This window comes from Tympanuchus pallidicinctus, unplaced genomic scaffold, assembly GCF_026119805.1.
Source record: "Tympanuchus pallidicinctus isolate F22 unplaced genomic scaffold, pur_lepc_1.0 scaffold8, whole genome shotgun sequence".
In the NCBI taxonomy this organism is placed as follows: Eukaryota; Metazoa; Chordata; class Aves; order Galliformes; family Phasianidae; genus Tympanuchus; species Tympanuchus pallidicinctus.
This window is the reverse complement of record NW_026294802.1, coordinates 39,808,473-39,952,651: the sequence shown is the minus strand read 5'-3', so window position 1 is coordinate 39,952,651 and position 144,179 is coordinate 39,808,473. Positions and strand designations below refer to the sequence as shown.

The window sequence follows — 144,179 nt, the reverse complement described above, 5'->3', positions numbered from 1 at the left end:
TAATAATAAAAAAATCCACCCATTTCTCTTTAAACAAAACCTAACACCATGTACTGCCTTAAACTCTCCTTACACAAAGCATCTCTAGTTTTGCTTAGATGACCCTCAAGTTAATTTGTCAGCCTGTTTCAAAATCCACTTAAGACAGAACTCTGAGCTTCTTTCTCCCATACCAAACAGAACACTGAGTTTACCGTAATCCCAACCAGAATTATAAACCCTAAATTGACTCACAAACCAAATTAACCTAGACCTTCCAAATAATAATGGTTTTCAGGCAAGAAAGCTCTGTCTCTTCTGTTAAAACCCTTCTAGACACAATGCAATGGAAGCCTAGGGCTCTTTCTCTTCATTATAATCCTAATTTCAACACTGTGCTGAGCTTCACAAAAGTCACACCTCACACCTTACTTCTCACTGATAAAGAATCCTTTGGGGGGAAGGTCCTGTAGCCCACAGTTTTGTTTGGTAGTTATTTCCAGCCCCAGTCCGATTGCAGATTTTGATTTTCTTTTTTTCACTGCCTGAACTCTTCATCATAATTGTTACACTAGACCTAATTAAGGCTAACATACAGCTGATGTGTAGGTCCAGATCATTCAACAATGATATATTTCTTAGAAGAAAAAAAAAAACAAAACATTTCTTATTGTTCACTTTATCTTGCAATCAATCAACTTCCACTGAATGACGGAATCACAGAATGGTTGATGCTGGAAGGAACATCTGGAGACCATCTGCTCTGGTCCCTATGATCATGCAAAGGCATCTGGAGCAGATTGCCCAGAACGGTGTCCAGACATCTTTGGAAGTTTATCTAGTGATAAAGTTTCCACAGCCTCTCTAGGTAGCATGTTCCATGGCTTTGTCACTCTCACAGTAGTGGAGCATTTCTTGTTTCCAGCAGAACTCCCACTGTTTAAACTCGTGTGTGCTGACTCTTATTGTATGAAGAGCTCTGATCTTCCTGCACTCCAGGATCATTCAGTCTGGAAATTCATCAGAGAAGAACTCCTTTGCAGCAGTGAGTTTCCTTTGGCAGCATCTTTTCAAACCACTCCATGTTGATTTCTAGACTTTCTCCTTCCTCTGCCCTTTACCACACCTCTAATACTAACAATATGCACAGTCCTAGGAACCTCACAAATGCTGAATTTCTTCAGATAAGAGTAACTTGAGGAGCCCTAAATTTCCTTTAGCACCTGCACTACAGGTGGGTTCATCTCACTGAGAAAAAGCAGAATTTTGAGATTAGGATGAGATCTCCAGGTGAAGTATGTAGTATGAGAAAAAGGTTCCTAAAGGATGCAGATACCAAATGCACGAATTTTCTGACAAGCATTTTTTATCTAGGTGAAATCAGGTTAATGTTGCCAGGAACAAAATCTTTGGTATAGCTGAGCATAATTCTGGCAAGGAAATGATTGTCTGGAAAACAATATCCATAATTGGTCCTGGTCTAAGCTGCGTGAGACATATTGCCTGTTATTCTGATATCTCTTCCTATGAAGTACTGAATAAATTGATTTCAGATGGTGAAAAAAACAGATCAACTTATCTCAATCCATTTTCACAGTTGTGTAGCTGGAACTGTTGCAGTCACCTTTTAAATTCTATAGCAGAATAAAACCAATATCTTTAAAATTTGTTAATGTTTTTAATTGCTAAGTTTTGATTTGCATTTAGGATTTTTTTTTTTTTTTGTCATGTATATTGCAAATACACGCTGTGCATGATGTAAAAAATATCCCTTTTTAAGCTAATATAAAACAATTTATCAAAATTTGCCAACTCTCTAGTGTCTATGTTCTACTGATACATATATTGTAATATGTCTTGTATTGCAGTTTCAGGAAGTACCAATTTCATTTTTCCCACTTTCCTTGTTTTCTATTAGGAAGTTGCACTATGAAATGTTGTATTTCATATTCTTCTCTATGGGGAATCTTTTTGTTGGTCTTTTTTTAATATATATGTCGAATGACTTTACTGAGTCGTATTGAATAACAAGAGTGTTTTGAATACATGAGACACTAGATGAATTTACAATATGTAAAGAGAGCTATAGTAGTATAGTAGGAGACAAATAGGCTTATGGATGACCATTCCTCCACCTTTCATATCTCTGAACAACATGCATGTTCTAACAGGTCCCTGCAGTTAATGGAAACTTCAGCACTTCAGCTGAATCAGGCACAAAATGTTCAATACAACAAATCTTTTCTTATTATCATGATCCACATTTAATGTTACGTTCTACAGTTCCATGCTGTGACTTTCCAGTCCTGTGCTGTTGGTTAGATAATCCCATGTAACTTAGTGTGAATACCCTACGTGCATGATAAGTTAGTGTTAAAATTCTGTATTTTTTTTTAACAACACTTGAAGTTTCTATATTAGAATGAAAGTATCTTGCAGACTGTCTCCCAGAATATTTTACAGAAAGCAACATAAAGTCTCTTGGTATAATATTTATATATGTTTATAAAATACGTTAGCAATCCTACACACTCTGAGATTGTTCTTGTCTCTACCTATCAGCATCTGATATAAAGATATTCCATGTGGCTTTCTTTTTTTCCCTTTTGTTCATCCCCAGAAGCTACTAGACCAGTCTTGAACTACAGAACTTGCACAGGGCATGAGTCCTTCCACAACCAATCTAACCTGCTGTCTTTCATCACAGGAAATGACACATATATTTTATTTAGTAATATTTAGTAACAATTCAAGATTTATTGATAATATGATGTAGATTAAAGGAATAAATTCTAATTGTACTTTACTAATCTGGAGATTAATAAAGTAATTTAGTGAAGTATGTGATGATTAAACAATAACTTGATTACATATTCGTAGATTATATGTTTCATACTAAACTTATTAATAGGGCACCTTAAGTCTATGTACAGATGAAAAAAACTTATATACATATAAACAGAATTATACAGATACAGTAAAAGATCTCAACATCCATGCCCATGAAGTAAATGTGTATCATTAAATTACATATATATTTATGTAGAAAGGCAGACAGAAGAAATATAAGCTACCTATACTTAAATTTTTCCTCTGCTGAAGTTTAGAGCAAATACAATATATTGGCATTTCTGAGCAAAAATAATTTAGGCTAACTTGACTGGCTTGAGTGGGATAACTTCAATACTGCATCCATAGGTAGAAGGCCTTGAGGATTGGGTGGTACCTGAGAGGCAATCCAGTTTAGGGGAGATGCTAGTCATGCACATCTGTCTGAGCCCTTCCTGGTTTTGGGCTCAAAGCTTGCATTCCTAGGCATTTCTTGAGCTAAGACACAGACTTTTCAAGATATGAGAGGTGGGTGTTGCTATGTAGCAGTCAACATCACTGTGTAGACAATTTTACATTTGGAAGCATTTCTTTGGAGCTGTTTGCCTTCGGAAGAGAGTGGTCAGGACTGTTTACTGGCAGAAGATTTGGTCTTTGACCAAATAACTCCAGCTTGCTATGAGAGATTGGGGGATGATATCACTGTATGCTGTGAATGCAAGATACAAGTTGGCACCTCTGTGCTCCTTCTTATCTGCTGAGAAGGCCCAGAAGATGGGGAAAAATTTGTTCCTGCTAAGATCCAAAAGCCAGGAGCTGCCACTCCAAAGAGAGCTGACTCAACCACTTTGGATTTATAAATAAGTTTGTAATGCCATTGGAAAGTTATTCACATTTGTCATCAACCGAACAACAATGCCCAACGACCCACTGCTGCTAAAAGATCAATGATTGAACTATAAACCACGCTGGTCCCATGGTGGTGACCATCTCCCTTTTGTTTCCTACAAATACTCCTTGCTTTAATTCCTATCTTTTCTATTGCCCATATTCCTTTCCCAATCTCCCTTAATGATAGGATTTGTAGTAAACTGGTTGGGCTAACATTTGACCCGTTACGTCTTAATCTCACCATTGGGTACACATATATTAGAAGAACCTTCTCTCCCTCCTATAAATTGGAGTGAGACAACATCCCACTGCAATCCAGGAGAGCTCAAAGAACCGCACTTAGAATTGCTATGCATGTGTTACCTTTGCAAACAAAACAAAACAAAACAAAAGAGAGAGATCCGGGGCTCTTCAGCCTAAAGAAGGGAAGAATTCGTGAGGACCTTATAGTGGCCTTCCAGTACCTGAAGGGGGCTTACAGGAAAGTTGAGGAAAATTCTAATAGCCACATGTAGTAACAGGACAAGGAGAAATGGTTTAAAACTGGGAGAAGGTAGATTTAGACTTGATATCAGGAAGAAATTCTTTACTTTGAGCATGGTGAGACACTGGAGCAGGTTGCCCAGAGATGTTGTGGATATCCCCTCCCTGGAAGCATCTAAGGCCATAGTGGATGGGGCTTTGAGCAACCTGGTCTAGTAGGATGTGTCCCTGCCTATAGCAGAGGGTTGGAACCGATGATTTAAAGGTCCCTTCTCACCCAAATCATTCTGTGATTCTGTGTGAGCCTGAGATAATTGACTTTTGTCAGGTATCTTTCCAAACTATCCTGCTTTGATTGCAGAATATTCTGATAGTTTCTAACACCGATGAGAACCCCCAGTACTTGCTGGACTTTCAAATTCCATACTATGTTCCTCAAGCCATGATCCACATTTGCTTATGTGTTGCTTTTCATGATTTACAGGAAAGCAGAGACAAGGCATGAGAAGTTTTTTCAAGTACTGGTCACACCAGCCAACAAGAGGCTCCCAGAAGGGAGAGAAGAGAAGGGTTGAGGGAGGGGAGTTGCACCACCATACTGCACAAGAGCAAAACATCTTGTGGTTCCTTGTGCCATCTGCACCTACAAATAGGGAATATAATTTATCTTACATTCTTCAGAAACCAGTAACTATTTTGAAAAATTCATATAATATCATATCAGAGAATGGCCTGGCTTGAAAAGAACCATAATGATCATTTAGTTTCAATCCCTCATGCAAATTTCTAACCCTTGGAAGATATCTCTTCCATCTCAGGCATTTCCCTCGGGAAGTTACTATCTTTCCCAACAGAGTATAGAAGAAATCAATATTCCTTGGCAAGTTGAATGATCTTGGAACCAGCTGTCAATATGTACTCACTCTTCACCTATTATTTTTCCATGATGGCAACTGCCTGAAGTCTCTATCTTGTTCAACAATTTTATATTTTTATAATGTATGCTAATGTAATCAATACATGTTCACCACAAGAATCTAGAACAGAACAAGGGAGCTAATAAGCTGTATTGAAAGGCATGTTGCATGATTTGGTGTCACCATGCAGAGCAGGAGGAGTTTTGGTATGTTAGGGCAAGAAAGAGAATGCGAAAAAATAGGATTTCAGGCATCACTGAAAAAAAAAGAAAGAAAAAGAAAAAAGATGAATGGAATTAGCCTGTAGAACATTTCCAGGGAATAATATGTTCTGTAAAGAATTTTAAGTACATCAGACACTGCATACAAATGTAATTTTGATGGAAGACAGAAAGGGCAGAAAGAAGAACAGAGTTATAGAGGAAAACAAAACTCTGAAGAAATAACAAGGAAGAAAAATTAGTGGCAACAGGGCTAAAGTCTGACATCTTCTATTATTTGCAAATTTAAGAGAAAAAATAAGAAATTTATATTTCAGGAAGACAAAGACTGCAATCTATATTGAACAAAATATCTTCTCTTTTGTCTTCTAGAAGTGTGTAAAAAATATAAAGTTAAAAAAAATTCTGCCAATTCTTCAATCTCTAATTAGCTCTTCCATTTTCTCCAGTAAAAAATTTATGCTGAGAATTGGAAGAGCATGACGCTGTTGCTTCTTTTTTTTTGCTGCCTAGGTATTACTCATCTGCTAGTCAGGCTGAATTTAATGTAACTGATGTTGAAGTTATAGAAACACATACTAAACGTGTTTGACCAACCTCATCTCCTTCTATGACTGGGTGACCAGACTGGTAGATGAGGGAAAGGCAGTTGATGTAGTCTACCTAGACTTCAGCAAAGCCTTTGACATGGTCTCTCACAGTATCCTTTTGCAGAAATTGGCTGCCTGTGGCTTGGGCAGTTTTACCCTTCATTGGACAAGGAACTGGCTGGAGGGCTGTGCTCAACAGGTGGTGGTCAATGGAGTGAAGTCCAGCTGGAGACCTGTTACAAGTGGTGTCCCCCAGGGGTCGGTGCTGGGGCCCATCCTGTTTAATATCTTCATTGACGACTTAGATTAAGGGATTGAGTGTACCCTGAGTAAGTTTGCAGATGACACCAAGTTGGGAGGTGGTGTCGATCTGCCTGAGGGCAGGGAGGCCCTGCAGAGGGATCTAGATAAGCTGTATCACCGGGCTGAGGTGAATGGGATGAGGTTTAACAAGGCCAAGTGTCAGGTCTGCACTTTGGCCACAACAACCCCAGGCAGCGTTACAGGCTTGGGGATGAGTGGTTGGATGACTGTGAAGAGGAAAGGGACCTGGGGGTGTTGGTTGATGCTCGGCTGAACATGAGACGACAGTGTGCCCAGGTGGCCAAGAGGGCCAACGGCATCCTGGCCTGCATTAGAAATGGTGTGGCCAGCAGGAGCAGGGAGGTGATCATCCCCCTCTACTCAGCACTGGTGAGGCCGCACCTTGAGTACTGTGTTCAGTTTTGGGCCCCTCACTACAAGAAAGACATTGAGGCCCTGGAACGTGTCCAGAGAAGGGTAACGAAACTGGTGAGGGGTCTGGAGCACAAGTCTTATGAGGAGCGGCTGAGGGATCTGGGATTGTTCAGTCTGGAGAAGAGGAGGCTCAGGGGAGACCTCACTGCACTGTACAACTTCCTGAAGGGAGGTTGTGGTGCAAAAGGGTTTGGCCTCTTCTCCCAGGCAAATAGTAGGACCCGAGGAAACAGCCAGAAGTTGTACCAGAGGAGGTTTAGGTTGGACATTAGGAGGAACTTTTTCTCTCAAAGGGTGGTCAGGCACTGGAATGGCTGCCCAGGGAGGTGGTGGAGTCGCCGTCCCTGGTAGTGTTCAAGAGGCATCTGGATGGAGCTACAAGATATGGTTTAGTAGCTTGTGGTACTAATAGGAATGGGAAGGTGGTTGGACTAGATGATCTTGCAAGTCGTTTCCAACCTTCTGATTCTGTGATATTTATACACTTCTGTGATATTCATATTCTGTGATATTTATACACTGAAGATGTGTACACATGCACATACACGGAGCACCATGGTTGAGAAAAACATTTGATGTCCATAGTATAAAGGCTGAAGGAGATCTTATTTTCAACATCAGTACTATATCAGCACCAAAAGCCATATCCAAAACAGGCATTTAAAAATGAGTAGATACTGTGTAAAGATATTTAAAACAGATATGTGCTAGTAGGACTACCAAAGACTTTAAGTAGTCAGAAGGTAGTAAGAGAGAAATTGGCCACTGCTGCTGTCATTGAAATATCTGTACTGAAAGCATCGAATCAGGGAGTTTCAATATTGCTTAGAAAGCAGAACCATAGAGAAATCCCCCCAAGTGACAATTTTCCCATTAATAGTAAAGATCATTTGAGACTCCATTAGTAACTCACTCATGTCTAGTGCATACAGAAGGTACAACAGTAATGAAGCTAACTAAATCATGATGAAGCAAAAGACTATTTTAGTCTCCTTTGGAGCTGACTCCTAAAATGCACTTCTGAGGACAAGCATAACAAGAGAAAATAAGTGAAGATGCAGTCAAATATGCAGAAGAGGGTAGTAACTCATGAAAAAATGTTACAAGAATGGCAGTTGGAAGGACCAACTTCAGTAAAATACCTCTAAGCCCTTGAAGCAAGACTTCTTTTTTTTTTCTTTTTTTTTTTTCTTAGTCTAAATTCTTCTGAGATAGGTGCAATTATATGGGGATAAAGCTGTAATATTATTGGAAAACAGCAGTCTGACACAGGAGTTTTCATGATAAAAAAAGGACATGAAGAAAACTGTACCTTCTCTTATCCTCAGATTAAAATGACTGAACTGTCCAAAAGAACAGAGTCGGAAAGACTTCAATCAACAGTGCCTGGGAAGAAGAAGCATATGCTCTCATCATTTCACAGTCATCTGTCATACATACTAACTTATGTTCTTGTTATATAGAGAAGAGATGCCACATAACCATCACCCACTGCTGTGAATGTAACAAATCCATCTGAATAGGATCAGATCTTTAATATCACAAAAGGTTTTCTTTAAAAACAGCATTAAAGAATTTGTTTATTTTATCTTATTTCTACTTTACATTTGTGAAGTTTAATACTTTATGGAGATTTCACCTACTTCCTTCTTCTGCACTTCTAAAAAAAATTCATTAGGTACGATTGTCTCCAATTCTTGTATCTTTTAAAGGAAATTTTAAACAGAGCTCTGAAACAAATTCCTAGTATCCAGATTGATTGGTATCACTATGAATATGGAAACCTCAATCCTTTTCAACTGAGTTAGTAGATTTCCAGTTAAGAGAGAATATGCACCAAAAGTTAAAAGAGAAGGCAATCTCTCTGGTCTAAAAACCAGATAAGAGAAAGGATGAAGGAAGAACAGAATACCACAGAAAACAACTATTATTATGTATCTGATACGTTCTACTGTTATTACACTACCAAACTAACTCACAGACTGTAATGAATTTACCAAAAAAGCACATACAGGAGGCTGTTACAAGAGAGACTGAAATCCAGTGTTAAAAAGAAAAAGGATGATAAGGAAGTACACTAAAGTACAGAGAGAGATAGGCTAAGATCCGATCAGATTTTAGACATCTAAATATGATCAGATATGAAAAAAATACATTGCTGACATATTTAATTGTCACAGATTTTCTTTAGGTACGTAAGCATAGAAGAAAAATTGTGTACAAAAATGAGCTATATTCATTGTCACTAAGAATTATTTAAGTTCAATAGATTTACTCAAATGATTAACTTATCCCAGCTCATCTATGTAACATTCAAGGTCAAATTTTGTCCATTTAACTAACACAGAACACTTCCAACTATTCACTGGAAATTATTAATTGTAAGTACTGTAAAGTGGGAAAAGTAAAGAAACAGAACTCCATCACCCCAAATGTTAAAAGCCACAGACCATTTTATCTCCAAAAGCATGTAACATCTCTAGTGGAGTTGTCACTTCACAGTCAATGGGGAAAAATGCTTTACCACTGGGTTTTCCTCGTATTTATTATGAAATCTTTATTTAAAATGTGAGAGGTCTGGATCATTATCTAAAATGATAGTGATATGCAACGGTGAGAGATTTTTTGCTGTTTCCTTCACCATGGTTCTCAGCCTCTTGGATTCTTCATGCATAAATTCTATTATCTTCCTTTTACCTGAAATATCTAATTGTAGATTTCAGCCATGCTTCTCTAATTATTTGCTGCTCCTAAATCCAATTACTTCTTTTGATCCAATGTAACATCTTGATCCCTCCGGATTATTCAAATCAATTGTCTTCCCACCATTTCTGCCTGTTCTCCCAAAGGTGACGAGTTATAAAGGCTTTTGTTTTCAGGTCCTTCTGCAAGTCTTATGGCAGTTACACACCAGCGGTTTGCTGATTTACAGTTACTCACTACATACTGCAAGTGGAGATCACTCACAGTGATTTCTGTGCAGTTCATGTGGCTGTTCAGGAAAGAACTGTTCAAGTACATTTACCCTGGCCTTGCAAACCTCCAAGGGCAGGTCATCCAAAACCTTCCTGGGGAATGAGTTCAAGCATCTCCCCACCCTCTTTGTGGAAAACTTTGCCCTGATGTATAATATAAATATCCTTTCTTTTCATTTAAAACCATTCTCCCATGTCCTATTATTGCTTACCTGTATTATACAGTGATCTTCTTCCTGTTTATAATCTCCCTTTAGATATTAGAAGGCCAAGTGAAGTCTCCCCTGAGCCTTCTCCAGACTGAACAAACCAAGGTCCCTCAGCATGTCTTTGTAGGATAAGTCCTCCAGTCTCAGGAGGAGACTCAGGAGTCTCAGGATAAGCCCTCCTCTGGACCCCCTCCAATATCTCCATTCCTGTGTCGGGGGTCCCAGAACAAAGAACTCCAGGCCCCATTAGGGCAGAGCAGAGGGGAATAATCCCCTCCCTCACCTTCCTGACTTCCCTTTTTCAATGCATCCCCAGATACAGTTGTCCTTCTGGGCTGCAAGTGTACTTCTCTGGCTCATGTAATGTTTTTCATCTGCCAGGATCCCTAAATCCCAGGCTACTCTCAAAAAGTCCCTCTCCAAGTCAGTGTGCATATCTGGAATTTCCCAAACCCAAGTAATATTTTTTCAAACTTCAGCAAGGACTGCTGTCCAATCTAACTAAACACCTACATTCATCCAGTTCATACAAATCATAATTCTTCAAAACAGTTTTACTAGGGTTTGCAGTTATATAGTTGAAACAGTTAGTTCTGTACTAGTCTGGTCAGTGTTTTATGCCAACAGCAATGGGAGCATTGCCCATACCTTAAAATGAAAACTAAAAATCTATGAGAAACCTACACTGTTTTCCTCTGCATATCTAATACTATGAAGTTTTATTTTTATTCTGTTTTATTTTAGCAACATTGCTGGAAAAATTATAAATAAGTTGAGTTTGACATTATCAGTATGAACAAGTGTATTTTTCTCAGATTCCTATGTTTCTTACACAGTAAAGATGCCAACTAGGCAACAGGTGTTGATGCATCCATAAAATAAAATAATAAATAAATCAGATATAACAACAGTTTGGATCATCAAGGGTTTTTGTTCTTGAGCTGATATAGAGCTTCCTTGATCGACTCAAACTTTTCTTTCCAAAGCACAGCTTTTATGTAACATGGCATTTATACAGTGCCCAAGCGTTTATTCCTTTACTTAGATATGACAAATCTGAAAGGAGTTCCTTTGTGTCTAAAGAGTTTCAAATACATCCACCTCAGGAAAACATCCTGAGCAACTTATTCCAGGCAGCTGAGGAAGCAGCTTCATTTTTAGTGCATTTTGTTTGTAAGAGTCTTCAGGAAAGAAAATAATATAAAAAAAAAGAAAAAAGAAAATAAAAAAAAGAAAACGACTTCAAGGACTTGGACATAAACTGAAAATGAAAGAGTTCAGCACTGTATCATTAAGATCCCTCCTTTAAATTGTGAAGGATAATTCCTGGTTCTGGCAGGTGCTCTTATGGTCGTATGTTTTTCACAAGTGTTTATAATGAATAAAAGAACAATAAATAATGATTGTAACAAGAAACAAAATCCAGGATTCCTACAGACACACTTATTCATGTGGAACTGTCATGGTTTTCTGTTGTGGGTAAACAATAAAAGCTTCCTGGATCAAGAGCCTTTGGTATGACAGTCCCAACAGTGTTTATTTGCGAGCTACAAATAAATGCAGGTCTTTTTGGTGCTAAAAATTTCAGCTCTCCTGGGATATACAGTACTAGCATCTTAGGTGCCATTCATATGTGGGAAGTGTTTTCAATTCTTCACACATAAGAAGTTAGATTGCTTTTAGAGAATTTTTGCCTTACAACTCAAAACTGCAGTTATATCTAAGTCACACTAAGTGCCTAAATTCTGTGCATTAATAGCAAATGACAGCATTTCCCCAGCTGAGCTAAGGAAACTGAAGCTGCAGCCAGACTCTGAATTTTGATGCTAATCAGACTTAATCTTCAATAAATATACTGCTTAAACATATTTCTTACTTTAAAAATTACTCTCTGTGACCTGAAGAAAAGGGGAAAACATCAACATGTAAAATGAATAGTTTTATCAAGGAAAATGAAGCATATTAATTTCCTTTATTCTAATAATTGTCAACAATTTGCTCCAGTTCCCTAGATAACAACCATATCCTGTTTCACTATTATGCACAATAATAAGATGTCATTTGCTGTACTTGACCCTTTTGACACTCTGAACAAGCATCTCTGGTGTAAGATGCTAATGTACCTTCTTCACTCAAGATTTATTATTTATTGATGTGACAAATTTCTCCTTAGAAAACTGACAAATATGACAACACCTCAAACATGTAGTTTGAGCCTACATATGATTCAATCTGATGCATATTCTAAAAGTAGAAGGATAGCAATTTGGGATACAGCTTTTGCAATATCGCCATTTCCTGTTCTTTTATTGCATCTAGGTAAACCAAAATAAATATTCTAGCTATTTTTAGAGCTTTGTTTTAATCTGGTTAATGTAAGAAATGGACTAGAACAATGCAAATCTAAGGATAAAACTAATTTTAAGTCCCTCCTTAGCACTTTCCTTTGTTTCCCATAGTCCTCCCTTGCTAGCATAACCCAGAAAGGCACAAACTGGAATAAGCAGAATAACTAGCAAATTGGTTTAAGTTATAAATATTTATATTTTTATATGTATTTTATGTTTATTTTTATTTAAACAAATTCTACCTTATCAGTCATTCTGAAAGATCTGCATTAACGCACTTTAGTAAGACTACAATCTTAGTGAAAGAGCATCTGTAAACATCCTTCTGTATAGACTGGTATCTTCTATCTTTAATTTCTACACCATTTCTCAAATGTCTTCTTAGGACAAAACATGACTGATACTCCCATTTCAAAAGTCAAGGAAACTTTTATCCAGCTCTTCCCCTTTTCTGCTTATTTTTTTCTATGGATTTAACCATTCTGAAAGCTCCAGAATTACCAACACTTGATTATGAAATGTTGGCCTCTTCAAGTAAAACACAGGTAAATAGTCCTCCATACTATTTACATTTAATCCTCCTTGGAAGGACTATAACACATTCCAGTATTAGAAGACAGTCCATTCTGTGAGACTGTGTATTTTATAGCTATGATAAACGTTAATAAATAAGGTTTTTACAATTTGGCAACACACTGGCAGAATTTACTTCAGTCATCTGTTATAATCTCATGATTTCCACTCGCTACTATTCCCTCTTGAACTAATGGAGAGACTTCATTCATATTACAAGCTTGACATTTGATGTAAAAATATGTAGTAGGAAATACTAAGCTGTTCAAACATCAAACAGTGTTTTTGTAATGAACAAAAAAAGAAAAACTACATTTTTTCAGTATTTAGATGAGTTAGGTGGCCAACATAAAAACACAATCTGAAAATCATTTTGGAAATTAAAGACTATAGATTCAGTAAATGCTGAAACAACATTTGGAAATTTAAGAAAGGACTGTAAATTAATAACAGTTATGTTCTTCACAAGGATAAGAAAATCACTCAGGGTTTGTTGATTTTCTTTTGAAAGTGGCAACATAAATACACAACTAATATGGCCTACTAAGCAAATTTAAAACTGAAGTCTATTAATTTCAAATTATTCACTTTAAAAAAGGAGTATAATGAGAATTATATAGTTTGTCTCTGTATACCATTAGAAATTATATTAAACTTAGTGAGCTCTGTAAAAAAATTCAATTGTGCTCATGGACAATCAGTTTACTGAAGTGTATTGCTTTACAGTTAGTAGGTTAGGTTTGTTTGCAGCTATTGGAAGAGTTCATTTTCTCTGATTCTGCTGACCAAAGCAGTGTTATGAGGAGATTATTCAGGCCTGTGTCTAGGAGGGGTGCTTCAAGATGAAGCTTCCATAATCTCTCCAAGTAACTTCTTCAGCATTCAATCACCAACAGTACAAGAGGATTTCGTTATTTACATGGAATTTCCTATGTCACTTTGTGTCCATCACCTTAGCCTTTCACTAGGAACCACCAAGAACAGCCTGGATCAATCTCCACTACTCGTTCAGCACACTCATCAGGTATTTATGCACATTAGATAAGATCCCGTGAGCCTTTTCTTCCCCAGGCTGAACAACGCCAGCTCTTTCAGCCTCTCTGTATAACTCACATGCTCCAAGCCCAGCAGTGTCTTTGTGGCCTTTCAGTGCGCTCACACCAATATGTTAGGATACCCCTTCTACTAAACCCAGTACTTCAGTTGTGACCTCTGAAGTTCTGAGGAAAGGTTGATGATCACACTCTTGACTTCCAGGTTATGTTATTCAGTATCAGACCAGGACAAGCTGTTGGTCTTCTTGCAAGGACACATCACTGGCTCATATTTAATAACTGTTCATCATAAACTACAGGTCCCTTTCTACAGAGAAATCAGAATTTAACTTCATTTTCCTTGTGGGGCTTATAAACATCATTGATAAAAGAAGAATGTATTTAATCTTTTTTTCTGAAAAATAACCCAAATCTATTAAATTCTATTTGACCCTATTTTTTTATTTTTATTAAATCAATAAATGAATTAAACATTAATAATTTTACAATTAGATTAAAGCACAGGATATATTTAATATAATTTCCTGGATTAAATGATTCTTTTCTTGTAATAGCAAGGTAAACAGAATATTGACAGTGCAAAGCCTGTGTGACAGGAATTTTTGAGAAGTCACAACAAATTGTCCATCTTCTTAATATGAAGAATCACAAAGATGGATTGCAGTGGTTTACTCTTCCTGATCTACATTTGTCTGTGCGTTCTTTTGTCTGCACAGATTGTTTACGGGTTTATCATTACAGTTCCAGAATATTTGGTCTGTCTTTTTCAGTTTGTACAGAGTAGTTACAGAACAAATTATTATTGTCATATCATCAAAGAAAGCATGGTACTCTCGCTTCTTGTTCATCTGTAACCTGAGGCTTTCATTCCATGAGTATTGCTTTCATTCCATGAGTCTCTTGTTGATGAACATCTCTGTTACCATTCTTGGTGGAACTTGGAAATAATAACTTGGAAATATATTTATACAGAATTACACATTATCTAGGAAAACATTTGTCCAAATTCTCCTTTCATGTGGTCTTACACTAGGCAATTAAAAAGAATGAAATTAGTTGAATGTGGAAGAATGTTTTGCCTTTAAGTCTTCAAACTCTCTCACTGGATAACTTGGGGAACTAGTAGTGAGCTTTATAGTCTTGTCTCACAACAATAGCCCTGTGGTGAGAAAGGTAACTACAAATATTGAATGGAGTTTGTACATGATTGGACTGTGTACCTCAGTTTTGAATGGATGGATGATAGAATATGTATACAAGCAAGTAGAGAGAGTGAATAGCTGAAAATAAGTTAGCTTGGCAAAAAAGTGTCAAAACAAGCAAAATAGCTAAAAGTATAAAATGCATTAGAAAATATTCAATATTGGCCTTGAACAAAATGAGAAGTCCTTCTGTGACTATAAGAGTCAAGATTTATAAGGCTAGAGAGAAGTATAAAGTGAGTGACACAGAAATGATGGTTCAAGTCATAAATAGTTAAAAGGAAAAGTATGTAGACAGGATGAAAGACATAGTCATATGAGAAAAAAGAGAGAAGGATAATACAACCAGAAGAGATGCTTAAAAAAGAAACATAAATGCTCATGATCTCTGAAGGTATATTAAAGAAAAAAATGTAGTAAAAAACAAAACAACAACAACAAAAAAACTGACCCAGAATTTTTAAAGCTTTTATTCTGTTATTTAATCCAGATCCAGAACAGATACCAGATCCCTGTGTATCTGTGAGGGTCAGTGCACTTGAAAATCACAAAAATTACCAAAGTACTAAAAAAACCACAACTATTATCATGAACGGTTTTAACTGCTCTATCATTCTGGAGGTGTTGACAAATAGACAAATTGAACCGGAAATGGAAAATAAAGAAGATTTTTTTCTTTCCATATATATATATATACACACTTTTATTTATACACTGATATAAATAATAACCATATTATCATTCTTCAGTCTAACAATGATATTACAGTGGCTTGATTGAGATGTTTTTGGAGAAACGGGAAAGGAGGGAGTACGTGAGAGAAAATTAAGTTCCGATCATGTCTGAAAATCTGTGGTTTCCCACAGGAGGGGGAAAGACTCCTGTGGAGGAAGACTCATTCGGTTGACTTCAGAGCAGAACTGGGTTGCTCCAACATAAGAATTTATATAAAGAAGGAAATGAGAACCTTCTCATCTTTAGAAAAGGTGAGAACGCAATTTTATATTCCTATTCTCATTGCAATCGTTGTTGTAAGGACAGATTCTTTTTATGACCTGCTGTGTTCTCATTACATCCTTTGTTGGAAGAAATGTAGTCGATACCTCAAGTATTTTTCAAAGCAAATGTACCTACTGATGGCTGTGGAATGCATGGCTTATCTGAGCATGAACAACTAAAGACTCTGTTAGGCACATTAGGTCACTGTCTTTTCTGTACTACCTTAATATTTATCAAAGTTGTACTGCCTTGTTCTTAAAATAAAGATCACAGCAAGATGAAATACAACACACTGTACCTTGAGCACATTTTCATAATAATAATCATAATGCAAGAGTGTAGTGGTAAGACATTTTTCAAGCTGAACTGCCATTTTAATTGAAAAGAATTAGTTTTGGGCTCTGTCCCACATGGCTCACAACTGTCTTCTGGTAAAAAAATACACACATGTTAAAGCCTGTTCTTAGGAAACTGATTTATGAAGCTGTTATAAATTATGCTGTGCAGTTCTGAAGGTGACAGTTAACACCGACAGTGTTAAAGGAATTAAAGTAAAGGAATTTGGAGAGACAAAAAAAATTGGAATTACAAAGATGTGGCATCAACAAATTTGAACCAAAAGAAAAGCTACAGATACAGGGTTATTATGATAAGGATTTCAATTGTCACCTAATTCACGAAAAAGACTATCACTGATTTTCATGAAAGATTGAATTAATTTAAATAGTAAATAGTAAAGAAATTGAAACAAAATTATAAGATAAAAAAACAATAGGAGAAGAAAAATAGAATATCTCATCTTGCAAATACATTATATTATCCCCAACACTTCATTCCCCATCTATGTATGCAACACCTTGAACTACTGTTTCATATATTCAGAAAAAAAAAAGACAAGGGCCATATGCAAAAAACCAGCTTTATAACCAATTAATTCATGTTACTCTACAGTCACTTAGATTTGTTGTATTTTTGTGGCTAGAAATGCAAACAGTAAATAATCTAAAATTTTAACATTCACTAGGCTTTCTTGATGTTTTCTGTTTTTGAGTCACAGAGCTCATATATAATAATAATGGAAAATGTTTGTCCCTGCCAGTGTGCCACAGTCCTCCCTCCCAGCCTGCAGATAATTCACACTTATTTTACAATGAGCAACTCCATGAGTTCTGGTGAAATTTCTGTCCTCTTCTTCTGTTCTGACAGTTATTCCAGTTAAAACACAACCCATTTCTCAGATATGCTTGCTTTTCATGACAGAACATCATGCTTGTTCACACATTGCTGGAGTGGCATTATGCCAGATTTGTGGTACAATAATAAAATTGATGCTGTTTCCTATGTATAATTGAGTGGAAAGGTTATCTGCATGTAGAATAATCAGGCTGAGATGCAAGCACAGATGAAACCAAGTCTTCTGGGTTTTTAAAATGTAATTTTTAACACTGTCGTTCACTGTCAGTGGAAGAGTGATTTCCAGTCTCTTGGCTTACCTTGTCATAGCAAGAGATTGGTCAGGAGACCTTGAGGACTGTTGAAAGCAGATCAAGTTTCTCGAAGAAAACATCTATAGTTATATTTCAGACAACAAGCTACTGAGCTAAATGAGGGACTTTGACCATTATAGAAGCACATCTGTATTTCATTATGGAAGGCGCTTGTCACTTAAACAGTGTCAAGAAGTCAATATCCTATTTACTTTTTACTTCAAAGTGTTTGCAACCTGGAATCATTGATTTTATCTGCAATAAAATCGACATTTGATGGCAATCATCTTTTTACCATTAGTTTCTCTTGAAAATCAAACAGAAAAACAGTAAAATACTTTATTCATGTGAATGTAATTTTATTATTTAGATACAGAAGATAAGTTGCTTTTTCAGTATAAATCAAAGAGTGAAAATTATTATTCATGGAAGAATAGCATGCACAAAACAAATATTCTCATCTTATTTCTTCAGATTCATTTCCTTAGTTTTCAAAAATATTTTATTCAATTAATCAGTCTGTAGTGTTACTTAGAGGGTTATAACATCACTGTCAATCCATGTTTTCTTGAAATAATAGCAGCAGAACACCTTGGCTTTAGTCTTCAACAATAAATAATATGAGAGAAAATAAGCTATCTTTGGTGTGCTATTTCCACTTACTTTGGACCTCACAGAATATGACTTTCTTGCTTTTGAACAGCTGTCTTGGCTTTATGGGCCTTACCAATGAATGACAGCTATTTGCCTTCAAAGACTTATGCAAATAAAAATCCACTGAGCATTTTGTTCTGAAAGCTGCTTAACTTTTTAATGGCTTCAGTAAATATCAGGGAAACTCAGAACATTAACATGTTGTGAATTGAATAAAAACAAATGCTCTCGGGTTTTTATTAATTTATCAAGTCTGACTGAAGTTCAGACCCTGCAACACTTTCTACAAGAACAGTCACTGAATGCAATAGTTTCTCAGCCTTAGTTATAAGATGCTGTCAGAAAAATTAGACAAATCTCTAGAACTACAAATAGCTATTTCATATCATCATGAAGAACATCTATCTCAGTAAATCCTTCACCTGCTGATTGCCACAAAGTGGAAGTCGGTATAACTGAGAGACATCCATAGTCAAGCTGTTTCTCAAAGGTTGCTGCTGCAGTTGCTGTTTTCCAAAGTATCAAGTAGTACCTTGTTTTGGAGGGAGTCCCAAACACGAGCTTTTGATCTGATCAAGTACAGACATTTTTGTGTTTCCACTGTCATATCTTGTTTGGATGTACTAAAGATCACATTAGAGTGAAACCTGTTGAAGTGTATAGATAAATTCTGATTCACAAAGCATAATACTATGTAAAATATTTGAAATCAGGCTTAGTGTAATTTCTATGTAAATATTCAGAATATTTCCTAGAGAAGTGTCCATTTCACTATCCAAGAACAACCCTCTTATTTATTCAAAACATTATTTTTGTTTGAAAGATTAAACAATTTTTTGAAAGATTAAACAATAAATTATGATCCAAAGACTTCTAGTCATTGAATTTCTGCTCATCACAAACTTTCATAAAAAACACTAAGTACTTAACATTTAACTCCAAATCAAGCCCTACTGGCATTCAGGAACAAAAATGAAAGGATGCTAAGTCCTAAATGAAAAATCCGCTAGCATAGAAAATGCATTTAAAATGTACTTTCTCAAGTCATAAATGTCATGAGTTTTGAAAGTATTAGTTTGTTTTCCATGTGTGAAACAAAATAGTGTCTTGAAATACCAGACAGTATTCAAAAGCACAGTGATTCTGTTTGACTTTTTATCTCCTTAACGTATGCTATATATATATAAGGGAAAATGTTAAATAGATTAAACAGATTAAATAGACCATAGAAAGCTTTTAATTTTAAAATAATGTACTTTGTTTGAAGAACATTCCAAGGTGAATAAACTTGTTTTACCATGATATCTATTTCATTTTACTGACATGTATTTGCTTATAAAACTGTGAAAGAGTAATATAAGAACATATATTATTTAATATTTGTATTGCAGTGATAGCATGAGATTAGAAATGAGAAAAAAAGGTCCCACTGAACAAACACAGTTTAACAAAAGTAATTTCTCTTCACAGTTTGGAGTCTAAAACCCAACAGTACAACTGTATGTTCTGTCATACTTAGGAGAGCTTATTACAAAAATCAAGATACCCATCCAGCAGTACTTTTTCTAAATTCAGGGTAAAAAGTCAAATCACATGCATATGCCCAGTAGAGAGTTCTTAAAAAGAAATCAGAAATTTTGTATCTTCGTATCTTCTGTACTTAGATTTGCAGAACTAAACTTCCTGGATTTATCATTCGTATATCTCCTCCTGCCTTATTTTTCCTGACAACTTATGTCTCATATTAGAAAATACACATCAAGTTCTTATTTCATAATCAGACTTCCCAAACAATAGTTGTGCCGTGATCTGAGTTGTGTTCATATTTGTTCATATGTGAATTTGTAGAAGAAATATATGTTGTTTACAAGTTATCCACTGAGTTATTTTGAAAGTAATAATTCTAGCTTTCAATTTTCATGTAGGTGTACCTTACAGTGGTTTTCACTACTGTAATTACTGCAATTACATCAATAAGAAAAGTTTAAAATACAGTTATTATTCAGCTGAATATCTCATAAAGGATATGATTTAACTTACAAATAAAAAACATTTCTATGAAATTACTTATAATCACAAGAGATAACTGCAAAAATAAGTACACAATAAAAAATGTAAAACTAAACAAAACAAGACAAAAAAATTACCTGAGTTTGAAATTTGAGAACCACATTTTCTAAAGCTTGAGGGGTTAGGATGTAAAGATGGGGCTGAAGTCAAATCCTTAAAACTTAGTCTTCAGGTTACACACCCTGAAATCAGCATCCAAAATCAATGTTCACTTTTTAAAACAATTAATTAGATTGATCCAAGTTGTCCATTCTCTGCATACTGAAGGAAGGGATAAGAAAAAAATTTTAAGATAGCACATTCAAATCTTGAACTGCAAATTTGCTCTCTGCATTGGATGCCACCAGAGCACACCATCTTCTACTAAATCACCCACCACAAGCAATAAGTGTTACACCTGCCCCAGTGCTGAATTATCTCTCTACAAGTCCTCTAAAACACACATGCATTAGAAGAAAAACATGAGATTGTCTTTCTCCAATACTAAAATAGTATTTTAGTACTGATTAACCAGTAAGATAATAATTTACATGAAAAAAATTATGTGTAATATAACTAAAAAAGAATAAAAGATATGGTTACTTAATATGTATAATCAAGGGTGTTTGCACATAATGTGATACAAAAGAGAATCTAATCCACTAAATTCTTGTTCTTGTAGTCAGAAAAACTATTCACACTTAGCAGCAATCCAGAAAAACAATGTGAATTCTATAGGGCTGGGGCCTACAGTTCTCCAAGAGAACAGATGGAATGTTTGAAAAGTAGGATTTCCTGCAAAAACAATGAATTTTTGTATCAAATTTTAATGACAGTGTAACTAGCAATGGCTACATGCAAATGGTGTGTTCAAGTTCAGATTGGACGGGGCCCTGGTCCAGGAGGTGGTAACACCACCCACATCATGGAGTTGGAATTGGGTGATCTTTAACGTCCTTTCCAATCCAAGCCATTCTATGAATCTATGAATTAAAGGGATCATCATCATCATCTTAGTAACTGCCATTGGCAGGGCTGTTGCTCATAAAATCCTGAAGAAATCAGTCAAACTAGCAGAGATTTTTATAAGTAACTAGCAGGATTTTGGAGCAGGTTGAACAAAATGCATATAAATTGATAGATTTAACAGCATTTCTTCATGTATTCAGACATTTAAATACCACTAACAGTTTTTATGAAATGACTGAAACTCTTTGCTTCATACACATTGCCATGTCAGAAAACTTTTTATCAGACTTTCCCTTTGCTGCACATAGCAACCAAATGTAATGGAACACATTGGTAGGAAGGTTCAGCCTTTACTGACTTACCACCAACATCCACCTTTGACTACTGTGGGTCAATATAATAAAGCAGGAGGCATTACTTTCAGAGTAGCCCTCATAAAATATAACACTAAGCAGGAATGCTACAGTGCTTTCTTATACAGTCTAAGGATCCAGAGAAAAATTTCTTGTTTAACTGCTAATACAAAATATGAGCCATCAAGTAGCTTAAAATCATGTTTTTCCAAGTAAAAGGCAAAATGCTTGTAGTAATCATAAGATCAACAGTTTAGAACTATTTGATATTTGTCATGGTATCCAGTGTTTGAAATGCATCTACCTCCTTTTTTCTTAAGCATCACCGTAAGTCCAAACTGAACATACTATGTTGTATCACTTTTCGTGCTACACCAGGAAGAATAAAATTTATTCCACCACTTAGAAGTATGTATACCTGTTTAAAATACAAAGGAACACAGACATGATGCAGAAATACATAGGCATTAAAATACAATACAGTCATTAAAACCCATGAGTTGTTTAAACATCTCCACTCATTTCTTGTCTACACTTTATTGTGATTACAAAAATACATCTTGTAAATAACGTGCTACTGAAATCACTGTAAAATATTTTCCATATTTACTCTCAATTGAGTACTGCATTCTGTAAATTTAACATTTTCTCCACGTAAGTGTCATTTCGTGCATTTCATTTGGAGGTGATACATTCTTTGGTCCATGAAGGAAAGAACTAAGTTACCTCTTTAATATAGCACTAAGATGACACTTAGTCAATAAAGGAACTGTAATTTACAACTTGATCCTGTAAGGTCGGTGGCCATCTAAATTTCCAAGTTGATGGCAACTGAGTATTGTACATCAAGTCCCTTAGCCTTAACATCAGCCAGGAATAATAGATTATTTGTTTAATTTTTCAAGTTAAATGAAGGCTATCTACATAAGAGAGGGGGCAGATAAATGACACATGATTATTACATAGCAGTGGAAACAGAAACCAGATTCAGATGTCTTGTCCTTGAGAGCAGCTCGGCAGAGAAGGACCTCGGGGTCCTGATGGACGAGAGACTGAACATGAGCCAGCAGTGCGCTCTGGCAGCTCGAAAGGCAAATGGGATCCTGGGCTCCATCAGGAGAGGGGTGGTCAGCAGGGACAGGGAGGTGATTGTCCCTCTCTACTCGGCTCTTGTGAGGCCCCACCTGGAGTACTGTGTCCAGGTGTGGAGCCCTCAGTACAAGAAAGACATAGAGATCTTGGAAAGGGTCCAGAGGAGGGCAACTAAGATGATCAGGGGGCTGGAGCACCTCCCCTATGAGGACAGGCTGAGGGAGTTGGGCTTGTTCAGCCTGGAGAAGAGAAGGCTGCGGGGCGACCTCATTGCAGCCTATCAATACCTGAAGGGAACCTACACCCAGGAGGGGAGTAAACTCTTCAGAAGGGCTGACAACAGCAGGACTAGGGGAAATGGATCAAAGTTGAAGGAGGAAAGATTTAGGTTGGATGTTAGGGGGAAGTTCTTCACAAGGAGAGTAGTTAGGCCCTGGAACGGGCTGCCCAGGGAGGTTGTGGATGCCCCGTCCTTGGACGTGTTCAAGGCCAGGTTGGACGGGGTCCTGGGCAACCTGATCTGAATGTGGATGTTTGGTGGCCCTGCTAGGCAGGGGGGTTGGAACTACATGATCCTTGAGGTCCCTTCCAACCCAGGTGATTCTGTGATTCTGTGATTCTGTGAATCTATATATTACCACTGCGTAACGACATCCTCTACATTTTCATCTCTCTTTGGGGAGCTCAGATTCACTTAAACACAGGACCCATAGCTGGTCCCTTGTCAGTAGAAAATCTGCATGCCAGATACAGCTGTCTAATACACGTAAAAGATGTTCTCCCAGATCCCAACACCTCAGCAGCACGGCCTTGCACGTATATTGGCTGCTAAAGACTTGGAGCAGCCAAGAGATCATTCATTTTCCTTCTAGGAGGAAAGTGCTTCTATTTATTGCCTCTTTATATTCAGAACAATATAATTCTTTGACTTCTGCTTCAGTGATTTATCCTTCCTCAGGAGCTCTCACATGCAAGTGCCTATTTTTTTCTTCCTTTTTTCCTCCCTGTCCTATCTGCTCTGGTGTCCCCCAGAAGACTCACAGATTTAAGCAATTAGCAAAGAAATACGGCTTTGAGGAAAGGAAGTGCTCAAACCCAAAACACTGACAAGCTCAGTGCATTGGTTTACCTACTGCTTCTCGTGTTTCTTTGTAAACTTCGGGCTACTTCAAACTTTCATTTTCTCACTGGATTTTTCTACAGAGGAGAGACTTATTTTCCTTCTTCTCCATTTCCCAACTTTTGTTCTATTTATCTCTAATTAAAATTGATTTTAAAATGAAATAATATTCAAACATATGAACTTATGCACATCTTGAGAGTATTATCACCTAGATTTACCTTTGTGAATCTATCTGAGGTGCTTGGGTTGGAATCTGGTGTTTAAAGATTCTGTATATCTGAAGAACAGAAAGAGGCACTTTGAGAACCCACCAGTGATGTGACTCATTCTCTGGAGCTGTTTCATTTTCTGTTTACCACAGAGGGAACTCTGAGTGCAATTGTGTAGTAACAGTATTTGTGGCTTTGTCTTTTTCAGCTTGTTGGAATCTGATCTCATCTATAGGTAATGACAGATTAAGAGATAAAGACACAGTATGATGTTCTTCAAAACAGTGTCTCATTTCTGATACCCTTACTAGTCCTCTGAGCAGAAATTTGTCTAGGTATGTTCTAAGTGTGTTTGTTGACTTCGCGCCACCTATGGGAGAAAGCCAGCTTTGAAAAGCATTCAAACATATCTTTCTGCAGAAACATATCATTTCTGCTGGTGAAATATGTTGCTTCTTTTTTTTCTCTTTACCAAATACAGATATTAGAATGAAAATAAAAGAAAAGTTTGATTCTTTTCAAATACAACTGCTCGTCAGTAGCAACCATACAGCATTTCTTTAGAGACTAAATGCTTGCGTGTTAATGGCAGTTTGTAAGAGCACATGTAACATTGCCATCTAGTGCCTTCAGCCGTAACAACGTATTTTATCAAATAAGACATCGGCTTAGCTACTTCCAGTAAATAATAACATTCCTTCTGGTCCCAAGAATTTATAATTTATTGTTCAGCACTCATATTCATTATACTTTGTCCTACATTTAAATTCGAATTGCATGAGAAACTTTTGTAAGGGCATCTAACATACTGCAAAGGACTGATAGTAAATAAGAAAGGTAGTTATTAGGCGAAGCTAGGAATAAGCTCATATCTTTTCTAAAAATTAAAACAAAAACAAAAAAAAAAAAAAAACACAAAAAGTTTCTTTTTCTTACAGTTTTTGGTGGCTTGTTGCCACACCTGTTACAACTATTTTCACTAGAGTTTGGGTGTGTTTTCATCAAATAGCTTGTTTTCAAGAAGGAAAAAAGTATGACTCCAATGAACTTGAATATTAGGCAGCAATACACTGGTATTGGGCAGGAACAAGCTGAAAAGGGGAAGTAAAACCACTAGTGGAAATTCTCCTTTGAATGGAGTTAATCTCATACTTGACACGTATATTGATTGAATTCAATATAAATGTTGGTTATATAAGATCAAGATCATCCTCTATCACCTGCAGGACAGACCTGAAGCACTATGTTAGTCTTAATTTTAGACAAGATAATATAAATGTGTAGATTTCCACCCAGGAAATGACATCATTTTTAGGCATCCAGAAATGTCAATAGAACAGATTTGGAACAAGAGGAAGATTGTCTACACAGTGTTCTAAAGTTGTACACATATTATTAGCTCTTCTGCTTCCCTTAACATTCCATCTCAGAATTCAATCTGTTGAACAGTGTAAGTAAGAAAACAGAGTTTTCTTGTGGAACACAAAAATAGACTGTGGAATTAAGAAAGAAGAATATTAAGGACAGGTTTTTTTCTTTCTCATCATTTTGAAAAACATCAAAAATGTCTAGTTCTTGCACTTTTTATATCTCTACCATTTTGAATAACTTCAGATTGAACTGGAAAACCAGATACAATATCTGCAAGAAGCAATAAACTGTCAACATCCTAAGTGAAAAGAGGAAATGCATTCACTCATTCCTAAATATTTATTGTTTCTCAAAATAACAAAACTTTATTTAAAGGGCTTTCATTTTGTTTCTTAAGAAGTAACTTCTAAAAAAATGTACAGTTTCATAAAGTATAATTCTTGCATTAGCTACCAACTTGAAGTCCCTTCAAGAATCTTAGTGCCTGGAAGCTTAAGTAAGCCAACATATTTCATTCTCTTTATAACTTAAGGTAGCACCCAATGGAAGCTATCCAAAAGTGTCAAATATATTTTTGGAAGAAAAAATAAACATTTTAACAGATTTTTGGGGATTTTATTGCAATTATAATAAAGTTATGATAATAATAAATTATTATTATTATATAAAAGAAAAAAGAAAGAAAAATAGAAGAACATAGTGCAGTTAGTCATCATTTCAGAAAATACATATACATATTTGTTTGACAGGTGAAGTGAATCAGATCTTGAACATGTATATACATATTTTTTCTGTCAACAATTGTGCTAGCTCTCCTCCCAATCACATACAAACATAAAAAAGTAAGACCCAGAAATAGCTAGAAATTACTCAAAATATATTTTGCATCCACTTACAAGATATTTGCAGTGTATTTTTTTTCATACAGAAATGAATGAAATGAAACTAAACAATGTTAATAACACATGATGCAAAAAAATGAAAATGGACATCTCCCCCTGTACTCCTTTATGAAAAATGTTCTTGGTCCATTTAAGACAGTGATAACTCCTACCTAAGGGAATCTGTTTGTTTATTTTTGTTTGGTTTTTTTTCAGGCAATGCTATTAATGCTATCGTTATTCAAAGAATAGGGTTATATATTCTTGGAATTGGAGTACATGCACATAATTTGGCAGAAAGGTAAATTATCAAGCCAATGTCCAAAGGAAGTGTGCTGTAAATAGGAATTATATCTTTAATTCAGTGTTCAGTTGTATGACATCCTGCCTTTAAGACAGCTAAAATTTGCAAGTTGGCAGGACCAAGTGAAATGTTTTACCCTAGTCTTGAACAGATCTTCAGGGCTTAAGCTTCAAATGGATGAGTCACAAAAATGAAGATCTAGTTTCAGAATCTTCTCAGTGAAAGAGACTCATTTAACCCTCCCTCCCAACTTGACCCTAGATGACCTTTCTAGTTCCACAGCTCTTTCTAGGTACAAAGATATTATTTTTGTCTTCTAAACACTTTCCCTTTCCTCTAACACATACACTGGGCTTCCTTTTATCTGTGAATTGATTACTTTGGCACAGTCTGATGAAGATGGCTGAAAGGATCCTTCAAGTAGATAGGGTATCCCATGGAGATGTTTAGGTCTGCTGACTGTAAATAGCAGATGTTAGTCAAGAAGAAAGAAGGAAGGAACCATGAGAAGAAGAAATATTTTTCTTTTACTAGATTCAAGTATTTACAATTCAACTTCTATGTAATTTTTATTCTATGCATCAGTACTCAACCATACACAGAGTTACTCTTGTTCATTTAGTGCAGTAGCCACTCTAGGTTTCAGACAAAACAAGCCCTGCCCATGCTGAGTAAGATAAATACTGTTAATGCAAATGCCATTGTAAAGAGTTCCAAAAATCAACAGAAAAGAAGCATCATCACGAGTGATATGAAAAAAGAACATGTGACTCTAAGAAATGCTTTGGTCCAGGTCCACAGGAACTCTCTAGTAGATCATTTTTACCTGAAGAGAATGTTCAGTATGAGATGACCATCTTGATTAAGCTGATTACATACCTCCAGATATCCCGTGAATTTTAACACCTTTTTCAAGCTGAGCTATGACATGGTAAAGAAGGTGTATGGGAACTGCTGAGTCACGGCCTGAACCTCTGATTGATCACCTGAGGCGAGCCATGAGTCAGCCAGAGGAGCACAGGTGAAGGCAATTCATCTGTGCTGCCAGAAGGGGTGGAGCCAGGCTGTACCACTCCTAGACCTATTGAAGAGCTGGCTACCAGAGGGGAAGGATGTCTTCTGGAGATCACCCCTCTTGGTGTCTTCTGGTGAGCTCAGCCGAAGGGTAAGCTCTTCCACTAATTCTCTTTTGTGATCATTGTTTACTTTGCCTAATTCTCTTGATTATATTGTAATTATAACATCTTGATATCTATTGATTATACAATTATATTGTAATTATAACATCTTGATTATACAGAAGGAAATTGTTATCAGCTGCATATGAAAAAAATAATGAGAATAAACAAAACAAACAAAAAACCTAGAAGAAAACAAAAAGACTATCATAGAAATCTTTTTTACTGTGAAATCTCTATCACAGGGCATCAAACTGTATTTCAAGCTGGTACCATTATCACAATAAGCATCTACAGTAATGAATGTTTATCATCCTGTAGAGTATTAATGATCTAGCAGGCACTATGTATCAGTATTTGCAGTCTTACAACTAAGATTCACATATGCTCCAATCATCATGAATAATATTTTATTTTAGAAATAGTAGTAATTAAGGTATAAGGTATTAAGAATATTGTATTGCTCAGAGTAAAAGATTGTTGCAGTCTAAATTATCTTTAAAGAGGAAATCTAATGCCTAAAAAATGCAGTGTGTACGAAGGCAGAAGGCTGAGAGATTGTTAATTTTGAAGCTACAAACGGGCACCACCCAGAACAGAACAGTCCCAAATATATTTTTATTTACCATCTGAAGCTGTAGAAAGACATGCAAATTCAGTGCAAACAGACTCTTTGGATGACGGATTTTCTAGGTTTAAGTATATCAGCTCTTCATTCTACAAGGGGATGGACAGGTGAACAGGAAATACTATTGAGTGCTTTTCTGGCTGTCTGCCCTACTCTGAATGATGGCCAACAACAAAATTATACCAACACTTGGCAGATTGTTTAAAGGAAAGATAAAAGTTATAAAGTAAGAATCTAAACATTTTAAGCTTATCTTCATACCTTTATTTAAGCAAGTATTCTCACTTAGAAGTTACTGTTTTATTATAAAATAAATATTCTGAGCTTTCATTTACTCTCCATTATCTGTATAAATAGTTTTAAATTCCTGTATTCAGTTAAAGCTATTTTCACATTTAAGAATGTTTCAGAAACAATTTTTTCTACGCCCAAACTATGACTATGTGTTGTTACAGCTAAATCAGAAATCAAAGTTTTTCAACTGTGCTTTCTTTTAATTGAAAATGAAGACAATAAAGAACATTAAAGGATAATAAATATGAGATCCTGGAAACTCACTTGTTCTTGGCTGCCACCATTATAAATAGGACAAAGTGGCAGGAATATTGAATAGATCTATTCAAAAATCAACTGACAGCAAACAATCTTATTCATTTGTAGCAGTATTAAAATTACATTGAAGAAAAAAAAGATCTTTGCATTCTTTTTGAAAAACAGCTATCTTTAGATCCCAAAAAAAAAAAATAATAAATAAATAAAAAATAAGTTATTTCTCAGATTAGCAAGGATAAAATATTATTTCAGAAAAAAATGGTCCAATTTATCTCCTAAAAAGCTGTCACAGAAGAAATCCATCATTATCAGTTCAGTGATTATATTCAAGGCACCCAGCACTGTCTACTCATTGTTTGATCATAGGTACCTTCCAAGAAAAGCATCCTACCTGTAGGAAATGATGTGATGACATAAAAACCAGTCTCTGGATCCTGGTATCCCTCAAATCAGTTTCCAAATGAAATAAGAACTTTTCATACAATCAAACTGACTTTTTTTTCATATTATTTTATCAGAATCTTCTTCATTTGAAACAACTCTGTAATATTCCGTGTTTTTTTTAATTTTTATTTTTTTTTTTAATATTCCATGGTGTTTTACTAATGCACATGTACTTCATAACAAATAAATTCTGCTAAAATGAAAACAATGGCATTTTGTTTGTGAAGTAATCATTCTTTTCATCCTCCCTGGAATCTGAAAATCACTCTAAGTTCTAAAGATATGCTCATATTACTGATTTCTGCTTTGACTATATTTAACAAACAATTGTGATACAGATAATTCTCAAGAGGGAATGAAATCATTTTTGTATTATTTCTCTATCAAGATCCTCAGGAGCTACCTATTTTCCTGCCAAGTAAAAAGCTAGTCTATAAAGGGAAGTAGTATTGTGTGGATATGACGTATCAACAATACAAATGAAATTACAACTTAGAACTATATTGCATTATTTTAAGCAGATATCAAGAATGCAATGATTACAGCTGTGGAGTACATTATTTAAAAAATCTTTCTTGACCATATTCCTGTGTAAAGTCATTCAGTGATACGCTGTTATATACAGCTCCACAGTACTTGAGTCTCTTAATGAAATAATATATTTAAGTGAAAGACACCTATCCCAGAAAAACTCTTTAGCAACATTTGCTCAAGAGAAAGAGTATGATTAGCTCCAAGCAGCCTCAGAACCCCCATTCGTTCTCAGATACCAAAGTGGGTTGAGTTGGCTATCATGTTCTGGTGACAGGCAGAGAGAACTCAAGTACTCATGGAATTTTCAGTAACACAGTAACCTGCAGATTTGTGTTAAAATGCACTTAAGTTTTGAATTTCTGAGCAAGATGATATTTTCTCTGATGTTCTTGGAGAGATAGGAGCAGACTATTTGTTTTCTATTGCATGTGTAATATAGTGACAATCTTTTTCTGTAAGCTCCAACAGCAAGCAAGAAATAAGTGGGGCTGAATGATCATAGAATCATAGAATTGCCTGAGTTTGAAGGGACACCAAGGATCATCGAGTTGCAGAGGCCACCAACTTCCATATCTGGTTCTAAACCAGGTTGCCTAGTAATCCATTCAACCTGGTCTTGGACACCTCCAGGGATGGGGCATCCTTAACTTGTCTGGGTAGCCTGTTCTAGTGCCTCACCACTCTCTCTGTAAGGAACTTTCCCCCAACGTCCAACATAAACCTTCCCTCCTTGAGCTTAAAACCATTCCCCCTTATCACTGTCTACCATATCACTGTCACCATATCACTGTCTACCCTTGTAACAAATTGATTCCATTCCTTTTTATAATCCCATTTTAAATACTGGAAAGCTGCAATGAGGTCTCCTTGCAGTTTTTTCTTCTCCAGGCTGGTATGACAAATGATAAGGAAGCTGGTGATAGTATGCATGACTAAGAAAATGCAGAGCTCGTGAAAAGTTCCAAATAACAAGAGCAATATTTGTGCAATTCCCATCTCTACTTGCTCCTGAAACTTGCTTTCAGAGTAGATGGGCTGGCTCAGCATTGTAATTTAAGATGCACTAAGAAGAAAAGAAAGTGGGTATCCAAGAATGGGTGAGTTTAATAAATACTGAGAATAGCAAGGAGAATTAGGGTTAGACCCTCACCAAGATACCTAGCTTGATTTTATGTTATGCTAGTATAGAAATTGCTGTCTTTATTTATTTATTTTTTTTTTTCCCAGCTTTACTCTTTCTCTTCACTCTTCTGTCCTGTCTCCACTTAAATTTCTCTTCATATAAATCCATGGACTCAGGATGTACAAATGGAAAAGGATTAACTTATTTTGAATATGAACTTTCTATCAGATTTGAAGAGTGGCTGGAAGAATTCATCTAACTTTCTCTGGACTAATGAAATAAGAAATGGTTATTCCCAGAAGCCATATCACACAAAGTAATATTAATGCATCTTGTCAGTAATATTCATTTATTGTTAATACAGCAAATGCTACATCTTCTGCAGAGCTCAGAATATTTTCATCCTCCTTGCAGATTGTCTAAATGAAGAGGATGTGCTGATAAAATATTCTCTGTATTTTGGCAACATACTGATAATGTAAATCTGTGCTTTAGTTCTAGCCTGCATTTACATTATCATTCCATGTGTATGTTCTCTTAATTAAGAGTGGGAAAAAGATTTGAGCTGAGAGATACTTCAGTTTGTATTTAAAAACAATGTATCAATGAATATTTTTACCTGAATTAGAATATTCTATAGTTGCATAAATCTGTCAAAATATTCCCAAAACCTACAGATGGATGCAGTTCTATACCTTTGCAGCAGTGCTTCCAGAAAGCCTCTTGCTCTGTCAGAAATGTCTCTTTTGAAGTTGAGCAGTTGTCACTGTCTTGAATGCTATCTTTAAACTTTATATATAAGATATGGAGTAAAAGGCTAGAAACAGTAGATACACACAAAGAAGCCTGAGTTTTTTAGTCTGCTTTGTAGTGGAAGACTACTGAGAAAAAACAGCCGCACTCATCAAATCGGGTTACTTAGAAAAAGAAGTTGGGGTAACTTCTAGTAAGTAAGGAGCTTACTTCAAATCTTACTCTGCCAATCTATTGATTCATAGATTTTAAGGATAAAGATATCACAATGTTGACCCAGTCTGACCTCTTATATGACACAGGGAAATGAATTTCACTGGGCAATTTCTATATTAATATCTGTTTGAAGTATACCATATTTTTAAGAGAGATATTTAATCTCAGTTCTTCAAATGATGAAGAACAGACCTCATATCTTGCTACGCCTTTCTAGTGATTAATTACTCTCACTATTAAAATTTCAGCTTTATTTTATATTTTATATATATATATAATTTTATTTAATAAAGGTTTCATGCAAGGCATGGAAGCAGGGACACTTTTCAGAGTTGAATGCCTTCAAGAAGGCATTATATCATGTTTCTCTTTCTCTGGTCTCATGTTCTCATGCTCATTACACACTTAAAACACATTGCATGTATATAATTCTATATATCTTAATGCCTAGTCTACCATGTTTCACTGTCTAGTGTTCTGAGAATCATCTAGCTTAAAGCTGAAGAGAGAATTTTTTTTCAGAATGTTGAAATTGTTAATTAATAATTGTTATGTTAATTTCTGTAAAGTGTCAGTGATTTCACCTTTAAATGAATGCAGTGGAAATGAAGATTGCTCACTTCCCAGTTGGAAAAAGCTATTAAAAGCTTTGTCATGTTCTTTTGATGCGTATCTTCGCCCAAATAAGCCATACGAACTTTACAAACCATGTTTAGTGTATATCTTCCACTTCAAATACCTCCAGAGGCCATAATAATGTTCATTTTCTGGTAGAAGCACTATCAGAATCTCTGTTGTAGCAGCACAAAGCAAAAATAATCCAAGCCTAAATTTTGCAATGCTTTTCTATTCAAATCAATAATTAAAGTTTTTGTTGCTTTTTATTTAAAAGGTTCCATCAGTTTTCAGCCAAACTAAGATCAAAGCTTTTTACTGTGGTTAGACAACACTTTGCTGTTTTCTGGACTGAAGCCTTCACTGACACAAAAACACAGAGATTCAGGTGAGTCCAGCTGGACTATGATTCTTTTGCCACTAGTCTTGGTTCCTTACATAACGTAGACTACTAAACTGAGCTCATGACTAAATATGTATTTGTATATACACTTGCTTCGCAGATAATGTGGCTACAACCAGTTCAACCTGCAGCTCACAGGCTGTATGTGGCCCAGCACAGCAGCCCAGCCCCTGCCCTGCACCACCTATCCCCTCTGCAGCAGTGACTCTGTCCTGCTAAACAGTGTCACCCAGCTCTGAGACTAACCATTCCTCAGTAATAGCCAAACGGTGTGTTATTAATGCTATCTGAGCTGAAACAAGAGCACGGAGAGGACGCAGTGCAGTCCCAGATCAAGTTATAGCACATAATCATACGCATTTTTGTTCATTGGCTAAACAGTCCTGTGAACACCAAAAATTATGCAGCCATACTATCTAGTCTGATAAAAGGATTTGACAGCATGTTTCAAGCTTGCCAATAAAATCATCATTTCTTGGTGTATTTGCAACTCCATTTTCAGTTGAAATACACTACCTATAATTTTTCAAATAGAATCTATGGGGGTGCAATCGGACACTCAAATAAAAAATATGATCATGTCTTTTCACTTTTATAAGCCCTCTCATACTAGAGGAAAATATCCCTCCCTTCACAGTCACACCTTGTTCATGTCACTGCTTTTTGGCAGTGCATACATTTGCGAACAAATGTTTTCAAGGATGAAGCACAGGAGGAGTAACATTTCATCTAAACCTTCTGATGAACACCCAGAGGGCTCACTGAGAATTACAACCACTGCCATCAAACCAGCCTGATGTGGTAGTTTCACTAAAACAGAATCAAATATCCCATTAGTTTTGTGTTTTTGTTTCTTGTTTTAATAAAAAAAATATTAAAGATAAAAATAAATTTTGTTACTTATGTATATGACCTTCATAATACATTTTACAAAGGCTGCTCCAAAAATAATGTCTCCTGTTGATCCACAAAGTCAGAGGCAGGTGTTGTGGCATGGCAGTAAAGCCTGAACCTTTCCAGCAATATTTTATTAACTTTTGTTGCAGTACTACAGTGGAGGCTGTAGTGGGGCAGTGCAACTAAATGGTGTCTGACATGGAAGTATGAACGAAGTAAAGGTGTCTCACTGAATTATTTCGTAAGAAAAAATGGCACCCACTGATATTCATCAATGCTTGCTGAACATTAATGGAGACCAAACAGTGGATGTGAGCACAGTGAGGTGGCGGGTGGTGCATTTCAGCAGTGATGACAGTGAGAGTAAGTCACTGTGACTGGTGCAAATTTTTACAAGTGTGGCATGCAGGCTCTTCTCCATCACTGCTGAAAATGCATAGTTACTGGTGTTGACTGTGTTGAAGAATAGTAAACTTCTCTTGACTATCTAGCAGTGCTGCGCTTGATGCAGCCCAGGGTACATTTGGCCTTCCTGGATGTAGGGCTGCTCTCCAACATTTCATCCCCCAGTCTGCATGCATAGCCATATTCTTTGTTTTTCTCAAACTTCAATGTAAAAGTGAGCACAAAGTGCACTGACAGGCTCCTGAAGTTCCTGGATTTATGGAGTGGTCAACCCAGCCAACCAAACATGAAAGCAAAACCCAAACTAAGGGATAATTTTCAGTGCCAGATATGTCTTCAATAGCTTCTTCTGACCATGATCATGCAGTAGTAGTGCAAGAGAAAATGGCAATGTATCTACCAACTAAGTTGTACTCTACTCTTCTAAACTTAATATAAATATGAGACATTACTTTTGGAGCAGCCCTCATCTAGTGTTGTGGTTTTTTAGTTGTGTTTATTTAGTGTATAAATTCTTTCTAGACACTTGTCCTGTACATTGCTTTTATTAGAGTCGTAGACTCCTGATTCCAGCTGAGTTTTTAACAGAAGAATATAAAGAAAAAAGTGTTCCTGAGTATTAAGTCATTTGTCTAAATGCCATCAATGTTCCAGGCGTTATATAGCCAGTTCCTTTAGGGAGAAAAAAGATTACCTTTTTATATTATAATCTTGTCCATTCTCCAAAATATTCATATTAAGATGAATAAAATGATTGTCTAAGTCCAACGCCGCCCAGTGGAAAGAGAAAAGCAAACATCTTTATTTAATTCTCTAATTCTTATTCCATACTATGGGGCCTGCTCTGATAGAAATGCCTCCTATTTTATTATACTGGCCCATGATATTAAGAGTGGATGTTGTTGGTATGGCAGTAGAGGCCAAACCTTTCTAATAATATTGTTCCTGTGCAACATACGGCAGCAGAGGGGCATTTGGACAGAATGGTGTCTGACATGGAAGTGTGAATGAAGCAAAGGTATGGAATTGAATTCCTTCAGGTAGAAAAAATGGCACCCACTGACATTCACTGATGCTTGCTGAATGTTTATGGTGACTGAAGAGTGGATAAAAGCACAGTGAGACAGTGAGTGTTGTGCTTCAGCAGTGGGGACAGTGACAATGGGCACCTCCACTAGTACAGATTTTTATGAGTGTGGCATGCAGACTCTTGTTCATCGCTGGTGAAACATGGTGTTGACTATGTTGAAAAATAGTGTTTTGCAGCCAAGAATTTGTAGTTGAACTCTATCAATCTGTGTTGTTGTGATCTGTTGTAGTTTCCATGGAAATAGATAGGAAGCATTACCTTCAGAGGAACCTATGTATAACTTCAGTTAGTCCAATTATGAAATTCAATAGTAATGGATTCAATCAGGTAGCTGGATGACCATGTCTTATAAATAAGCATTATTGTTTTAAGCTAAGTCAATCAATGCGTCGATTTTTAAAGACTGAGTGAAAATACATCTCATGAATTAACTCATATATAACCCATTGCCCTAAATACCCAGTGTGCAACATTTACTTCAACTTATCATGTAATTATAATTGCCCTTTTACTGTTCAGATTTATTCTCATATTTTATTTCTTACCGTATTTTTTAAATGCTTCATAACATAACAAAAATGCTTGTGGAAATAAATGTGCTAAACTATCAGTCAGTAAATGACTTTGGAAATTAGTTGGAGGTTAATTCTTTGCCTCATTGGCCCCCCAAAGTAGCCATAGTGTAATTGATTTTGATGGCATTCACAAAGTGTCTCAGCCTGTTGAATAATGAAGGAGCACTTATGGAGACAGCTACTGAATATAGCAACAATTATGCAGGGTATCAATGAGACATTGTTAAAAATTTAATGCTTCTGCACTTAATCAACCTTGCCTTACCTTTAACAGTGTTGTTGCTTCAGGAAATCTATGAAGTTTCAAGTGTCAGTGTGTTGCATATGTTTTACTTCCATCAATTCAGAGATTGGCCACTCAGGATAAACTGAAATATTCCTAATGTGTAAAGCATGAAAGAAAAATGACAGACAATTACTGATGCTGGGAAAATGTCAGATCCTGCATGTATGTGCCTCATAGATCCTTTGTCACTAACTTAGTGCCCAAATGACAGCATCATTTTGTTTTTTGTTTATTTATAAGTAACATGAGAAAGGTCAGATCATTTTTTATTCATTACAGATTCAGCCAAATAACTACCAAGCAATCATTCCATAGGGTTTTTTTTTAATTTCTTCTATGTCATTCATTTTATGACTGACAGTGGAGGTTATATCTGTGCCTTAACAGTAACTTATTGATGAACTTTTCATGCTTGCATTAAATAACAAGCAGAAACTGTAAAGGAGTTTAAGAAACTAATGAACCCAGACCATATTGTCATTATTTGTAGACACTTTCTAGCCACCTCAGTCAATGCCTGAGGAAAAAAAAAAAAAAAAAAAAAAAAAAAAAAAAAAAAAAAAAAGTCTAATTTAACTAAGTTAGCTAAGCAGCAAATAATGGTCACAGGACACTAAGATCACAGTGACATTTAAAAATATCACACAGCACAAGATGACGAGAAATTTTAAAGGCAGCTACAGTGTCACTCCTCTAAAGGCAGTTTTGCTATGGGTCATTAAATTTTTGGAACAGTAGCTTCATACCTGAATTCTGAACCATCAGTCCCACATTACTTCAATGTCCCAGTGCCCTGGCAATATCATCCTCTTTGCAGAAGAAATGCAGTAGAAGTGTTTCCTGCTATTAACACGGGACCTGGGATCACTGTGATTTAAGCAAATTGTTTTCTCAAACTAGATTTAAATATCTCCTTGCAGTCTATGTGCTACGCATCTCATTAAGAGCCAAGCCTCACTTGATCTTTTAGTAACACTCAAAAGAGAAAGTTGTGGGTACTTATCGCTTAAAAGTAATTTGTTGGTGGGTTTCATGCTGTCTCAAGGTAAAGTTCACATCACTTGCTCAAGCAATTTTATCTTTGAGTTTCTTCTAAAATTATGATCTAATTTCCATCCTACTCTTTTTTTTTTTTTTTTTCCAACCCTATAAAAAACAGACTACATTGTATTACTAGTAGAAGAGGGACAAAGCCAAGTCTTGAAACCAAGCAGTCCTGTATGACTCACTACAGCACACTAAGGGAGAGCTAGCTGGAGTGTGGAAGAGTACCAGGGAATGGACTAACACATAAACTCTGTGAACTGTTATCTCCAAGTTCTTGAATTTCATTTTTCAACCTTCTCTCTGGCTTGGTTTCACAAACATACCTGTCAGTTTTTATGAGCTTTACTTCAAAAGTATTTAAAGGTATTTTTTTCTTACTTGAATAAGTTTGAAAAGGCAGCATCTCAGTTTCCAGAATTTTGTTTAGTTTCTGATACTAACTTGAAAACAATTGTTGTGATTTTCCTTGTATAAAAACTGCACTGTATAAAAACTTTCCCTGAATAAAAACTGAGTCTTTTTATTTTTTTTAATGTCTAACTTCTCTAATCTTGTTTTTGACATACTGTGGCAGAGGATCATTTCAAATTTGGACTCTAGATATAAATAAAAATTTAATAAAACTGAAGAAAGCCTTTTTTTTTTTTTTTTTTTTTGTCACAAAATTTGTAATGTAGTAGATGAAACAGAATATTACAAAAATAACCCAAACAACCCATAATTTATAGCTGCCAGGTGTGTTCAATGCCTGTCTTTGATTCTGAGTTCATACATGTTTCTGGTCTCAGCTTCAAACTTCTGCATACTCTTCTTTTTCTGATTCCTGTAGAATCTTTGAGTTCAGATTTACAAACATAATGAGCACACTAATTTTCAGCTGGCATAAAGTACAACAAACACTAAATGTTGTGAAAAGCAGGTACCATACTTTAAAGTCAGTGTCCAGATTAGTTAAGACTTCTGATAGTTTGATTTTTTTTTTTTACCTTTTTTAGACTTTTCTACTCATATGTTTTCTATGAACGCACTGGATCTGTTAACTGCGCCACCCTGCCTCTTTCCTCAGAGATCATGTTTTCCTATGAATTTAGCTACCTTATTCTTTATTCTACTGTAATCTAACCAGAGGCAGAAGTCAGACTTACCAGGATGAAGGACTTTCTGTAGTTGGTAATCATACTGGCAGCTCACCAGTACTTTGACACAGATACTACTTGTGATGACAGGTTATGCCCTTAGCCAAGTGCTCCGTAATTTCACATATGACTTCTGTCTTGGTGAATATCATCTAGTTCTGCTGGTTTTTGAAGGTAAGACATAAAAATCTGTTTGATCTCATGATCCCATACTTGCTACATTTAATTTTTTTATTATTATTATTTATCTGTCTTCCTGCTTTTCTTGTATTTAAGCTGTTTTTACTGTCAGCTCAAGCATCCTTTGCAAAGTGTTCAAATTCTTTCTTAGCCCTCTTGATTTCTGTTTACATCTGATCTGTCAGAAGTTTGACATGCCAGTAGTTTTGCTTCATAAATTTTTCCTATGTTCCATTTGCATCTTTTATCACAGTCAACTGACTGGAGCATTTTGACACTGCAGAAATGTTCATAAAGAAAAAAATGAATTGTTGGTGGAGATTCTCATTAGAAGGCGTCAGCTCTGAATGTGAATCAAAGCAGAGTTTAAAAACTAAATCTTCAGAGAGGGTTTCCATTTGGAGAGAAACCTTCTGACCCCAAAATAGTACTGCTGTGGAAGAATATACTTAAAGATTTGAATAATGGAACCCCCTCACAATCAGGATATTCTAAAGGTGGAATGACATGGGTTTGGTTTTGAATGTTCTTTGTCTTAGCCAGTATAAGGTAATGGGTCATTTACCTAAGTAGCAATTCAAACTTGCAGAGTTAACAGCATCATTTAATGTTATTCATTCATAATTACTTTATCAATAGCTAATTCTCAGACTAGACTTTTCTTTCAGAAATATATTTGCGAGTGTTTCCATCTGCTGTAGAAGACTGGCAGTTTGCTTATTCTCTTTCTTACAAAATTCTGTATTATATTGGATATAGAAAATCATAGCACATCATTAACATTTGGTAATGTAAGAAACAGATTTTTTTTACTAACACAACTTTAAAATTAGTACTACAGACCATTTACATCTAAGTTTTGCTATCAAATCAATGTTATTTCTCCCATATATATATGAATATTGAAGATCATTTTTTAGTGCAGCGTAAGTCTGCATATTTTGCTTTGTTTCTGCATATTTTGTCTTTGTTTCTGAATTCTCTTTTTGAAAGTTTTGCCTAAATAAAATAATTTCTAATTACTGTCCAGAAATTAAACTGAATATTTGGAATGTTTAACAATATTTCATTTACATCAAATCAAAAGCTACAATATCTATCACAAAGGGAAAGTGTCAGGGACTTAAATCAATATAACATCTGTGATTTTTTTTTCCTCAATTTTTGCTTCATCTGCTATTCCTTAAAGTAATTGTAAAATGGCAAACACTGAGCAGAATGTTATGGCCACAATTGAAATTGCATTTAATTAAAGCAATTGTGCCACCACATAACTTACATTTTCTTTCTAATGTCTTCTATACCAAGAACGAAAACTTAGAATCATAGAATCATAGAATTACTCAAATTGGAAAAGACCTTAAAGATCATCAAGTCCAACCACAGCCTAACCATACTACCCTAACAACCCTTTGCTATTCATGTCCCTGAGCACCACATCCACATGGCTTTGAAACACATTCAGGGATGGTGACTCAACCACCTCCCTGGGAATCTATTCCAGTGCTTAACAACCCTTTCTGAATAGAAGTTTTTCCTAATATCCAAGCTGAACCTCCCCTGGTACAACTGAGGCCATTTCCCCTCATCCTGTCACCTGTCATCAGTGAGAAGAGACCGAGCTTAAAATTTGAGATACTAATATAATGTGCCAGGATTAAATTCCAAGTTCTACAGATCTACTTACAAAGCAATAAATGTGTGAACATAGTATTTTCTCCCACCCTAAGTGTTAGTTCTTAAGATGGAATAAATTCATAGCGTAGCACTGGTATAAGGAAGGATCAGTACAATATTCTCTGAAAGTTAGGATGGTTCTCTGCCAGTTGATGATCTGTAATCAAGAGCTGAAAATTCACTTATAACTTGCTAACTAAGAGCTGTAGTATATTTCATGGCCTCAGATCATCAAGTTAAGCAAATTGTAGTCTCTGAAATATAAATAAAAATAATTCAAATGTAGCAAAGTATGTGCAGATATGCTCATTGGGAGTTGAAATACATTAAAAATCTCTGCCTTTAACCAGATACATTGATTAAGCTACAGCTATGTAATGCAGGATCTGAATTTCAGGAATTTGGTCCTGGCAATCTATTGCTCTTAGGAGAATCTGGTTCCTTCTCTGTCCTTAAGACACTTAACTGTTGAATAGTACATGCTTAACCAAAAAAATTGTTTGATACATGTAAGATCAAGAGTTCTTCAGTTTTTGTAGCACAGAATCAGAGTGGTTTGGGTTGGAAGACACTCTTAAAGATCATCTACTCCGACATCCTTTCCATAGAAAGAGGTATAGACATATGTCTCATAGACAGAGACATCTCTCATTAGATCAAGTTTCAATCCAGCTATGAACACGTACTGAATTCTCTCTCAGTTCCACTGTGTAGAAATCTTCCACAGGTATGCTTAGTAGTAAAGTGCTTTATAAGAGAAACATAAATTATTTAACTTATACTTGACTTGTATAACATTCATAATCCAGACACACTGCCTCAAAATTAAGGTTTCTCTAGCTCAAGTTTGTATCTTTTGGCACTATCTATGAATATAAAAATATATATTATATATCTATGATATATAAAATATCTATGAATAAAAATATTTCCTTCAATAGAAAGGCTGCTGGGCTGCAGCCAGGTTAATTATTCACATCTTAAGGGAGAAAGTAAGAAGTAACCTTGTATGTAGCAAAGCCCATGCCAGATGCCTGATCACGGAAAAAAAAAAAAAAAAAAAAAGTGTTTTGCAGTTATTCTTCATACTTAATCTTGGACATGTTGGAGAAACAAAGAAGGGAAAATAAAAGAAGAGGCTGCTGCTCTCACCTAAGGGATTGAAACTCTTTGTACAGACTGGAAATGGGGCTGTGAAGAGTATCTTTGTGAGAAAATTGGAAAATATACTTGAGCCTCAGGCTGTCAATTACTTTCAATAACTGCTTTTTGTGTGTGTCTTTTGTTTACATCTCTGAATTCACTGATTGAGCAATGAACTTCCCTTTCCCCTTTCCTACACTATGGGAGACTGTGAATGGCCTCTTGTTAAAATGGCTGAGATAGCAATAGATAACAAGACAGATATGTGAGAGTAAATAGTATGTATGAACAGCTATTCCAAACTAGCTTCTAAAGAGGATTTAACTGGTACTACAGGATACTATAATACTACATGAAATTCTGAATAATTAAATTTGATTGAGACAGCCATCAACCTCTCATAGAAAAGCAGAAAGACTCTTGAGAAAACGAGCCGGGGAGGTAAGGATGAGGCTGAAAATCACAGAATGGCTAAGGTTCAAAAAGACCACTGGAAATCTACACCAATCTCCTTGTTAAAGCAGGGCCCTCTAGAGCACATTATCAAGAATTATGTGCAGACAACTTTTAAATATTTCCAGTGAAGCAAACTCTACAATCTCTCTGGGCAGTCTGTTCCAGAGATCAGTCATCTTTGCTGTTATTAAGTTTTTCCTAATGTTCACTTTGAACTTCTTGTGTTTCAGTTTATTCCCATTGCCACTTGTTTTATCATTTGGCATTGCTGAGAAGAGTCCAGTCCCATCCACTTGACAGTCTCCTTTCAGATAATTATACACACTGGTCAAATTCCCCCTTGATCCTTCTCCAGACAGAACAGGCCCAGCTCATTTAGCCTTCCTGATATAAGAGATGCTCCAGTCCCTTACACATTTTAGCAGGCCTTTGCTGGACTCACTCTAGGGGCTTCATATCTCTCTTGTACTGGGGAGCCCAGAGCTGAAAACAGTACTACAGATGTGGCCTCACCAGGGCTGAGTAAAAGGGGAAGGATCATCTCATTGAACCTGCTGACAATACTTTTCCTAATTCAGTTCAGCTTGCCCACCAGGACCATTAAGTCCTTTCTCTGTAGAGCTACATTCTAGCAGATCATTCCCTAGTCAGTCCTGCTGCATGGGATTATTCCCCACCAGATGCCTGGCCACACACTTGTCTTCATTGAATTTCAAGAGGTTTTTCTCCACATCTCTCTGGTATGTCAAGATCTTATAGATAATTTTTTGGAGCATTCAGAACCCCTCACCACTTGCCTTCTATTCCTCTCCACATATACGCCTCATTCTTTTGTCATTCTCTTGTTTTCCTTGGCACAACCAAAACTTGTCTTTCCCTGTTCCATTTATTCTACTATCTCTTCAACGTTCTCCTTTGAAATGAATAACTGATGCCTTTCAAAACGTATTTGAAGTATTTTAAATTAATCCGTATGCATCAGGTGAGAGCCTCCTCTTTTCATCACCCCCTTCACCCTTCACGTACTCTTTGCAATGCTTCCATACGTCTTCCCAGTAGTTCTGCTAAGGAGTGGTTGAAGTGTACAGTTAGAGGTAGATTTTACTCAAAGGATATCTTAGTGCCACTGCAATCTGAGGAAATGGAAACAATAAGTATTTACAAGCCCAAAGTTTCAGCACTGAGTTCTTTATGGAAATCAATTCTTCCCTTCATAATGTTCCCAATATTGTTTTTCCAAAGGAACTGGAAAAAGGATCATCGGGAATAAATGTTGAGTGGTTAGTATTAGGAAGCAGACAATCACAACTGCAGGAAAGACTGACATGTAACACAATTTGGGGTGCATGGGCTTTAAGGGATATGATAGAAAGTAGGATTGTGCATATATGTTAGTCGCAGCTCTTGTACAATAATCCACACTGAAATCTCTACCTCATCCAATATCGTTAAATTCATAGCAACCCAGTCAAGGAAAGTGATTTTAAGACATTTAATACAGCAATCTTTTTATGTAATTGTAAAAGTTCCTCAGCCATAGTAATAGTAGAAAAGCTATACTTTTAAAACATTTATTACAATTTTCGTTGCTTCATAGGTTATATTTTCTCAAACATTTTCACTGAGATACAGTGAAAAAACACTCACAGCCTGTAACTAACCTGCCTAGGACCCTACATAAATCCTGTTTGTGCTGGATGATTTGTGGCCAGCTCTGTGGCCAATAACTGTATATCCAAATTTATAGAACTACTGTCCTCTGTGATTTGAAATGGGAGTCAGGCTTGCATGAATAAAATTTTAACACATCCTGGCTCTCAGGAAACTTTAAATAACAAAATATTATCTTGCCTCTCTAATTGGAATGCAGCTGTATTCAAGACCATAGTGCAATAATAAGAAAAAGGAACTAGCTTTAAACTATCTATTTTACATACTGGGCACATTTAAGCTAATTTGCTCAGTCCAGAAAAAGGAAAATTAGTCCAAGTAGAGTTTCTTGCTATCATGGAAACAGTGCTCCAGTACTCAAAATGGCCAATTTAAAGCTAGTTCAGAGATATCCACATCCCCATGAAGTCTACTGTGTAGGCTTGGACTAATTGGACAGACAATGCTTTTATTTTAAGGATGGGTTATTATCTAAAAGCACAAATTGCATATGTTCAAAGTTTGCTCTGTTTATGTGAATATTTCCACCAAAATCACAGTACAACTGATATTAGTAAATATCATCATTTATGAATGTTTACGGAATGAAGACCAATCTATTAAGAGAAAATGTGCCCTACAACATAAAACTAGGAGTCCTGCCATGGATGGCTAATTCTTTTCTAATATTGGCTTTAGAGATATTGTAATTTATAGCTGAAATATGCATTTCCAAACTTGTATCTTCCTGTGCTCACTCAGAAATTTCATTATTTCAGAAAAGAAATAATGAAAAAACCTGAATTTTATTAGAGCCAACCATGCTTTTAGTTCTTCACTGTGATGTTTAAATAAAGCACTCCAGCAGTGGAAGAGGAACAATCTGAGGAAAATCCATTACATTGACAGGGCAAATATCAAAAGTTTACCAGCCCAGGATCTAACAGCCTGAAGTTTCCTGAGCACCTTTGAGTTGAAAGTAGCTCTTTCAGTGTTACACTGAGAATTTAGTGTATTGTGGCAAAAAGTCTTTAATTTAATTACTTTTGCTCCTCTGGTACTGCTTGCAATCAGTGTTGTGTTTGTCAAATTGTCCATAAAGCCTTTCTGCAATTTGTGCATTGGCAGTTATGCAAATGCAATAACATTAAACTGTTTGCAATTCAGCCACAATCTTTCTAAGCACATTATTGAATTTTTCTATTAAATCTATTAAGAAATGCAATACTTCAGATACCATTATAACACTTTATATTATCTTTTGTTCCACTAATAAGTGGTATTTATGTAAAAAAAAATAATCCCCTTGTAAAATATATACACATTTTAGTGCCACTTTTGATGCATCATTACATGCATATTCATATTTTCTCATGAACTGAACTTTACCTGAGCAGTGCTGAAATGTGCTTGACAGTCACTGCTCTGTACAGGTTATCCTTTCAACTGCACTTTCAAAAATCAAGTTCAAATGCAGGTGACAGCTCTTCTTGAATTTTAAGGTTGAAGTGTGTAGATAGTTCCAAATGACATCATGACTGCTTCAGAAAGCCCAATTTCAGTTTATAAGATACTGCTGTAAAGACAGATTCTCTAACTTCTTAATAAAATTCTTAAATACATATTCTGTCAGTATGTTCCAATATTACATCAAAGCAATTTCAGAGTCACTATATCTCTATATAAGAATGATATACACAAGGACATGCATATTTCAGGAATGCTAGAGTTTGGAGACAGGAAGACTTCCCCTGTACTGAGGAGGATCTGGTCAGAGCTCATCTAGGCAAACTCAACGCACACAAAACCATGGGTCCTGATGGGATGCACCTACAGGTGCTGAGGGATCTGGCAGAAGTGACTGCCAGACAACTCTCTATCCTCTTTGAAAGGTCATGGAGAACAGAAAAGATGCCTAAAAATTGTAGGAAAGGCAATATCACTGACTTCAGTCTTCAAAAAAGGGCAGGATACTACAGGCCAATTAGCTTCACCTCTGTCCCAGAGATTCACACACAAATTAGATTGCTACTACTATCTGAAATGCTGGAAAAGAAGGAAAGTTCATGCTATCGTGTCACAAGGTTATCACTATGCAGAATGATTTTTTTAGAGCAATTCAGTCTTTTTGCCAGCAGTAATGCACCAGCTACAACATTTGGTAAGGTTATGGAAGTTCTGAAGAGGAAAATCATGGAAAAAATGAATTATTTGGGGAAGAGGACACAATCTCACAAGTACAAGGAGAAAAGCATCCAGGAGCCAAAGCTGTGAATCAGCCATTCTGGTAGATGAGAAGTGTATGATAGGAGAACATGACTATGAGCTGATTTAGGAAAACTGTGATTATGAACAACCAAATATGTAATCATAGAATCATAGAATTGTTCAGGTTGGAAAAGACCTTAAGAATCATCAAGTCCAACCACAACCTAACCATACTACCCTAACTCTAACAACACTCTGCTAAATAATTTTTCCGGAGCACCACATCCAAATGGCTTTTAAACACATTCAGGGATGGTGACTCAACCACCTCCCTGAGGAGCCTATTCCAGTGCTCAACAACCCTTTCTGTAAAGATGTGTTTCCTGACATCCAACCTGAACCTCCCCTAGTGCAACTTCAGGCCATTTCCCCTTGTTCTGTCACCTGTCACAAGTGAGAAGAGACCAACCCCACTCTCACTGTAGGCACCTTTCAGGTCTTTGAAGAGAGCAATAAGGTCTCCCCTCAGCCTCCTTTTGCCCAGACTAAACAGCCTCAGTTGCTTCAGTCTCTCCTCACAGGGCATATTCTCCAAGCCCTTCACAAGCCTTGTTGCCCTTCTTTAACCTGCTCCAGCGCCTATGAACTCTTCCTTTGGCATATCAGTTAAAACATTTAATGGAAGCCTTAAATATACAAAGAGAATTAACTTCAAGAGAGAGCACTTTGTGTTTTCTTGGTAAATCTGCTGCATAGTATTGTTCCCACCTGGTAGTCACAACAGCATTACAGACTACATTGTAATTTTAACACTGATCAGAAGAGAGGGAAGAAATTCTTCTTAAGAAATTGTAAACAACTCACAGCAGGAAGCCATATGATGAAGGCAGGGAAGAAATAGGATATGGATCAGAGTCCCCATTGTCATGATTTGGGGAAGGCAACATTGTTTGTATATTTATTTATTAGCAATACCTTAGCAATAGATGTATAAGTGTACTTAAATCAGTCTATTTGGAATAGTCTCAGATATGTTGGATATGCTTCCAGCAGTCTGTCATTCTGTCAGTCTCTCTCTGGGCAAAGATAGTGGAAGAATTTTATAAGTTTAAGTTACTTCACCTGACTGTTCATGTGCCTATGATCTCTACGTTGCCAAGAGTTGTAGCTTTTTTTGTCTGTTTGTTTTTGTGAGTACACAAATTCAACCATAGTTTCTCTTTAGAGTGTAAAATCTAATTTAGGATTTCAAACTAAGTCTTTCTGTGTAATTTGATTTAGTCCCTGCCAGTATTTATAAGTGTTGAGAAAAAAGAACACTGAATGATCTCACCCAGAGAGGTTCCCAGCAGGAGGGAGTCATGCTTGATGTGAAGAAAAAGAAGACATGCTCCTCGTAGATTAGAAGTTATTCATCATCTTTTGTTCACCAAGTTAGGAACATGAATTCCAGAAAACTAAGTTGCGTTTTATTTAGCAAGGATTTCATAGAACTTAAACTTTTTTTTTTTTTCCTAGCAGCTAAATCTTAGAATTTAAATTAGCGGGAGCTTCACAGTGCATAAGAAACATTTAGACATTTTTTTCCTCTTATTAATATTTTTTAAAATATTTGAACTGTGTTTACTTGAAGAAATATTTTGAAACAACCTTATTAAACTAATCATTGTCAAAAATAGCATATATTCAGAGATCCCCAAATCTTCTCTCTTGTCTGTTTTACAAAACTGCTGAGTTTGAGAGTATGATATTTTTATTATGTTTCAGATGCAAATTATATTGTGACTCATGATTTTTCATAGCTAGTAGTAATGATTGCATGGATTTTGAAATGCATGCAGTTTTCCTTTCACTGCTGCTTTCCTTGCTTTATATTCTCTAGTGAGTAGGGATTATTTCAAGATTACTTAGGCTTTTATAAATATATGACCTTACACTCCCAAAGGTGAAATTCTGTAGACAGAAAGCTCTTATGCATGTTGATGTCTCGATTTCCATAAGACATGATGTGCATGCCTATTAATTAATATCACTGCTTACCAGTGAGGCAGTGGACTCTGTACATTTGCTCTCACAAACTGGAAGAAAGAGAATGAAGGAAGCTGCTTCAGAGCTGAGGCTGCAGTAGCCCCAGCAGCAGCTGTTAAGACAATGTGCTCTTGGCATGAATGAGACTTGTCAACCCATGAGTGCACCTCTGCCTCAATGTTGTGACATGAGCTGCTGTCACTTGTGGCAGTTTTCTTGCTTCGTATTACACCAATTCCTTACAGCAGAATCTTCTTAATTGCACGCTGACCATTTAGAGATTAGTGTTGCATATTTCACCTGGCTCAGACTGGCTGGAGGTAACTGTGCAATAAGTATGTGACAGAGGACTGGCGCTGAGTGAGGCAAGGAAGGGAGAAAGCCATTTCATCTTTAGTCTTGTTCCCACTTCTTTCACCACACTCTCCTCTTAGCCAGTTTTCTTTCCCTGGCATCCCATGAGGAACGGGAAGGGTCTGAATTAACCATTTTTACTGTCTATGAAGGATGAGTGCAGCAAAAGAGTGGAAACAGTGTGTGAGCAGAGTTCAAGCACAGACCTCAGCTTCCACAACTCTACAATTTTAAGTGAAGACAAGGGAGCACTGCAGTACACAAGATGTCAGTTAAAAGCATAACTGCTATTCTATCAAAATGATTGCTTGGTCTTAAACCACTGGGGTTTTTTACAGATACTAGTTGATGTTAAGAAAGAAATCTAATTATGAGGCTCTTAACACTCCTAAATAGAAGCTAAACTCAGCTCTAGAAACAGTGGTGAAATTCTTTTGCCACTATGTCACTAATTGGTCGTTTTGAGCCCTGGGATTACTGGGATTGACACAGTGAAAATGAAAGGCAGTTTGCAAGTCACTGATAATTAAGTAGGGAACAACTAAAGAAAAACCTGCTTTACCACTGGTTTGGCAATTTTGAAAGATTAGCTGTGGCCAAGTAGCAGAAAGCAAAATGCCACAGTGAGTTAGAAAAGCATTGTTCGTTTGTGTTTTAGCAAAAACTCAGTGCAAACAGATGCAGTAAGCTGACCTAAAGGACACTTTGTCTTTCCATGTTAATGTGAGAAAATAATATTTCATCATATCAGAGAATTTTCATTTCACACCCAGTTGAAAGCCAAAATATGAAGTCCCAAAACAGATGCCACTTTCGAATTGTGTCAGTCTGAGTACTCAATATGCATTAAAACTTCATGCATCAGAAGTGGCTGCGCTACATATGTTTAGCTGGTAATCATCAAATGACATTCCAGCTTGCCATTGTGGTAGAGAGAAACTGAGAAGAAATCATTAGAATGTGTGAATCGGATAATCTGAAAACATGCTAGCCTTATTATCTGTAAGAAAAAGATCCAACTCCCTGAGCAATTTCTGCAAACTGTCAAACCTCACCAGATATGACAGCCCTTGCTTGGTGCTGGGATACTATCCATGCTGTAAACTGTTTGCCTGAGGTTCTGCAGATAATGGAAACAGAAAAAACACTGCAGGAAATGAATCTGTCTGTCTCACAGGGTGACATCAGACTGAAATCAGAAATCCACAAAAACATAGAAGTATTATTATGGAAATTGCATCTTGACACTTGGATATCAAAAACATTTTCAGGATATTTGGAATATGTTGTCTAAAATTATTTGTCTTGGGTGGGGAAAGAAAAACAAGCATAGAAACAGCAAGGAGAAGTGTTAATTCACATTTTGTCTTAATTTGTTACATAAATGGATTAAAAGTGACTGCATAATTTAAGACAAATATTTGTTACTAGAGTCAGGGATTGTTCCTGAAAAACACTATTGACATAGCATTTGTTCATTTGTTCACTCTGACAAGTGTCTTTGAAGCCAGTAGTGCCATTCAAAGGTAAATAAGATATAAGTAACATTCAGACTTATACTGAGGTATGGTACAGCCAACGACTGCCACAGCTGAATCTTCTATTGTGCCCTGGAGAAGACACCATCAAAACCTCCCCCAAAGAGAAAGACAACTTCAGCTACAAATCCTATCTGTTTAAACAGATCTACCTTTATACAAAAAGATGTGGGAAATGTCCTTATCTCTCCCTCAAAAATCCAATCCCTGGAAATCTAAAAAATGACAGCGCTCAGGTAGAAATGTCTGCAGTGTTAAGGAGCAGCACTGTGTTGATTTGCTTTTGGGTGCATATGGGCAATGCCTGGACACCCTCTTCTGACCCTCCAAAATCTGAATAAAGACACACTTTATTCTTGTGCAAAGAAAGGATGTTACTTTTCCAATTCAAGATCTAGTTAATGAAGCTCTATTTTTCCATTACTTACTTGTTTGATTCAGTAGTGACTTCCACCACTTTCTTTTGGAAGGATTGTAGGAGACACGTTAAGAAATCAAATGTGAGAATTCCCATGGTGGAAAAGATCCTGGAATTATATCTGAATGACTGGCTGTAAGGATCTGAAAGCTAACAGAAGACACAAAGAATTGCTCAATTATTGTGATGCAGGTGAGTTGAGATTCTTAAAAGTTAGGTATTATTCAGAAGACATGATACAAAGCCTGTACAGGAAGTAACATAGACAACCTTCTAAAGACATATATATTAAGTAGATAGGAATTAAAAGACATATTTCTTTATGATCTGGTTTTAAAGGTGAATTATACCTACCTGTATGTATTTTATAGATGTGTATGTATAAAAGATGTAAAATCAGTTAACTTTCAGATAGGGGAAAAAAAACATAAAATAATGCAAGTGGATGAATTATGGAAGCTCTTTTTTCCTCCAGTAAACAACACCAAGTAGATGTCAGATATTTCAACAGCACTCGATGCTGTCTCACACTGGGGAAGAATGCAAAATATTACTGGCCACTACACAAACAGATTTATTTTCATTTTCATTGAAAGAATGAAAACTTCTATTACAAATAAGATATTTTCTCTATAATGCCTAATTATATTCTTATTGGTGAACAGGAGAAGTTGAGGAAATAAGGATTATTTTTATAAGTTTCTACAGACAAAATAAGGAAAAATTGCTAATTCATACCTTGCTAATGCATACCTTGCTAATTCATACCTTTGGAAACTGTCAACTGTTTTTCACAAAGTACACCCATGATTTAAAGCAAACAAAAGGTTAATAGTATAACTCTATCCTTCAGTGGGAACAAGATTGAAGTATTAAAATGAAGAAGGAAAAAAATATATCCAGGAGGTTCTTTCAAAATAAATATTTTTACAAAATGCATTTGATGTGTTTTAATACCATTTCTACAAAGTTCTTGCTGCTAGTTAGCTCAGGAATAGCTTTTTGCCCAGGTTTCACATACACAGAGGTTAGTCCTATCTGACTTCCCAATACAATTCTTAGAGTTTCCATACTTAGTTCCAAACTCTGATCCCTCCCTAACCAAAGCAAGTGTCACGGTTTTATGATTTTTGGTTGTCGGTATTCCACATCATAACATCATGTAGTGCACTGGGAGTTAAAGTGTTAATGCTCCAGTTCTGGGCACCTGTCCGGAAGAGAAGATCTACATACCAAAGGGGGCTTTGTGGTCAGAGAGGAGGTATAACTCCTGGCAAAGTCACTCTTCTTTATCAGGCTCTCCTCCTTGCTGCTTAACTGGACTGCGCATCTCACCCCAGTGTTATGGTGAGGCCTATTCCACCTTTCAGACATTCTCTCATTATATTTGATTTATTAGCTTCAATTCTGATTATATTGTATTATAGCGTGTTATCTTGCATTCCGATAGCATATTTAGTAAATTAGTTTGTTTCTCCTCAGATCGTTGCCGCTGTTTTTAATTATTGTGGGGTCCCCTGTTCCCCTTTTCCAGAGGCACAGATTCATGAAATCCCTCCGCCCCACTATTCACGGGAGCTGAACCAGCCTGTAAATTGTCAACAACAAGTAAAGGACCTGTGTCTTCAAAATGGCTGTGGTCTCTAAGCTCAGTGTCTTTTTACAAGTATAAATATTTCTGTCAAGAAAATATTGTTCTTTCCAAAATCAGTGAAAAGAAGTATGGATAACCAAAGTAATTCAGGTCTCAGCTGTACAATCCTTCATCCAATTACAAGGCATCCTGTCTAGTCACTGTGTATGGGATTTTATTAAATATAACCAGTATGTACAAAGTATATGTAATAATAGTTTTAATAGAAATACTATCTTTTTTTCCTTCTACCTACTCTATCTATTCTAACTGAACAGTGAGTTTAATATTCAGAGTATGCAAAAGAAAATAAAACCATCCAGTTCAGTAAGTATCAGCCATGCCAAATTTATTTTCTTATCTATTTTTATTCTTTTTTGTAGGGTTTTTTTCATGACCTATAAGAAGCAACAACAGATTTTTTTGTACGCTCCTTAACAGCTTGCGCTGTGTATGTTTAAGTTACTTTGAGATTAAAAATAATTTGTCTGTGTCATACAGTGAATGCCTGAGTTTGTGTCTACATATGCAGATTCATAGCTGAAACACCACTGAGGAAAATTATTATTTTTAGTCTACAATTATAGTTTATTTCAGATAAATACAGATTATCAGGCAAAGCTACATGCTTTGAGTGAATATAATTATGAGGAAAATTACAGAAGAGTGATCCTGCAAATGTTGAGAATCATTTTCCAATCCCATATACAAGAAGGGGAGCAGGGAGGACCCGGGGAACTACAGGCCGGTGAGTCTCACCTCCGTGCCTGGGAAGATCATGGAACAGATCCTCCTGGACAACATGCTCGATCACATAAAGAATGAGCATGTGATCCGAGACAGCCAGCACGGCTTCACCAAGGGAAGGTCATGCCTGACTAATCTTGTGGCCTTCTATGATGGAGTGACGGCATTGGTGGACGAAGGGAAGGCGACCGATGTCATTTACCTGGACCTGAGCAAGGCCTTTGACATGGTCCCCCACCACATCCTCATCTCCAAATTGGAGGGAAGTGGATTTGATGGGTGGACGACCCGATGGATAAGCAATGGGTTGAAAGGCCGCAGACAGAGGGTGGTGGTCAATGGCTCTATGTCCAGGTGGAGGCCGGTAACAAGTGGTGTCCCCCAAGGGTCTGTCTTGGGACCGGTGCTCTTTAACATCTTTATTAATGACATCGATGAGGGAATTGAGTGCACCCTCAGCAAGTTTGCTGACGACACCGAGCTGAGTGGTGCGGTTGATACGGTGGAAGGAAGGGATGCCATTCAGAGGGACCTCGACAGGCTGGAGGGCTGGGCTCCGGTGAACCTAATGAGGTTCAACACGGCAAAGTGCAAGGTTTTGCATTTGGGCCGGAAGAACCCCAGGCACCCGTACAGGCTGGGAGGAGTGGTCCTTGAGAGCAGCTCGGCAGAGAAGGACCTCGGGGTCCTGATGGACGAGAGACTGAACATGAGCCAGCAGTGCGCTCTGGCAGCTCGAAAGGCAAATGGGATCCTGGGCTCCATCAGGAGAGGGGTGGTCAGCAGGGAGAGGGAGGTGATTGTTCCTCTCTACTCGGCTCTTGTGAGGCCCCATCTGGAGTACTGTGTCCAGGTGTGGAGCCCTCAGTACAAGAAAGACACAGAGATTTTGGAAAGGGCCCAGAGGAGGGCGACTAAGATGATCAGGGGGCTGGAGCACCTCCCCTATGAGGACAGGCTGAGGGAGTTGGGCTTGTTCAGCCTGGAGAAGAGAAGACTGCGGGGTGACCTCATTGCAGCCTATCAATACCTGAAGGGAACCTACACCCAGGAGGGGAGTAAACTCTTCAAAAGGGCTGACAACAGCAGGACTAGGGGAAATGGATCCAAGTTGAAAGAGGAAAGATTTAGGTTGGATGTTAGGGAGAAGTTCTTCACAAGGAGAGTAGTTAGGCCCTGGAACGGGCTGCCCAGGGAGGTTGTGGATGCCCCGTCCTTGGACGTGTTCAAGGCCAGGTTGGACGGGGTCCTGGGCAACCTGATCTGAATGTGTACGTTTGGTGGCCCTGCTAGGCAGGGGGGTTGGAACTATATGATCCTTGAGGTCCCTTCCAAACCGGGTGATTCTGTGATTCTGTGATTTTTAGAAATGATTTGACAAAAGGCCAACTTACAAATTATTTTTGCATACGTTAGCTATTTGCCACTACTTTCTTTCTAACACTAAGGTAGTCTATAGCTAAGAATTTCCTAAGATCATTTGTGTTTTATTTAGTAAGATCTTTGAAGAGATACTTTACGTATTATCAGCCTGAGGAAGGATATTCATTGAACAAGAGAAATACTAAAACACTGAATAATTAATGTTGGAAAAGACTCTTAAAATCATCAAGTTCAACCACCAAACTAACCTACTGAGTTCCACCCCTTAATTACACATTCACATCTTAAATACCTCCAGGGATGGGGACTCTACCATTTCCCCAGTCAGCCAGTACCAAAACCCAACCATCCTTTCTCTGAAGAAATTCCTCCTGACAGCCAATCTAAGCCTACTCTCGTGCAACTTGAAACCATTACCTTGTGCCTCATCAGTTGTCTTCTGAGTAAACATACTTTCCCAACTGCAACCTCCTTTCAAGAGCTATAGAGTGATGACATCTCCCTGCAGCTTCCTTTTCTCCAGGCTAAACAGCCCCAGTTCCCTCAGTCACACCTTCTTACTCTTATTTACTAGACCCTTCACCACTTTTGTTTTTCTTCTCTGGACAGGCTCAAACTACTCCATAATCTTCTTGTGAGGATCTCAAACTGAACACAATATTCAAAATGTAGGCTCACTGGTATTCAGTCAGCTATCAGCAATAAACACCCACAGCCTTTCACTTGTCCACAAAGACAAGAAAGAGTCTTAGTGGACAAGAAAGAGATCAGGTTAGTCCAACAGATCTTGCTTTTCTTAAACCCATTATGACTGGGTCTGACCAGCTGATTGTCCTACAAGTGCCATGTGATGGCAATCAACATGATCTTCTCCATGATCTTTGCTAGCCCCAAGGTCAGACTGACAGACCTGAAATTTCGGAGTCCACCCTGCAGATGGGTGTCACATTCACTAATGTTAAGTCAGCTGGTTCCTCTACGTCTAGTCAAAACTGCTGGTAAATTTTTGAAAGCAGCTTGGTAAGGGCTTCCACTACTTACTTCAGTGTCTTTGGATGGTTCCCATCTGGCCCCATAGATCTGTGTATTTCCAAGTGGTGCAGTACTTTGCTCACCATTTCCCCTTGGATTATGAAGGCTTCATTTTGTCTCTGACTTCCAGCTCAGTGAACTGGATACCCTAAGAAGAATTAGTTTTTCTAATAAAGATAAAGGAAAAGAAGGCATTAAGTACCTCAGCCCTTTACTCATCTCTTGTTACTATGTTCTCCCTCTATGTATCAAATAAAAGATGGAGATTCCTCATAAAACTTTCTGGTTTATGTACTTCTAAAAATATTTTTGTCTTTTACATTAGAGGCTAAATTAATCTCATTCTGGTCTTTGGTTCTTCTAATTTGGTCCTTGCATAATCTCACACCTTTGTAGTTCTCTTGCCCTTACCTTCAAAAAGGTCATAAACACTTTTTTTTCCTAAGTTCCAGAGAAGTTCTCTGTTCAGCCAGGTTGGTCTTCTGAAGTACCAGCATAAAATCTGAGTCACATAAAAAGAAATATGTTAAAGGCAGTACAATGGCTTTATGGACAACTGTGACCACAACAAAAATGGTACAAGAATTTAATTAAACCAATGTCAATTGAAGCATACTGAAGTAGCGTAATGCAGAAATGCCATTTGTTTCTGATGATCTCAGAGATAATCAGGAAAAAAGTGATATTCTGTGTTACTCTTCTGACACCATCCAGGATCTTCAACACAAATCAGAATAGTGCAAGATTTAGTGAGTTACATCATTGCTAAATTTGCACAGGCGTTTGTACCTTGTGTACTGAAAAAGTTGTTCAGGTATCCTACTAATGGTGATGGTAGAATAACATGAGTAAAATAAATTCAAATTTATTTAATACAACATGAATACAAACTCTTTCATACATAACTTATTTATAGGACACAATATTACTGTTACCCCAAGATGGGTAATATAACCAGCATTTTGGAAATCTTACAATATGAAAGAAATGTTTTAAACTAATGTATCACTCATATGTGGAGAGGGTGTTTAAGCTTTTGTTGTAGCTTTCTTGTTTAAAGAGTAATTTAGAAAGCTTATTGATTTAAGTGTATCTTGTATACTTTCAAAGAGAGACTGTCAAGAGTATATAAGATGTAGGAGAAAAATTTTCTACATACTAGAAATCAAAATAAAGCTATTCTCATCATCAAACGTCCACATTTTTAAGGTCATATGAAATTGGGGACTCTTTGGCCACACTGACCACTGCATATCACAAAATGTTTCTTCACTGAAGTCACACGAGTGTTTGATGCAGAACATTTAGAAACCTATTCTCACTGTGCTTCAGGACAGTACTCAGTATTTTCATCAGAATGAATATACCAATGGATATTTGATATTCCCCAAATGAGAAATGTCTTTGTTTTATTGAATATGATATGCTTTTTATGTCACTACACTAATATGTACTCATATCATTAAATTTGAAGATTAATAATAGATTTACAGAAAGTTTAGAGAAGATAGTGAAAGTCTTTTCTATATGTACATGCATAAGTTGGATGGATGTATAAATAATTGCCTATCTCAGACAGACTTATGAATTAAAAGAATGTGGTTGGAGTCAACTTCAAAATATTTGGGTATTTTGAAGTAAATTACTAAATAAATGTACTGCTTTGTAGGGTATGGACTGTGCTGTAATTGATGGGAGACACAGTTTATTTGAGTTTTAGGTTTCCTAGCAAAGAGATTGTAAGGTCAGCTGATGATATATTCTGTCAATTTTAGCTAGTAATTGCATATAGAATCATAGAATTTTTAAGGTTGAACTCTAGGTTTCTAAGGATGACTCTAAGACCATCTAGTCCAACCATCAACCTATCACCACCCATGCCCACTCACCCATGTCTCTCAGTGCCAAATCTATACATTTCTCAGTGTCCTCCAGGCAGCTGGAACTGCTGAGCTCATCAGTTAACCAACTTGTTTACATTCAAATCTATTTTAAAAGGGTTAACAGATCTTTGTAAGTGAAAGGAAAATATCCTCAGCCTTATAGACCCAGCAAGAATGAAACCGAAGTTTGCACACACAAAGTAATTGTTCCAAGTATCTGATACACTGGGAAATCAAGCAAATTCATGCTACTGTGAACTAATTTTTTAGGTAACTCACTCTTTTCTGCAGCAGTAATGTACCAGCTACAACATCTACTAGCAGAATTTCCTTGTGCTCTGTTGTTCCGTGTTCATCAGATTGTGTTTTGGGGACTTCTTGAGAACAAGTCTTAGGGCATACTCCAGTTTAGATCTTCCCTGAGTTATGAATAAGGCCCAGCAGAATAGACTGTGAAGTTTTTTTTGTTCTGTGTTTTCACTGAAATTAAGTGTCAGTTCATCATATGAGAATAATCTGAGAACATTCAAGAGAAATCCAGCCTGCCATGGCCAAAAATGCTTTCACACATCATTAAATAATGTACCAAAAGAACAGTATGGTATAAATGGTATACCTAGAAGTCTTCCAGAGTTTCCCAGTTGACAGCACAGACCTTTTCAGCTGAAAGGAATCAAAATACCAAAGCATGAAAGCAGTTAAATGAGTCAAAGAATAATGTGTACATGAAATATGTAAGTCAAGTTTTGCTTATTGTTTTAGTGTTTAGTAGAAATACATATTGTCATCTTACAAATTGGAATAATTGTTCTTCAATTTTTTTTTTCAAATTATTGCCATCTTATGTGTTTTATCTTCCAGTGTTTATAATTTTCTGTACAGTTTTGACAGTCTGCCTTAACATCCCCACAGTTAAGCTTAAGGGATCTTTCTAGAATTCTAAAAATACAGTAAATTCATACTCCCTCTTTCTTTCTGCTTTACTTTCAGGAAGTGTCAGAGCAAGGCAGTGTATAGCACAGTAGTTCAAATCTTCCCTGAAATCACGATCAATTCTATTAAATTTTTAAAATTTAAATTTAATTGTCATTAAATTGTTAAAATTCTAAGCTACAGCATAAACATTTTAATAACTACTGTGCTCAAATTACAGGGCACTCTGTGATTCTATGAATTCCTGTGAGGGGCTTCCAGAATTAGATGGTTATAGTGTCTAAAATACACAGCTGTAATACTTGTTACATCATAGATGATATTCTGTGTTACTGTCTAGCCACCCCTTGTTCATTAATAAGCACAAACACCAAAGTTCTTTTTACAATGATTTCTTGACCTTAGAATCTCTGGTGTTGTTAAATTATACTTTTCTAATGAGTGAACCTAAATCAATGTATCATCAGAGGCAAAGTCATTGAATCTTCTTACTGCCTTTATCTACAAGAGCAGTGCAGCTCTTGCATAATCTGTGCTGTCATGGTTGTCTATAATACAAAATTAGAATCTTTTATCTGTTGCAGCTTTTCATTAACAAGGGAAAAGGAAATGCTACAGATTTTGGCCTTCACCTTAGTTTTGCACAATTTCAGTGTTCTCTCACTAATAAAGATTTATTGTCAAGGGACTTGTGAAACAAAGGGAACAAGACAACAAGGCTCATGTGGCTTCATCTTAATTAGATATGAGCTCATTCTTCCAGTGAATACCAATGGGAAGATTTGTACCATAGCTTCAAATTACTGATTATAAAATAAAACATCTTTTAGAACTTCAAATTACTATGTATTAAATTCTAAGTGTAGCCATCAAAAAATTCTGTATCAAGTCAACAGTTATTGTGTAGAAGCCCTCTCTAGTCAAGAAAGGGAAATTGGTCCCTTCAGGGTGATCCGTCCAAGGCACTTTAGACAGTTCTTCTCACAGTACTCCCATTCACACTTCAATAAATACAACAAGAAGACTAAGCAAACAGCAGATACATACATATAATCTTTCAGATGGTTATAGTTAAGTGTAATGAGTCTCCTACTAAATCTAATACTAAATTGTATAAATACAATTGGTTTGAAATCATAAGTATCCTAAGAGCTAGACATCTATTACTTATAATCTAAGAATGAATCAATATACTGTTATGTAGGGGGCCAAAACTGACAAGGCTGCTTCTTCTTCATTCACCCGGGTGCAGCTAGAAAGCAGTGCAAAGCACATTTACACACTCACTCTCAGTCAACTGATGTCACCATGGACACACAGGGCTCTAAGCCCTGGTCCCACTTCAGCTGCTGCACCCCTGACCCCAGACACATGCATGCACATACAAGATACCCACAGACACGAAGAGAATTGGAAATGAAGTTTTAGGAGAAGACACAATGAACTTTGTTGAGAAGGTGAAGGGTGTGTCTGCTTTGTCCATCCCAGAACACTGAGAACCATTCCCCTCTTCTGCTTGCTCCTGTAAACAACTTGTAGGAAGGTGCATGCGACTTCAAAATGCTCTTCCCCTGCACACTGTACAGTGTCCCATACCTATGGGTAATGAGTTCCCTCAGCTGCTCTGAAGAATGACAAAGTGATGTCTGTTGGAGTGCCTCATACCACAGAGCTGCATTCAAAATGAAAAAGCAATTAAGCTGTTTCCCTTTTCCCCCCACTATGTGCTTCCATAAAATCATCTCCACCACATTTGACTCAGCCAGCAGGCTTACATAGGAAGGAAAAATTTCTTGCAAAGACTATAACCATCTACCCTTAAATGCTGGGCAGCTATCCTCATTAACTGAAGATTTTATGTGAAATATTTTTTAAATTATTTTTAAATTCTGTAAAATAGTGCACTAAAGACGGATATCAGACTTCCAAGAAAACAGCCTTCTTCAGCCTTAGACAAAAAGTTTGTCTGGGGTAAAAATAATATTATTGGCATAAGTTTTTGACCAATAGGAAAAAACATATTAATCCTAAAAAAGCTGTATGATTCCATTGTAAACAGTTTTGACTACTGATGTAAAAAAATAGAACAGATCTTTGTGTGTTCCTTTTCTGTTGTGGAGTCTCCTTCTCTGGAGATGTTCAAGACCTGCCTGGATGCCTACCTGTGTTATCTGCTGTAGGAAACCTGCTTTGGCAGGGGGGTTGGACTCGACAATCTCTGGAGGTCCCTTCCAACCCCTACAATTCTGTGATTCTGTGATTCTGTGATATACACTGAAAACTAGTGTAAGCACTTTACATTAGATAATGATTACATTTGCTGAGAAACACAAACTCAGAAATCATCCAGACATTGCTGAGGCCATTACAAGGAATTAGTTTTTTGATTATTTTTCTCCAGAGCTTGCTGTAGAATTCTAGTTCTCTCAGATGAGATATTCAGAACTTTTGATGTTCTGATGTTTCCTCAGACGCAGATCTTGGAGACAGTCACAATTAATGTCAATCTCAGAATAGTATTACAACTTAAACTGTATTGCAATTTTAAAGGCAGAGAAAGAATATAATCCAAAATTGAAAAATGCTGCTTGTTTAGTTTTTATTTTAAACAGCTGGGAAAACAAAATAAAGTACCGCAGAATTCCTCAACAAACACGTAAGCTTTAGAGCATCAGTTTCAACAGAAACTAGTGAAGAAGCTTGTGAAAGCTTCTTATCATGATGATCCCAGATAAGAAAATATTGCATAGCCTCCCTTCTGTCTCTCATCTGACTTTCACTTTCAAGAATGATTCAGCAACAACTCAGCATATTTTCAATCCACTTCTTGCTGGACATCATTACACTGTGTTTCCATAATCTGACGTCAGAGCCAGATGGTGATCCCAATGCAGCACTTCCACTGATTTACAAAAATAGAAAAGCACAATACAAAGACAAGATGTTTCCCTTTGATTGTTCCTTATTATTTCCCATGGTATATTCTCCAAGACTTTCTTATGAAAAGTCTTCTATCTCAGAGTTCTCTGTTACTTTTCTCATCTATTTTGCAGTTATTTCTCTCCCTATCTTCCTTATCACCGCAGCTTCTCAAGACTGCAGATCTCATTAAAACAAAATTGAAACTGTTAACTTCCCTACATTCCACAGTTTCTCAAGGTCTTTGAAGGACACAATGATGCAATCACATACTACTTATCTTTTAGAAAGTTGGGTTAACTTTCAGGGGTGTTGACTATCTAAGCAAATCTAGGCAGTACAATTCTTTTTTTTTTTTTTTTTTTTGTCTCCATCATGCTTTAATAAGTTCCAAAATACAAACACAGAGTGTTCTAGATTCAGGAATAGAGTTGCAAGATAAATGTTGAGGTAAATACTATCAATAACATAGGACTCTGATTCTTATAGACTTTTGGATTCAGAGCATTACCCAATAAACCAAGGTTAATGTAAGAATTTAATTTTTACATGTCCAAAACAGACTGTCGTTTCCATATCATATTCTTTTAAAAAAGATGATATTAAGCTGCATTTTTTTGTGCACTGACAGCAAAACTGAGTCTCTGAAAGAGACTGTCACTCTTTGTCACACTGTGTAAGGCTCATTCTCAGGCTATCACTCTGACAGGGTGGTAGAGTGCATACATATATATATAGCATATTCAGAAGCTGGTGATCTGGTCTGAAATCAGGTTGTTTCTCCGTATAACCATTCGAGACACTATCATGGTTGTTGGCTGGAACTAGATGATCTACAAGTCCTACCCAACTCAAACCATTTCAGAACTTCATATGGTGGAGTTTTTGTCTACATTTCTTGCTGATTACTGTGAAGCTGTGCAAGGCCACCCAGAAGATTCTATATCAGTTGGCAGAATATATTACGGGCAAAAAACATTGAACAGTCACTATGGGACAGAAAGCATGAGGCAGAAATAAATTCGGTCTCTAATAAAATGTTGAAACAAATACTAAGCAAAAAGATCATGAGCATTCAAAGCATTCACAATAAAGCAGTAATTAATTGCGAGAGCAAACTTTTTAAGTACAAAAATCCAATGTAAATTTGAATGACCTTAAATAATATTACATTATCAGTTAACAAAAGATACTAATTCAGTCAAGTGTAACCTGAGTTTGGTAGTGCATTTAAGCACAGTGTGCCAGAAAATTAGACATAAAATTTAACCAAATAAGGCTGGAGGATCATACTGTAAAATTAGTAGTGCATAAAATATTGTTAATGTAAGGTAATATTAAGTGGAAGCACATTGTCTTAGAGCTCCCCTGTATCACTGGAATTTCTGTTAGATCTGTTCTGATTTGTCATTTGTATCCATGTTCTGAAAGAAGAGAATAAATACCACTCTTCCAGATGATAATTAACTAGGAGAAGCTGCAAGCACATTAAAGGGGGAATTACATAACTGAATATAATTAAAGAGTATTCATTAATTGCACAGAAAATATCATTCCTCTTGGAACTGTCCATAGGAACAATATTGATAATATAATTAAAATAAAATTCTTCTTCCTACAAATAAATAAATAAATAAATAACAATCTAATGCTGTGAACCATATTGTAGTTAGGGTGCCTGGCCAGCACTTTCTCTCTGAGAGCCAATTTCAGACATCAGCTGCCTGATGGAAACCCTCTTGGGTTTCTCATATCCATGCTTACTATCTTCCTTTGAAAAACTGAGCTAGTTACAGACACCCTTCACCAAGCAAATTTTGTAACTGCTTGTCAGCTACCTTTATACACTCTTACAGGCACTGAAACGCAAGCCCTTAATGAACTGACAGGCCACATCTAATTGACCTCCAGCATGACTTGCACTGTTGCATTTGCCCAGGGGATCTCCCTTGAAATGCAAGAACTACTGCTGGCAGAAGTTAAGATCATTTATTTTGGTAATGAAAAAATGGGGTTCTGGCTGTCTTCACTTATTGACTGACTTAGTCCTTAACTAAACTATTCCCCAGTTATTAGCTTACCATGAAGAAAAATATTTTCTACCTGGAAGGACTGTGTTCAAAAGAAGTCAAATCTTAATATATTGACTCATACATTTCAGATTTTTTTTTCCCTCCTACTCACATATTGCACAGTCAGACAAAAAGGATTAATGCCTTTGGTTTGTTATAGATTCTTGCCTCAAATATGACCCCTCTCATGCAGTTCTCTGATAGTTGCCAACCCATTTTCACTGCAGTACTCTTAAACTCAAGCCATGGAATTATATCCTACAGACAGATACTGCTATCAGGTAGCCCAAAGTAGCAAGTAAATCTGTTGTACAAGATCCTCTGCTATCTCAATTTTCCCCCCTCGGTCCCATATGGCAGCAGTGTATCTCCTATCACTGATTCTAAATCACTACTCTGACATTTGTAAACAAGTTTTTACCTTGGAAAGTTTCTTGCTTGGCTGGGGAAGGGTCCGGAAATATATTCTTGCTGTTATATTTTAAAATCCTCTATGCCCTCATGAACTTTTACTCTAGTTAATATAGCCTACATTCTGCCTAAAAGCAGACTTAGGAAAATCAAATAATATATTGATTTGCTAGATCTGGCTTGCACTCCACTAAAATTTGACAAATATTTCAAAGTAGGCAGCTGCAATCAGCAAAGTGCATTGAAATTTATATGCAATTTACAAATCAAAACTTACAAAGAAAAATATCAGTATTTTTGGGAGAACTTCTGTATTCTCCAGTTTCCTTCTGACACCTGTGCATGTGATGCCTTTCAGCATATTTAAAAAAAAAAAAAAAAGTGTATTCACACATTTCTGGTAAAGTTTTCTTCTCTGCTGGAACATACTAATACTTAGACTGTAAGCATGTGTTTAGCAAGACTTGATATGACAAGGTACCTTTGATTATTTACAGCATAGAGGGCAGGGTTAAACATACTAATCCAAGAGACTGTCCAATTGAGTCGCGAGACTCAAAGTGGGCCACTTGTTTTACGAATTCCTTGAACCACAGAGGTAAAGAGCCTAGGTGAGGTCGAATCCACTTCTCATTCCAAGACCTGGTGAAGGATTTATGTCCAAGGGATTCTACATATACAGTCAATCTATGGTACAATCTTAACAAAGCTTAAACAAATTATTAGTCACTTACCAATGGTATGCATATATATTATCATATGTATATGCCCAGGCTCTGGGCAGCCTGGTCTAGTGGTTGGCAATCCTGCACATAGCAGGGGATTGAAACTAGATGATCACTGTGATCACTTGTATGCTACCACACTTTTAGAAATCACATTCTCTTGAAAGGCATTCTCAGCTCTTCCTTCAAATCATGATTTCATTTTCTGAATTCATCTTCATGAGAAAACAATAGATTCTTCTTTCTTTTTTTTTCTGTCTGATGACTTTTTCAGAGACTGTATAATTGTAATTTTATTCCCTTATTTGTCTATGTCTGTTCTTCGTTTTAAAGGATTTTTCTCAATCTCAGATTCTAGCTACATTTTTACTACATTTTCAAGTTTTCTAGAGTTAGTTTTTGCTACAATCCTCATGTAGCAGTCTCAACATTACAATATTGAAGTCCAGTTTGCCCTTATGTAAACAGTCCATTCATCTTCTGCCACAAGGGTTTTGCCATATAAAGGGTTTCACAGAGTTGTTGACGTTTATTTTTCATCTATGCTATATGTAATGTTTATTGCTAACAACTCCAACTCACTCTAGTTGGATAAACTCCTTGCATATTTTCCCAGGAGGCAGGCAGCTGTGCTGGAAAATCTTCTAATTTGACATTGTCTGCCAAGTTCTGTTTTTGTTTGAGACTGGAGGCTACTGGAACTCCATTGGGTCTGTTGGCAGAATTCTTTCAAGATACTTACCACAGGAATTGGAATACAGGAGACATTTTTAATTTCAACATAAATCACAGGTAATTTTAAGAAAATTTCTGTAAACCAGAGCAGCTCCCAAGACACAAAGTATTTTTTGACGGCTGAAAGAAAAAATAAGTGTATGATTATTCTGGATAAGAAGCTGTGTTGTGTTCTCTTCACTGAATGTTTTGTTTTGTTTTGAATTTTAGGATATTTTAAAACTTTCTGTATGACAAAAAGTTGGTGAAATACCTTTCTGAAAAACTGTGCTGATTTTTCATTGCTCCGCAAAGCGCATAAATTCATTCTACCTGTTCACAAGCTCTTTGGCTTTTCTGCTTGGCTTGTGCCAGCACAGTCACATCATTTACCATACCTTTTGTGAACATAGCAGTACAAATACCTGCCATCAATGAACGTCTATTCATCTCTGTTTGCTGAAAATTTATTTACCTTCCAATTCGGTGTATAGATGAACTCCAAGGAATTATTGCCTGAAACCTTTAGTTTGTCCACACTATTTCTTCTTTTTTGGATGTATTTTATACTTTTATATATCTTTTAACATTTCTAACTGAAACTCTTGCCTCCTTTCTTCACTTGTTTTTGTTTTGTTTTTAATTTTGCCTTTATCTCCCACTCCAGTTTTTGTCTTATGAGTCATATCATTTTCATTATATTGCCAGTTCTGAAACACTTAAGAAATCTGTCTGGAATGGATGTAAATATGATATAGTGGGGGAACATTTGGGAATTATTTTAGCAATTGGTGTGATATTAATAAGATGAGAAGGAAAGAAATAGAATGCTTGTATAATATAAGGAGACAACTCTAGGCAAAGAAGAGAACAATATAAGAAGACAATGTATACCCCCAAGCATAATCTGTTCAGATTAGCAAATTCAATCACACCTTTACTTCCTGTAACATTGTACCAGATGTGACATTTTTAAAAGACGAAAATAAGATATGTTCATGAAAATTTTCCGCAGACATTGACATTGCTATTTATTCAGCACAATTTATATACATGATTCTTTATTAAAGAAAGTGAAAAGTACAAATCTTGGCTTGAAGATTTTGTGATGCAGAACCCTTCTGCACTAAATCAAGTGGGTAGATTTCTGCCAGACACTAGCTAATGTTAATGTGTCTCCACACAGGGCCAGAAATTTGCTGGTATATGCAACTTACAAGGTCAAGCTCTTCTGAAAAACCCAGCACAATAACTGAAATAAATCATCACAATTGTCTCAAAGGAATGAGAAAGAACACAGGAATAAAAATTCCTCACATTTATATTTTTATGTCTATTCATTGTAAGATACACTTTGCTTTCAAAAATACATTTTTTTAGTTGAATTTTCACATACAATTGCCATATTCTATTTTCTTCTTGAGAAATAAGTGGTGTTTCTTGCACTGCCCTATTGGTGCTCATAGCCTAGAAGCTTGACAGAGATTGTTTTCCTTCATATGAAGATCTGAATTGCTCACAAGAATCATAACAAACACAAGAGTATAGCCGAAGCCAGAGCCCAACAGAGTTCTTAGCAGCAGAAATGATGCAGGAAGGACACAAAAGTCTGTAAGAAAGCACAGCTGGGTGAAGAGGATAGAGCAGAAATTATGAAATGGAGCAAGTCAGGGAGCATGTTTGGAATGACTTGGCAAAAAAGGCCTAACATGCTGAATCAAATGGCAAGTCCATCACCTGCACGGGCAACACAGGATCAGATGAATCATTTAGAAGCATATGAAGTGTGAGTTTGAAAAGTAAAATTTTGGGTACAGCAAGCATGTTTTTGGAGATGCAGAGCTGTACATGTTCAGCAGAGTAAGGCTTGAGTACAAGTGAAAATTTTTTTGAAAGTCAACTAATATTACAGGGTTATTATTCTTAAATGTAGTTTTCTATAGCAAAACTAGATTTGTTAACTCTTCAAACTCCCATTCTAAGTGATTCTCTGTGGTTCCTGATAACAATGCAATGATGACAATGTACTACTGAATGAAGATATCATTGTGAAGAAAACTCAAAAAAGAAAGAATAATCATGATACCTTCCTTCTGAAATACACAGAAATATTAGTAGACATAAAGCAATCCATGTAATACTAATAACTTTTCTGAAAGATTTCTGTGAATTACATATTTTTTAATGTGTAGAATAGGAAAGAGTAGATATATATGAAATTTTGAGTATTTGCATTTTGTTTCAGTATTGCTTTACAGTTACACAGAATTAAAATGACCAGACCTATGTCACACTGACTCATAAGCCAAGATTAGAGATCTTGATAATAATTTATTGTAAAACAATTTTACCAGGTCTTTCTATTTGTTTTTCTTTGGATGCTTTTTTCATTTTGTATTCTGTATTGTACACTGATGAAGAAGTTCCTGAACAAATGTTAAGTCATCATAGTGTGAAGTACTAGCATCTTTCTCTAGCCAGGTTAAGAACAGTTTTCTGACTCTTCAGTATGAATTTTTTATTGTATCTTTGTTCAAGAAAATGGTCGGAAATTCAGAAAACTTGATATCAAATCAGCTAAACCCTAGTGCCCATTCAGAATAATAGCTACAAACTGCCTATAAGAAGGACCTTAGTTATGCTTCACTCCTCTCTTACAGGCAGGCTAGATGTGGAAGCCCATCTAGACTCTTGATGTGGAAGATGTGGAAGTATTAAACCTACATTCTCAAATCTCTTCATAAATGCTTTGTTTTTACAGCAGCTGCATCTCTCACACACAGTCTGAATACAGCCTAAGTGACTTGCATTCATGATGAACCTCACTCAACTTGTCCTGGCAGAATTAGGTATCTTATTCAAGGCAGTTACCTGGCAGTACAGAGAAATAAACGTACTAGCAGAATGAGCGCAACTATTTTCAGCAACAGTTTTGATAACATAAACTGTCATCTGACAGTGCTTATCTTTCTCCTGCAATTGCACAGGAAGCTGAAGAGACTGGCTTGGGCCTGACTTCCAGCTACTGTTAAGTAAAACCAAGAAAAAATAATTTCATGACTACTGACAGAAATTGCAAGCAAAATGAAACATTTTGATGCCTCCTTTATGAAATTTCTACAAAGCAATTCTCATTTAACATCATCAGAGAGGGAAAGAATAAATAAATGAAACATTTCCTCAATTTAAATCTTTTCTGATATTTCTTTATGGAACACCAATCCAAGGTTATCTGTCTGTGGAATCAAAGTAATTAGAATAAAAGACGACAAGCATTTGCAGACACTATGCTCAAATTAGCAACATTACCCATCTTATTGTGATGGCATATACGATGAAACATGCTGAAAGACAGGGTGTGGTACACAAGTGTTCTCTGCTAAAAGGTAGGTATACAAACAGGTCCAAAGTGGTAAAAATAGCGTCAAGGACTACAAGCAAGGTAAAGTAAGTAATAATGCACAGGCCGTTACTTGTGTTTATTTTCTTACCATTGTAGAACTGAAAAAAAAAAAAATGTAGAAAAGATGCCTGTTTTATTTTTCAGTTTACCTTCTCTATCTGTAGTCGTTTTTATACTTCTACTTTTTTTCTCGTCTTTTCTTTAATACTGAACTTGTTTTCAGCTTTGTAATGGTTATTTTATATTGTGCTTCAAAACACTAAAGAAATTTTTGGGCTGGTAGGGTTTCTTAAACAGGTGGGGATCATTTTTAGAGGAAATATGAATGTAAACGGACTGCGCCATTGTGAACTGCACATTTATTTCTCCCATGCTGCACTCTTCTTTAATATTCACTGCTACATACCATTCTAAACCATACCATGCCATTCATAGCCTTATATTGTCATCAATTCTACATTAAATATGGATATATCTTTCCCACATGATAGGTAGAGTATAAAATGCTCAAAAATTGCCTTTGAATTGTGAAGAATTTGGAAACTGTCTGTTTTAAACAATATTTTTATAGTGAAGATCTCATCTACGCCCCAAATCTCATAAAATCATCCATACTTTGTTCTCTAAAGATTTTATTCCACACCCAAGGTAAAGCTAACTACTTGAAATATGTAGACGTCCCCACCAAAACTATCACTCCTACACAAATCTCACACCACCATTTTCTCAGGAGATGTGAGAAGATTTATTGCTGTAAATGTACTCATTCTACTTTCCAATTTCTTTTCTCACTTCAATGAGCTATTTTTCATTAGGAATATAGACAACAGAATAATTAACCCCGACAGATAATTTTGATAAAAAATGAAGGTGTTTGTGCTTTTAGTAACTTCCATAAGTACTCTGAGAAGTTGGCAAGGCAGTTCCTCATTACAGAATTACAAAGTAATCTTAAAAAATAAGATACTTTTTCCCTGAGGTTATGTGGGAAAAATGATGTGTGCTCCAAAAGTAATGCCTCCTGCATTATTTCGTTGATCCACAATCTGAGGGGGACGTTGGTGGTATGGCAACAGAAGCCGAACCTTCCCACCAGTGTTCTGTTACATGTGGTTGCCATGTGACAGATGGCAGCAGAAAGGCAGTCTGACAAAATGGCATCGGACATGGAAGTGTGTATGAAACAAAGGTGTGTCATTGAATTCCTCTATGCAAAAAAAAAAAAAAATGGCAGCCACTGGCATTCATCGATGATTGTTGAACATTTACAGAGACTGAACAGTAGATGTCAGCACAGTGAGGCAGTGGGTAGTGCATTTCAGCTAGTGTAGATTGTTACAAGCATGTATGTTATGTAATGAGCATAACATGCAGGTTCTTGTTCACTGTTGGTGAAAATGCCCAGTATCTGGTGATGACTGTTGAAAAATGGTATTTCGTAGTTCAGAATTTGCTCTATCAAATAGTGCTATTATGCTCTTCATAACTGTTGTAGTTTCCCTGGAGACAAATGGGAGGCATTACTTTTGGAGTGACCTATGTAGATTTAAAGTTGAAAACCTGTAGATAAAATATAATTCTTCTTTTTTTTTCACATTGTTTTCACTTGCAGAATTAAATGACTGCTTTGTATTTCAAATACAAAGCTTCTTTTAATGGATTATCTGACAGACATTTAAGTAATTTCTGGTCATACAGAAGTCAAAGGCTTTTTGCAAACAGGCTAGTATGATTCAAAGTATGTCCAGGATATTTCTTGTATTAAGTGCCTTGTTGATATCCTTTCCTCTTATATCCGCTGTCGGAGTGTGTCTAGTGTTTTCTTACTGTCATTAACAAGTTATGACAACACCTGTCAAGTTTACATTGCCACACAATCTTCATTTCTCAACTTCCTGACATACTGATTTTCCTACTCTGACAACCATATTTCTGTATTTTCTGTGAAGGGCTTTTGTATTTTAGATGTTTAATTTACAAATAAAAAGTTCAATATTTGACTATCTTATTTGAAACTCCCTCAATCCTTATATTTACCAAAGGTGTAAATCAAGGTAGTTTTGATTTTAAATCAATTTGGAGCTTTTAATGGTGCTATTTTTTACGGTAATTTTTCTTCTTTCATGAGCCATCTCATCAAATGTGTTACTGTAGTAAAGCTGTTTTCTTGGTGCATTTGCCCCTCCATTCCCCTGTTAATATAGCCTTGCCTGGCTATCAGCCATATGACTTCCTAGATAACCCATAACTTATCTCATATTAGGAAAACAGATAGAAAGGCAGCTACTAGGATTGCTATATGCTATCAAGTGCAATTATAGTGATGAAAGTCAGGGCAGGAACTAAAAACAGTGTTCTCTGAGAACTAAATAGTAAATTTCTTTATAGAAAAATAAATAAATAAATAAATAAATGAGAAAAGAATTGAATTTAAAAAAATCACCTTAATAAATAAATTGGGCTTTCCAAATAAATATTCTTAGGAAAGAAGAATGATCTCAAATGGAGAAAGGACAATAAGGGACTGAACGAATGCAGAGATGTCTCCCACACACTGCAGTTAACTACCTTTTCCCCTCTTCATAATGTGTGAAGCAAAACCTTCACTGATTTATGGTAACAGATCCTTCAGGAAGCTTTAAGATTCTACCAAATATGATAACGTAACACTGACGGTGGATAAATGCTCTCAGAGTGCTCTAAAAAGCTGGAATGCATCTCTTCAGTACCCATCCCATGACAAGCAATGATAGTGAAAACCTGCAGATCACAGTCCGCCACAGCACACCAAAATGGCAAATGGCATACCTGCACAAGTCTGAGCTTTCATTTTTTTTTTACTTTGATATGAATGAAGAAATATACAAGCTTCAGCTGTCAACGTGGGCTCATGAGAAGTAATTTCTCTTTTCCACTTAAAACAAATGCTAGCATTTTGCTAGAAAACTTTTAATTTAGTTTTAAAGGACAGATTTATTAAGCCCTTATTATCATACTTCGTTTAATCCTATCCAATTTCTTTAAGCTTCTTTCTCAGAAATCAAAAGTTTATAATAGATCTCCACAGAATCTGAGCATCTATTCTGTACCATTACTTTTAAAGCAAATTAATTTTACTGCTCCATTGCTGACTAGTGACCAAATAATTACTGTAATTCACTTCTGTGAATAAAGACCCATGCATCATCTAGAGCTAAAGCCTACTCCTCATCAAAATACAAACAAAAACTTCTCAATTGTTACTGTTCCTATCAAAGTTACTTATCTCTTTCTTTATAAAATAAATCATAAACTATCCAAGGAAAAAAATTATATTATGAAATTGACATATTAATAAATAATAATTCCCTGTAAATATTACATATTTCCTCTTTTCATATGCTTTGATGTGGAAATACACATTTTTGGTCTAAACAGATGTAACTGAGTTAACCTGGGCGTGGTTATACTCCATCCAGTATAATATAAGTGAAAAATTCTGAAACTTTTTTATCCTTTTCAGCAGTCAGAAAAAAATTGTATGTTTATTCCTGTTAAATAAATAAATATATAAATATAAATATTAAAGGAAAGCAATTATTACTCACTTAAGGACATCACATTAAAAAGGAGTAATGAAAATTCCTCTCACATACATTCAAGTAGCTCACTGATAATGAAGCTTAGCAGAAAACACAGTGGGTTGACATTACTTGTATTTCAGTAATAACCATGTGCAACTGTTCATATTTAAGATTTCCTTATGCAAAACAGCATACGCACATGAGGGAAATGGGACAATCCTTACCATCAAGGAAGGTCATTTATTGTACAAAATACTACTGGAATTTCATTAGGGTGGAAAGAGGGAGATGAGAAATCACAGAGATATAAACAAAGCTATTGTACAACATGTACAACATGTGGGTGCTATAAAAGCATTATTACTACAAACTGAAGCTAAAAAATGGTCCTTCAGCACAGTTATTTTGCAGATTTCCTATGTTAAGGACTAATGTCTCTACTACCCAGAGGGGACCACCTCATTTCTGCAGGGGTTTCTTCCACTAGTAATGAAGACCTTCACCTCAAAGGAACCTTTTTAGAGTACCTAGATGAAATGATGAGGCAAAATAAAAGCTGGGGAAAAAAAAATACTACAAATAAAGCTGATATTTGAAGATCTACTGCAGTTATGAATCTGTGAATAGTAAAATATTGATTGCTGTACTACTGTTCTGAATCATAACCAAATCCGGACAGACAGTTAAGTATAAAATAACATGAGCTACATTAGTGAAAATTCTTGTAATGATGGTATTTATAGCACAATATTCCAGTGCCAAACAGTTCTAATTTAACAAATTAAAATTTACCAAATCCCACTTTTTTCTATCCTCACACCAATGCCACTTTGCTTACCCAGAACAGCTAGCATTTATGATACATAATTAGAAAAGAACATAGAAACCAATAATATGCTTTAAAATGAAATGTAATGACAGCATTAACTATGAATATTCTCCTTTCTTTATTCCTTCAAAAAGCCAGTCTACCATTAATTAATTCTCAAGATTCTTAGAGGCAGCCAAGTAATTTGCTTGGTAATTTGCAAGTTGCTTTGCACAAAAATTTTGCTGGAATGAAGAGTAGCTTATATATTTCAATTTTTTTTCAATTTTTTTTTTACATGGTCCATATCCTCTAAAAAGAAAACATTATAGTTGAGTCTTTTAAAACTATTCTTCCACTATGAAAAATGTACATGATAAAAATGCACACGACTGCTGCATTTTAACCCTGCAGGTGGCTCAACAGCACACAGTTGTTCACTCACCCTCCCCTACTTCCTGGATTGGGGGAGAGAAATAAAAAAAAGTAGAACCTATGGCTTGAGACAGAAATATTACTAAGATAGAGAAAAGGAAAAGGATAATAGTTATGGCTGCAAATATATAAATATGAATATATATATAACAAGTGATGCACAAGCAATTGTCCCCCACGTCCAACTGATGCCCAGCCAGCCCTTCGAACAGCAGAATAGAGCAACGTGAACTCCCACCTCCTTCAAAACTCCTTTCACATGGTGTCATATGGTATGGAATATCCATTTGTCCCATTTAAGTAAGCCGTCCTAATTCCATTCCCTCCCATATCCTTGAGTCCTTTGCTGTGAAAGGCCTTGGCTCTGTACAGCACTGCTTAGTAGCAGTTTTTGTTCTAGAACCAAAACATATTAGCATACCAAACACCTTGAAGAAAGCAATTCCATCCCAGCTAAGAAAATGTTACGAATGTATTGTTGGGAAATAACTTATTTTTCATGGTCTTTCTTTCCTTTTCTTTGCTCCCAATTTGAGAAACAATTTCTTAATCAACTAGGTACAGAAGTATGAATTAGAAGGCCAATGTTCATTACTTTTATCTTAATACCAAAATTTACTGTTTCCTAAAAGCTGTTTTCCCACGGAGAATACAGGCACAATAGTCTGTTGTAGCTTTCATCTCCATAGGCTTTGAGCATCACTGAAAATTAGATGAGATGAAAACCTCAAATCAAATAATAGAAAAGGTTCATGCAACCATTACATAAAATTCAGACTAGCGTCCAGAAGACAACATATCTATATATTTTGCTTAGCCCATTCTGAGGATTTGTAATGGTCTAATTTATAATAATTTTTGTCCTTAAAGAGATTCCCTGAGACATCCCTCATTCAGGGTACCTGAAGATACTGATCCAGGTGTATCATATTCTAATTGTGGCTATATTTATCACACTCTTTCTAGTGAATGCACCAGAGCTCACTATTTCTGAGCATGTGCAAGAATTTCAGTCAACAATGATATTGATCTCTTCCCAGTTGCAGGACAGATTAACAATAGGTACTGAATGACAGAGGTACATGATGTATCAAGCTACTGAGTTTTCTGGGTCTTATTACACTACAAAATTAGATGTGATGAAATGTCATTAGCAGCTTGTGTGAGCATCAACCTTCCTACTTTTATCTGTCTGAAAGACATGTATCTACATCTACTCAAATGTAGTGTTCTGAGGTGCCCTCTATAATTCATGGCAGGAGACAGTCAATCTCTGAACCTAATTCATCACACTAAAAGACTGATAGAACGGAGACGACTCTATAGTTGCCTACTTTTCTGTCCCTGGAGAGTAACTGAAATAACTGGTTTCTGAAAACTCCCTATGTTATACATGTCACTGCAAATTTATCCCTCCTGTTTATTTTCAGAGAAACTACAACAGAAACAAAGAGCATAATAGTGCTATTTGACAGAGAAAATTTGTAGCTACAAAGCACTATTTTTCAATGCAGTCACCTCCAGATGCTGTGCATTTTCACCAACAGTGAACAAGAGCCCGCATGTTATGCTCATAAAAATCTGCACCAACGGAGGTGACCCACTGTCACTGTCGCCACTGCTGAAACACATTGCCCACTGCCTCACTGTGCACACTACTGCTTGGTCTTCATAACCATTCAGCAAACATCAATGAATGCCAGTGGGTGCCACTTTTTCCACATAGAGGATTTCAATGACACACCTTTGCTTAACATATACTTCCACATCAGACACCATTTTGCCAGACTACTCCTCTGCTGCCACCTGTCACACAGCAACAAAATGCAATGGAATGTTGGGAGGAAGGTTGAGCCTTCCACACCACAACAGTTGTGGGCCAACATAAGAGAATAGGAGGCATTATTTTTGAAGAAGCCCTAGTACTTAGGTTGTTAGAGCTGGTGAGATGAATCTCACCCTTCCCCAGTATAAACTGACAAAATTTGAATGTATAATTTCATAATTAGGCATCCATGGACTCTAATGGAGAATTTATCTGAGTGAAGAAGTTTTTGGTCTTCTCTCCTAGTTATTTTATCATTTCCTTCAGGAAGACTTATTAAGACTCTCCAAAAACCTTTTGCAGAAGAAATTATCCTTTTCTCTGTATAGACATTCTCACCTCTGGGAGTTCAACACACAGTTAACGATACTACTGGTCTTAGCTGTTAAGAAAAGGCATCTAATCTAAAAAAGCTCATGTCTGGAAACCACATTAAAAAAAAAAGTTGATTTTAAAAGAGAATTTTAAATCTAGTCTTTGGGAGAAAACTTGTAAAATAAAGAAAAATAATTCTCAAACACAGCCAATGAAAAAGATAGTAATTTTTTGCCTTTGTAGTGTATTAAACATAAGAAACATACTGCTAAACAAGAACGGTTCTTATAATCACCTTCCATCTGAAGCAAAAAATAAAATCTCAACAGTGACCTCACATTATGATCCTCTTACTTGGATTTTATGTTATATTTCCATCATCTGGGAAACTACATTGTGTTTTAAAAATACTGTGGAACATTGCTTAGAAAAGAGATCTTTACACAAAGAAAATTATTTGTACTTGTGCCACTCCAAGAAACAGACACAGAATTTTCTTCACCTTATTTATCTTTAATTTTAAATATATTCACACTTGTGAAGAAGTTATTCTATCCAGAAAATATTTCTGGTCATATTTCCTTACTGTGTTGTTTTGTTTTTTTTTTTTTTCTGTCTGCTAAGTGAAATTAAAGTCTGAAACAGTATTTTATTAAAAACAAACACACACAAAAAAAAATCTAATTCTGTACATTGAGGTCTCTTCAGGAAGTAGTTCTAAGCCAGTATTTCTATATCTATATAATCCATACTGGGGAGTAGCTTCCATTTTCTCTTTCAGAATAGATGCAAGTTTTTCCACAGGGCTGCTACACACACAAATAGGGAATAAGTCGTGTTTGGAGAAAAATACTTGCAGTCCTCTGGATGTCCTATCTGCAATCCTAATCTTTGAAGCCTGGTCTCCTGTTCGCTGTTTTCAGAGAGATGAGACATGAATCTGTCCATGTAACATATTGTAGAGATAATGTATTTTGCTCTTTTGAAATACTAGTTCAAGCTCAGTTATTATAATTCCATTCACTCAGGTTTAAGTGAGGGCAAACAAGGCTCATGTTCAGGTATCTGTCTGTAGGACCTCTTATAGGCAGACTTGAAGACATTCCTCACCCATTCCTGCCTTAACACATCATGCTCTAGTCCATTGTGTGCTATAGAGCAAAATGTGACTGCAGTTGAGCAGGAAGGAAACAGCAACGGTTGCAGGTGAGCACAGCTGGAGCTCCTGCACTATGTCAGTGTACAGTGTTAAAACTGAAGCCCAAAAGACTTTCTGTGTAACTGTACTGCCAGAGTGCAGAATGCAATTTGATGGATTGATAGAGTGCTCAGGGTTTTTTCTCATATGAAGATAAATAGATATGTATTTTCTTGCAGGTTAAAAAAAAAAAAAAAAAAAAGTCTTCCCATCAATTAGTTGAAAAATTGCATAGCTCACATCAGCTGAACTTTTTATTCTCTCGACAGAAAAAAAAACATATGGAGAAGCCCTCTAACAGGGCAGTTTGGTCATGATAAATGAGTAAGAATTGCAGGATTACCTTTCTTCTCCAACTATAAAGATAAAAGACACCAACATTTTATTTATTCCTGGCAATTCATATTTTGCTTTCACATTAACATACCAATGAAGTCACCCACTCTTTCATAGAAAGATGTCACTGATCTGGACATTCACTTTTATGAACTAAGTCAATTCCAATAAAATAATGGGGAAGTTTAATTTGGCCAAGCCTCTGACAAACACAGAAATTGTTTAGAGGACTTACAGAATTGAAGGACTACTATTTCTAGTAAATGCCAACAGTTTTGTTGCAGTCAGATATTTAAAATATATACATAATTGTGGATAGGAAAACTTTAATTAGCATTAAATACACTCAAGGAATTGGAACCTCGTGTCTTCTGCTTATTATTTTGGATGTGACTTGTAGTCTGCTTGTTAAGTGCTATTCATTTTCCAAAAAAAAAAACTATGATAAAAAGAAAAAAAAAACCAGAAATATTTATTATGATAATTATTTGATCTAAATATTAACTATAGTACTGTCAGATTAAATATTATTTGAGCAGTGTTAATAACACAGTGGCACTTTAGCTATAGCTGAATATTTCTTGCATGGTACCAGGACTTTTCTATTTCTTAATTTCTCCCTCAGCAAGTAGGATAAGGATGGGCATGAGGGGACACAGCCAGGGCAGGTGACCAATAGAACTGGAGTAAAAGATCCTAACCCTAAACATGAGTTGATTACCTACCATAAAGCCAGACTAATTGTGTGTAAATAGAAAATTTAGCTATTTCTAAAGTTTTAATTCAAAATTAATCTACAAATATATACAACTTGGTTTTGGCATCTGTAGCTTATAAAACTTAAAATGCATATTTTGAACAGAGTCATTATGATTACAGTTTCATTATTTAAGAAGAAAATTATTTTAGCATTACTTACAATTTATTTAAAACTGGTGACTTTTTATTCAGGCTTATTTATTGTTTTCCTGCTTTATGCTTCATCACTGATTTCAACAGGAGACTCTGTCTGTCTTCAAGTAGTGTTCATTCATGGACATTTGAGTTAGCACAGACCTATAATCATCAACTTTAATTTGTTCTCTCCTATCACTAAATAATTGATTTATTATCTATCTTCATATACTTGAGAGGGATCCAATCTGTCCATGTGCTAAATACCATAACTATAGAGTCACTGAGTATTTGCACATTCATTGATACTTGGTTTCACAGAGGATAATGGATAGAAACTATGTAAACGTAATGCAAATTAAGGCATTTAACTGAAAAATCATTTGGGTTTATGCATGTAAATACAGATAAATGGGATTCATTAAGTACCAATAGCAGCTAAATCACTGTTTAAATGTTGTTTTAGTTCACTACAGGTTCAGCTGGACCAGTAGAACTCCTGCTAAATGCATACACTTATGATCAGCTTGATCCTCTAGGCTAATTTCAGATATCTAAAAATTTATGATGATATAGCAAGCTAGTTCTTTAAGTTCTCTTTGAAAATAAAGGAGAGAATTTGGAAATCTGAAAGGATAATTCATCTCCTTCAAAAATAATTACAGATGATACAAATCCCTCTAGAGGAGCTTTTCTTACATGACTAACACAGTCATGAAATGTCAAAGGGCTGAATTTGGTGAAAATAAATCCCAACCCAAGTCACCTTTTCAATTTTACAGTACAAAATTTTGGGCTTTCAGTGTCTCAACAGTATTGTAAGAAGTAAAGAGTCAGATTAAATTTAGGCAGTAAAATTTTATAATTGATATAAACTAAGCTGTATATAAGACCAGAAATTGACTGGAATCATGACCATAATTATGACAGTAATTATGAACCCACTATTAAACTCCTTTCTTAATCTACCCAGGCTGCAGATAGCCAGACATAGGATAGAGTTATCCATTGGCTCAAGTGGGAGTACTCACATGCTTGAAGATTAGCACTTCTCCAAGGGTTTTTCTGGATCAAGGGCAGAGTATTCTCCAGGTTTCAAGGTGACTCCTTTATCCCAGCTTTACAGAATGGAGTTTTAGGTTAGGGGAAAAAAGATCAAAAAATTAATTTCTCTTCATAGAATTAAAAATTATTTATCTTCAGAGATTAGATCACTAAAGTAGTATGCATCTTCTGTTTCTTTTTGCCCTTAACAACTGATAATATTAAATGATATTTTCTTGTTTCTCAAGAGATTAAGGAGTATAGTAACAAAACACAATAATGATCTGAGATAATAGCTATTGAAATCAATAGGAGTTACTCAGCTGAATTCAACAGGTTTTTTACTGAGCTCTACAATGTTAAATCTAGTAAACAGGAATTACAGATTTCTCTGATAAATAGTCAAAAGGTCAGACTATCTATCACAAATTAATTCTTCTGAAAAAAATGACACAATAACGATTTTCTTGTCTAAAATGAACTTTTGTAAGCCTCGGTGACATAAACAATCCGAAAGTCAGCATGTACATATACAGATATAAAACACACAAATGCATGTAGTTAATTAAAAATTGAATTATGATTCAATAGATGTAATGATATGAAAGTATTAATAACCTTATTAAAAAGCCTGATGAATACAAAACCTGTCTCATCATAATTACTCTCAGAAACAATGTTGCTAATCTGCTGACTGGCTGATGACACAGAAAATTATAAATAATAGAAACATTGCACAAATTAATACTAGGTTAGGACAGAACAGTGAGCATTTAATAACAGAAAGAATGTTTTTAGCAGAGAATAGGCGTGATCTTCTGATGGAGACTTAATTATCAGATTCCTTTTTCCTCTCATGATCCTATTTTTTTTTTTTAAGGAGAAATAACCTCTCTAATGGCAGATTTAATGAAACTAGATGCTGGCCAGCAGCGTTCTACAAACGCCACGTGGTCTGAATACTAATGAAAGGTCTCCTTTCAAAATGTTTTGAAGCTGTGAGGAACTAGTGAGAAGCTTTTCAAAATGTAGAATAACACAGAAGGCAATTGGAGAACTTCTGGGTCTGTGGAATTCATATTGGTCTGTTATGGATAACTAGTGACATCATGGTTAAGTTAACTCTGGAGATGGTGAAATTAAGGGTTTTATTATTTTATTAGTTTTCCTATGTACTTTATATGTATTTTACTACTTCTCATATGTAGCAACAAAACTGCTGGAACATAAACAAGAAGAGGCTAAGCTACAGTTATTCATCATATTTGACACAGAATATTCATCACTGCTGTATAATATACTGCCAGCAAATGGCATTTGGCACTTCCAGCGAGTAACATTTATATTTTTATCTTCATAATAACCTTCCCATGTCTTTTAGTAACCCAGTAAATTTGGCATGTATTGAACTTGTTTTGCGTGTAAACTCCAGGCACCAATACAAACTAGAAGTAATTCTCTGCCTTCCATTAGCACCATTATTTCTGTTTAGTTATCAGTTCCTTGAAGACCCAAACTGAGAATTGCTTACATTAATCACAGCAAGAAATGCTAAGACAGCTCATAGGAGTAACATTTTTTACTTATTGGCTTTTTGTACAAGCTGTATCGGCAAAGTCATTTCACAGGTTTAATGGATGACTCCAGCTTGTAAAACATATTGGTCAAGGTAGGTCATACACCGTAGCATTTACAGAAATGGAACCAGACAAGTTCAGTGACTACAGTAGTTAAATAATAATGGCAAAAAGGCTGAATATTTATCTTTGGATTTTTATGCTCTCAATAAATATTTTTGTGCTGTAGGAAATTTAATGCTATTATGTGGTCAAAGGATTGGGCTATAATTACTATAATCCCTTCAGGTCAAAAGTTACATTATGTTGTAATTTGTAATTTATAAAGCCAATCATCAGAAGCTTAATGTACCTAATAAATCCTGAAGCTCTGCCAACATGAATGTTTGAATCACTGATGTTCATATACAGGACATGTAAAACATCTGTAGATATTTACACAGTTTCAGCAGTAGCAGTAGGGGAGTTAGAAAAAAAACACTTTCATTTTAAATAAAAATCATTCATACTAAAAATTTTCATTTAACAACTAGATAGAATTGAATTCTTCACTCTGCTTTCATCTCAAGAATTATTTTAATTTGTTTTGTTTTGTTTTGTTTTGTTTTGTTTTGTTTTGTTTATAGCATAGGCATACTTGGCCTTATTGAACTTATATTTGTTATCATGAAAAAAATACTGACATTCACATGCTGTTATGGGAAGATTAATAACAAAATAGCCTTTGGGAGCTAACTGTTAGCACCTTCTATTTTGTTCTTGGATTAACAATTTACACATTTCCATTTTGAATTAGGATTTAATTCTTCATCATTAGTGACAGGTATTGATTGCCTGGTAATCCCAAACACTTTCCTGTCTCATCTGATAGGCTCAGCCTTAATCTATCATTGATTTAAAGTCATGATGTTTTTAGATATTTCTGTATAGCCAGGTGCATAGAAATATATGTTTGTTCTTATTCATGCTTTGATCTGCCAAAACCAAAACAACTCAGCCCCTAATTTTCATGGTAACACACTGAATCTGCTGAGCTATTTAGATAAGCATCAGTCACAAGTTTGTATTACTGCCTTTTCATGCCTTCTAGACCTATTCAAAATTTACTGCAGTAAATTCATAGCTCATGCAATGATTTGTATTTGTCTTCTCTCACCTGCCTGGGCAAACTCTCTACATCAGAGCTAAGAACCTATTCCTTGCCATTCCCAATCAGTGCAAAAACACTTAGCAAAGCAACACTTTTCTTGTGTAACTTGGATTAAAAAAAACAACATACAAAACTATATTTTCAGAGCTTATACCAGCATCATTTTACCATCATGCAGGAAAGTTCACCAAACAGTTTGGATAATGTACATTATATTTTAGAGCAAGTTATCATATTGTCAGTTAATTAAATAGTGAGATAGAAAGTTGCACTCATGATGAAAAGGAATGAACACAATAATATCACATGAAGTTGTTTGTCCAGTGCAAAAGCTGCTTCACAACAAAGTGAAAAACTCTGCCAACTAGGCTTTCAAAGTTAAATATATCTACTTGTGTTTGCTGCTTTAATTTTGTAGGTCAGTATTTCAAAGAAACCTTGGAAATAAGCAAGCTGGCGGGAAAATGAGGGAAGCAGTTGTGAGGAGGACAGTGAGAAAAGAGTTTTGGCCTAAATTACTCTTGGCATTTACAGATTGTGAGTAATGTTAACAAAAATTACAGCTGCAACAGCAATGATTCTCTGTTGTAACACAAACTGTCAGGAGAAGCCTCCTCATTGACCTCTGATAATATGATTCTGCTGGTGGATGCTGAAGAACTTGCTGAGAAAGCAAGTTAGAGCAGCAGAAATGGCAAGCCATTTCTCATTCCCCAAATATGAATCTAACACTGAACTGGAAATTCAGAAACTGCAACATGTATTGTACAAAACTAAATAACAGTATAAAAAAAGCCTTTATTTTTCCCTAAGTAAGAGAAACACTCAAATTCTACAAGACAAAAGGTTCAATGGCTGCACATGGCCACAGAGTCTGTGCAACAGATTGATGCATACAGTTTTGACTGTGTAAAAATATCTTTCATCCATCTTTCAAAAAAAACTGTGGAATGAGTAAAGTGACTGTAAAAAGCAATGCTTTTTTCATACTTGAAGCAAAAAACACTAATTTCTGCTTATATTTTTTGCTATAGCTTCCTCAGTAATAGTACACTATATTTCATTTTCAGCCCACCTGTGAAAGTACAAATGCAGCAATCGTCTACAAGCATTTGCTTGAGAAATACAACATGTAATTACAACAGCAAAAGCCACTACATTTGCATTTCTCCTGGAGTTTGCCTTTATAATCTCAATAACACTTAAAAAATATAAAGACAGATTCTTACCTGATCCACTAATCCTGGAGGAAGTGTTTTGTATCAAGGTAATACACAGTAAAAAGTAACTAATCATTAGCACTCCACTGGTCTAGTTGGTAGAATTGTAACTACCAATTTTCTATGGTTTCTGCTTAATAGAAATTGCATTCATCATTTCATTTGTTTCTGAAGTACAGCAAGCAAAGAAGCCATGTTTGTGTGTAAAAAAGCCAGCTCCCTACTATGAAGAGACAGTTTCCTGCTTATTACAGTAAGTAAAATATCTAAGCAGTGTTTAAAAAATTAACCTTGATTTCTTGCATTGTTTTTTTCCTTTCTCTCCTTTCTACAAAAGCCTTGAAGTGCTTTTAGTTCTAAATGAATGTAGGAAGTAAGGCAAACAGCATGCATAGAACAACCAACATTATTCACATCCCAACCATTTATTTGATATAATAATAGTTTGTTGTATTGAAACTATTAACCAAAATTTTGAACTCTTAACTTAAAGACACTCAGATGAAATATTTTTCTTCCATAATTTCATGGAATTTATATATTTTCTGCTGAAATTTACTTACTATTTCCAACTATGTATATTATTCTGTTGTTGTTAAGATAGATATTAAACAATCAACTTCAAAACAGAGCATTTTAAGTTCTCAAAACTTTTCATTAGGTTTTGAAACAGTCTTGAAACAGAGTTGATTACCCTCCTGTTTGTAGGCTCCCTTTAGGTACTGAAAGGCTGCAATCTCTGAGGTTACTCCACAGCCTTCTTTTCTCCAGGGTGAACAAGCCCAGCTCCCTCTGTCTTCACAGGGAGGTGCTCCAGACTCCTGATCATCTTCAGGCCTCTCCTCTGGACTCTCTCCAACAGCTCCCCTTCTTTTCTGTACTGGGGGCTCCAGATCTGGACACAGTATTCCAGATGGGGCCTCACAAGAACAGAGTAGAGGGGGACAATCACCTCCCTGTCCCTGGCCACCCTTCTTCTGATGGAGCCCAGGATACTATTTGTTTTCTGAGCCGCAAGGACACACTGCTGGCTCATGTTAAGTTTTTCATATATCATGACCTCCAGGTCCTTCTCCACAGGGCTGCTTTCAAGGACTTCTCCTTCCAGTCTGTATGGATGCCTGGGATTCCTCCAGCCCAAGTGCAAAACTCTGCACTTTGCCGTGTTGAACCTCATCAGGTTCACCCAGGCCCACCTTTCAAGTCTGTTGAGGTCCTTCTGAATGGCATCCCTTCCTTCCACTCAGCTTGGTGTCATCAGCAAACTTGCTGAGGGTGCACTCAATTCCACCACTGATGTCATTAATAAAGATATTAAAGAGCACTGGTCCCAAGACGGACCCCTGGGGGACCCGGCTTGTTACCGGCCTCCACCTGGACATAGAGCCACTGATGAGCACCTTCTGTCTGCAGCCTTTCAACCAGTTTCTTATTCATCGAGTGGTCCACCCATCAAATCCACATCCCTCCAATTTGGAGATAAGGATGTGGTGGGGGACCATGTCAAAGGCCTTGCTCAAGTCCAGGTAAATGACATTGGTCGCCTTTCCCTTGTCCACCAGTGCCGTCACTCCATCATAGAAGGCCAAAGTTTCAGTTGTTGATGAGCAGTGATTTATAAATCATAGAATCATAGAATCACAGAATGGGCTGGGTTGAAAAGGACCTCAGTGATCATCTAGTTTCAAGAGTTTCAACCTGCCTGCTATGTGCAGGGTCACCAGCCACTAGACCAGGCTGCCCAGAGCCATATCCAGCCTAGCTCTGAATGCCTCCAGGAATGGGGCATCTACAACCTTGTTGTGCAACCTGTTCCAGTGTGTAACTAAGGATGTTTAAGCTTCTTGTTCTGTCCTGTCAGAAGAAGGTTTGATTCAAACCCCATGCCAGACAGCAGGATTGTTATGATTTAACCCATCAACCAGCTAAAAACCACACACTTGTTATCTCACTTCCCCTACTCCCAGTGGGATAGGGAAGATAATCAAATAGAAAGGAAATAAGTAGAACTTGTAGATAAATAAATAAGTAAATAAATAATAAAAATGTTTATCTGAGATAAATACTAAACAGAAAAGGAACAGAGAAATAATAATAAAGACAACTATATATATCTTTAAAAACAAAGTGATGCGCAAAGCAATTTCTTCCCACATGCTGACTGACACCTCTTCATCCCTGCACTTTGGCCCCAGGCCTATGAGACACACAACAAAAGCATAAGGCAGTAAGAAAACTGTATGCTCTTCATGTGTGTGCACATGCACACATAACAAACATCTAAACACATAAGAGAGAGCAGTGTACTTGTTCTCATGTGAACAGTAAATGATTGATTCAGATTTACTCAACACTTCAGTTAATTTTAATCTGTCACATTCATAGCTGTGAATGCTCAAGCTGTGAGCATGGGAAACATTTTTTCAGAGTTAAATAATACTAAATACCTATGGAATAAATAGCTTGATGTCCCATGCATTTTGATTGGGATTTAAATCAGCAGTTATATGTTGCCTTAGACTGCCTTTGTAGCCAATGAGAGAAGTACATGTTTCTAGGACAATTTATCTCATCTTAAAATATATCTCTAAAGCAGATCAGATGAATTGTGCCCTTGTAGTGCCTTTTACTCCCCACTGACTATAAAAAGCGTGACTAGCTCAGAGTTGCAAGTCTACGCTGTAGACATTTACAGGTAAGTGATAAATTCTACTCTATATGATTTATGATGGACTGACTTTGATGGCTAAGGAGGCATGAGATCCAACTGAGCATGTTCCAGCTCTAAAACTGGGTCTTTTATAGGGTTTTTCTGCAAAGAGTACACCCCTTTGTCCTCTAAGGAGAAGAACATATATAGCAGCCCTCAGTGCCGTGGCACTTCAACAGTCTTTCAGCCCCTAGCTGTAGAACTGATAGAACTGTAATTGCCACTGAAGTGATCTCCCTGTTTTGAAATCTTCTGTGCCAGGTGTGACTGAAATAAACTTATAGCTTCAAAAGTTGTTAGGGGGGAAAGACATAAGTTTGAAAAAAAATCATAAATACAATTTAAAAAAAAAAAAAAGGAAAAAAGTATGCACATATTTCATATAGCCACAAATACTTTATTGAAAAGAGATAAAATAGCAGCATAAATAACTTTGTCAAGCTGTATCTTTTGCATCTTCACCTCCTTCCTACTCTTTTACACAGATAATTGTGTCCTATTTGTGCTAAAAATATCTCACCTGAAACCAAGCCAGTATTAAATATGAATGAGAGTTTCATTAGCCAGCAATATACATCTGTCTATATGTCTGAGAAACTCCTGTGGCAGAGGAATTCTCCTCTTATTAATTGTTAAGTACATCATGTATGTAACAATCATATATAAGTGATAGAGGTAGTGTTATTTGCAGAGAGAATAATAAAATCACTGGAGTTAGAGAACTATCTGGACAGAAATGTCTTCTTAGCCAGTGGTCATTTTGTATTTTAATATTTTAAACATTCCAAACTTATACTATGTATCTGAACTTCTGTTTGAAACATTTTAGGCTGTGAGCACACTGTACAAGGATGGATACTACCTAAAAATAACTAGTATTATTATGTCAGTTGTTTCTTTATATCAGCTGCTGAGATAAGCAATAATATTATTCTATCAATATTACTCCAAAGGAAGAATCCAGTATGGTCTCAAAAGAGCTAGATGTAAGAACTGTTGAATGCATTGAAAAATCTTTCATTTGATTCAATTTTCTATGGGTTCACCCTTGTAGAAACTATTTTTACTTTAAGGACAAGCTGAAAATAAATATTTTTTGCTCTTTCGTGTACTTTTCATGTGTTTGTTTTTTTTTTCCATGTACTCTAACTACAGGGTAAGAAGAGTCAGAATCAGAATTTTTGGTGTAAAATTCCTATAAGGCAGTAATTCACATTTTGTGCAATATATTTAATCTCACATAGGACACCATCAAATTTCTCTCAAAGAAATTTTTAAATTTTGAATGATGTTAAGTAAGGACTACAGGCAAGAGGACTCTTGAGTCTCAAAATCTATTCTCTGGCTGCCATATCCTGAGTTATCATATATCTCTTTTGTAAATAAGCAGATCAAATACATAAGATATCTGTGAGAACACTTGGAAGCACAGGAGATTTCTTGGTGAGAAAAGACTAGAGTTGCATCAGTGTTTGAAATATAAAGGATTTGTTTTCTTAACAGGATTAGACAAATTATTTATCTGAATTTTGGACTACTTGCCATATATCTGTTAGAAGTCCTGCTAGTATAAATTAAATGTCACAGTAATCTCCTGTGTCTAAATAAAACATTACCCTTGTTTGGTATTCAGGTGCATGGCTATATGTAACATGATTTTTTTTGTACACAATTTGAAAGATTTCTCTGATCTTTCTTATTTTAGAACAATGTTTGGAGATATGAAATTGAATTCATAAGCAGAAAATTTGTCAAACAGGAAAAAAAAGAGGGGACCTGGCATTTAACAATGAAATATACTCCTCTCAGGACTGGAAGAGAGGCTCAAAAGATAACTGTTTATTGTTAATATTAAAATGGCCTGAAGAAGTAGCACCAAAAGCAACTCTATCATTTCTCCTTAGAGGAATTACATTTTTCTTTTTGTGTTAATATACTTATGTTAGTTCTATAATAAAGATTCATGCAAATAAACACATTTAACTTTAATTGGACCCCTAGTGGACACCTCATGTCATTTTGTCTTTTAAAAGTTTGGATAGTTCCAAAAAAAACTTGTACTGGCAAATCAGCCAGCGGCACAATGTTGCCTTTAACTGACTATGCAAGTAATTTTCTTTTGTTAAGATAGGATGATTTGGTTAGCACTGATCATTTTGCTCAGTGTGAGTGACAACCTCTGGCATGATTAGACCACATGACTGCTGGAAATCCTATGCTCTGAAGTAATCCCAGAGCGGCAGCTAATCCAACACTCTCCTCTACCATGCTATGAGGTATCAATTGCTCTGGAAGGAAGGAGCTGGAAGGAAGGAGCTGTCCAGTAAAAAAGGACCTCTAGTCCTATAGGGATTTATTTTATAATCTTGAGAGAGACAGTCTGCAACTGAGGGAGACAAACTGTATAGTGGTTCAGAAGTGAAATAGAAGCATAGTACTTTGCAACTACGCTAAGGAATATTTGCTTATTTTTGGAAACAACCAAGGTTCTTCCTCAGAACTTTCAATAACTGACAGTAAATCAGCTATTTCAGCAGAAGAAGTGTTCTATCATTCTATGTTCATGCTTGGACCACACAGCCTATACAACTCACAGTGTTGCTGTAATCTTTTCAGCTTTGCAAAAGGCCAGCATATGGTATGAATCAGAGGCATATAGTTGCCTCTGATCAGGTTTTGGATAACCCAAGCAAGGTATTAGTCACAAATCTGTGCTTCCAGGGCTGGCCACACTTCTTCATCAGGCGCTCAAACACCAGTTCAGGCTATGACTGAACAGTTCCCATATAGCCAGTTTAATTTCTAAAGTAAGATGTTTTCATTTGTATTATTTGATTATATTGGAATTATACTAATTCTTACACCAATAAAGTTTAAAGGAAAGAGGACTGCTGTTTGACTGATAATCAACACAGAATTTCTCTTATTTAGATCACAGCAGTGTTTATCTTTCATATTTTAATGCCTCTCCTATTGCTGTCCTGGCTTGATGACTGTGATCCAATTAAGTAATCTCCAGAAGGGCAACTGTAGAGTAATGACTTCCCCACTGATAGAGACCCATGAAACAGAGGGGAACTGACCACAGGTTTTCAGAGCTGCAAAGTAGCTTCCAAATCATCTGTTAATTTCCCTTTCCCAGTGCAGATTTAAGTGAGGGGGACCTGTAACTACTGACACAGTAGCAATGCTAGGATGAAGCCAGGGGCTGAACCAGTGATGTTGTTATTGAGTATCCATAGACCAGAAAGTTCTAATTGAGCTATGTAAATAGGAGGCATTTAGCATGGCATAAGGGATTCATTTTTATATCTCGAAGATATTGATAAATGTACAACCTGAGTCAGGTTGAAAACTACTGATAACACAGAAAAAAAGTAGCAAGCTAAAGACAGAAAAGACACCATGAATGCTGAAATAAACTAGAAGCAATAGTGAGCAGAGGAGCTGCATTGCTTCAGCACCTACAAAGCAAGTGGTCTCATTTTGTCAGAACTAGTAGCTGAGAATGAAAATAGCCAAGACAGGCACTTTGGTTTTGGGGGAATATCATTACTGCACCAGTACTTCTGAAGCTGCAGCAATCCTTGCAGACCCAAGCAACTTTGCTATGGCCTTAACAGACTCCTCAAGCAGTACTTCTGGGAACTGCACTGGAGATATTTCCACTCATCTTTCCTATTTACCTCAGCCTCATTCTTTGCTTCTTCAAGAAGGAGGTTAGTTAACCAATTTTGCTTAAGGTTTCAACAAAAATGGGCAAAAATATAATCAATCAGAGATGACCATCCTAATCCTTGACAGCATCTATCTGCAAAAGATAAGTGGCTAAATAGTACACTTTCCAGCTCTGCATTCTGTATTACAGCAAAAAGCAGCAGCTACTTTTTTCCAACACAGTGTAGTTGTTAACTTTTGCTTCACAATTGAAGTCCCTAAAATGGTACTATGAGCTGAAATGAGTCAAATGTTACTACTTCTTTGCTTCTTCAACAATTGGTATTAACCTTTGATCTTGACGAATTATCAGTAACCCACAAGTATCTTAATTATCTAGTATTTATCTATGTGGCCTATTATCATCTAATTGTACTTTGGGAAGGGGGTACTTCATCAGCTTCATCTGTTTTCAGCTCACTCAGAGTGGGTGGGTATGCTTTCCACTTCTCAAAATCAATAGTCATGCTGAGCCCAGCAAAATTTGAATCAAGCCCTCAATGAATGAGCATTTCTGGTGACATTAACCTTCTGATGTTCCAAGTGAATTTCATTTCATATATAATTCTCATATGAAAAACCATCTGTATTAAACATGCCCTTCAAGATATGCTGACTGATCATAGCTGAGGAGAAAGTTGTAAGCTCCTGTGAAAGAAAAAGGTGCTCTCCCTTAAATAAAACTATGCTTGAATAAGGCGGCATTTCACTAAAAGAGCTGTTGCAGATTTAGGCAATTCCTTTCAGAAAATATCTTTTGTTTTAAGGGGAATCTTTATGATGATACAGTGAAGGAAATTTTGTAACAGATACAGTACAACTATATCCCTTCTCCTTAGGAGTGGGAGGGAATATTTGTACAAATAGTACTGATTCCATGTGACATTACTGGAGCTATTCATTAGTCACATAAATTAGTTTTCTTTACGCATTCAAACATGCAAACATGCAAATTTAATATTTCAGCATTATACCTGAAGTGCACTTCCATTTTTTTTTAATTTTTTTTCTCAGAAACTATTCTTGTCTACAGTGATAATATAAGCAGCAAAGAGAAATGTAAAAAAATAGCTAGCAAGCAAAACCAAAGCAATGCCCTTATTAAGTTAATTCTTATCTTAGCTGTATAGTGAAATGGGTATGTAAGAGCACATTCTAATGTTCTTGCTAAACATTACGTCTACGTAAATACGAAGGCCTTTCTGGTTAATAGAAAGAGTCGTATTGATGAGGAAGGGCTCAGGATTGGGTATATAGGCCTTAATTCAGTAAAGATATCAAACATCTGTAAATCTTAAGCATGTGTTTTGATTATGTTAATAAATACAGGTAGCTAAACACATGTGGAAGTAGCTTGATGATTTGAATCCCTATGTGAACATGCTGAAGAATTCTGTACAACAAGACTTAATTTTTGGCTATGGAAAAGTAAATTCAAAAATTAATAAACCTTTTGCTTTCTTTTGTTGTCTTCATGTATCTCTTTTTCATTAGAGTTCTATCTTGCAATGTGCCATGTCAGCCTGTAGATACAACACATGCATAATATACAGTACAAGCATTTTCCCTAAGCAGAGGATGGTCTGATCTTCCATGATGATTTTTCTTTTTTTTTTTTTTTTGGGGGGGGGGGGGAGGGAGGAGTTATAAGAAAGCTTAGCTCAGCTTTTGCCCTTAGAATATTTAATTTATTATGTTTGTCTACATATATTTTAAAATATGTGTGTGCATACAAGCGTGACTGTATCTTGAGACCATATCACATAGCCAGGAAATTCTCAGCATTTCCACCACAATTCCTTGCTCCTTGAGATTTATCAGTAGGCAATAAAAATTCACTCAACTCTGAAAAAAATAGGCTTCTGTGCTTTAATGCATTTTATTCCATTCAAGGGGGGGTGGGGGGGGGGGAAGGAAAAAAGGAAAAAAAGAAGTTGAGTTTCAGTAATAAAACTGTAAGGAAATAAAGAGAGGACAGAAAGTAAGAACAGTGCTTTTCATTTTTCAGAACACTACTTACTATCAAAGAACATTAATGCCTAGATGTTTCTAAGGGAAAAATCTCTTTAGAAGTATTCTAGCATATCCAATAAAACTAATTGTTGCACAACAATATCTTTTTTGACTTTGCCTTAAATAAAAACAGAACTCTTGTATTTCCAGATTGGGTATTTCATACATTTTTCTTGTTACAAGAGATACACATTTTGGTTTAAAATAAAGATTTTCTGAACTGTGTTTTATGTCCCTATTTTCTCCAACACATTATTGTTACTATATGTGATCAAAACCAGTGGCTTCTAATATTTTAAGGATTCGATAGTTTGAAGAGCTTAAACTGAGGGGATCTGGAGAGGGGAAGGATCAACAAGAATGTCTTATTTTGAAATTCTTTCCTTTCTGCATCAACATGAAATGGAGGACTTTCAACTTTGAAAAGACTGTACTTGTAAATATATGAATAGTCACTTTTTAGCTGAAGTGGACTATGAATCTAAGATGCCCAGATAGCACATAAAGAAGTGGTTATTGTGAATAATTGTCTATCATGAGATGAACATCTTAGGGAAAATCTTCATTTTCATCTCTCCATTGACTGTGTTCTCACATAGTTTACTTGATAACTAAGAAACTGATCATGTAGGAGTTCTCAGTTTTGTATCTTCCATTTGAGAATTTCAATGAGATGTACAGCACAAGGGAAAACTGCCATCTTTGTTTCTACAGGGATTTCTGTTCTGAACTAAAAATTCTCTTTCAGTCATTCATGGCTGAAATCCACTAACTAGAGAACAAGTATGCACCTTCAAGGGAGCAGGCTTTACAAGAGGAGGGGGCCACCAGAGGCTAACCACAAGCATGAACACAGTCTCAGTGTCATCGTAATAAAAAAATCTGTCATATACTTTTCCATCACTTCAGATAAGGAGGGAAATCCTTTGGGTAGCAAATACAGATTCTCCTCTGTAAGAGATTGAGTTGGTGATCCTTCTAAAACCCGCAACTCTTTTGAGTGTAACTCAGGTTCCACTGAGATGTTTGCAAATCGTTTCTCCCTGGTTTGATACTGCATATGCAAGATATTCTATGTACCATTCATTCTCCATAACATCAGTGCAATAGTTTTCACTGGGATAGAGAAGTATCAAAATTTCTTCTATCAGAACTCACATACATTCTAGAAGGAACTGGCCAGTAATTGAGGAAATAATATGTCAAAAACAGCTATTTTTCTAAACGAAGACTGTATTGCTTTGCTATTCCCAGAGCACATATACACTTCCTATGCAATACCAGTTAAACGAAATAGAGTCTACATTTTTTTTCTAGAAATCAAACTCTGGCTGAGCTATTTGGCTGCTAGAAAGATCCAGGCATGAAGCCCAAGTATTTTTAGGTCATACCTATACTGCTTCCTCATCACTCTTACAATTGAGGCCCAACATTCTATCATTCACATGGAAAAAAAAAAAGTAATGTGTGTAACTCACAGCCAAAATATGAGTAAAAGGCAACAGATATAGGAAATGGTTAGTAAGTAAGTTTTGTGTCTTTTCTGATAGGTGAGATATGTTTCAGACAAAAGCAACACAGATGAGGAGAATCAATGTGTCCGCTGCTGTTCAGGTGAGACAAGTTATTGCCACATCTCAGATGATAAATGTGTTTATATGAAGTCCTTTTCTACTGAACAGGAGCAAGAAGTAGTCAGACATTACAGCTCAAAATCGTAAGGGTATATTTCTGATGCAGACATTCTTTCAAAGAACTAACTAGAGGATGTGAACTGGGACATAGCTGTTAGCAGAGGCATAGCAGTGCAGTGGGATAGCTTATTAAATTGCCTGTCAGCTACACCCAGCTCTGGAAGTGAAGTGAAAAGTCTAAGGTACTTTAAATAAATAAATAAATAAATAAAAGCAGTCAGTGCTATAAGAAAGCTATGTGGCTGCAGTCATGTATTTATGCAGGCATATCCTTAAATTCTTCTACAGTCAGAAAGCACCAGTCAAGAAAGATATGTGCATTGTCACTCATTTTAAATCAGAAATAATGAACTACGTTCAAGCATGTGTCTGGAAAAAAAAATGAGATTAACACAATCTAGTAACCTAGACAACCTAGTAACTTTGACAAGTAAACTAATTCATTCATTCTAAAATACTATTTTCTGAGTTTTTTCCTTTCCATTTCATTTTAATTTTTCTTCCCTTTCACTTGATTCTTAACAAAAATATATATCCCCTCTCTTTCTTCTCCAAATGCTTATTAAAAGCAACAAGTTTCTTTTAAAATGTTTCTGAGGTGATCAACCGGTGTTATCCCTTCTTATTCTCATTCTGCCAGTATTTTTTCTAATCAATTCTATTTACATACATTAAAAGTTAGTGAAGTACACATCTCTGAAAGCGAATTTTGTTAGAAATAGAACCAAAAGTGAATGTATTTTCTTCTAAATCACAGTTTTAATCAATGGATTAATCTAGCTTGCTGCAACCCCCAGGTTCATGGTAGCTTGCTATGATTATCTCTTTAAAATATTTGAATTTATAAGAATTTAATTTTAAAGAAATTCAAGTGTACACATTCACAGCAGTGGAATTCAGGACGGATGTATAGTGATAGAAGTCAGTAGGATAGATGGTTGCATAGTTGGTGTGTATGTTGTTTGTAATAGGAGTACAATAGCGACAGATATTCAGAGATCATATTTGAATGGTGCAGAATGCTTCCTCAGAGCTCCTTCAGATTTCTAACAAACAGGGTTGTAGTACAGTCACAGGACCTCCCAAAAGAAGGTAATCTGAATTCCGTTACAAAATTGTACATTTAACTAGATGATGTTCTACACTGATAAAACCCTTTTTTCTACTGCATTCTCTAGTGTAGTGTACTATTGTAAAGACTTTATTCTAGTGTCTATTTGTTTTGGCTTGATGGATCGAAAAATTGTTTGAACTGTACAGGTCTGTTCTCTTAACAGGTTTTCATTCAAATGGGTAATAAGATACAAGAGTTATGTAATGAGATGGAAAATTGCTAACCACATACTAGATGATTACAATGTTTTTTGTCCAAATCAATTTTGGCAGAAAATAATAAATCTAGAAAATGTACTTAAAACCTACACTTCAGATTAGTAATCAGTTGGTTTCTTTTATGAAAATATTTTTCCATTTATTCTTGTTTAACGGGGAAAGAAAACCATTGACTTATACAATAGCAATTTCATAGTGAGATACAGGAGCCATATAAAAAGAGATATGGAACTGGACAAAAAAATTCCCCTAAGCACCAAGTCAAGTCTTGTATTTTTTTCTTCACTGTACTGTATTGTTTCTTCACTGAACAATATCCACTAAGAATTTTTATTAGTCACATTCTAAAAAAAAAATACAAAGGTAGAGACAAAGAAACACAGAAGTAAAACGTGTATATATATAGGTTACTCTGAAAATCATGCCTCATAACTGAGGCATAAATGATTAACCCTCATAATTATGAGGCTTGGAAGGCAACTCAAGTGATGGATTTATCAAGGAATTCTCAGGTTATGGTTCACCATGTCTTGATAGTGTCTTCCAGTATAGCTCTCCTTCAGTCTTCTGATCAGAGTTCACACTGGAAGGACACATGCAGTGAAGTGACACAAGAGAACCAGAGAATTCACAAGAATGCTGGAACCTTCTTTTGCATGAAGTCCCACTGAGGATCACTATCAGATACATTTTAAGCAGAGCAAGCTCATATCTCACAACCTTTGGTATTGCTGTCACCACATTTTACTATCTTGTGTTAATCATACTAGGGTTAGCACCAACCTAATTTCTGAAATATCTGTATTGCATATTGTCCTGGCTTCAGCTAGGACACTGTTAATTTTTATTTCATAGTGTCGAGTATGCTGTTTTCTTTAGGAGAAAAACAATCTTGAGAACACACCAATGTTTCAGTTGTTGTGCTGCACAGAGCCAGGAACATTCCAGATTCTTGTTCTGTACTGTCAATGACGGGGGCTGAAGATGTGCAAGGAGCTGGGAAAGGACACAACCAGGACAGCAGATCCAAACTGGATAAAGAAATATTCTATTACTGTAAGACATGGTGTGAAACAAAACATGAAAAACGTTTGGGAGTTGCCTGGGGGAACAGACATTGCTCAGGGACTGGCAGGTCATCAGTTGGTAGGTAATGAGCAATTGCTTGAGTATTACTTGTTTTATATATATGTATTACATATTAGCTCTATATATTATTGCCATAATTTCTTTTTAATCTTCCTTTTCTGCCCTAGTGAATATTTTTATTTCAATCCATGAGTTCTACTTTGTTGTTTCTTGAGTTGCATTTTTTTTATTCTCTCCCCTGTCACACTGAGGCAGTTTTGGGAGCTGAGCAAATGAATGTGTGGTACCAGGTTAAACCAAAACATGCAATGATGCTGCACTTTTTGTCACTGGAGCTGTAAATCTGGTGCACTCAGGCCAAATTGCCATGGTAGATTGCCATGGTAGAAGCAGCAGAGTAGAGCCTCACAGCCTACACTTCACACAGTCTGAAGAAAAGTCCAGAGCTCTAAGATGAAGTCTAGGAGCTAAGAGATGCCTCCCAATATATGTTGTATGTGTCATAAAAATGACACATACAACAATGGCCTATATATTTCTCTTAGAGACTGTAAGATCTTCTAATCTATTGCGAAGCAAAGTAAATGGCTACAATTAAGACATTTCTGAGTAATTTGGTTTAAGTTCAGCATAAAAGAATAGCATCTGCTCACATGGTCTTTTACAGCTCCAAAACTTTCTCTGAAGCTTTATCCTTCCCCAGCCTGAGAGCTAATTGCTAAGTTTCATCTGTGATATACTACCAGCCTGTGAAGCAATTTCAGTGTTAATAAATTAAATATGTTTCTGATCATTCTCCAGAAATGAAGCCAGCTGGCATTCATACTGCTAAACAGTCTTTCTATACTGAACACAGTGACTATATCCAAAATGACTACTGGGAACAGTCACGGAACTGTGATAACTCCAAAACTGTAACCAAGAATTATTTAGGAGACAGCTAGTTTTCCCAAGCCAAAAATGGAAAAGGATGGTATTAATAATTCAGCAATGTAGACAACTGAACACCAGTACCACAGATGTTGCCTAACAATGCTTAATTTACTAGTGTAAGTATAGTGTGACTGTACAGACTGATTTAACTCACATTAACATGTCAGATGTATGAACAGATTTTCACATTATCAAGAACAAATCACCACCAATTCAGGTCTAAGGAGAATTAACAGTTCATTCAATCACACATTAAAATGATAAATCGTAGTCTTATAAATATACTTGTATAGCAACTAAAGAATGTCTTGCACTACACCAAGAACTGCACCAAGAACTATCATGAAGTGAACAGGAGAAAATAATTACATTAACAATTACTTACAGTGTGCCTACCTACACCTAAGCATGAGCAGGGCCTATCTTTACCTTTGCCTAAATCCTTGGTATTGCTAGCACATGGCCCCGCATCACTTACTCCAAAGAACCAGTTGTTTTTCAGTTCTGCTTTGCACAGTGAACAGGCTTATAATTTATAGTCCGATATATTTAATCTAGTGTTAGGCCCTCTGACTGGAAATAAGCTCCATGTGAGTGGATGCCTGCATCTGCCCAAAGCCTTATTAAAGCCTCTCAAGCTTCACGGGAGCAAAAGACTCAAACAAAATGCAGCTCACTCCAAGCTTGACAATGTAATATGGTCTTGGAATTACATTTAAACATAATTGGTTTTCTGTCTTTCTATTTTAAGAATTTTGTTTAATACTTCTCTAAGTCAAAACAAAATAAATCTTATCCTGCTTCTGGCTTCTAGAGTGACTTATCAAGTATTCTCTTTCCTACAAAAAAATTGTACCTTCTAAGTATCTTCGTTCCTTATGTAAATTGAACTGGACAGGAAGGACAGTTAGCAGTGAAATAACATTATTTAAAAATAAATCCCCATCATGCATCAGAGATATCCATTTGGGAAACATAAGTGAAAAATGAATTTATGTTTCCCAGCTTGTAGCTTCTGACTGTCTATTTTAATTTTGTTCATATGCCACTGGCGATCTGCAGCAAGTTTAATATTCTGCAGTCCCACATTTTATGTGATCTCTCTGCTCTTCTCTGTCTTGCTCTCCATCTACTATTTCATGTTATTATTTGATTTCATGAAGGTACTTTCTATTTCTTTCTTGTTCCATTTCTGCTGCCACCATAGGTTTGATCAGTAGTTCAGATCAACAGTTCGCAAAAAGACTAGATTATAAAATTTAGTGCATTTAGCAGAACTTTTCCAATCTGAAGAATTTTCATTTAAAATGAAGGAGCTATAAATGGTCCACACTTCATTTTTGGCTTCTTAGTATTTTGTGCAGACTGTTAAATACAAAATACATAAGAACAGTTAGTTCATCCTTGAAGAAACACATTGAGTTCAAGTTCTCTTATTATTGTTTCTATTTCAAGATGTTTTCAGGAAGTATGCAAGACAGTGCAGCAGAGCTAACAGGATTTAGTGTCTACCTTTACATACAGCAATCCTCCAGCAAGAAAAAAGGAGTTTCACTGTGGATTCTATAGGGTAACAAGCTTTTATGTTATGTTTAACAGAGTTAATATTTTTATTATTAAAATTATTATCCCAGAACACTACACCAGGATGTCTTTTTAATTATATTTTTATGCAAAACGTTTGATTCAGTAAAAACACCTACTCACACCTTTAAACAATTCATGCATCGTTAAATGAACAATTATTCCTAGCACAAAGTCAGTAACCTAATCATTTTAATCTCAGTAGCTCACAGAGGAAAGTCACAAACAATGCTCTATGTGGCCAGCTCTATTCACTTTGAAGATTTCTGTATTAAACTTCTGCTTTGAATTGGAGTTCTTCTCCACTCCTGAATGCTACAGGCTACAGAATCTCCATTCAGTAAACATTGAAAAGAGATTTTTTTTTTTTTTCTCAATTAAAATAGGCCTGAGCATTTATCAGAGTCAGAAATAATAAGGTAAAATTCAACAGTGGAAAGAGTAACTTCGAAAGCAACCATTTTTCTTAAGCAAGTTGTATTCTCTCCAGACAAAAATCCTCAAGAATTTGAAGAGATCAACTGTGACTTTTCACATTTCCAGCAGCAAGTTGCTTTTCCCAGTAGTGTTGAAGCTGTATAAAATACATTGATGATAGAATGTTCACTGTTCCCATTTATAGGTTTTGGTACAACTGAGACATCACAAAGACAGGTTTTTGATTGCAAATACTTAGACATAAATAATTAGTAATTAACAGTTATAATAAATACATGTTATAAATAATAGCTATAGTAATAGTTAAATAGTTAAATATAGTAATAGTTTAAATTGTTATAATATATAATAGTTATAAGTAGTTATAAATAATTTGAATATTTTTTCAAAATATAATTCAGGGAAAAGAAATTATTAGCACATAAGGTAAAAATAATGTTTAAACATTTTGCAACCTCCTTCTCTATAAATCATTTTCATAATATCTTTACCCAGATGTCTGCTGTATTGTATTAATTTCGGTAACAATATGAAATTCTTATTGACTAGAAAGATGTTTAGCCAAATAGAAAATATCTTGTTTTGTATACATTTGATTAATGAAGTCTGTTTTCCTGTGGAATTCTGCCCTGAACCCCTATTCACCACAACCCTATGCACCCCTGTTCATTCTCAGTAAATTTGGAATCACAGAGACTTTGCACAAAAAATCAGGATACAAATCATGCTAATATCTCCTAAATTGCTTCCAACATACCTAATATTACTAGACAAAATACATTCCTTATATTGGCAGCTGGTGCAGGGGAATACAGATTTGCATGCTGGTCTAGTTTGCATTAAAGGAGCTTCTCTGTAGAGTTGTGTCCAGTTTCTAGGAAACTCTCTTCTGCACATTCAGCTGAGCAGGTTGCTTTTTGCTTGACCCAGTGATGCATTGGACCACAAATTTATTACCATGCTTTTCAGCCTGGGTATTACTTCACACCTGCGCAAAGCAATGCAACTTACTGGAATACTAAATGCAACTTACTTGAACGCTACTAGGTATTTCATAGAATCAAAGAATCATAAAATCATTAATATTGTAAAAGATCATTAACTTCATCTACTTCAATTATCACCATCATGCCCAATAAACTATGTCCTTCAGTACCATATCTCCACTTTTCTACCTCCAGGGACGGAAATTTTACCACCTCCCTTGGCAGCCTGTCCAAATAACTCACCACTCTTTCTGAGAAGAAATGTCTCCTAATATCCAACACGAACCTCTTCCAGTAAAACTTGACGCCATTCCCACTTATCCTATCACTGTTAAATCAGAGAAAAGGCTGACTCTCATCTCACTACAACCTCCTTTCAGGTAGTTGTAGAGAGGTATAATGTCTCTCCTGAGCTTGTTTTTCTCCAGGATGAAAAATTCCTGTTTCCTCAGCACTCAGCCACTCCTCATAAGACTTGTGCTCCAGACCATTAGCCATCTCCTTCCCTTCAGTGTGTTTGAATTGGCTATACTACATAGAGTAGGAGAGAATTGCATTTCTTCATTGCTAAATTCAACTGGGGAAATTGTCATTACTTTCACTGCTATGGTGTAGTTCATACATCATTTTAAATGATGAATTGCAGCTAATCCAGCTCTCCTATTAGCAGAACTCTCTCTTCTTGTTTTGTTTTGTTTCTTATGGTTTGTAAGGGTTTGTATGGGAGTTTTCTCTCCAGAATCAGAGTGAAAGTTTATTACTTATGATTAAAACACTTCACTCAAAATACTAGGAGTATTCTCCCAGTTTTGCCATAAAATTTGGTTTTCCATAAACTTTCCATGCTACACTTAGTAAGGAAAAAGACAAAATATTTCTTACCACATCTGCACCCATATCTTCTGGTTAGATCCATTCCGTGTAAAACCTGTACCTCAAGATCATGTATTCCTAAGAGTGAGAAATCAGGGAAAGGTGGAAGGAAAGGTGATGGAACAACTTTTTCTGGATAACCCATCCAAGCAATTGAAAGATAAGAAGGTTATCAGGAGTAGTCAACATGGATTTACAAGGGGAAGTCATTCTTGACCAACTTGATAACCAATTTATGTTGTCATCATTGGCTGGGTAGATACGGGGAGAGCAGTGGATGTTGTGCAGCCTGACTTCAACAATGCATTTGTCATCATCTCCCACAACATCTGTGCTATGAAATATAGAAAGAGTGGTATAGATGAGTGGATGATGTGGTCGATTGAGAACTGGCTGACTTGCTCAGGGGATTGTCATCAGCAGTGCAAGGTATGGTTGGAGGCCTGTAGCTAGCAGTGTTCCTCAATGATTTGTGCTGGGTCTGGTTTTGTTCATCTTCATCAACAACCTAAATTGAAGGAATAGAGTCCACCGACAGCAAGTTTGCTGATGATACAAAGCTGGGAGGAGTGGCTGATATATGGGAAGGCTGCGCTACCATTCAGCAAGACCTGGACAGACTGGGGAGTTGGGCAGGGAGGAACCTGATGAGGTTCAAGAATAACAAGTGTTGAGTCTTGTACTTGGGGATGAATAACCACATGAATTAGTACAGGTAAGGTCATCTGCTGGAGATGAGCTCTGCATAGAAGGACTTGGCGACAACAGGTTGACCGTGAGCCAGCAGTGTGCCCTTGTGGCCAAGAAGGCCAATGGTATCCTGGGGTGCATTAAAAAGAACATGGCCAGCTGGTCAAGGGAGGTGATCTTCCCCCTTTACTCTGCCCTGCCGCATTTAGAATACCCTGTCCATTTCAGGGCTCCCTGGTTCAAAAAAGATAGGGTTCTCTTAGAAGGAGTGCAGCAGAGGGCCACAGACATGATAAAGGGCAAGGAGTAAATATAAAGCTACGCAGAAGTTACTACAAGATCAAAGTATAAGACAGTCCTTTTGACCTGAAAAGACAAGCTAGCTGGAGGGTAGGAGAAAGAAAACAGTGCAGCCTTAATTTCATGGATGACCTGGAAAGATCAGAAAGAAAGAAACAAGAAGTCTGAGAAATTTACCCTACAATCATGTTTCAGTGAGGCTCTTAAGACTGGCGAAGACAAACCAGCACAGAAGAGAGAACAGTGGAAAATAGGAATATAAACCATTTTTACAGATGACCTATCATATGCATAGAGCAACAGCTCCTAGCTCTTCAGCTTTTTTACTCTAAGATGGTCTTTGACATTTTCTTGCAAAAATATACTGAAAAATGTGTAAATAATCACAAATTACGCAATCTAAGAGAAGAAGACTCCAGTAATGTCAAAAGGTTGAATTTGCCTAAAGATTCCTGAATAGTAAACAACAGTCACTATCTGAGAAACAGAATAATGAACAGCATAGCATAGGTCACTTTTTATTTGTCTAGAAATATAATTTTCTCTAAAATCATTCCATATATATTTTATTTCTCCAGCAGTAACCTAAGTTATTTGCACCTGAATGTTTAAAGTACACAAATAAAAAAACACAGACAGCACTAACAAAAGAATAGACTCAATTTCATAAAAGATAATTATATATTTCTCTTGAATTTTTAACACTATATCTTTAGTAAAAGCTCTGGATGGGAACTCCCTTGAATGTGCATTGACTAAGACACCAGTGTATAAGGTAATACATGTATTTGTGAAATATTTGCAAGTTTTGACTTCTTCCTAGTAATACCGAGTACTTGTAAAACATTTCTTTGAACATATTTCAAAAGGAACTTTACTGATATATATTTTTGTGGCTGAAGTATAAGAAAGTTTGCAAGAAACGTGCAATAGAGTCTTATTCATTATTCTTTAAATCTGGTAGTTGAAGTGTTAATAATCTTGGGAAAAAAAGCACCATTATGCCAAATTGTATAACACTCTTGCAACAAAACTATTTTTTATGTCAGAAGTGCTAGGGAAATGACAGGGTCTCAAACTTTATTCACAGAACCAATAAATTACTGAAATATACTTCATCACATGCTACCATTAGCCTCAAATTCACAGTCAGTTGGAAAGTGGAAATTACTATCATGCAGTATCCTAAAAGTACTAATTTTATAAGATATCTTGGGCTGTGTTTTCTTTCTTACAGGCTTTAAAGATATAATGGAATATGACTGCAGATGGATGTGTTGCATTACAAAGCTAGTGCAATCCAAAAAACTGAAAGTACAATAAGATTTAAAAGATGAAAAAAAGGAAATATGTGGAGTATTTAACAATAGGATTCAGTTCCCAGAATTGGCTTGGAGAAAAATAAAAAGTTAATGCACAGTTATTTGGCCTGATCAGTTATAATCCATAAGCTGATTTACATTTCTTTCATCTCCTTACACTAAGTATAATTCATTTATGTGTACCCTCAGTGTCAACATACTAAATTGGCAATAGAGCAATAAAATAAGATGTAGGATTTTTCCTTCTTTGTGGCTTGTATGCATAATCCTAGGCAGTGGAATAACTGAAGAACTGTAATTGCAATAACTTCTCAGTACAGTAATGCTGAAGTGGTACAAAATCTGAAAAAAAGCTGATGCACACTATTTGCACTACTTGAGAGCAAAAACTTCTCTTGAACACTAATGCTACTATTCCCTGCTAAACATTAATTTTTTTTTTTTATTTTTTTATTTTTTTTTTTTTTTTTTTGAGACAGTCCGAATTTGCAGTCAGACACAGAGAAAGTTCCAAGGAAGTCTGCAGTATACAAAGCATACATGTTTTTTTTGACTTTTAACTACTCTTCCTCTTTTCTTCTCCACAAAAGAATATGTGTATTTTCCAGTATTTTTTTCCTTCAGCTTTTCTCATGTCAGAAGACATTCTCCTCTATGAGAAAAATACTAATACAAAAAAAAACATTTTAGTTTATTGGTATCAGCGGTCTAACAAGACCACTGAGAGCTTTGCAAGATAGAAAACAAAGAAAATTTGAGCATCTAGGCCTGATAGGTGCTTTGCAAATTAAGAAAAAAACCCATCATTGTTTAACATATCAGAGTCATTGTTTTGTTTAGATTCTGAGTAGACTGAAGGATACCAAACTCCTCTTACATTAGCACAGAAGTCAGACAACTTATCTGAATGTGTAAGCATCACATCCCTTGCATTGCTGGACTGCAGAGAGGCTCCAGCTACTCTCAGTGAAGCAGCAGCACAACCTTCAATCATCTCCTACAGAGTCCTCCTAGCTGCAGGGACATGACTAAAGACTATCATTGTGTGAGTCTATAGAAGTGGTCTTTTTATCAGGAAAATGCTGAGAACTGAGCCAAATAGCATAGCTTCTTAAAACTGGTATTTCCCCATATTTCTTTGTAACTTTAGAATGAAAGATAATAATGAATTCAAAATTACAAGTTTACTATTCAAGATCAAGATACTTGGAAATGCCCATACAGATTTAACAGAGCACACAGATGATTTCATTCATAGATCAGTAAAATGTAAAAGAGATTTACTATGTTTCTTTACAGTTCTGATCCTTAACTTGTAGGTTTAGCTTATTTAAAATGCACTGGGATGGAGATCAGCATTTTCTTATTCTATAGTGGGATATCCAGGGATGAAAGAAATAAATGAAGAAAATGGTCTAAATTGGATGTGATACAAAAGTGTTATTTAAATATATGTTTAAAAAAAAAAATTAACACCCAAAAGTTTATATACCTGCTGTTCAATCGTTTTTCCTTCTTAGGAAGCAGAATTCTTCTTGCCTTGATACAACTTGGTCAGCTTCCTTCATCTTTTAGAGTAGAAAAAATTCTTCTGATACGCAATGAAAAAGTCAAGGATATAACATGATGAACAATAATTCCTAGGAGAATGTGCATTTATAATAATACTTAATATATAGTATTAATAGCATGATTGAAAAGACTGAGTTGGCCCATTACATTTAACTTACCCCCACAAACCTTTCATATTGAATGTTTATTGTAAACACTTTGGCTCCTCCTTCAGCATCCATATATATATATCATTCAATCTGCTTTACTTCTAAGAACAAGAACAAAGTTAAAGTTTTAAATTCATCCTGCAGCTGAGTATGAATCTTTCTTGACACAGAATACCATGCATTTTCCATTCACACTCTGTTCTTAAAAATAAAATGCTATTGTATTATCTGCATTCAAATTAAAAAATTAAATTAAAAAGTGTCTATTTTCCAAGCTTCCCAGGTCTTTAAGCAAATCTTACAGTTGTGTGGACTTTATAATTTTTATTATATACTTCATGCATCATTAGTTTCAAAAGCTGTTTAAATTACAATACTTATTATGCTGAAATGGAATTGCTTTATCCTGTTAGGGAAAATGGCTGTTGTGTAATTACTGATACATAACTGAACTTTTCCTTGAACCGTGCAATTTCTGCATTCTAATTAGGTCTCCATATCTCATTTACATATTTACATGCTTTTAAAACCCTGATGAAATGGAATTTGCTCAGGACTGGTGAACAGTTCATTAGCAATAGCAGAGAATAAGAAATTTATGGAGAAGATAGCCATTCTGCTGCATCCCAAGTAGTTCATTCCTTCAAACACGAATTTTCAGTTCTCATTGGCTTCTTCGCTTTTAGTATTCAAACTGTTTATCAATAACAAATTACCATCTCATCTATTGATTTACAATGCAAGTAAGAAATAGTCTAGTACTCACCTTAGAAATATGTGGAAAAGTGGTGTGAGTGAAGAAAGTCTGGAAGGCTTTGCGGTTTGTTATTTTTTGTTAGTGCGTTCGTTTATCTAAACACTGACACTTCCCAAAGTTTTCTCATTTCTATGTCCTTACATTGGATTCAGAGAATTGGTATTGGAATCTCAGCATTTCTCTTTCTGTAGGCATTATTCATAATTACAGAAGTCTTGATCCAGCCAAACCTATCTTGCTGTCATGGAAAGTGACCTCTGCATCCTGCCCCCTTACCTGGAAACAGGTTAGTCTATAAAAAGAATTAAGCAGTAGAGATGTAGTGAGCAATTTAAGCATGTAGCTGAGTTGCAGCAGTGTGTTTTATCCTTATTGAAGGGTTTCTTCACCCATCCTTTCTATTCCAGTTAATGACAGCCCTACTGTTTCAGTCCCTGGTGGATTTCTTGATTTCCCATTATCTAACGTTGGGATTGTAAGCAGTCTGCTGGGCTGTATCCTTTCAAATACATTTACCATCTTCCTTGAATGTAGATGTGAATCATTAAATCTGCTATATCCTTCACTCTGATACTGCATATTTTCTGTGTGTTAAGGCAGCTAAACTAGTTATCTATTACTTGAGAAGGGAAATTGTATTTACAGAGGTTTGAGTAACCCCTTTTACTCATTAAAATTTTAGATATATATTTTTTCTTTCTTGCTGTTTCTGTTCCTACATTTTTCTTTACACTTAGATTCAAATTACTTGTTGAATTCCCTCTGCTAGAGTAAAACTTGGTAGAGTAAAACTTACATCTGTCCCAAACTCTTACCTGGCCTTCCAACAGAACTTGTAGAATGCATTTGTCTTTCGATTTAGATCTGATTTAAAATATATGTGTGCTGTGTGTTTTATTCCAGTTTTAATATCTCATATATATTGAGATTACAGGGAACTCAAATGTATACAGTGATGTAGAAATCCATCATTTTCCTTTGATCTAAGGAGGCAATACTTCTAGTTAATTTGTAATATATTAAATCTCATGAACTTATGCTTATTACATATGGATGTTTAAAACAAAAGTGAATTATGAATCTTGTTATATTTTGATCCAGTAATTAACAATTTGTGCTGTTATGTTGCAGTGCTTAATAACTCTGAAATCATAATCCTTAAAAGGTATTAAAAACAGGCTGTAGTAAAAGACAAGTTTCTTTCTTATGTCACTGTGGGCACTTCATACAATCGGAAGATGTTGGAACAGATCCTCCTGAAAGTTGTGTTAAGGTACATGCAAGACAAAGAGGTGATTCAAGACAGCCAGCACAAATTCACCAAGGGGAATTCATTCATGACCAATCTGGTTGCCTACTATGATGGAAAGACTGCATCAGTCAATAAGGGAAGATTGACCAGTGTCATCCACCTGGACTTCTGTAAGGTCTTTGACATGGTCCCACAGGACATTCCTATCTCTAAATTGGAGAGATATGGGCTTGAAGAATGGACTGTTCAGTGGATAAGGAATTTGCTGGATGGCCACAATGATAGTGTTGTGGTCCATGGCTCTAAGATCAGATGGAAGCCAATGACAAGTGGTGTCCCCAGGGTGTCTATTTTGGGGCTGAGGCTCTTTAATGTCTTTATCAACAACCTAGACAAGTTCAAGTGGGATCAAGTTCACCCTCAACAAGTTTGCAGAGGACACTAAGCTCTACTCTGCCTCATGAGGCCCCATCTGGAGCACTGTGTCCAGATCTGAGCACCCTAGAATAAGAAAGATGTGAAAATGTTGGCATGGGTGCAGAGGAGAGCCACAGAGACGGTCAGAGAGCTAGAGCACCTCTCCTACAAGGAAAGGTGGAAGAAGCTGGGCTTATTCAGTCTGGAGAAGAGAAGGCTCCAGCAAGACCTCGTTGTGATCTTTCAGCACCTAAAAGGAGCTTTTACAAAAGATAGAGACTGACTTTTTACACGGCCTGATAGTAATAGGACAAGGAAAGGCTTCCAAGTAAAAAATGGGAGATTTAGATTAGATGTTAGGAGGAAATTCTTTACTCAGAGGATGATGAGGCACTGGCACAGACTACACAGAGAAGTTGTGAATGCCCCATCCCTGGATGTTCTCAAGGCAAGGTTGGATGGGGCCCTGGGCAGCCTGATCTGGTAGGTGGTAGCCGTGACCATGGCAGAGGGATTGTAACTAAATGATCTCTAAGGCCCCTCCCAACCCAAGCCACTGTACAATTTTATGATTCCATGAATGCTACTGAAGATAACTGACAGTTGTATACGAATATACAAGGAAAAATGCTTTCAAATTTAAAGAGGGTAGACTTAGGTTAGATATAAGGAAAAAGTCTTTTACAGTGAGGGTAGTGAGGCACTGGAACGGTGGTGGATGCCCTGTCCTCGACAACTTTCAAGGCGAGGCTGGATCAAGCCCTGGGCAACCTGATCTAGATATAGATGTCTCTGTTCATTTCAGGAGAGTTGGACTAGATGACCTTTAAATGTCCCTTTCAGCTCTAAGGGTCCTATGATTCTATGACTCTGATAATTTTATTAAAATATATGTTCAGATTTTTTAATGGAGACTTATACCACTTTATTTCTGCACTTCACTATTTTACAGTGATGGTAATAAGCATTATTATCTTTTTTTTAACTTGTTTTAATATTGTGCTATATCTTTAATATCATTAAACATGACATATATTCATGGCTCACACCAATGCAGTTGAAGTCAATGATTATATCCTTGTTAATTTCAGCAATACGGGGTCACACCTGGATAGAATTACATCTTCATATACATGCTTTCCAAGCAGAAGTGAGAATTCCTCTTGATGGTCTCTGTTCACAGCTCTCAAACATAATAATTTGCTAAGAATGTCTGTTATACTTATGGAAAGAAATTAAAATCGTTATTAGCTCTGGCAAGTACTTTCTATTTTATATAGATTCTGAAATGTAGTGTCCATTAAAACCTTTTAATATGAATATACTAGTTAACTACAGTGCAACTATCATTTACAGTTTATTGCATGAGTTTGTTGCAAATGTACCTTTACTTCTATCAGTACTCCTTGATGGTGATGCTGATCTATATATATCTGATAAAATTTAAATCTAAATGATTCCTTCATGTTACAGCATTTTAGTTGTTTAGTGGAATAGATTATTCACGCATGGATTTTAAATGGGGAAGAAATCACTTTTTTTTAAGGACATCCAGTAAGATAAAACCCACAGGAGTATCAAGACTCGTGAAAGTCATAAAAACTTGTTGTCTGTGTGCAGAAAAAGGACAGCACACTGTATAAAGTAAATTATTGTTAATGTATTGATAATTAATTATTTACTTTCAATACTTTAAAAGATTTAAAGGTCCTTAAGGTTTTCACATCTATAAAGAGATTCTGGAAAATAAGCTCCTTTAAGACTTCAGATGGTAGGTCTTCGCATGCTAGGTAAATTTTTTCACATAAATGACAGAAAAATAGAGGGAATCAGTAAGAAGAAGATGAAGTATGAGGAACATAACACCAAAAAGAAAAAACATTGTAAACAGCTAAATAAAAACAGCTTGGGTAATTACATCAGTTAGTGTAAAAATCTGGCAATCTTCAATAATCAGAAGAAAAATACTTAGGAAAAAAAAAAAAAAACAGATTGTGGAAGATTGGAAGGAACATCTTCAGCAATTGAAACCAGATCCCTGCAGCCAAATCATACAATTCTATAGATAATTGCATGACGTTTACTCTGTAAACCAGTTAAAGACAAAACTCTTAATAGCAGTGTGCTCAGAAACCTTTCTTTTCTGCTTACTAATAATCTTATTCTGATTTTCAGCATTTCTCAGCTGTTCTCACACATAAACAGATGGTCTCCCTCCTTGATGTTTACCCAAGTGATGATTTATCAGGGCAGATTATGGTAATTTTAGCTTTTCATTAGCTTCTGTCTCCAGCACACTGCTCTCATCTCCATAATCCCATATGCCACGTTTACAAAATTGCACTGACAAGCAGAGAACGCTCTCAGGTAAAGAAAGGAGGAGATGGAGCTTAGTGTCTTAGAAAGGAGACCTCAGCATTCTTTACTAGTGGCTTCTCTTACCTGATATATTCCTTTGTTTTACCAGAAGAGAAGAACTACTTTTTTGAAATCCTTCACTAGGCTAAGAAAGCCACAGCATATCAATCTGCTTGAACAGTTCTTCACCTCACTGTTCTTCACTACCCTGTTTCTTCTCCAAAGGGAGGCTCATCAGCATCATTAATGCTCTTCTAACATGATCAGGGTGTAATATAGACCAAATCATGCTTATTACCTCCAGACATCACCATGGTAAGAGTGTTTATTTGTACTATTCCAGCCAAAGATAAACACTTAATCATGGCTAGTACATTCCACAAAATGAAAAGAATGTCCTAACTTTAGTGGTCTTTGAATCAGTCTCATTGCACACTAAGTAATATTTAAAAAGGACAAGTTGTTTCCATGCTTTAACAATTCCCATGACCAGGAAAATCACTAATAAGCACTAAACGTTAAAACAAATTGCAAACAGCATAAAACATTTTTATCATTTTCATAGTCATGTGTACACATCAGCCATAGCCTAATTGCTAAGACAAAATTACACTCCTAATTATAGTGATTTTTTCCTTTCGAATGGAGTATGAAATGGCATTATTTAATTACTGAATTCAGGTGAGCTTCAAATTTCTGCATGCTGATCTCACAATATTAGTTGTTTGAATGACCTGTATTTTCAGTTTGTCATGAAACTACTGCAAGCTACATAATGGAATTAATGCAGCTGCCACAGTTGTGCAGGGCAATAATCAACAGCTTCTTTGTTGCTGGAGAGTGTATTGAGGCTGCACATGATGTGTACTGAGAAAGGCTTTTTATTGCAGGGAAGAATCTTGTGTGTATTAACAGGTTTTCTCAGAAAATAAATCAGCGTATAGGCAGACATAGTGAATGGAGAAGGGCAAGGATGATAAGTTATTTTGATCTAAACTTTTGACAAGTTAAGAAAAAATGTTCTGGATAAAAAGTGCAAATTGAAATTTAGAGCTGAAATATAATCCCACTGCTATAATAAGCAGTAACAGTAAAACAACAACCAATCATCTGTATGGCAACACTTCACCACTAGTAAACTTGAGATATAGAGCCTTTCTTTCTTGCTCTGATCCCATGCACCAGAAACAGCTGGCTGTTTACTTGTGTGCTCACATACAAGCAAAGGATAAATGTCCTTCAGCATGATGGAGAGGCCAGAATCCTACAGCAAGATACGCTCAGATGTGTATTTGGTATCTGTGTTCCCTGCCCAGGTACTCTGGGAGTCATTGCAGAGGTGGTCACTGTCAGCACAGACCAGGGGCTACTCTATCCTGGACACAGCCAGCTCCAGGTGAATCTAACAGCCCCAGCACAGTTGAACTCCACCAGCCAAGATGGTGGCATGTAGCTAAGGTAAAGGAAAATGCCAGACAGAAAGAAGGAGGTGAGAAAGAGCGAGAAGCAGCAGGGGAAGTACCAGGGTCAGAAAAGGGCAAGGAGGTGCTCCAGAAGCCAGAGCAGGTAGTTTTTGCTGCTTGCTGGAGAGACTCTACTCAATCAGATAGTTACTGCAGCCTGTGGTGGATGCACAACATAGCGGATGGGTATGTCCTGAAGGAAATGTGGCTCATGGAGAATACACAACAGAGAACAGTTGTCTTAAAGGAGCTTTATCCCATTTGAAACCTTTGCTGGAGCAGAAAAAAAGCACGCGAAGCCAAATGCATCTGACTCCAGCCCCTCCTGGGCTGCTCATGGCATGAAAGGAGTGAGAGGAGTGAAGGAGTGGGGCTGAGCCTGAGAGGGGAGAGAGGAAAGGTATTGTTTTAATGTTCGCCTTTTTTTTTTTCCTCTCACTACTCAAATATATTTAAATTGGCAATAAAATAATTTTACTCAAGTCTGCTTTGCCTGCAATAATAATTTTTAAGCAGTGTCCCTGTCTTTCTCTTTACCCACAAAGTTTCACTGCCTTTCCTGCTAGGTGGGGCTGAGTAAGTGTTCCGGTGTCTGCTAGGGCTAACCCAACACAATCCACTGTGCATCCTTCATTTACATCTGCTTTCTGAGCGACCAGGGACAGTGATCCTGACCACTGTACACCATAGAGTTGGTGATCTGCATAGCTGCTAATCTGATTAGAGGCGGGCCTGTGTGAACTAAGAAGTTCACATTCTGGTGAACTTCTCTGTGGATAGGGCTGTCTGATGCTGCACAATGTGAGATTCCTAGCATCTGAAGAAATGTAAGATTATCTATCCTTTTTCTCCAACTTTAGTTATCTCTAAGAAATAGTATTTTGAAGAATACCATTGCGGTGCTTTGGCTAACATCTTTGTGCAGACACAGCCTCCTGTACACAACACGCTCCTCCTTGGTGATGGAAGGAGAAAATGGACAGGAATGTGAAAGGTCGTGAGTCAGGTTAGATACGGGGTGAACAATTATCATTACAGGAAAAAAAAAAAAAAAAGACTCACCTAGGGGAGAATTAATTTGTTGCCTATTAAAAAAAAAGTAATTATTTATTAAAGTAGTGGGACACAAGAAGGCAAGTGCTAAACCAACGCTTCTCACCTCCTTCTCAGACTTAATTCCACTCCTGTTTTACTTGTGCAGAATAATAGTTTGTACGGAAATTTCTGTCAATCATAACAGCACTTCCTCTACAAAATTATTTGTGATGACTTCTAGACAGCAAAATTAAAACACAAACAAACAAAGAAGCTTCCATATTTCCTTCCTGCTACTATGTTGAATAGTGTTAAGAAAACATTCAACAGTTATGAGATGTAATTAAGGTTCAGAATTACCTATATCTATGAATCTGCCTCAGCTCCACAGGCCATATGGACTCACAACCCTTTCAGTGCTTCAGGATACTACTCCCTCTACGCTTTATGAAGAAAATATGTAATTAAAACATAAGTAAAGCAGAGATATCTGAATAATTATTTATTTGGTTCATGTACCAAACAAGATAAATTCAATTAAAAATTATTAAAAACAGGAAAAGTGAATTCATTTTGATATAAAATTAAATACTCTTTAATTTTCAGGAAAAATTGAGCACTAAATAGTGCCAATGTGTCATAATATAAGCATATTAGGCTTTACTTTCTTCAAAATTATATTTCATACGCTGATATTTTACCAAAATTATTTTATTCAGTAACATCTCAGTTAGCATATTATTTCTGGCAGCTAGAAGTACACTTTAATACATTACAATTATTTAACTCATCATTCAAAACTGTTAAGATTCATCATTCTCCTTTCACAGGACAGGAAAATGAAGTCTAAGTTCTTGTTATTTAAGTGCTGGTGTATAAATTACCTCAGTGTCGTATGTTAGTGATTGAGATAATGCATCTGGTAATGTTGAGATATACTAAGTTACTCACATAGATTATTATAGGTCTGATTAAGCTGTTGTAGCCTTATTGTAGAATCTTGTATTGTAGATAAATGTAGCCTTATTGTTAGAATTTACACGCTGATACTTTCACTAACTATACTAACACACTCATCTACTTTCAGGCAGTGTCAAATCAAAAAGGGTGATGACATCCCTGGCCCTGAGCATGTCCTGATCACATGGCATAGTACATCTTTCATTTCTCACAAAACACCATGGCAAGTAATGGTGTTCCCAAGTGCTTAACAGAAGGGGGAGGCCAGGATATATTTGAATGACAGAGGGTATTAGCTTAAGTTTTCAAAGTATTTAATGTCCAACGTTTCAGCCTTCCTCATTGTTCTGTTCAGTTTCAGGCTCCAGGTGAACTTTTTGCAAAGTTCTATGTGCTCATTTGAATTTGTCTTTCAGACACGAGTTTCAAATTAAAATTAATGGTGCCAAAAGATTATAAATGCACTGCCCGCTTCAAGCTTCCCCTCAGTGGTCATCATTCACAGTATACTGAGTACACTATTCTTTTAACCTTACTGCTCCTATAGACATACCTCCCTTTATGAGATCTGAGATGCAAGGTTGTTCAACAACTTAATCATCTCCAAAGTCAGTAGTAAATAAATGACCTATAGTACAGCTTGATGTATCCAGTGTTTGACAATTACTTTGCTATACAATGATACAGACTCAGCATCCCAAATGCACTCCCTATCCTCTTCAGTATGGCTGCTTTCTGTTGCTGTCACAGTTACATGCAATATAATCCAATTAAAGCAGATTTACAGTTTTACACTCTGATCCGAAAACTACACTAATGTAATTTTTATTCGTTTTAAGGCTTTGCTGAGAAGAGAGTGGCTGAGAAGCTGTATTTTCTCATTCACGTTAACAATAGTAGTAAAAAAGTAGTAACAAATAATTTCTTCCAAAAGTTTGTGCTTAAGATGCTGAAATTTGCCACTTTCTCTTACAGGTCTGCAACCTATATTGTAGCCATGACTGGGAAAGAAGAGCCTTTCATTCTTCTCTCCTTCTGAACAATTGGTTGGGAGCTGGATAGAATGGTGGATAAGAGCAGTAGATTTTTTCTTGTACAGGTTGATGTAAGTTATGAGTTATTAATTCTCTCCCACCTGCCCCAAAGCAATACAAAGGAGCTCTGAGAACCCCAATTTTGCCCTGAAAATTGGAAAGTTTCCTTATTTATCACCGGTTTATACCATTAGTGAGAGTCTTGGTGTCATCTTAAAAACCTTTTACAGAAACACTTTATTTAATTAAAAAAAATCCTTAATAAAGAAAGAGAACTAGTTTTAGCATTATCTGGTAGAATTTCTGTAGTTCACAAAAGAAAAGGAATGTTATATAGATTTTCTTAATAAGTCTTGAGTTGCTTCTTCTGCAAGATTTAAGTTCTAAATCTGCTTATAATTATTCAGCTGGAGCAGTTAGTGCTTGAGCCATGAGAAGAACATGTGCCAGAGGAGTAGCCAAAGAAGACTTGAAACTGAATTAGTTGGGCATTCATGGTAATTATTAAGCCACAATGGTATGCTAACAGGAGAAGCAACAGCTTTTGCAGGCTAACTCATGAGCACAGTGGAGTACACGCAAGGTCCTCAGTATCTGGAATTACCATGAACAGCTTTTGCATCTGTTTATGATAAAAGTGAAAATGTACACCAGCACCAAAGAAGGCTTCCAAGAAATCTTATAGCTCACAGGGAATCTGTGATTTTCTTAGTACAACACTGTGACGGAGAAAAAATGAATTGGCCAAGTACTTTGGTGCATGGATTTATTGGTTACTTCTAAGTAATATGTGGTTTGTTCACTTTTTCTTTGCCATCCCAGTGCTAAGACTTCCTAATTAAAAAGATGACCCTCTAACTGTGAAATCTATATTCGCTCTACTTATTGCACAGCCTGCCATTTTTAAACTTGACTCTTGAGTTTCATTCTAGGATGATTATTACTTTCATCAAGGTGATTCTATCAAAGCTGCTTTCCAAGAAGGAAACCTCTTAGATAAAATTAAATTACCTCTTTGTAGGATGATAATAGACTTTTTAATCTGAAACTATGAGACTGACATAAAATAGTGATACAAATATTATTGTAAATGTGAATCATAATAAACTTTTATTTACATTCTAGTTTTAATTATTTCTGGGATATACCAATTTCTGACCAATTTCTTTTCAAGTATCTATGATCAAATATCTGATTTCAAGTTCTTGTGAGAACTATTTACTGAAAACATGCTTTAATCACCTTGAACACATTAATGCTAAAACTGTCCCTTCAAGACATTTAATCACATTCAGGAAAATAGAGACTAATGATAGCAGAAGGCTCAGAATTTCTCAGTATTTCTGGAACTGTGCTTCCTTCAATATATTTAAGGACATGAAGCATTGATTACACTACAAGTTAATTTAGTTCTAAAGATAAAAGTAGCTCTCATCCAGCCTTTCTGTTAAGCAAGATATTTGAAGCAATGTGACAAGGCTTTCCTGTGCTAAATTCAAGCAGGAGATTCGGAGATTCTTCCCTTTACCTGTTACTATAGACAGGATTTCATAGTTTTAATTAGGAATTTTATTAGCAGTGAGACTCACTTTATTATAGAGATGCAATAGGTGTTTTGCCACCACCACCAATTCTCAAACATACCAAAGACATCATACTTTTTCATCAGAAAAGTATGTCAATTCAGTAGCTGTATTCGTCATGTTTCAAAGTCAGAGCTCTGGGAACAGAAAATGTGGAGTAATTTTACAATTTGTGTTTGCTAAAATCACTCATGGAGTTATCACAGCCCATTTCAACAGTACTTACAGATCAATCAGACAAGACACGTCACCAACAATGTGTCTCTTTGCTCTCCTGTTTGCACTGGTTATTTGCTACAATAATTATAAGCAGTAAAATAAGGCAAAAATAGTCCTTGCAAGTAACTTCCACCAGGCATTTTGAATATTTTTAATTTAGAGTAAGTGATAAAATCACTAGAAATAGATTGGAGCTTCACAGCCACAAGCTGAAAGACTGAGTAAGTTTCCTGAAGGAAATCTTTCTGCTAGCTGCAAGACAGAAAGGAAAATAGAATCGCTTGCTAAAATCTGTGCATTAACTTTACTCATCTATATATATAGCTACATCTTATATAGGTAGATATATATAATATAAAGTTAGATATATATAATAAGAAGTGATGAAACTGAGGCATATGACACCTTTTATTCTGGGCAAGCTAGAGAACAAAAAAGAAAATGCAATTCCAATTGAATTTTGTGTTTGTACAATTGATTTAATGAAACAAGGTTGCATGCATACTTTTGAATTTATTTGGGAAAATATGGTCCTTGGTCACTAATTTTTTTCCAATGGGAAATAAGCCAGACTGCGTTCATGAAACTATATTAAATCTGTCTTGCAGCAGTCCTCACTATCTTCATTTTGTTTCAGAAGAAAATACTCAGAAGCAATCTCTTCCTTGTGAAAGGGAAGATTGTCTTTTCTTGGGTGAAATTCACTTGCTTATGCCCCACCTACTCCCTCCTTTAGAATGACAGGTCATTTCACTTCATGAAAAATCTGCTTAGCCTTTTTTGTTCTATGCAACATCCCTCTCTGAAGAGCACCATTTAGTCAGTTGTGACTTCTCTTAGACTTCCAGTCTTCTGCCAGGATTTTCTTTGATTCTATCCACCCCTAATATTAGAATATTCTGTGACTATATTGTTCTGACAGAGAGGGTCAGACTTTTGAGACTCAGAGCTGTTAATCTACACTTTTGAATACTCTTATGCACTGCATTGTGCAATGCAGTGCTGATCCCATCTTAAAAATAGACTTGGACTGAAGACTTTATTACGGATAGATTAGACACATTAAGTCTATTTTTATTTCCCTACTCTCACTTCTTTCTCTTTTTATAACAAATTTGGGTTATGTTCCTGAATGAACTGGTATAGAAAGTTCTGCTTCTTTATTTGTGCTGCTGTATCTCCACTGGGATTCATTATTTGCTTACTAGCATCCCCTGCTGTTCCTCTTTGAGTGAGCTGCTCACCTAGATAGGATTCTTTATATATTAACAACTCCAAACTAATACTAACTCAATAATATACATGCATAACATTGCAACATCACAGTAGCATACTCCATACAATGGATCCAAATGCCAACCCCTTTGGAGCCAAACTCCTCAAAAAGGAATGAGAATGTATTCAGTAAATGTGATCAAGGACTTTAATATTAATCAGTAGTGAAATTCAGAAGCACAGGGAGTAAATCTTCTGGTAAGAAGAAATCAATAAACAGTAAAAGCCATGTGCTGCAGGCTTATACTCCTAGTCACTGTTAGTTTCTTTAAATAGACTTAGTAGTATTTCTTCTCAGTAGTATCTGACTCCTCAGATGGCTAAGATACAGAAAATCAAAACAAACTGCCTTCTTCTGGCACTTTTTCTCTGTCAGCTGCCTACTTTGCAACATTCGCATACATTTGTGCCAAATGTCTATCAAACACATGCGTGATATGCCAGTACAATACACTGAGATTTGCAATAAAATTGCCTGTCTCACAGCATGAAAACAGATCTCATTAGACAACAGGAGGGTCTATACATTCTCCACTTCAGAGATGGATTTCTAATCCTGAATTACTTCCTGTAAACTTCCAATTGACTGATATGATAGAGTAAAACTATAGGTTGACCATGCAGAATTTTAACAAGTAACTTCAGTATCAACAAACAAAAAAAAACCTATAAACTAATTTCAGATTCAGTCACGTTCTCATAATTGTATCAAAATTAACTCCACAAGAATCAACAGACAATATTTAAACTTGTTTTTCCTTCGTAAGTGAAAACAGCTAGACAAAGATTGACTTGCTGGCTTACAGATGTGCATCACCTGAGGATGAAGATGCAGGTTAGTGATTTAAAGAGTGATTGATTCCAGCACAGTGAATGGATTTATTAAAACACAGCATAAATGGTTGGGTGACCCTCATTTTTGCAGTTCAATGTTTCTTGTCCTGAAAATCAAATGTTCGGTTTTTCTCATATAATGTAATGATGCCTCCATGATGCATACTTCAACCTAGATATCATGTCATCTGTTGTACTTCAGAAGAAAGAAGGAACCAACACCCCCATTTAAGCAGTATCTTTGTTCAGCGTCTGGGTAAAAGTCTTCAGCAATACACAAACGTAAATGTAACAGATAACGTCTGTAACAAGATGTCACAGGAAATAAAGATTGCCTCAAAGGAAATTCAATATTTTACATTGTGTAATAAATAAATTAATAATTAAATTCATATTTAAAAAATAATGAAGTGATATTACACACACTCTTTGAGTGGAACAAAGCACTGATGAAATCCCTCTTCTTTTGTTTTCATTTTTACTGATAATCACAGCTCCAGTAGCTTACAGGAGCTCACTAATTGTGCAATGGTGCAGAGCTGGACAACCAAATAATACAGTTTTGAGCGATTAGAAAAACAATCTTGAAGTATCTTGGCATGGCAACATTTTAAATTGTAGATTTGTGTCATTTATTCCACTTCAATTTAATAAGAGCTGAATCTTTTTTTTTATTTTTTATTCACATGAAAGAGGATAGAAAAATCTTTAGCCAGTTTAACAGCAAATCCTTTTATTTACAAATTTTGTAACATGGTTTAGTCTAACAAGGGATACTTCAAACAAATTAATAAACTTTCATCATTGGGTGCTGAATATTTTTAAATGGCTATACAAGAAGACCTGGAATTCTACAATTCGAATTTTGTTCTGTCTTTCAAATAAGTTAGAGAGCAAATTTCTAGAATCCGGTCAGCATATGGGCAGGACACATGCCAGCATTCTCGCAGACGTACCAGCTCCCAGCTCAGACCACCTGTGTTGTCACCTACCAGCAGTTGCTTCCTTCTACAAGAGGCTTCTCCCCTTACCCTTGTAGATGGACAGATTTATCTTATCACAGAATCACAGAATTGCAGTGGTTGGAAGGTATCTCAAGAGAGCATCAAGCCCAACACATCTGCTAAAGCAGGTATGCTGCAATAGGTTTCACAGGTAGGCATCTAGACAGATCTTGAATATCTCCATAGAAGGAGTCTCCCTAACATCTCTGGGCAATCTGTTCCAGCACTCTGTCACCCTTACAGTACACAAGTTCTTCCACATGTTTGTATGGAACTTCCAGTGGTAAAGTTTTAGGCCGCTGCTCCTTGTCCTACTGTTACCATTGAGAAGATCCTGGTCTCATCCATTTGCCTCCCATCTCCCTTTAGTTATTTATAAACTGATCAGATCCTCCCTCAGTCTTCTTTTTCCCAGCCTGAACAGACCCAGGTTACTCACTCTTTCTTCTTACAGGAGATGCTCTGGGACCTTTATGATCTTTGTGGCCCTCTGCTGGACTCCTTCTATGAGATCTCTGTCATTTTTTAACTGGGGAGCCCAGAACTGGACAGGGTATTCTAAATTTATCCTAATGTGGGTATTCTAAATGTGTCTAAATGTGATCTCAGCAAGGCTAAGTAGAGTGGGAGGATCACCTCCCTCAGCCTGCTGGCCATGCTCTTTTTAATGCACCCCAGGATACCATTGGCCTTCTCAGCCAAAAGGGCTCACTGCTGGCTCATGGCCAACCTGTTGTTCACCAGAACACCCAGGTCCTTCTCCATAGTGTTACTCTACAGCAGAAGAGTATAGAGACTGAGGCAAAAATGTTCATTGAGTTAAATGGTCAGATCCTGTGCCATTTCAGAAAGTACTATGATTGAGACAAGTCATCTTTATCTTGGCTGAGATTAGATGTTTTGAGAACCAAAGTTTCAATGGAAACTTGAAAATACCCATTCATATTTCCTCAGTCAATCTACTTGATTTATCTGTCTTAGAAAGCAAGCAGCCTTTCACCTTCCTATGAAGGTGAAATATTGTTTTACAGAAATATTCATTTAGATTTACTAAGTGCCCCAGTTTATGCCATCGCATAATTGAATAATAACAGGCTAACGTTAAGAGAATACCCACTTTGAAAGGCCATCATTTACATCCTTGATTTTTGGGAAATGCCTCATTAAGATGGATATTAAAGCACAAATTTAAAGCTAAGCATGTGCAAAAATTGTTGAAGTGGAAGCAAAGGTGTGCTTAAAGATATTTCTATAATTTGATTTGTATTATGTGAGTAAACATTGTCATTTCTACATATTCTACATTATGTATTTCTACAACTGAATGAAATGAGATTGTGACAGGGACTTAAGCATTGACCAATTAAACCCTTGTCACACATATTGCTTTTTGTTCACATACTGTAGGCATACTTTCACCTAGTGCCAGCTAGACCTCTGCAAAGCCTGGGCACACACAGAGCAATTCCACAGGTGCTGTTATTTCCATAGAAGAGTGTGGAGTAGAGACTACACCAATTCTGGCTCCCTCCTCTTTGATTCCAGGATGCTACTATGCAAAAGTATTTGCCAAGATGTTTACTTCTTCTTCATGAGGTTCCTGTCAGCTCTCTTCTGAAGCCTATTGAGGTCCCTATGGGTGACAGAATGATACTCTGGTGAATTAGCCACTTCTCCAATTTTTTTCTTCTGCAAAACTGCTGAGCGTATAACTCTGCCCCACTATTCAGAGTACTAATTAAGATACTGAAGATGACCAGACCAAGTACTGACTGCTGGGGTACACTGTTCTAGACTCCACTAATCACAACCCTCTGGGCCTGGCCGTTCAGACAGCTTTTGATCCACATATTTCCATAGTTTTTCCAGCTCTCCTGTAGTCATTTTTTTATGCATCAGGAATGTAGAGACAAAAAACTTAATAAGAGTATTTACCTATAATGAGATTTGCCTGTTCATCTTCCAAGATAAAATGCTTCATTTAGTTTCTTGATATCATTCACACATTTTTTTGCTTAAGAGACTGGTTGTCATCTGATTGTGCTGGTAGCTGATTAGATGAGGTGCCAGATAAGGCTAATCGAAAAGAGTTAATTAGTTCCTCAGAAGTTTGTTGATTGTCTAACACTATTTATTTTTAATAGCATTTCTACAGTCAAAGAAAAATAGATGCTACATTTATACATACCTAAGCAAAAATACTGCTAATTATAATTAGGAATAATAAAAACAGGCACATAGCTTTTCAGCATGGATACCCATCTATTTACGCAAAAATCATTTCTGGTATGACTTACAAATCTCTGAGGATTCATTTGTTCCCAGTTTTACTCCAGATGTCTATGTTTGATTTTGAAAATCATAGATTTTACATTAACTTAGAAGAATACTCATCTCATGGAGAACCTTTTGTGAAATAAGGACTTAGAAGGCACCCTTCAAGAGTGGAAGAGATCAGAACACTGAGCTACTAAACACTTTACTTTAGGAGTCATTTGTCTTCTCTGGATAAGTAGAAAGGTTTGATTGCAAGTTTTCTTTCAAACAGTGAAACAGAATTGTTCAGGTGTATCATACACAATCTCTGGTGACAGCTATCTTGCTGCATGTCAAGAGCCTTTCCTAGTTACTACTAGCTGGTTGAAGATTCTTTTAGCACCAACTGTCAAAAAAAGGTGGTGAATGTTTTTCTTCATGATAGATGAGCAACCCAAAGCAGCTCAGCTTCTCTTCTAACATCCCATAATGAAATTCTCTGATTCCATAGGAACAATGACGGAATGGAATGCTTGGATTTAACATAATATGGCTTTCAGTTCACAATCTTCAAATGATACAGATAGTTCCAATAATTTGGCCTTGGGTAATATGACTGGGTATGCAGATTTATATTTCCTAAATAGGAATTGTTAAGGTACATCACTACCTGAGGATTTTCTGCACTTACATTTTATCACTTCTTGTATAGAATTATAAAAACCTTGAATAACAATCCCAGACCACCCAAAGCAGAAGTACATTTCAGCATTTTCCAGCACCTCAGAGTTTCAGAGTGTCAGTATATTGAATTTCTGGAAAGTACTGAAGCTCTTATTGATCCATGAATCCTCTCACAGAATGGACTTTCTCATATAAATATTGTCTGGGATTAATCAAAAGATCTCAAGCCATTAAGTAGATATTACCAAATTATCAATCTTGTGTTTCTCAACAAAGAAGGGAAGAATAATATTTAACAGCATCTTTTTGTACTCCAGAAGTCAAAAGGAAATCACTGAGTCAAAATAAATCTTCTCCTCATTATTATCATCGAAAATAAATAATATATATCTGTATATATAAGGATCCTGATTCTGTATTGCTGTCAATCTGTTGGTGTTGGCAGAGAAGCTTTGCTCTAAAGGAAGGTGAAGAAGAATTAGGTGTTTATGACTGCGTGGTTCATAGCAGATGCCATTACAATAGTCAAAAGACATATTTATTATTTTAAATAGCTTTAGGGATAGTGATAACAACATGAAATATTCAAATACGACTTTGAATCCATTCGTATTGTTTTTTTATAATTAAATCTCTTGATACAGAAGAATTATTTATATTTTATCTTTACTGCCCATCCTTGCTTAGAGGTTTGGAGGAGAAAACAGCACGAAAAACAGATGGCTGGATTTTGAAAGTTTTACCTTATGCAGTAAAATGAGGCTCTGTACAGATGGACCTGTAGATATCGGTGCCAGTATTGTATGTTATCCATATGGACTGCAAGATTTATGGCAGAAGAAATTATTTTCAAATTCATCTTCAGTCACAGGCTAATGTCTTCCTGTTTGTACAGCTCTACCATTTCTACCCTCTGTAATTAGAGAAAAAAGAATAATGTCAAATAAATATTAGATTGTTTCCGTGATAAGTCATACTCAGTAGATTTACAAGTGTTTTAAGATCCTTGAAGAAAAGGTTATTTCTCTGAGCTCTATACTTGAACATGGAAAAATATACAGGTGAGCATGTATTGTAGCAGCCCAATATTTTCACATCAGAGTGCTCAGGTTCCTGCAGACAGACATGTATGTGAAGGACTGCACAGAGCTTCCAGACAAGAGTTTCTGAGTTGGTGGCTCTAAGCTAGGGTAAGAAAAAATGTCTTTAAGAACTGAACTACATGTTCATCACAGGGTCATTCCCTCCAGGACTAACCCAGGTAATATTCTTAAATCTCACATTACAAAACTTTATATCCTGCTCTCAGCCTTCCCAGCCTTAAAATAATATTTTCCCTGTTTTGTTCTACAGTTAAGTCCGTAACATTTTAATTGTCTGATCTTGTACAATACTGAGGCATCCTCTAATGTTTCATGTTTCAGGAGCATGTTTTTTCTCGGAGCTTTAATTAACTGATATTTATAAATTGGCTTTAGATACTCTGATGGAGACTACTACACAAATATAAATTATCCTTACAATGAGTTGCTAAAATGCAATTACTTGTAGTATTCAATTCTTCGATTTGCAAAAAATACATACCTCATTTATAATGGGTTTTGGGGTTTTATTTCTTTTTTATTCAAGAGACACTTATAATTTCATTAAAAAAACAGTTTTAAAAAAAACATTAAAAAAGTGAATAACTCAAAAATATCTGAGAAAACAAAACAATATTGAAATACACTTTCTTCTACACAAAATCATATGCATAATATTTCAGGCTAACAGAGCATAGTAACAAATGGCCAGTTTGGAATACTTGCAGAGGGAAACACATTTCTGAAAGGAATCTGCTTCTGAAAATACAGGAGAAAGAAAAAAAAAACTAATTATGTGTAGACATATTTTTAAGCAAAATAATGCTGTCTTTAAATATAACTTTTCGTTTTTATTTTGCCAATTTTGTCCTTGGCTACCACAAATGTGATTTGCTTCAGCTGAAAGGAAATAACAGCCGTGAAGTTGTTCATATGTGATGAATGAGAGCATAATATAAAACAAGATACATACACCACAACAAGCAACTCAACACTGCTCAGATTAAAGCCTGAATCTCCATCATATCCCTGATTATTTACTCAGAACATTTCTGGGCAGTATGCCCTCAGAGGCCCAAAAGCTTCTCATTAAGTACGTATTCAAATGCCATTTAAAACTGTAAAACTAAATTATTTAATGAAGAAAATGAGAAAAGAACTGGGTAAGTATGATGATATTAGCTGATATTAGTATGAAGAGTAATTAATAGTTTCACAAAGTGAAAGTAACATGTCCCTTTGAAAATGATTTATCCACATGAGAAATATTGAGCAGTTTAATTATATTTAAGAAGGAGACTGCTTTCAGTTTCTTTGTTATGCTTAAAAGTTGCACTTACATAGCTATAAGTTACCTATTGAAAAGTCCATCTGCCTGATCATGTAAGGCAGTTAGCTCCCTAAAAAGCTACAGATAGTGGTTACTCCTCTAAGCTATTGTTCTTCACTCTACTGAAAAGAAGAGTATAATTCCCTTTGCTCTAATCAGCTTTTCTTCTGAAAATTAAAAATCAGCTCAATTTATGCAGAAGAGAAACAGGAAAAGGTAGTGGTCCTAATTTTTGCATAGTGAAGATCCAATAGCATTTCTGGTGAATTGCAATGTCTATTCAATTATACCACGTTTGTGCTGTGCTTTAGGAAAAATAAACCATCCTCTAAGGTCTGAGGACAAAGCTATTTGCAGACAACTAGAAGCACTGTACTTTAACGCTGATGGCTAAAAAAGCTCACTGTTACTGTTGTCACTGCTGAAATGCACCATCCACCATCTCACTGTGCTCACATTCACTGTTGGGTCTGCACAAATGTTCAGCAAGCATTGATGAATGTCAAAAGGTCTCATTTTTTCTGCTTAGAAGAATTCAGTTACCCACCTTTGCTTCATCTGCATTTCCGTGTCAGATGTCATTCTGTCAGAGTGCTCCTCTGCTGCTGTCTCTTGTATGGCATTAAACTGGAACAGAATATTGTTGGGAAGGTTCAGCCTCTACTGCCAAACCACCAGCATCTGCCTCTGTCATCGTGGGCTGGCACGATGAAATAGGAGGCATTACTTTCAGAACAGTCCTTGTATCATTGAAAAATACAGCATTCTGGTAAAGACATACCTTAAATGACTTTTTTTTATTTTCTGCAGGAACAAAGTGCTCTTCATGAAATACAATGATAAGACTAACACAGCATGTTTAAAATTATGTGTCAGCTTACCATTACATACTGAAATTTTAAAAAGAGATTTCAGAAAAAAAATATTGGAAGGAAATAAGGACTGACAATCACTATTATGTGAACAGAAAATAGTTTGTTCATTATATGCAGTTTAGAGTTTGGTCATTGACATACTTCAGATTTCTCATGCCTTTTATCCAACAAAAAGTACTATTTGCAGATGTTGAGGAAAGCTCTGATTTCAAAGAGGAAGGCAATAAAATTGAAGTTTTTATGTGCATATCTTTATTCTTCTCTGCATATTTGATCAATATTCATAGTTTTGTTCAAACAAATGACTGCAGCTATTCAAATAACCAGCCTGACAAAGCAGTGCAAAGTGTAGCTACTGTAAAATTACAAACTGCAATTTTTCTAAGCTGTTTGCTTGATCATTTTTATAATTCTTTCCAGCTGTTCCTTTCATAGACTCAGTAAAAGACTTTGTTTAGGTTATTAATTCCTTGTGAAGCTTGCATTGTGCTTGGGAAGAAGATTTGTTACTAATCACTGTTAAGATGATATTTTAGACATACTCTGATGCATTGCTTATGCAGATACCCAGGTGTGGTTACTATTTCCCCCTAACTTCATTGATCATTTAAATCTCACCCATCCTTCAAACTTGAACTGGATGTCTATAGCTGTTCCCACTATAAACTCAAGTATTCAACCACAGTGTTGAGTTTGGGCATGGTGCTCCATGTCACTTCTTTTGTAACCAAACACATCTAGGCACAGTACTCTGTGATGGACTAATTTGAAAAATAGCAACATCTTGGAGCAACCTCCAAACCACTCTCTAAGCATATTAACACATAAAGGGGCACATTTCTTGTCCAGACAGGAGACTCCTAGGGCTAGCAGCTAGTGTATGCATCAGCCACTTTGCCTAGTGCTGTTCCACCTTCCTTCAAAGTCAGGTCTCACACCGGCTACTGTAAAGCAAAGCCAGTTCTACATGAGCCCTTCTGGATTTCTTGCTGCCAACAGCAGCTTTTGAGAGTGAGCCAGCAGCCCAGGCTGGCTGCACAACATGTAGCAGCAATGGCATATGCTTAGAAATGAATGTTTTAGCCTGAACTCACTGCACCAACGAAGGACAGCTCTGGTCTGATTAACCAAATTTGTGTTGACCTCGCTAAACTGCTCTAGTGGAACAGAACAGTTGAAGTAATCATGAAAAACTGCTTTCTTCTGACACATAGTTAATGTTTTAATTAATCTTTAAGTGTTTCTAAGTTCATTGCCAAGTTATTTCTAATTATATATATTTTTAATAAAACACACAAGTGGCCTATTTTGGGTTAAAAGACATATATATATTTATTTTTATTTCTCAAAGGAACCCCCAAAAAGTCTTTCTTTGTACAATTTCAATGGTTGTTTTTTTCTCCTTTTCTTTATTTTTCCTTACGGTTAGTATGAAAATATGAATATGTAATCTACTTATAGGAGATTTTATTGCAGCATTTGTAAATGAGATCATATGGTTTATAAATTTTTCAGCTATTTCTCCAACTCAGGTGAAAGCTTAGCTGGTTGAAATGATAAAGGAATGTATTTGGCTTCTGAAATACAGAGGAATGTGTAATAAAGCCCCTGCATACAAACCTTAAGTATTTAAGAATAAGCAGAGCTCTTTTTCTCCTTTGGTTAGAAAGAGCCTTGACACATAAGAAAGTGATATAGTGGTGTTACATGTTTTTGGAGGGTATTTTTTGGTCAAATAAGAAAAGCAGGAAATCTGAGTAGTTGAAGGGATGCATTCTGCACAATCTTCAACAAATCTTTTCTTTGTAATAATTTGGCTTACCCAGGTTCCCTTTTTCTTACATAATGTTCAGTCTTCCCTGAACATCTCTTCTCTAGAAGAGGCCTGTCAACATCCAGGTGCTATGAAATATCCTTAGAACGGCCATAAATCACACAACTGTGGCTATGGCTTTGTCAGTGTTCCCCAGACTTTCTGTCTCATAAAGGAAACCCGATGTTGAAACCTTCCTGATCATTTCCCTATTCATTCCAGGGGATTTGGCCTAGATGATCTTTAAAGGCCTCTTCCAGCTCTCAGGATTCTATGATTCAATGATTCTATGATTCTATGATTTTCTGCATCTGTAATCATCTCCTCCTTTCTGTCTAGAGCCTTGGTGCTGGTAAAACTTTGATTGTTAGAACTCATTTTCTGTCTACTGCTGCAGCATCACTGTTGTTTTTGATGACAGTATTGGTAATTTCTCTTCTTTTCAGCAGACAATATCTGAATTTTCAGTGCACTGTTCCCCTTGTATGTATGGAATACATCACCGTGTTTCAGTGAAACCTTTGTAATTGGCAAACTGCTTACAATTAGGTATAAAAGGGAACCTTTCACTTTCCCAATATTCTTACAAGGGGACAACTGTACAATGATCCACCTTGAATTCCAGTATTCATTTCAAGCACTATATTTATAGATGACAACACTGAACAAAAAAAATATTTCTGCTGAAGCATTTGTTTCTGTTATTTTCTTTTTATTAAGTTGCAATTTTTATTTTCTGCAATGATTATTTCTTATCTCAAGCCTTCATTAAGCATTCTGAAAACCTCACTCAGCAGAACTTCAATTAACTGGACAACACAGAAATTCTGGTCAAGGCTTCACTGTCTTATCCACCCATAACAGGAATATACTGAATATTGAAGGAGGGATGATAAAGCAAATAAGATCCTATGACTGCAAAAAATCTGGCTGTCTCTTTTGAGTACTGCATGAAGCATGAGAAGTGCAGTTGTGCCAAAATACCACATCCTGGAGTTGGTCACAGTAACAATTTCAGAAGTATTTTATTTATTAAAATTATGTGAGCAAACATGAAAACCAAAAATGCTTTAGATTGTAAGAAATTGAGCGGTGGGTTTTATTACATACTTTTTTCACTGGGGGAGAAGCTTTTAAGTCTGCTGGCAGTATTAATTGTGCATTTCTTTCTTGTCTTGCAGAGAATGACATAAAATCACTGATGTGTTTGCTTTAGTTTCCAAAACATAATGTAAAAGAATAAAACTTACTTTAGAATGAAGTCACTCCTGCATACTGTAAAATACTTTTATTTTCAAAACAGTATATTTTCCTCCTGCTAAATAACAAAAAAGTTAGGAAAAGACAAGGAAGAAGACAAGATTTATTTACAAGACTCATTTAAATCCTCTAATTAAAAAAAAAAAAAAAAAAAAAAAAAAGTTAAAGTATTGATACATATTATTAGCACACAATAAACTACGAGAGAATGTAAATTTTTGAAATAGCACTTAGTGCTGAGACTTGATCACAACTTGATCACTAGTCCCACTCAAACCATTTTATTGAACATTATAGACCAGTACACAGTAGCAAGGATTTAAGTAGGCTAAGAATTATGTCATGATTTGACATGATTTAGACCAGAAGAGATTTATTGGCTGTAACATGCCTAACTCATACCGCAGGGAAAAAAAAAATCCATATTAATTTTGGTATTCCACCAATATAACATGGAAAAGCAACAGTATTTATGCGTGGTGAATCAGAACACTAGTAAAATCAAATACCTGCTGAAAGAATATTTTGAGATAACTTTAGCTTGCAGATATTTGCTTTATAGCTTCTAGATAATGTGACTCTGTACCAGAAAAACATCATTCTTGTAACTGTGCAGACTAGTGCAGTCTAGCTCCACCAAGTTTGTGACTGGCCCTGTAAACAAGGAGTGTATGGGGGTTTGATACCCATACTCCTTTGATAGCCTTGTTCTTTGAATGCATGTTCTTATGTCCTACATACAGAAGCATGAGCTGTGTTTCATTCCTCAAGGGTGAGGCAAAAGCAAACTCATAAACTTGCTGGAGTATTTAAGTACTTAATAAACTTGCTTAAGTATTTAAGTACAGGTAGATCAAGGGATCCAAGTTGAAGGAGGGAAGATTTAGGTTGGATGTTAGGGGGAAGTTCTTTACAAGGAGAGTGGTTAGGCCCTGGAATGGGCTGCCCAGGGAGGTTGTGGATGCCCCGTCCTTGGACGTGTTTAAGGCCAGGTTGGACGGGGTCCTGGGCAACCTGATCTGAATGTGTGTGTTTGGTGGCCCTGCTAGGCAGGGGGGTTGGAACTACATGATCCTTGAGGTCCCTTCCAACCCGGGTGATTCTGTGATTCTGTGATTCTGTAGAGAACTAAATGATGTAACAAGCATTCATTTCAGAGAAACAATTTTCTATTGCGTTTTTTCTGTGGGCTGATTTATTACAAAACAGCGTGCTTATCTGCTGGTTAGTTTTCACATCTATTTTTTAATATTCCAGTTATGCATTTACCAGAGAAGAAACAAGATCAAAAAAGTTCTTCAGCCCTAAATCAACCCAAGTGATGTTCTGTCTGTGACACCACTGAGAATCTCCACCCACGTGCAATGTTATTTTTCATCATACCTTCCTCTGGATGTTGTACCTACTCTTTAGATAATCCCAATCAACTCTACATATGGATGTAGCTTGCTGCTGGGTGCCCTACTGCAGATTCTTTGAATCTCCCAAGCACTGAACACCCACTGATACAATGAGTTGAGAAGTGACAAAGAAATTATAACCAAAGATGTTGATGCTTTTGGTTTTCTCCATGTTGCTTTTGTATTTTGCTTTCAAAGGAATGGATTATTCCTTTAATTCCTTCTTAAAACAGCAGTCCATTATGGAAAAGTATCCAACATTTTTTACATTTTTGCAAACCAGATTGGATGGAGCTGGCACTAGCCACTGGTCCCACGGCCTTTCTTTTTAATACCCCTTTCTAATCTTTTTGTATCTCATGTACCATATCTTTGTCAAAATGTTCTTCTACTGTCTCTGGCCATCTTGAAAGGATGTTATGACATTTCAGAACTATCTGAATATATTTTATAACTTTTATAAGTTCATTCCATAGGCTGATCCACACAAATAATAACTGCTCAACAGGTTGTGAACTGCAGGAAGGTTGATGAATGGACACCATATGGACTATTCCCTATGGGTAGGCAACTTAGATTACTACTATGACTTCTGAGTCTCTCCCATTTCTTTTCAACATCTACTACTTTTCAAGTTTAGCTCAGGGTTTTGCTTTTTATTTTTAGAGTAATATAGCCTACTGTTATTGGAGACAATTCAGTAATTGTTTTATCATTTTTCTTTTTCCTTCTCCAAAATACCTGGGACCTACATTAGTTTTCTAAATTTTCCTCTATTACCTCTATCTCTGTCTTTCTGTACGTAAATCCTTTTCTCATTATTCTTTCCTTTTCTGGGATTCCTCTCTCTTAAAGTGCTTTTCTTCGCATCATATAGGAGATTTTGCCACTCTTACATTTTCATGTTTACTATAATTTTGCTGGCTAGAACAATATAGGCCACTCCTATTGTAACTCCAAAGAGCACTATAGTTTAGAAATTGAATCTTACTGGTACCAAAAACAAATTTTGATCAAAGAATATCTATTATATTGTTATATATCTGAGAAACAAATGCTGTAAATGTTAAGAGGCAAGAACAAAAATGCAACTCCAAAAACCCTATGTTATTTAACAAAGCAGAGACCTTGAACATAGGTTAACCAAAGCACTGTGGAAAGTTCTTTGTATATCGTGAAAAGGAATCAGACTTTGAAACTTGCTGCATCTGAATGCAATCCAGACATCAAACAGCCATTTACATCCCAGCTACATATATTAAACTGCCATGCTTCTACATAAATTGTTTGAAAGTTGTATTTTCTTCCTCTTCAGATCTCCTCTTTTTCCTACATGCTCCAGAGAAAAGCTAAGCTTTCTATTAGACTTTGAAATTAAAACATAGCAATGAGGAGCTGAATTGGATTTTACATTCTTATGAATCTTCAAAAGAACTGCTGTTTTATGCTCCAGGTAGTTACAGACTTGGAAGCAAAGGTTTCACTGTCCATTTTATCAGCCTTTAAAATGAATGAGACTATGCCTGAAATCATTTATTGATCAACAGGGCTGTTATTATGGTTTATAATATGTAAGAAATAGATAACTTCTATGACGTCTGCAGGCATGTCAATTAGAAAAACTTGAACGCATCTACAGAACTCACTGTAAAACAGTAAAAACAGTACCCATCAATTTTATCCTTTGCCATCATCTTTTTAACAAAAATGTTACCCTCAAAATGAAAAATGGTTACAAGTGTACTGATCCAGTCATCAACCTGCTACACTTGTTTTACAAGAACAGCTGCTGCACATCTCAGAAAACAGCAAATTGGGATTCTTTTAATCTCCATTGCAATGAATGCCTCACAGTTCGAGAAATTCTTACAAAACAGAAAATGTCTTCTAATTAAGACATTTTTTGTCTCTTTAAATACATAGTTGGCAACTTATTTTACAACATAATAGCACAGCTTTCTATACACTGTCTGCTGCTTGTCAGAAGAAGATAATGTATAAATATTGAAAATGAAATTGTGCGTGTCGCATCTGTGAGAAAATATTTTGTTCATTCAAAATTGAATGAATGCTTTATGGAAATGTAGAACATTCTGTCCTAGCAATTTTAGTCACTCAAACTTCACTTTAATATGTTGCACTGGGGCAAAGATTTATGTCTCCATTAGAATAAAACAGAAATAGCATAGAGTACATTGGTTTTTTTATGTAGAAAAACGAATCAGAGATCATACAACCGGAGCCAACATTGGATAGAACAAGCAGACACAAACCCATTTCTGTAAGTGTTACTGGGCATTGTCCAAGTACCCCACTCAGTTTTGCACTTTTTTGCACTTCACTGCAACGTATGGTTGAATTTTCCTCTCCATGTGGCACCACAGGGACAGTCATTATTCTCCGAGTTTAATTTTGGTATAGTGACTCTCCTTACTATCCCAATTAAGACAAAAATATGTTTCACTCTCAACAACAAGTTACAACTTATAAGTAGCCTGAATACTCCCTGAGGGTATCTGTGCTCTCAGAATGGCTAGGGTTGGAAGGGACCTCAAGGATCATCCTCCCTGCCACATGCAGACCACCAACCTCCCCATTTAATACTAGACCAGGCTGCCCAGGGTTCAGGGCCAATCTGGCACTGAACACCTCCAGGGACGGGGCATCCACAACTTCTCTGGGCAGCCTTTTCCAATCTCACCACTCTCTCTGTAAAGAACTTCCCCCTGACATCCAACCTAAATCTTCCCTCCCTCAACAGAGCAGAGAATGTGCTACTGTTATTCAGTCCAGGTCAGGTAAATTGCAGAACAGGCAACTCCCAGGACTCAGTTACACCAGAAATAGGTCAAAACAGATTTATCCTTCTGTAGGTTTGCTCCAATACAAGTCTTCCGCTCTGTTATTTTCCCAGATAACATTCGAATATAATAGGCTTTATTACAGATTCCTGTCTTTCTGACATTTTTCATATGAAATGTATTATTCTGCTAAAAATAAAACAAGCAAATGTCTACATGCATTGTAAGTGTCTAATCCATTATTTTAGTTGGTGCAGACAATGGTTTCTGGAGAGCACCCCAGAAGATCAATTCAGTTGCCTAATCATAAGTATCTGTTGTCATCTGAGATGCAAGAGAGTATATAAGAAATTCTCAAATACAACACAAGTGTTCTCCACTTTCAGAGGATGGTCTGTGGCCAGGCAAAAAGTCACACAATATCATAGAATCATAGAATGTCCTGGGTTGAAAAGGACCACAATGATCATCAAGTTTCAACCCCCTGCTGTGTGCAGGGTCATCAACCACCAGACCAGGTTGCCCAGAGCCACATCCAGCACGGCCTTGAAAGCCTCCAGGAATGGGGCATCCACAACCTCATTGGGCAACCTGTTCCAGTTCATCATCACGCTCTGTGTAAAAAATATCTCAGCTAGTAAAAGCAGTCTGTGTTGAGACAAATGAGTAAGATCTCTACTAAGATCTCAATTGACAAAGAGACATTTATATGTGGGTGTATAAATCTGACATTGAATCACATCAGATTGCATCCACTCTCTACCACTGCAGTGAGTATGAAAATATTGCAGAAAATTTCTGTCTCTTGATCTCTATTTGAAACCCTCTGAGAGTGTCACCTATTACTTCCTACTGCTCTCAGAACACATGCAGCATGTCCTGGACAGGTTCCCCCATCAGCTTAAGCACAGTTTAATGGTATATTAAATCGGGACAGTTTTATCCTGAATTGCTCCATTGCAAGATTATTCTTCTGGTGGGTGGTCATGCAGTAAAAGAAAAAAAAAGGTGGGAGGAAAGAGTAGGAGTGCATAGCTTAGCCACCTGTAAACGTACTGGATTTAGCCATTTCCATTTTCCAATTTGAAACTGGAAGATTAATGACTAATTACACCACCTTTATTAAAAAACTCTTGTTTTCAGAAGACTTACACTTGGTTTTCTATATAGCTGTTTCCTAAGTACTAAACAGCATATTACCTGAATCTGTAATCCTTGGACAGGGATTTTCTGAGAATCCAACATCTCCACAATACCCTGTGCTTAAAAGCTAACATTCACGTATCTATGATGTAATTCTTGAACACGTAGTTTGGATAGATAGTCATCACCAAAAAAAGCAATTTTATCTATTTATTTTTTGTCTCCTATGATAGCAGTTCAGTATCAATACATACTGGATTAAAGGATCAGCATCAGCATAACCACGAATACTGCTAATATGATTACCAATAAAATCTAAATAAAAGACTGTGAAAACAACTTAAAAATCATTAGAAAAGATTGTTTAAACTAGTTAGATAGATGCTTGAAGCAATAAATTACTTCAAGGTCTCAAATGTCCTAGTCTTTTCAGTTGTTTTCAGTAGATCTGAGATGCAGACAGCAGAGGACTAAATGGAATGAAGGAGATGACAACTACTTCTGACACCCTTTTCTCTGTGTGGTGCCAAAACCAAACAGTCCAGACATTCGAGACCTCTCCACTGCATCTACACCTCCTCCTTTCTTTTCCTTTCCTCTCCCTTCCGTTACTCTCCCATTTCTTCTCTTCCATCTTTCCAAAACGACATTGACATCTCTTGATTCTGTGGAGTCAAGATTAATTCATATCCCACCGTAATTTCATACATATTGTATAACTTCAAAATTCATTATATTTTCTCAAAGGAATTTACTTCTTAAACCTTTTAAACACAGGCTACCAATGGCAATTCAGCTGACATTTAGACATCTATGTAGACATCTTTTTTATTGGAAATCTTCTTTCTCCTTCTTTTGTAGTGCAAAGAGAAAATCCCACCTTTAAGCAGGATGCTGAACAAGATGGTGGTCATAATTCAGTAAGTAATATACTTTCCTCTGAGCCAGTGCTGGAACACTGCCTCAGCACAATGTTTTAAATGGTCCTCCTTTTACTGTAGCTGACATCTTTCAAAATGAGTCCTAATAGTGACATTCTTCACACTAAGCTCATGCTTTCCTCTGAAACTGTCCATTTTATTTTGCATTCAAGCTATTATTTATTTCTAAAACAACCTGCTAACATTTCTCTGTCATCGTCTCAAAAAATCATAGGAAAATAGAAATAAGCAACTGCTGGAGCCATAAACCAGTAATTTAAAATTATGATCTATTTTCTGTGTGCTCGTACAAACGCTCTGCAGCACTCTGCATGAACAAGCTTGCAGAATCACCAGGCAAGCATTTCCTAGTATGTGTAGTCTATGCCAAAGGTTATTAAGGCTCTGTTTCTATGCTGTCTAATCACAGAGATTTTCTCTTCACAGGGGAATAAAACTTAGCTGAAAGGAATGGCAGAAGAACTGGAAAAGTCTACAAATAGACCTTTAGTGGGTAATGTGTATGGCCAAACTTGATGAGTAACTTTTGTCAGTGCCAAAAGAAGGCTAGTGGTTCAAACAGTCACTGAAGCTCAGTTTTGAGTTGGATTTAAAGGATCATTTTCTCCCCTCCTGTTTGTAAAATCTGCCATGGAAAGGGCCACTGTAGTGAGCAAAAGTAGCACTCAGTTCAAGAGACAGCTAATCAGGATGAAGGCAAAAGGTCAGAGATGACTATGCAAGCCCTACCGTCTAGAATAAAAAATTCCTCTGCAATAGGAATTGTGAGTAAATGACATTTTCTGGGATATTTCTCAATCATCTAAGACTAGATCCCCTTGGCCAAAATCAGTCTTATGTAAATGTTCACCAAAGAAATAAAACACTAAGCATGCTAGTTTGGTTGCACTTTCAATTACTTTTGTTAGTCATGTTTATTATTTTGATGGCAATATGGCTATATATATTCTAAGTCATAAGTTCAGACAAGTGTTTTGCAGTTTTTGTTATGCGACACAAGAAGTACAAGTGCTGCTCTTGCACTTGTACTATCAGTGGACTCATTTTGCAGGACTAAGACAAGTTAGTCCTGATAGGACACAGTGTGAGCTGTAAGCTGAATTTCCCCTCTACCATGCAGTCTTGCCTTTTACTTACTCAGTATTATTCTGCAGAAATAGGATGCACAGACTTCAGGACTAACTTCTATTTCTGTTCAGGGACTTTGAGCAACCAGGTCTAGAGGAAGCTGTCCCTGCCTATAGCAGGGGACTGGAACTAGATCATCTTAAAGGTCCCTTCCAACTCAAACCATTCTATGATTCCATGAGTCTATAATTCAGCTTTCCTTTACTTAACTTCTCCCACTCTTTTTTCTGACCTGTATAACTCATTTCCACACACTGTTTGCATTTCCTATTTTCCATTTTTTTTCATTCTGTGCTCTGTCATTTTTTTCACTATTCCCCTTAGTCTCTTTTTCTACTCTCTCCTTTTCCACAAGTTCTCTTCTTCCTGAGTCATCATTCTCTGCGTCTTTATCCTTATGCTTTCTCAAATCTCACTCTTTGTCTCTGCATTTTTTTCCTCTTCAGCACATCATGAATCCATAGATTCATTCCTGGTTCACTGAGATTTTTCAGTGTTTCTATTTCCAGAATGCTACTGTAAGTTAAGAAGCCAAGAATAGCCAGTTTATCTCTTGGCTAGAAAAAGACACATATTCAGATAATGAAGCCTTAGTATGTTTATAACACCAGCAAGCTCACAGGGCTCATTACTAGAATATGATGTTAGCAGCTGCAGCTGGCAGAGCAGGCTCCAAAATTTATGTGAATCCTGATGGAGCACTTAGAAGGGTAGGCACTTCGATATCCATGACCTGCCATTAGGAGAACTATACCTCTATGAAGTTGTTAAATGCCACATTAAGGTGTCTGCCACTTCAGGAGTGATCAGAATGGCTCTTTTCTCATCCTAGGCTGTACAGTCATATTATAGTCAAGACCACAAATCAACAACAGCCTTTTGAGAACGTATTCATGCAATGAATATTGTTGCTGTGTAATTCAGTAGCAGGATGTGAAAAGACATTAGAAGATACTATGGATAATCACTGTTCTTCAGTTTATCATCTTTCTCCTGCTGTTCCTTTTCATATTTCAGAAATGTGGCTTTCCTCTGAATCTATTCATGCTTTGTAGACCTTAGAAAATTCTCTTGGTTTGGTTGAAATGGCATCTATATTTTTCATCACTGTGTCATAACAGTATTGCAATTGTTTTCAGGTTTTCTCTGCCATCCCTTTGCTATATTTGTTGCAGAGCATATATTATTCAGTTATGTTCTTGCCAAGGAATTGCTACTAGAAATGCAATCTTTTTTTTGTGAGGAACTGTACAGTTTTAAACTTTAAAATCTCATTCTGGCTGTATCCAGGCTTCCAGTTTGGCACCACGTAGTTTGTTCAGCAGGCTAGAAATGTGATTGTCATTCCCTTGCCAGTGGAGAAATTTTCAGCAGCAAGCATGAGACCATTCTAAACGCTGCATTCTAGCTTACTGGTATGTTTTGGGGCAGCAATGGAAGACTTACCTTCCTTGGGGAAGATAAAATAAATTAACCTTAAAACACAGTACTTTTGTTTTCCTCTCTGTTCCACTCTTTTGCTGGAGGGAATTACTGCTTTCTGACCCTAGCATGACCAGTCTATACTACCAGTAAGAATCAACGCTGAGAATCTGCCAGAGGGAAAATTGGCTTATAAGCAACAACAGCTCACAGCTGAGGTTTGCCTAAACTCTGGTTCAAGTAGGTGAGCTCTGCTGAAAGCTGGGAAACAGGATATGGTTCTGCAGTTTACACTGTCACTCTGCCACTTCCAAGGGTAGTTGAAAGGCACTCACACGGTGCTATAGTCATGGTATCCACCTAAAGAAGCCTGTTCTAGCCACAGGAACCAATACATACAGCCAAATAAAACTGTCCAGAGAACATGTGGCAACCCAAGTCTCAGACTGCAGAGCATGCTTGAGCTTTCTTTTGGTGTCTGATGGCAGCAGTTGAGCACACCTGTGGGAGGTGTGCCCAGGTAGAAGTACTGCTCAGCCTGGTGACAGGGCTTCAGGAGGAGGTGGACAGGCTAAGGAGCATCATGAAGTCAGAAGAGAAGATTGTCTGGTGGAATCATACTCCACCATCCCTGGGACAGACGTGTCAGTCAGCCATCACACAAGGAATGAAGGATCCCTTGCCCTCTCACCACCAGGCCAAAGGAAAATCCCTACCAGTCTGAGAAGAATAGAAGCAGGTTTCTGCTAAGGTCGGTATGCAAGATGTCTCCCTGCCCAGCTCACCGTCCCAGCTGCCCTCATACTACAGGTATGAGGCTCTGGAACTTGATGGACAAGCAAATGATGATGTGGACAACGGCCTATCCAGGTTTGTGGAGTCACGCAGGGCTCCACTGTCCCCCCTACCATGACTACATCCATTGAGGAAAAAGAAGGGTTGTTGCCATATGATCCTCCCTTCTGGAAGAAAAGAGGACCTTATCAGATCCAAGCCAAAAAGAGGCCTGCTGCCTTTCTGGGACCCACATAAGAAACTAAAAGTCTCACAAACCTGGTGCAGCCCTCTGATTATTATCTAGGATTGTTTTTTCACGTTGGCAACACTGAAGTAGCAAAAAATATATATATATATGCAGAGACAGTCAAAGGAGATTTCAGAGCCTTGGGATAATTGGTTAAAGGATCAGGGGTAGTAATTTTTTGGAGAAAAAAGCTGACCAGTACCTGGCTCTGAGGCTGGTGTCAACAGCACAATTGTCAACCATAAGATGGTCTGCACAGTGCCAAGTCTTTTGGTGCCTGATGGGATGTACCTTTTTCAGAGGGAAAAAGGAGTTTTTATGCAGGAGTTAATAGGTCTGATCTATAAATTGAAAACGGGGAAAGGATAAAACCAGGCTTACCAATGATAACCTCCAGGACAGCCCTTCAAAATTTGATGAATCATGTGCTAGAAAGATCTCTTAGTCTGCTCCACGAGGTGCTAGGTTCCATAAGGCACACTTGAAATGTTTCTACACCAATGCATGCAGCATGAGGTACAAGCAAGACGAGCTAGAATTCTTGACTTAGTCCCAGAGTCCCACATTACTGGCATATGTGAAACCTGGTGGGAAGATACCTGTAACAGGTGTGTTACAATTGATGGATCTTGGCTCTTCAGAAGGGCAAGGGAGGGTGGCACTGTGTCTGAGGGGGGGGCTGGGTTGCATGGAGCTCAGAGTTGGTGATAATGACTCTGGAGTCCCTGGATAAGCATTAAAGGACAACCAAATAAAGACAATGCGGTGATGGAAAACTACTATGGGACACTCAGACAAGATGATGATACTGATGAATTTTCTTTAAGGAACAAAGAGACACCTCTAGATGAGGAGAAGTTTGTATGTTCAGCCTAGAAAAGAGGAGACTGAGGGGAGGCCTCATGACAGCGTACAGTTTGTCATGAGGGGAGCAGAGTGGCAATGCTCACCTCTGCTTTCTGACGACAATATGACGACAATGGAACAGCATGGAGCTGTGTCGGGGAGGATCAGACTGGGTGTTAGGAAAAGATTCTTCACAAAATGGTGATCAGGCATGAACAGGCTCCCCAGGGCAGTGGTCATGGCCCTACACTGTCAGAGTTCAAGAAGTATTCAGGAAAATGTTTTAATTTTTAGGTGGTCCTGTTTGGAGACAGGAGTTGGACTGGTGTATAATTCTGCACAAGCCTACCAATAACACAGAATTCATTTACTTTCATAGTGTATGATGCCACAAAGTACTGGGCAGAGAAGTTTATTTGCAACACCAGTAACGGAATATGAATATAAAATATAGACATTAATTTAAGATAGTGTTGTCATATTCTACATCTCCTACATATATATATATGTTATGTAGAGATAGAGCAGTCATATCTCACACTGGTTTTATTCTCATCTACCATCACTGATTTTTATGAAGTTATTTTTGATTTACACTAGTATGTAAATACAGTGATATCTATGTTATACAGATACATAAATGTAAGAGCTTGAAGGAGGCAGATAGCTTAAAAAAACCCCAAAACTCTGAAAAATATGGTTGTTCAGAAATACATACTACATCATGGTAATTTGTAAGCTCTCGTGTCAGATGATAGCCACATTAGAAATGATTGAAAACTTACCTCTAGAAATATTTGACAACAATTACTAGAACTGTATACTCTCTGAACAAATCCCTGTGGTAAAAAACTGCACAGATAAACAAGGCAGTATATCTGTGTACAACTGTTGTTAAAGTGAATGAAGTAAATATTACAGACTACTATTAAATTCTATACAATTTTATATTACTTCTAGCATCAAGCTTAATATTTCATGTAACATGAAGAAAAATGTTTATGGCAGAGAGTTGGGATATGAGAAGAATAGCATGTGCTGTAGATCAAGCCTTAGGAAAATCAAGGAAAAACTCACTTCAAAAGCACTTTCAGTTACAACTTCTCATTTTGCAAAAAGATCATAAATAAGTGAAATGGGTTTTTGACAGAAAATTACAATTCTCAAAAGCACAGAGTTTCACCAAAGATAATATTAGTGTTTGTTAAACTTTGACAAAACAAACTCATGCACTGAACCTTTTCTCATTTTCTTTATCTGCTCACCTTTTGAGTTCTGTGGCCTTCCAGAAAACCAGCAGCTCCTGAGAATGGTAACTCCTCAGGAATCACACAGGTTCTCTTGCTTGAAAGGCTTTAAAGAAAAAAACAACTGTACAGGTCTAAAAAAAGCAGAAAAAATATAATGTTATCTCACTGCCTATAATATCAATTCTGTATCAAAAACCTGGAAATACTCAAAAACAGGAAATAGTATAAAATAAAGAAAATAAAGAATCAACAAGGTATATTTATTACCACAGTGTAGGAAGAAATGGGAGTCTTCTTACAAGTATATTTTCAGTTACTTTAAAAAGAGGTGTCATCTTCAATTTATTACTACACTGTGTTATACACAGGACTTAACATAATTTCTTTGCATTGATGGGAATTTGAATTATTCAATAAATATCGAACCTAGAAGGTTTAGTAACTCATTTTTAGGTCCAATAAATTATATCTAAATTCACAATGTCTCCATCTTAAAGTGGAGAAAACTGTTGAAGATATTTATTTTCAACTTCAGTGGATTTGTCCTTCAGAAAAGAAAGTTAATATTCTGTATGAGAATCTGTCTATATCTACATCATGGCTGTACCTGAAACCTGAATGTTAATGCATTTATTATGCAACATATAAAAGTTTAAAATGGTTGTGGGTTTGTTTTATTTTTGTTGTTTTATTTTTCTTTCTGACTGTGTTGTTTTAGGCTTTTTTGTTTTATTGTGTTTTTGAGTTGTTTTGTTGTGCTTTTTTGGTTTGGTTTTTTGGTTTTTTTTTTTTTGCTAAGGATGTAAATTTAATTTCTGTACATCAATATCAAACTATGAAACATGTCTCACGGCTTATAACAAGTTCAAATTATGCTGAATATGCATAATGAATGAGCACTTGTTGCTTCTTGAAGGTTTCAAAACAAAAAAAATAGAAAGCAAGCACCTTTATCATATTTGGAGGCAACCACTTGCTATATTCAGTAATGTATGTTGTTTACATATATACATACCCACACAAAAAGTGTTACAGGGCTGTGATTTTTTAAGTTTATTATTTCTGAATAAGAAAATTGGTTCCTATTCTTGGTTATTTCTTAGAAATAACAGAATTCAAAGCAGAAATTCATTCTTGTAGTAAATAAGATAAGACCTTGACAAACTAGAGGGCTGGGCGTTCTCCAGTCACAGTAAGTTTAACAAGAGCAGGTGCAGGTTCTGCACATGGGATGGGGCAATCCTGGATATAGGTACAGAGTATGGGATCAGATGCTGGAGGGCAGCCCCACAGAAAGGTATCTGGAATGTTCTGGTTGATGAAAAGCTGAATACAAGTCAGCAGTGTGCCCTAGCAGACAAAAGGGCCAGCTGTGCAGGTTGGTGATGTGTCCAGAGGGCAAGATGTGTGAGGAATGGCTGAGGTCCCTGTGTGTGCTCAACCCAGAGCAGAGGAGCTGAGGGGAGGCCTGATGGCAGCTGCAGCTCCTCACAGGGAGTGGAGGGCAGCGCTGAGCTCTGCTCTCTCTCTGACAACAACAAGGGAACAGCATGGAGCTGTGCCAGGGGAGGGGCAGCTGGGGGTCAGGGAACGATTCTGCCCCAGAGGGCATTAGGCATGGAACAGGCTGCCCAGGGCAGTGGGCACAGCCCCAAGCTGCTGGAGTACAAGAAGCATTTGGACAACACTCTCAGATCTAGGGTCAGATTTTTGGGTGGTGCTGCGTGGAGCCAGGAGTTGAACTCAGCGATACTTGTGGGTCCCTTCCAGTTTGGGATATTCCCTGATTCTAATATCAAACAAATGTATTCACAGAAAAAAAATATTTAATTTATTTGAGACAGAACCAGTGAGCCTGCAGAATGAAGTGCCTAATTTCAGTGCTCTAAAGGGCACATACAGACAATTTACTGCCTTACTTACAGATACTTAATACTCTTTCTCATGATTCATACTAATCCTCAAAGGTCTAACCCAAAAGTCATATTTTAGCTAAAGGTCTATTAATAACTGCTTTAATAACAAAGGAAATCTACAGCATTTAGAGAAAGATCATAGGTATTTTTGCTTGCTTCTTTTCCTGGAAAATAAAAGGCTTTCCTAACTTGGCTGAAGTATCCAGAATATAAATTCAATTGGATACATACTTTTTCTTGAAAGTTTCACCCCCTGATTACAGAATTTTGACAGGCTTATAAAGTCTGAAATGACTGGCAGATAGTCACAAGCAGTTGTCCCCGGGGTTCAGTTCTAGGGCTGATAGAACCGTTGGATGCAGCCAGTGACTAGGATGCAGGAATAGAATGCATCCTCAGCAAGCTTGCTCATTACATCAAACTGGGAGGTGTTGATTCTCTGGAGGAGTGAGAGAACTTGCAAAGGGATCTAGATAAATAGGAGTGTTGAGCAATTACCAATGGCATGAACTTCAATGAAGGTAAATGCTAGGTTCTGCATCTGGGACGGAGTTATGCCAGACACTGGTCTGGACTGGAGTGACTGGAGAGCAGCTCAGTAGAAAGGGATCTGGTGATGCTGGCATCAGCAAGCTCAACGTGAGCCAGCAGTGTGTATGGCAGACAAGAGGGCAAACAGCATTTGGAGGTATATTAAGCATCCCATAGCCGGTCATTTGGAAAAAAAGAAAGAAAAAGAAATGATTCTCCTACTCTGTTTAATAGCCTCACCTTGAATATTGGTGTCAATAGGATTAAGCTCTCAGTTCTTAATTTTGCTACAGAACTACCACAGAGAGCTCCATAGGTTTCCTCAGCAATTCTGTGAGAGCTGCACAGAGATTTTCTGTCCTAGAATGTAAAACTGCTCCAGAGCTTGCAAACTGATAGATTAACTAATAAATCTGCAGGCAATTCTGTTGCTATTTGAGGTACTTGGATGGAGTGTCAGAGAAGTATATGCTGTCCTCAGGAAAATAATGTACATTCTTCAAAATGTTAGGGTGTTGTTTTGCTTTGTTTTTTAAGTTGTACTCTCAGTACTCTGCTGTGGAGTGATAAATGGTAACAGAAAAGCTCTGGATGTGATCTAGAGATGCACAAGCACTATTTACATTTAACAAGTAATATTTCAATTTTATAACCTAGGTTTATGCAAACACTTCATAGTAATATTTAACAGAGAAAGCAAATTCTCAGTAGATGGAAAACACAGTGTCATGTAACAAATTCATGATAAATTTAAGCCAGTACAGTGTGAATTTCACCAGCCAATTGAAAGATTTCAGCAATAAAGTAATAGCTAATTCATCAAAATTATGTTTTTGTGTTTCTGTTATTTACTTCCAAAGACTCATTTTGACATGAAAATTTGGATTGCTAAAACATTATACAATTTTTTGAAGTGACTTATGTGTACATTGAAAATTGTCATAGAGGGGAGAGAGATCTGCACTTATTGGCCAAATTTAAAAATAAAGAAAGAAATGGTTTGCAAACACTTGGTATTGATCTGAAGCTAAGTTTCTGCTAAATACATTATCTGTCTTTCTTAGCATATTTAACTGATCTCTAACTAAAGATCTCATCCTGTTTTGATATTACCTATAGGGACAGGATGCAGCTACACAGATTGAGTCAAACATTTACTGGATCTATTTTGGATCTATTTATTTCCATAATAAAAGCCTCACTATCCATTAACATATATCAGTGAAAATACAAGGTTAAATATGAACCGACGATATCACAGCAAAGAGAAATAAATCTGTATTTCTTTCTAGCATTGGCTGCACTGCAGTGGAGTGCACACCTACACATGACTGTGGTGATATTTAATGAAAGTTGGTAGGATTTTATGCTCCAGATGCAGGAGGTACTGAAACATCAGTATTTGGCAAAATCATTTGTTCCGCAAATGTGAAAACTGCACCCTTCTGATACCTCCTAGAATCCAGCAAACTAGGATGTCCCTAAACATGGAGGTGTGTAGAAGTCAGAATGGGTTGCTTTGTTGGCTTACATATGCTCGCTATAGATTATAAATTCCCTTTTTCTAACTCAGGAGCAGACTTGTAGTTGTCTTTCCTTTTTGTTCAAACCCAAAGATGACCTTTTACAGGAACATCAGTTCCTTCACATTTTGTAAACTAAAAGAAGCAATAAGAGAGAAGTATCATGCTGTCCACAGTCTGCACTCAAATCAGTGTACATTTCCAGTACATCATCCAGTTGGCCAGGATTAACAGAGAAGTCAAGTGATGAACCAAAAACATGGTTATTAAATGTTGAACTTCTTTGGGATAGCAAACCTGAGAGGTTGCTAAAGGCTGACCTTTCTAAGTTACTGTAAGAAGCTCCAGCTTCTCCCATTGTGACACAAGTATCTGTTTACAGGGAGACTCCCAAAAATCTTGGAGTCTTAGAGTTTCACATATTTAGAGACTGATTAAACCTTGCCAGTATAATAATGTTTTTGAAAGTAAGAAGATTCTCATATATTCTAGTGTGAAAGGGAAGAACTACAAAAATCAGCAGAAAGATTAATCAAAAGGTGTTGAATTGATTCACATAAAGACTTTTACCTTAGCTAGTCCAAATAATTTCATTCACTAAAGTGAATCAGACAATCGTTTTCATTTACCAGTGTGTCATGGATTTCTATACAGACTTTGACTATCTACATTCATTTAGCTGCATCCTTGTTTGAATGAGGCTTAGGATGATCTACAAAGGCACTTATTTGAGCTGTCATTTCCACCTGAATTTTGGAAGTTATTCTCCCCTCTGCAGTCACAATGAAAATGCATAAAATAAATGGATGCATAGACTACAGATAAAGCAAACCTAAGTCATTACATTCTGGTAATTCTTTTCTATATAAGTAATCTGAGGAATACTAATGCGTGGTCATACCCCTCCATCTACTGATTTTTTGTTTAAATATCAGATTACCTCACAATCAGAGTTCCAAGATTATTTTTCAGGCAATTATGTGGAACCTGAAAAAAAAACCAAAAACACTTGTAGGAATGTAGTTCTTAGTTTTTTCAACTCAGAATCCATTGCATTCACTGTTGTGTGCTTTTACTTCAAGTTTTACCTTTGACAATGAAAATTC

The 144,179-nt window shown here is 36.4% G+C and overlaps 2 long non-coding RNA genes across 2 annotated transcripts; both read left to right on the top strand.

Annotated features, from left to right (window-relative positions):
• The first annotated feature begins 27,447 nt into the window (after positions 1–27,447).
• LOC128073968 (uncharacterized) lies at positions 27,448–27,785 on the top strand. The gene is made up of 2 exons (XR_008202945.1): positions 27,448–27,539; positions 27,581–27,785. It is a non-coding gene; the product is annotated as an uncharacterized LOC128073968 (long non-coding RNA).
• A 25,434-nt stretch (positions 27,786–53,219) lies between these two features.
• LOC128073967 (uncharacterized) lies at positions 53,220–128,276 on the top strand. The gene is made up of 2 exons (XR_008202944.1): positions 53,220–53,613; positions 128,103–128,276. It is a non-coding gene; the product is annotated as an uncharacterized LOC128073967 (long non-coding RNA).
• Positions 128,277–144,179: the final 15,903 nt, after the last annotated feature.